This window comes from Leptodactylus fuscus, chromosome 9 (genome assembly GCF_031893055.1).
Source record: "Leptodactylus fuscus isolate aLepFus1 chromosome 9, aLepFus1.hap2, whole genome shotgun sequence".
NCBI lineage: Eukaryota > Metazoa > Chordata > Amphibia > Anura > Leptodactylidae > Leptodactylus > Leptodactylus fuscus.
In genome coordinates this window covers 8,531,937-8,676,115 of record NC_134273.1, presented here as the reverse complement: position 1 = coordinate 8,676,115, position 144,179 = coordinate 8,531,937, and the positions used below count along the sequence as shown (strand labels likewise).

General features: G+C 41.6%; 3 protein-coding genes across 5 annotated transcripts in view; all 3 read right to left on the bottom strand.

Annotated features, from left to right (window-relative positions):
- The window catches only part of LEPR (leptin receptor), a 34,913-nt gene extending 9,938 nt beyond the window's left edge, over positions 1–24,975 (bottom strand). The window contains exons 1-10 of the mRNA XM_075287245.1: positions 24,919–24,975; positions 17,760–17,817; positions 15,713–16,024; positions 14,432–14,555; positions 9,517–9,695; positions 7,605–7,747; positions 6,169–6,322; positions 3,195–3,488; positions 2,266–2,383; positions 1,117–1,319 (exon numbers count right to left, since the gene is read on the bottom strand). Of these exons, the coding sequence (XP_075143346.1) occupies positions 1,117–1,319; positions 2,266–2,383; positions 3,195–3,488; positions 6,169–6,322; positions 7,605–7,747; positions 9,517–9,695; positions 14,432–14,555; positions 15,713–16,024; positions 17,760–17,796 (1,564 nt within the window). The 5' untranslated portion in view covers positions 17,797–17,817; positions 24,919–24,975. The remainder of the gene's footprint in view (positions 1–1,116; positions 1,320–2,265; positions 2,384–3,194; positions 3,489–6,168; positions 6,323–7,604; positions 7,748–9,516; positions 9,696–14,431; positions 14,556–15,712; positions 16,025–17,759; positions 17,818–24,918) is intronic.
- A 37,987-nt stretch (positions 24,976–62,962) lies between these two features.
- Positions 62,963–73,768, bottom strand: LEPROT (leptin receptor overlapping transcript). Its single transcript, XM_075287323.1, has 4 exons — positions 73,686–73,768; positions 68,496–68,571; positions 66,209–66,395; positions 62,963–63,484 (listed from the first exon to the last, which is right to left on the bottom strand). Exons 1-4 carry the CDS (start codon positions 73,699–73,701, stop codon positions 63,368–63,370), a joined length of 396 nt encoding a protein of 131 aa, XP_075143424.1. The 5' UTR covers positions 73,702–73,768; the 3' UTR covers positions 62,963–63,367.
- Positions 73,769–81,557: 7,789 nt separating this feature from the next.
- Positions 81,558–130,158, bottom strand: DNAJC6 (DnaJ heat shock protein family (Hsp40) member C6). Of its 3 annotated transcripts, XM_075287942.1 has the most exons (20): positions 129,979–130,158; positions 109,770–109,944; positions 102,272–102,422; positions 100,422–100,471; positions 98,932–99,080; positions 97,872–97,994; positions 96,106–96,239; positions 95,828–96,022; positions 95,121–95,238; positions 93,211–93,290; positions 91,633–91,826; positions 91,468–91,548; positions 90,003–90,416; positions 89,293–89,460; positions 87,919–87,984; positions 87,187–87,321; positions 86,349–86,609; positions 85,763–85,911; positions 84,345–84,521; positions 81,558–82,065 (listed from the first exon to the last, which is right to left on the bottom strand). In XM_075287942.1, the coding sequence occupies exons 2-20, from the start codon at positions 109,780–109,782 to the stop codon at positions 81,964–81,966; spliced, it is 2,760 nt and encodes a 919-aa protein (XP_075144043.1). In that variant the 5' UTR covers positions 109,783–109,944; positions 129,979–130,158; the 3' UTR covers positions 81,558–81,963. The 3 variants fall into 3 exon arrangements, with proteins under 3 accessions (XP_075144043.1, XP_075144042.1, XP_075144041.1); XM_075287941.1 differs by lacking the exon at positions 109,770–109,944; XM_075287940.1 differs by lacking the exon at positions 129,979–130,158 and having other exon boundaries at positions 109,770–110,066.
- Between the last annotated feature and the right edge of the window lie 14,021 nt (positions 130,159–144,179).

Sequence of the window (144,179 nt, the reverse complement as noted above, 5' to 3'; positions counted from 1 at the left end):
GCCAATGCATTCTATTAGCGTGAACTGAGTTTGCACAGGGGTTCTAGTGCACCCTCGGCTCTGCTACATCAGATTGCTACATCTGATGTAGCAGTGCCGAGTGTGCATCAGATGTGTAGTTGAGCAAAACTGACTCAGCACTGCTAAGTCTGCATTCGCATAGGAATGCATTGGCCAGCCTTCGGCCAATCAGCGCTGGCTCTGCCGGAGGAGGCGGAGTCTAAGGTCGGACCTGAATGGAGACTGGTGTGGAGCGATCTTAGACTCCGCCTCCTCCAGCAGAGCCAGCGCTGATTGGCCGAATTCCGTACTCTGGCCAATCAGCACTGGCTAATGCATTGTATTGGCGTGATGAAGCAGTGCTGAATGAATGTGCTTAGCACACACATTCAGCTCTACTTCATCGGGCTAATAGAATGCATTGGCCAATCAGCGCTGGCCAATGCATTCTATTAGCGTGAACTGAGTTTGCACAGGGGTTCTAGTGCACCCTCGGCTCTGCTACATCAGATTGCTACATCTGATGTAGCAGTGCCGAGTGTGCATCAGATGTGTAGTTGAGCAAAACTGACTCAGCACTGCTAAGTCTGCATTCGCATAGGAATGCATTGGCCAGCCTTCGGCCAATCAGCGCTGGCTCTGCCGGAGGAGGCGGAGTCTAAGGTCGGACCTGAATGGAGACTGGTGTGGAGCTATCTTAGACTCCGCCTCCTCCAGCAGAGCCAGCGCTGATTGGTCGAGTTCCGTACTCTGGCCAATCAGCACTGGCCAATGCATTTCTATGGGGAAAAGTTAGCTTGCGAAAATCGCAAACTGACAGGGATTTCCATGAAATAAAGTGACTTTTATGCCCCCAGACATGCTTCCCCTGCTGTCCCAGTGTCATTCCAGGGTGTTGGTATCATTTCCTGGGGTGTCATAGTGGACTTGGTGACCCTCCAGACACGAATTTGGGTTTCCCCCTTAACGAGTTTATGTTCCCCATAGACTATAATGGGGTTCGAAACCCATTCGAACACTCGAACAGTGAGCGGCTGTTCGAATCGAATTTCGAACCTCGAACATTTTAGTGTTCGCTCATCTCTAATAAAGAGGCCATTATATTCTGTTTCTTACCGACTTCTGAGGGCTTCAGAGACACAGGGGGAGAGCGCAGTGTACCAGCCGGGTGTTGTATTTCTACCCACATGTGGTAAGGGGTCATGGTCTTAATTGTATTGAAAATGCACTGATAGGATCCGTCCTGCTGCAGGTCGCAGCTCTTCACAGTAGACGCATTGTAGTCTATCGTATTATTCTCCAAGTAAGCGTTTAATTCTCTTAAAAAGAAAATATTAGAATGCAACTCAATAGTAACATAAAATATTAGTATAATATCAGACGTGGTGACTGGTGGGATAATACTTGAATCCCTGCTGTACAGTGGGATAATCAGGGCCAGCATCAGCACCCGGCAAGTGCCGGGGCCCCACAGGGATAGGGAGACTCCATCCTGCAGTAGATGCTATTGGGCTTATGGACCTGTGATGATGTCATGTATGTGCGGAGCAATTCTGGATCGTACAGAACAGTCTGACATTACACAGGAAGATAGAAGGTGAGGAGGAGAGAAGAGAACATGTGTGAGCAAAAGGAGGGAATTGGGGGGGTTCAGCACTGTGAGCATATAATACTGTTTGGAGACACTATGGAGCATGTAATACTGTTTGGGGGCCACTGTGGTGCACGTAATTCTGTCCCAGTATTGCTTACATGTGGGGCGCTGTGCTCACTCACCGTTTTCTTCATAACTGCAGTTGTGGGTACTAAAGATTTATCTCTTTCAAGTATCTGAGATATCATTGCAGCGCCCATAACCGCCACTCTAGAAGGGGGTAGGGGGCCCCGGACAAAAGTTTGCACCCGGGCCCACAAGACTTTAGTTACACCAATGGCTGTTGCCCTGATACTTGTATCCCTGTGTCTGGAGGGATAATACTTGTTACCCTGCTGTTTGGTGAGATAATACTTGTATCTCTGGTGTCTGGTGGGATAATACTTGTATCCTTGGTGTCTGGTGGGATAATACTTATTACCCTGCTGTTTAGAGGGTTATTATTCTTACCCCTGTTGGTCTAGTGTTTTCTCCTGATTTTTCTAGTCTGCGCTATCACATGTGGCCATAGGGAGGAGAATATTTCTGCTCATCTCTGCACATACTATATTAATCCACTGGATGGCAGCAAAGTCCCACCTCTGTATACAAGAATTGCATGGTGTACTCACTGATAGTATCGGAACGTTAGGTTGATGTTCTTAAGGGGGATGATTTGTTTAGGGCTCCACCTGCAGGTCATAACGCTCACATTTCCATTGGTTTCGCAGGTAATGTTGATATTGGTGTCTGGAAAGATCAGAGGAAAATGGAGAAAGGTAAAATATATAAAATGACATTATTGTCGGCAGGTGAAGCTATAGGGGGTGCGGAGAGGGGCTTTGTATCCAGGCATTAGTTCATCAGGGGCCCTAAAGACTGTTTTGGCTTGTTTCTAACCCCCAATACCCATTGGTTCAAAGTAATCGAGTAGACTGATGTCTTTGTACAATGTTGTTTACATTGAGACTCCAAAAGTCTCCTATGCAAAGAGGAAACCTAATTTGCATACTTTTTCCCAAAATATCAAGGGGAGTATGGATGGCTTCTAAGTCTCCCCATGATGATACATTGGTCTGAGACAAAGTACCCCTCCTAACCTGAGACTCAAGACCTGACGTCCTTCCTCCAAGGACAAAGTTAAAGAGGGCTCTAACTTTTGGAGCCCCCTCTTCTCTTTCTCGAGAAGTGGAAATTTTTCCTCTAGCCCCCACTGTTCCTGGTTGGCACCACCAAAAACAGAATTAAGCTCCTTTTTATCAGGTGGGCGGTTCTTGGTTAAAGCCGAGCCGCCCATTTGACAGTAGAGAACCTAATTAGCATATTGGGTGCTGCAAATAACAGCATTCATTGCTCAAGAACGGTGGGAGCTAGAGAAAAATATCCAACTACATCACAATCAAGTGAAGTGCAGCCCATTGAGGGATGAAAAAAATTGGAGTTGGTAGAGGTCCCCTTTACCCGGTTCTGGACTGCCCATAATATAGCAGTCACAGTTATAGGGGAACTCAGCCCCCACTCCCCCCATAAAAAATAAAGAAATACTACTCTAACATCTTACCTATCACATAGAGCTCTGTGTATCGGGGCTGGCACCCAATGCCCTGGGCACAGCAGTACAACGCATCAAAATGGAACTTTCCCCTTGGTCTAGTTGCGTTCAGATTGTCGATTGTGACTTTTCCAACATAATCGCTCACCGCTGTATACTGACTGCGGGGGATCTGCTGCACCAGACTCATAACCCAGGTTATAGCCTTGGATGACATCTTCTTGTTTTTGTCACAGAACATGCAAAAAACTGAGGCACTGGATCCGCTGCTGACCACAAGTCTCTTAGGGAAATAATACCCATCTGCAGAGGGAAACATAATGGTATATAAGGTAAATAACCAGGGGGGAGGGGTCATCACAATGATCTGAATATTAAGTATGAAATTTCACTAATGAAAATTCTACAATCATTCACATCTATATTGTTAACCACAGGGGGCAGTATTATAGTAGTTATATTCTTGTACATAGGAGGTAGTATTATAGTAGTTATATTCTTGTACATAGGAATAGTATTATAGTAGTTATATTCTTGTACATAGGAGTAGTATTATAGTAGTTATATTCTTGTACATAGGAATAGTATTATAGTAGTTATATTCTTGTACATAGGAGTAGTATTATAGTAGTTATATTCTTGTACATAGGAGCAGTATTATAGTAGTTATATTCTTGTACATAGGAATAGTATTATAGTAGTTATATTCTTGTACATAGGAGTAGTATTATAGTAGTTATATTCTTGTACATAGGAGTGGTATTATAGTAGTTATATTCTTGTACATAGGAGTAGTATTATAGTAGTTATATTCTTGTACATAGGAGTAGTATTATAGTAGTTATATTCTTGTATATAGGAGTAGTATTATAGTAGTTATATTCTTGTATATAGGAGGTAGTATTATAGTAGTTATATTCTTGTACATAGGAGTAGTATTATAGTAGTTATATTCTTGTATATAGGAGGTAGTATTATAGTAGTTATATTCTTGTACATAGGAGGTAGTATTATAGTAGTTATATTCTTGTACATAGGAGTAGTATTATAGTAGTTATATTCTTGTACATAGGAGGTAGTATTATAGTAGTTATATTCTTGTACATAGGAGTAGTATTATAGTAGTTATATTCTTGTACATAGGAGGTAGTATTATAGTAGTTATATTCTTGTATATAGGAGGTAGTATTATAGTAGTTATATTCTTGTACATAGGAGTAGTATTATAGTAGTTATATTCTTGTATATAGGAGGTAGTATTATAGTAGTTATATTCTTGTACATAGGAGGTAGTATTATAGTAGTTATATTCTTGTATTTAGGAGCAGTATTATAGTAGTTATATTCTTGTACATAGGAGGTAGTATTATAGTAGTTATATTCTTGTACATAGGAGGTAGTATTATAGTAGTTATATTCTTGTACATAGGAGTAGTATTATAGTAGTTATATTCTTGTACATAGGAGGTAGTATTATAGTAGTTATATTCTTGTATTTAGGAGCAGTATTATAGTAGTTATATTCTTGTACATAGGAGGTAGTATTATAGTAGTTATATTCTTGTACATAGGAGGTAGTATTATAGTAGTTATATTCTTGTATATAGGAGGTAGTATTATAGTAGTTATATTCTTGTACATAGGAGTAGTATTATAGTAGTTATATTCTTGTATATAGGAGGTAGTATTATAGTAGTTATATTCTTGTACATAGGAGGTAGTATTATAGTAGTTATATTCTTGTATTTAGGAGCAGTATTATAGTAGTTATATTCTTGTACATAGGAGGTAGTATTATAGTAGTTATATTCTTGTACATAGGAGTAGTATTATAGTAGTTATATTCTTGTACATAGGGGCAGTATTATAGTAGTTATATTCTTGTACATAGGAGGTAGTATTATAGTAGTTATATTCTTGTACATAGGAGGTAGTATTATAGTAGTTATATTCTTGTACATAGAGGGTAGTATTATAGTAGTTATATTCTTGTACATAGAGGGTAGTATTATAGTAGTTATATTCTTGTACATAGGAGTAGTATTATAGTAGTTATATTCTTGTACATAGGAGGTAGTATTATAGTAGTTATATTCTTGTACATAGGGGCAGTATTATAGTAGTTATATTCTTGTACATAGGAGGTAGTATTATAGTAGTTATATTCTTGTACATAGGAGGTAGTATTATAGTAGTTATATTCCTGTACATAGGAGGTAGTATTATAGTAGTTATATTCTTGTACATAGGTGGTAGTATTATAGTAGTTATATTCTTGTACATAGGAGTAGTATTATAGTAGTTATATTCCTGTACATAGGAGGTAGTATTATAGTAGTTATATTCTTGTACATAGGAGTAGTATTATAGTAGTTATATTCTTGAAGATAGGAGCAGTATTATAGTAGTTATATTCTTGTACATATTCTTATTTATACATAAAAGTATTATATATTTCTCAGAATTATTTTACATTTACTCTGGCACCGGTGGCACTAAATTCAGAACACTGTCAGCTTTGAAGGTATGCATCTTCGAGCTGGAGATATCGGTGCTATTGGTTTCAGCACTGATATTTCTTCACTGTCAGAAGAGCGGGCCTTGCTGCTCAACATCATCACTGGTCGATAAGGTATACCTGCTCTGAAGTACAAGGCTATGGTAGAGTACTGTCAGGGGGCCGTTACTTAATTCCCAGTGATGACACTGTAATACCCTCCTGACAGTGGATATTGGTGCCGAAACTAGCACAGGTATCTCAAGTATTGGGGCGAATACTGATAAACCTAAATTCAGTGCACTCTCATTTTTTTGTTGGTAGATAATACCACCGATGCCAAATTTACATAGATATCAATGCAATGGATCTATTTTTTAAATATTGATGTTTATGTATACGGAGGTCATCTGTTTGTGTCCGTTTCTGCATCCGTTAAGCAGATGTAAAAAATATGATCTGAACAAAGCCTTATATCATCGTTACCTTTGGATTTGAGGACCATAGGAAGACTCCATTTACTCCAAACACCAAGTGTAGATGTCGTCTGATATTGTCTGCATCGTACTGTAAATACCAGAGGGGAACAGGACTCCGGGACATCGAGGGTGACAAAGGGCTTCTCCACCACCACATCAGACTGTATAGACATCAAGAGTTAGTTTCTGATAATGGCAAGACAACTTCTAACTAAAGTAAAATAAGAGATATCAGCGCCCTCCTACAGCAGGCAGTGGCCATTGTAACAGGGCTCACTTATTAGTAAGACAGAAGTTATAGCTGGAAGTCAAGACTGAGGGAAAATGGGCACTGAAGCAGGGAAGAAATGTAGGCACTGGGGCGGGATTGAAATATGGACACAGGGACAGGACTAGAAAATGTACACAGGAGTAGAGCTGGAACATGGAAACAGAATCAGAACTGGAACATGGAAACAGAATCAGAACTGGAACATGGAAACAGAATCAGAACTGGAACATGGAAACAGAATCAGAACTGGAACATGGAAACAGAATCAGAACTGGAACATGGAAACAGAATCAGAACTGGAACATGGAAACAGAATCAGAACTGGAACGTGGACATAGGAACAGGACTAAATAATGTACATGGCAGCAGAACTGGAATATGGACACAGGCGCGGAAATGGAACATGGACAAAGGAGCAGAGCTGGAACATGGAAGCAGGAGCAGAGCTAGAATGGGGACACAGGAGTAGGAATGAAAAGTGAACAAAAGAACTGGAAAGAGGACATAGTAGTACAGGAGCTTATCCAGGGTTGTGACCAGTAGAGCAGTAGTAAGTAACATAATCAGTCAAAAATAGCCAGTGGTCAAGCAGAACTACCAGGATCAATGATGAAACCATACCAGGAATTGCTCAGAGAATTGTATTCTGAGGCTCAGGCCAATAAATGATGGCTCTGGACTGGTATACCATGTATAGCTTGTAGATCAACTCATCAGAAACAGCTGCTTAGCAGCAGAGCTCAGAACCAGGGATAGTTAACTAGTTCTTTGCTGCAGGAGCTCGGGGGGATCATGTGTAATGGCAACAGAACCACAAATGTAGATTTATAGAAGCCACCAGGATCAAATGGCATCCTGCCAGCAGGAACAGGTGAGTAACTGTGCTACCAGCTCTGAGACTTCATCCTTTACCTCTGGCCCTGTCTCTTCTCTATTGTGTCGTATTTACATTCTGCTTAATTAGAAAGCGTTTCCATTGATTTCCATTAGATAATCACATTATAGACCTCACACGTCGCCCCCTTCAGGCTCTCCTTGTGACAGTCTTATAATAATGAGGCCGATGATTACCCATTGTGCTCAGGAGCAATGTCACAATCTCAATTAAGTTCTGCAATAACATATTACTGGAATAGTAAAGCCTTGCTGGGGCGAGAAATACGGATATTTACCGGAGGTGAGACCTGTGTTGTGTTCAGATGTTTTACTTGACACTGATGCCTGCGAGAGGTAGATGCAGAATTGGACCAGAGAACTTTTAGCTTTCCATCGCTGGTTATTTCTGCCCGCAGGTCACTTGGGGGGTCCGGCTTTACTGTGAATGAAAGGAATATCATCAGATAGGAGAGGTCTCTGGGAGGCACAAGGTACCTCTACCTCACCTGGACCTAAAATCTTACTCGCCTGTCCCCGCGCTCTGATGTCTGCTGTAGGTATCCATTCTCATGCCATACCCTTGTTGTCGGAAGTTCCGTGCCCCACCAGTCGGTGGCCTCAGCGTTCACGTGGGGTGCAAAACTTCTGGCAACGAGGGCACAGCGTGAAAGCAAATGGCCAATGGTGGACACCAGAGCACCGCGGACGGGTGAGTAGGTTTTTTATTATTATTTTACACCTCCCCCACCCTCCATAACATTTGTCCAATTCCTGGACAACCCCTTTAAGCTCACAGAACGTTGTCTAGACTGGATTCAATTGTAACAAACGCTCAGCTGTGACAAGTAATAGGTTTGGAGAGGCTTTCAGCCTCCGGATGTAAACAAGATTGTTCTTGAAAATGGCGAATAATTGAAAGACAAATTATGTTATAAAGAGTTACAGAAAATTTTGTAGCAAAAAAATGACTCTTTATATAAAACTCTTTTGGGCTAAGGCCTCACGTTGCGATAACCCTGTACGTTTGGAACAAATGCAGCTGCGTTTTGCAGTTCCAGCCTTAGCTTTACATAATGTACAAATGGGCGACCACTACAGTTTTATTGGGGTAGCTTCACTATCCAGCACCCACTGACTGTATATCTGACAAACAGTAAATATGTCTTCACCTATAGCATACTGCTCCGGTAAATAAATGGACTGAGCCTTACATGGGGCACTGACACGAATATCGATCTGCACCTGGTGGGTGAGATATAAGAGCTGCCTCCTCCAAGTGATAAGTCATTACATAGAGACCATTAGGATTCCTGGGAAGTGTCCGGCCAAGGGTCTGGAGAGACGCGGCAATTATCACTAATGGTTATATCTATCAACGTCTCCCGGAGCCAACGCCACCGAATGAAGAGAACAACACAATTATAGGGAATGTAATCTCCACATCACCACGGGGGCGAACGCATGGATCACCTTAAGGTCCTGTTCACATGCACTTAATATTTTCTTATTAATAAGAGCTTTCGGGAATGCGTGAGTGGAGACAGATAGGTAAATGGATAGATAGTACAGATAGATAATAGATCGATAGATAATATAGTAACTAGGTAGAAGTGAGAGAGATCATTAGATATGGAAATATGTGATTAGAAAATCAGGTAATTAGACAATCTGTCAGATAGATAGGAGATGGATAGATAGATAGATAGATAGATAGATAGATAGATAGATAGATAGGAGATAGATAGGAGATGGATAGATAGATAGATAGATAGATAGATAGATAGATAGATAGATAGATAGATAGATAGGAGATAGATGATAGATAGATAGATAGATAGATAGATAGATAGATAGATAGGAGATAGATAGGAGATGGATAGATAGATAGATAGATAGATAGATAGATAGATAGGAGATAGATAGATAGAAAGATAGATAGATAGATATTTGATTGATATAGATGATAGATAATATAGATGTGACCATTCCTAACTGATGAATAGTTTGTTCTATTGGCTCAGTCACATATGATTATTGGCCACACTTTCCCTTTAATAGACTGACAACCTCTGGATAATCCACGATTGGTGACAATTACAGCCTCCATCGCTCTGTGATCCTGGTGTGACTGATGTTCTATGCGCAGTTCTCAGGATCCTGAACATTAATCATCTTTGTACAGATTGTGTAGCGAGAAGTGTCACTTACTAATGGCATTGACTCGGAGCAGCATGGGGGGGGAGTGGAGCGATGTGACAGGGTCGCTGCTGATTTCCATCCATAGGATATAGGAGTCGTTGTCGGTGGCAGGAGAGATGCGGCAGTCACAGCGCTCATGTCTGCGGCACGTACAATCAGCCTCCATTCTGTGCTCGTCCTTGTCAGTCCTATAGAAATGTCAAGGAAATGTTAAGGAATATTCTATACATCCTGGAGACGTTCCATGAAAAGCGTGTGAGATTAGTCAGACATTACAGCCCCTGTTACCTATAGTATATGGCACGTCTATATCAGCCCCATTAATATAAGTGACAGCTTCATGTCCTACCCCCTGTTAGGCAGCGGAAAGTCTCTGCTATGAATATAAAGCCCTTTGAGAGCAATGTGACAACTATTTTTGCTTATTAAAACCAGATATTTATCACTTTTTTTCTAATCTGCTTTTATGTTGTGGTTGTAGATTTTTTTAATTCTATTTTCTGTCCATGATTATGGGCCGGCCATCTTGCATTAGCTTCTCCTCTGCTCTGTTAACAACATTTAGTGATCTGCTTTACAGCAGTCTCACGACCATGGATAGCAATAGTCTGGAATTAACTCATTGAGGTCTATGGGAGAGTTTTCTAGGCATGCTCAGTGCAGGGAGGGGGAGGAGACAAGATGTGACATCATCTATTGTCAGGAGTGATATAATGATGGCTGAGTGGTGTTATCTTCTATTGTAACACTGTCTGTCATGTAATTGACTACTGCAAAGAAAACCCCTACAGAATTGGAAAGGATATACAGTTAGGGCCAGAAATATTTGGACAGTGACACAAGTTTTGTTATTTTAGCTGTTTACTAAAACATGTTCAGAAATACAATTATATATATAATATGGGCTGAAAGTGCACACTCCCAGCTGCAATATGAGAGTTTCCACATCCAAATCGGAGAAAGGGTTTAGGAATCATAGCTCTGTAATGCATAGCCTCCTCTTTTTCAAGGGACCAAAAGTAATTGGACAATGGACTCTAAGGGCTGCAATTAACTCTGAAGGCGTCTCCCTCGTAAACCTGTAATCAATGAAGTAGTTAAAAGGTCTGGGGTTGATTCCAGGTGTGTGGTTTTGCATTTGGAAGCTGTTGCTGTGACCAGACAACATGCGGTCAAAGGAACTCTCAATTGAGGTGAAGCAGAACATCCTGAGGCTGAAAAAAAAGAAATAATCCATCAGAGAGATAGCAGACATGCTTGGAGTAGCAAAATCAACAGTCGGGTACTTTCTAAAAAAAAAGGAATTGACTGGTGAGCTTGGGAACTCAAAAAGGCCTGGGCGTCCACGGATGACAACAGTGGTGGATGATCGCCGCATACTTTCTTTGGTCAAGAAGAACCCGTTCACAACATCAACTGAAGTCCAGAACACTGTCAGTGAAGTAGGTGTATCTGTCTCTAAGTCAACAGTAAAGAGAAGACTCCATGAAAGTAAATACAAAGGATTCACATCTAGATGCAAACCATTCATCAATTCCAAAAATAGACAGGCCAGAGTTAAATTTGCTGAAAAACACCTCAAGAAGCCAGCTCAGTTCTGGAAAAGTATTCTATGGACAGATGAGACAAAGATCAACCTGTACCAGAATGATGGGAAGAAAAAAGTTTGGAGAAGAAAGGGAACGGCACATGATCCAAGGCACAGCACATCCTCTGTAACACATGGTGGAGGCAACGTGATGGCATGGGCATGCATGGCTTTCAATGGCACTGGGTCACTTGTGTTTATTGATGACATAACAGCAGACAAGAGTAGCCGGATGAATTCTGAAGTGTACCGGGATATACTTTCAGCCCAGATTCAGCCAAATGCTGCCAAGTTGATCGGACGGCGCTTCATAGTACAGATGGACAATGACCCCAAGCATACAGCCAAAGCTACCCAGGAGTTCATGAGTGCAAAAAAGTGGAACATTCTGCAATGGCCAAGTCAGTCACCAGATCTTAACCCAATTGAGCATGCATTTCACTTCCTCAAATCCAGACTTAAGGCGGAAAGACCCACAAACAAGCAAGACCTGAAGGCTGCGGCTGTAAAGGCCTGGCAAAGCATTACGAAGGAGGAAACCCAGCGTTTGGTGATGTCCATGGGTTCCAGACTTAAGGCAGTGATTGCCTCCAAAGGATTCGCAACAAAATATTGAAAAAAAAATATATATATTTTGTTTGGGTTATGTTTATTTGTCCAATTACTTTTGAGCTCCTAAAATGTGGAGTGTTTGTAAAGAAATGTCTACAATTCCTACATTTTCTATCAGATATTTTTGTTCAACCCTTCAAATTAAACGTTACAATCTGCACTTGAATTCTGTTGTAGAGGTTTCATTTCAAAACCAATGTGGTGGCATGCAGAGCCCAACTCGCGAAAATTGTGTCACTGTCCAAATATTTCTGGCTCTAACTGTATACAGTAGAAAAACCGGGAACTGACAAAGCACTAATGGCAGCAAAATCTGCCCCACTATGATCATACTCCAATCCCATCCAAAGCTGCATTCAAAACTCTCAAGCTGTGCATTTCTGCTATCTCTTCAGTTTAATGCCAGCACAGATCTCGTAAGAACGATGTAGAGATCTCTGAATCATTTCTTATACTCCAGTTGCAACCTAAGCTGCAACTAGAATTCTATGGATTTAGTTTCAGGCCTTTGGCTGCATCATGTAAAGGTTACAGGGTTATTTGTGTGGTATAAAGTGTTGATGTGTCTCTACAATGAGGGACGGCCTTTGGATACCCTGCCATTCCTAAGAATGAATGGTCTCCATTGCTATATATCCTTCTAAGTATTCCCTGCACAGCGGAGCATCTGGGCACCAGCTGTGCATAGAGCTGCAACAAGTCCCATTTACTAAACCTATGCCCAGAGGTGTAACCTCAAGCTCCAGGGCCACAATGCAAAATCTGTAAATGGGGCCTCACCTGTGTTATACCATTTAGAATAGGAATAGAGGTATATTTTATGTGGCAGAGAGACCCTTGGGGCCCCCTAAGTGTCCAGGGCCCAGTGGCAGCTGCTCCTGCTGCACCCCTTACAGCTACTCCTCTTCCCATGCCGAGGACCCTTTATTTTCTATCACTCTTTATAAGGGAAGTTGTTATAGGGGTGCAGAGGTAGCAGTCATATTCCGGTCGTGGTGACCCCAAGACCCCTAGACAACACAAGAAGACACCACAACTTTATCCTCTGTCATCTTGTTGCAGCTTTGGCTGTGAACAGAGTATAATGCATACTGTACTTGCATACTGTCACCAACAAATACCACAGTATAGAAATGGTAACTCATGCTGTTCAGCTCACAGAGGATTGTCTAGACCGGATACAATTGAAGCAAACCCCCAGCTGTGATAAGTATCAGGTCTCTATAGGTTAGAATGTTCCCATTCATCGACAGCAAGAAAATATATTTCCATCCCATACTGTAGGTCTTTTTTTTTCAACCCAAAACTGTATACAGTAAATGAAGGGCGTGTAAATTTTTGCAATCAACGATCGCATTCGACTATTGGAATGAGATGGTTGCAGAAGTTTTCATCCCCATCCATTGTTCTATGTGTGTAAAGAGCAGAGCCTGGAGTCCTGGGGGAGAGATTCACCTCCGCCGCACATATGGAACAGGACATTGTACGTTGACTGCGGGCTGGTTTTCTTGGAAACATTCTGGAATCTTGGCATGGTAAATATGAATCGTTTGCAGGCGGATGCGTAAAATGGACAATGCTCTGTTTTGAATCTTTCTTAATCCCCTGCAAGGAGACACGCTGTTCCTTTTGGCTAACCTCTAATGTTCTGTCTTCATGTGGCCGACAGATTGAAACTATTCTACTCCGGGCTCACAAATTATGTCGGCTCAAAAATAACAAAAACAACAATATAATAACCGGACCAGCGGGAGCCGCACGGATGTACAAAAGACTCCGCTAAGGAAGCGCCGGCATGAGTGCCGATTGTCCCCCACTCCAGCTGCATAAGACATCCCCCGAAAATAAGACAGGTCATATATTTCGGAAGAGAATTTAATATAAGACACTGTCTTATTTTCGGGGAAACAGGGTATAACATTATCAGAACATTGACTTTGAATGTCCAAGATAAAATTACCATTCAGGACCCAAATAATACCGCCACACACTGCCTAAATAATATGTCTATATGGTGTTCAACTAATACTACGATATAGAACCCATATAACATTGTCATATATTTAACACACAACATTGACATCGAACGTCCAAGATAAAATTGCCATTTAGTGCCCAAATAATACCGCCACACAGTGCCTATATAATACTTCTATATGGTATCCGATTAATACTACTATATAGAACCCATATAACATTGTCATATATTTAACACACAACATTGACATCGAACGTCTAAGATAAAACTGCCATTTAGTGCCCAAATAATACTGCCACACAATGTCTAAATAATACTTCTATATGGTGTCCAACTAATACTACAATATAGAACCCATATAACATTGTCATATATTCGCCACATAACAGTGACATTGAATGTCCAAGATAAAATTGCCATTCAGTGCTGAAATAATACCGCCACACAGTAACTAAATAATATTTCCATATGATTAAAGGTGAAGTCACTGGAGGTCTAGGGAGGTGAAGGAGTAACAGGAAAATCTCAGGAGGGTTAGAACTGTAGAACTTTACATTTTTTGACTCCAAGTGGGAGCCGGGTGTCTGGTTTTGGAAAGTAGGATCCCTGGGTAACTGCCCAGTTGGTCTCCCCCTTAATCCAGCATAGGTAACTATACATGATATACAGGTTCTGCTTCTGTGTCCTCCAGCCCCCGTGTATATTATAATATTACACTCTGTATGCTGCAGCATTTACACACTCACCTTGCATAATATAGATGAGGCATAAACTCCACCATCATGTCCAGCTCCTGTGTCATATACTGTATCTCACATGTAATCTGGTTGGTGTTTTCTCCCATAAAGCATTGCAACTGCCACGTGTGATCTGTCATATGAAGAAATACACAGAATATAAACCCGGTATGTCCAAAAAAGACATCAGTACATACTGGGGGGCTTATAGAAGAGGTCTAACTTAATGCTCAGGGGTCCAAGTGCAAAAGTGTAACAGAACCCCAACCTACCATGTGGGATGTATAGTACTAGTGTCTTCTAATGTGGAAAAGGAGCAATTGGGCACTATCAGGCAACAGTGCTTGGGTGTCATACTCCAGAGCTGTGCTCACTATTCTGCTGGTGCAGTCACTGTGTACATACATTACATTACTTATCCTGTATTATACTCCAGAGCTGTGCTCACTATTCTGCTGGTGCAGTCACTGTGTACATACATTACATTACTTATCCTGTATTATACTCCAGAGCTGCGCTTACTATTCTGCAGGTACAGTCACTGTGTACATACATTACATTACTTATCCTGTATTATACTCCAGAGCTGCACTCACTATTCTGCTGGTGCAGTCACTGTGTACATACATTACATTACTTATCCTGTATTATACTCCAGAGCTGTGCTCACTATTCTGCTGGTGCAGTCACTGTGTACATACATTACATTACTTATCCTGTATTATACTCCAGAGCTGTGCTCACTATTCTGCTGGTGCAGTCACTGTGTACATACATTACATTACTTATCCTGAATTATACTCCAGAGCTGCGCTCACTATTCTGCTGGTACAGTCACTGTGTACATACATTACTTATCCTGAATTATACTCCAGAGCTGTGCTCACTATTCTGCTGGTGTAGTCACTGTGTACATACATTACATTACTTATCCTGTATTATACTCCAGAGCTGCGCTCACTATTCTGCTGGTGCAGTCACTGTGTACATACATTACATTACTTATCCTGTATTATACTCCAGAGCTGCGCTCACTATTCTGCTGGTACAGTCACTGTGTACATACATTACATTACTTATCCTGTATTATACTCCAGAGCTGCGCTCACTATTCTGCTGGTACAGTCACTGTGTACATACATTACAGAATAGTGAGCGCAGCTCTGGAGTATAATACAGGATAAGTAATGTAATGTATGTACACAGTGACTGTACTGGAAGAATAGTGAGCGCAGCTCTGCAGTATCATAGAAGATTAGTCTGCATTGCTCTATAGTATTACTCACACACCTACTAGATGTGAATCTGAAGAGACCAGGATCTTCTTGAACTCCACATACTCTTCCACCATTGTGTCAGCGTTATCTCCCACTCCATTCCACAGGCACAGGACGCCATATTCTGTTATTTTGTTGTGCTGTACTTTGGTACATGAGAAGTTCCTCTGCTGTAGTTCTCCTTGGTGCTTGGTGGCCACTTCTGATACCAGACCTTCCAACGGTGGAGAATGTGAAGATGTATTGGACAACAGGTAAGTAATGTAGCCTCCTGTAGGGGGCAGTATGTGCGCCTCAGGTGATACCATGGATATTGTGAGACATTCTAGATAAAGAGACATATCTCAGTCACACATTTTCTACCTTTACTTCTCCAGCTGTGACAAAACTACAACTCCCAGCAATCACTGACAATTGAAAAAGCCCAGTTTGGTGCAACTTCTCACTAACATTTCTACATCTGGTCTTCACATACCTTCCCCCTGTCCATACTGTATAGTGCTTTGCATAAGTATTCAACCCCTTCCACTACCTCTAATACTAAATGCAGGTTTTTTGGTATTGACTTTTATATGTAACTTTAGTCTACCAGGACTTGCGTTATCACTTACAAGTTGAATAAGAGGATGTGTAGAATTTTGCAACAACTATTTGTTACAATGTATCTCTACAGCTCCAATGCACAACTCTGTGTTTTATGGTAACAAACCTTGAGTGTCCTCTGATCCTGGTCATGAGTTACTTTCTGCCACCTGTCCATGTAAACAGGGTATAGGAAGCGGAGTAAGACGTGTCTGCAGGGTCAGACTACGCTCAGGGCTTGTTTGTGGTCAGGAACCATGAAGACACTTTGGTGAGTATAGCAGCTGTATATACAGCATAGTAGGAGATTGTATTGTATACTGTATTCTATTATGGTATGCTCCAGTCACATCTAAAGCTGCATCTACATCTTGAGCTGTCATCTAAGCTCTTGGAACGCAATGCAGTTTGGTAACTGGAAACCCATGTAAATGTTAAAAATAGCTTTGGCTGTGTACAGAGAAGAAATAGAGCACAACAGTCTGCAAAGCCAGAGCCAGACACAGGGGGGATTATAGTGCGCTGCGTAGTGAGTGGGCCCTTACACTTAGTTATTATGGGGCCCGGCCATGTCTAATTACACCTGTAATAATCACTATTAGGATTAGACATCTATTGATTAAATCATTGTCATCAAACGAGGAGAGCGAACAATAAGGAGGCGAGAAGTCCCCACTGTATTCCCTTCTCCATCCTGACACACTGGACAATCTGCCTGTCAGTATATAGAAGTGGTTTATGGGTGTGATATATGAGAGGGTATATACTTCATGTCACATGACTATCATATAATAGGTCCACTAATCACCCTATAATAGAACTCCATTAGGAACCAGACGTATCACAATAAAGTCTATATATCACAACCCGCTGTCACTAATAGCCAGGCCTTGGGTTCTGAACATTCTCTTAAATTAAAAATGGTAAGTTCAGGAAATTACATTCTATGATGTGGATTGTAGAGAGTAACTCTGAGATATAATCACACATAAATTATAGATAGAGAGATAGATAGAGAGATAGATAGAGAGATAGATAGATAGATAGATAGATAGATAGATAGATAGATAGGAGATAGATAGGAGATAGATAGATAGATAGATAGATAGATAGATAGATAATAGATAGATAGGAGATAGATAGATAGATAGATAGATAGATAGATAGATAATAGATAGATAGGAGATAGATAGATAGGAGATAGATAGATAGATAGATAGATAGATAGATAGATAGATAGATAGATAGGAGATAGATAGATAGATAGATAGATAGATAGATAGATAATAGATAGATAGGAGATAGATAGATAGGAGATAGATAGATAGATAGATAGATAGATAGATAGATAATAGATAGATAGGAGATAGATAGATAGATAGATAGATAGATAGATAGATAGGAGATAGATAGATAGATAGGAGATAGATAGATAGATAGATAGATAGATAGATAGATAGATAGACCATTTGTCTTACCTTGAAGTAGAGCTGCGAATATCCATCGTAGGATCATGTCTTCTTCTTACAGACAAACCTGAAATACAACATGTGATCTCTTGAGCACAGAAGTTTCCTCCATGGTGACAGATACATCGGCATTCCTCCAGCGTAGAAGGTTTATTGATTAATCTATTTGCTGTCAGAAGGATCTGGATTAACCCCGTGTGAATGACCCCTGTGGCCCCCTCCCTCCGGCCCTATCTAATTATCATATTAATCCAGGTGAGTTATGTTTCCTATGGATGTTACTCGGGGGCTTATTTGTTTGCACTGGGGGAGACCTGTGTGAATGAGTAATGTATATGCGAGATCACTGCGCACCAGCAATGATAGGCCGCTCTATAAGCTACATTAGAAAAACCCATCTCATAACAGAAGGAAAGAAAAATGTCACCAATTGTTACTATGTAATAAAATCAGCAAATATTGTCAAGATCTAGAATACATAAGACATAACACTCCTATTAGTCATATCCATCTCTGAGAAACTTTGGTGTCAACCAATTACATAGGGATCAACTTGTTCTAGTACAACTTGCCCTGCGAAAAGAAATCTTAACACGGCTCCATATATGGAGATATAAAATCAAAGAAACAATGAAAATTTTTGTTTATTTTAAAACATTAAAATACCAATATATGTTTTGTCTCGCTGTCATTGTCGTGATACGCAAAATAAAGATATACAAAAATCTACATTATTTTTACCACACAGTAAAAACATGGCCCATAAGAAAGGGTCATCTTAATTTTTCCCAAATACACCCCAATTAGATTATTTTCCGGCTTCTCCATACACCAGGCAGAATCCTAAATGGGCCGTTATATAATATATTTCATCCTGCAGAAAATAAGCTCTTATGCAGTTTTTTTGAACAAAAAATAACTAGGCCATGATGTCTGGAAGGCGGAAAGTAAAAAGCAAAAGCAGAAAATGTCTGCTGCGGGAAGGGTTAAACTCTAGTACAACCAGTCTCCATGTATTATCATTAGAAATCAAGTCACCTCCGAGCCCCCGAGGAGTCGCCTGTAAAGACTGTTTTATTGTTTCAGGTCACAGAATTATAGTAGAAAATGAATATGTTACATTGTAACAGAATCGCAACATTAACTCCCACACTCCATGTCAATAATCCCCCCCATTGTTACCTCGCAGTATGGCGCATGCATTGATGCAGACAGAATAACAATATGGCCGCTGCAGGTAGTGCGCGATAAGATAGATAGGTAAGTAGATATAGATAGATAGATAGATAGATAGATAGATAGATAGATAGATAGATGATAGATAGATAGATAGATAGATAGATAGATAGATAGATAGATAGGAGATAGATAGATAGATAGATAGATAGATAGATAGGAGATAGATAGATAGATAGATAGGAGATAGATAGATAGATAGATAGATAGATAGATAGATAGATAGATAGATAGGAGATAGATAGATAGATAGGAGATAGATAGATAGATAGATAGGAGATAGAGAGATAGATAGATAGATAGATAGATAGATAGATAGATAGATAGATAGGAGATAGATAGATAGATAGATAGATAGATAGATAGATAGGAGATAGAGAGATAGATAGATAGATAGATAGATAGATAGATAGATAGGAGATAGATACCAGATGTGATAAATTTGATCAAATCTGACATATAACAGCGGGTACTGGGGCTACTAAGTCCCTAGTTCCTTCTGTGGCCCCGGGTGTAAACAAACCCTTGGGGCTCTTAGGACTTGGGCCTTATACATAGTGCAGTGACATATCTGGATGTATTTGGCACCATCTCATGGCTCAGTCCGCACTTCTACATATACAGATATCTTAATATCTTCCTCCTGATCATATCAGACCCTTGAGGACCACACTTGGGAAGTTCTCGGCCTCCCCCAGTGGTGACTTCTCCTGATTGACAAGCTCTGGGATCCTTCACGTTGTCTCCGTCCACACTCGGAGTAATTCTTTAAGGCCTAACAAGATTCGATGCCATATTCTGGGGGCCATTGTGACAGATCCGTCACGCCGTGACTCCCAGGGTGCAGACGTTCGATCTCCTCATCCATATCCTTCTAATAAACCTCTTTCAGTTGGAAGAATAATTCAACCTTCAAGCTCCATCTAATCGGCGCTAAAGAAAATAGAAAAACCCAATTAAAGGGCCGGTACACAGTTACTGATATAATCACCTTCATTACTCTCATTACTTCCCTACCAAACAAGCAGAGGGACACAATGTTCTGTCCTCAAAGACTTTGAGGTCTTCTCAGTTTACAATATAGGTTAACTTCCCTTGCACTCCAGTGCACAGTTATAGGGGACACAAGGACTGCGCTCATACCCAGGACCTGGCGTCCAATGGTGGATCATCAAACAAGCCAAAGATGTTTTGCACCTTGTGGTTACCACAGTTTTTGCCAAGAAAAAGTACAAAGTACAATGTAACAATGGTTCCTGAAGTCACAACTGTGTGCAGGACCTGTAAGTGTAGAAGGACCTGCACAGAAATAATCACATGACCATATGTCCGCAGGTCTTGTTACTGTATAAGGACCTGCACAGATAGCTGTATGTGTCTGGTGTGTGTAACTGGTCTGGAGGTGAGGGCATGGAGTGGGACAGACAGGATAGAGGATAGCTTCAGGGTCAATGAGGGACCTACTGTGGGGATTTGGGGTGAGGTGCTTCACTTTTTACTTAGATATCTGCAGCACTCCCATAGACAATGAATGGCGCAGCAGAGCACATGCGGTATCAGGACAGGGGAGCTAGATGCCCATTCTCAGGGGGATTCCTGCAGTTGGACCCCCGGTGATCATGAAGTTATTCTCCATCTTATGAGCTCGATACAACCTCTCTAAATTCTACAATTCTCTCTGTCTGTAACGACCACTAGGGGGAGCCCTCATCAACACAAAACAAAATTGTAGTTTTCCTTTAATACACAAGACAGATGTACATTGTCTAAGACAGAACGTCGCGGCAGAGTCTGTGCTTTTCGTCAGACATTCACTTTCCCAGCAGGACAATGTTTCTGTACACACAGCTGGCACCTCCATGGTGGTACTGTGCAATATTTTTGGGGATAGATTAATCTTCAAGGACATAAGGCCACCATGGTCACCGAATCTCACACCTCCAGATTATGTTCTGTGGGGAGCTATTGGTACTTGTTCCAAAACAACTTACATCACCATCAACATAGAGCATGTAAATGTCACAAAACGTGGCGAGGACATCCAACATACGCCGAGATCTGTTGTATCCCCCCCCCCCGCCTATATATTATGCTCATGCTGCCTTCCTCTAAATGACTGACCTGCTAACCTTAATGAACACCTCCCAGCAGGGACTACGGCACTGTGCACATTGCGTCCTGTTCCAGTTTTTTCTCTAGTACCCTGGGCTGGTTTTACAGTAAAATCATTATTTGCTACATGTTAAATGTATTATAATGGGAGACCTCAGGCGTGAACAGGTAAGAGTCAAAATGAATGCAGCGCTCGTTAGACGCCCGTCCTGCCAGCGCCGCGCCACGCTTATTCTGCAGGTGAAGCTATTAAGTGCTTGTTAGTAAATCCGGACCACAGTCTCCTAAAAGCTTTGTAATATTGAACCTGAGCAAATAACAGACCATTCCACATCAATTTATACTGCACGGAGCGGAAGGTAAACAGGATGAGTAAGATTTCCATGTTGGCTCTGTGGTCAGTTTAAAGTGAACCTCTCACCAACTCCATCTCTTTGCATCCTTCAATAGTCGTTGCTCCACTGATTCCAGCATAGTTGGAATTTTTCATCTAGTCCCCACCGTTCCTGAGCAATCATTTGTGTAAGTTTCAGCACAATAGTGTTCTCTATTGTCTGGTGGGCGGGTCCCAGACTATCTGCTCAAGTCTTGGACCGCCCACCTAGAAAGTATTACTGTGCTGAAACTAACAGCAATGATTACTCAAGAACGGTGGGGGCTAGAGAAAAAATTCCAACTGTGCAAGAAACAGTAGAGCGCCACCTCTTGAAAAATCCTAAAAATTAGAGCTGGTAGAGGGATGTAATGTCCCCTTTAAAGGGATAACGGCATGATAAAAATACCATCTGAGCAGGTTGCAGAGTAGGAGGAGCTGGGCAGACTGATATATTTCATATATTGGGTAAGATTTAGTGTAACCTGTCATTTATTCATTGACTACCTTGGATTTAGACATCCAGTGGTTAGTCCTACTGCATGACTGGTAGCCATCCTCTATGAATGTGAACACCGACTTAGATGTCACTAAGTAGGATTTCCAGTATATTTCATTCTGAAACCACTAGGGGGAGATCCATATAAAAAGTATCTTATTCAGGTCAATAAGAGCCATATGTTGTCTAGAATTAGGAAAACATGACTGCTCTCTTACAACAACAGCGCCATGCCTGTCTACAGGTTGTGTGTGGTATTGCAGCTTGGTTCCATTCAGTTTAGTGGTGAAAACTGCAATAAAATAGCGATGAATGAGGACAGATGACCTGTCCATGCGCCCTGGCACAGCAGAGTTGTATTCTTTGTGATAAGCTGCAATACCAGACAGCCTATTGACAGGTGTAGTGCTGCTATTTCAGGAAAGTAACCCTTACATTTAAGAATCTACTTCTTATGTTCAAATGTGGCATATTTGCTTTAAGCTGCTCAATCTATGGGCTGTATAAAACGTGCTCCTGAGCTCCCTCTAGTGGTGACTACAGGCAGAGAGAATTTATTTGCCTGCATTAATACATAGAATATTAGATCTATTTAGAATAACAAATAAAATAAGGGTACATCGAGATGTGCTTGTAATGTCCATCCGTGCAGTCCCTAACATGGCCACTAACACTAATCTTGCAGGCTTCTACTAATTTTGGGTCATGATGTCAGCATCCTTGAATACATAATGATCTAATGATGACATCATCACACACCAATGAAGAAGCCCCAGTGCTGCCTGGCTGAGCCGCCCTGTATAAATCGTAGCCGGCTCATAACCTGCTTCTCCTCGCCTTCCAGGAAGCGTCGATATCCCGGCAGATCACGGGATGAATACTCATTATTACAAGCAGGTGCCGCTCTATAAAGCGCTCAGTTATCGCAGCTCATTAACGTCGCACTAACGAAGCTTCATATAAAGGACTGGCGGAGGAAGTCACCTGACATGTTAGGAATGTGGATTTAAAGGGGAAGGGGCTTATCTGTGTAGTAACATAGTTAATAGAGTCTATGAAGTCCAATCTTTGCAAAACAAAAATGCCAAAACATAACACAAAATTATAATGTAGTATGATATTATCAATTTGCAAATGGATTCTACTCAACAGGAACCTAAAGGTTTTCCCAGATCTATACTGACACTTTTTTGGCGGTACCCATATGTATACTGACACTTTATTGTAATTCATAACCATGCCCCTAAATATCCCATTTATAATACCCCGTGACTGCAGGACTTATGGGACTGTCCCACTACCCGTACCTCAGGGGTGGGGTTTATGCTTATTTACATTAATAGCGCTATGTCTCCTTTTTACAAGTGTTCTTGGGGTTGATACTAATGCTGTTGAGTTGCAGTACCAGACACAACCACATAGAGAAGAGTGGCACTATTTTTAAAACAACCATGCTTTTGTAATGTCATGCAATCCCTTTAAGACTGATTGATTATAATACTGCAATGTCCATCTCCATAGGACAGAAAATTGCACCATAATTATTAAATTCTATCTAAATGACCAGATTAATATCTAAGACCTCCATTCTATGAGCACACCATGTAATACTACATTTCCCCAGCAGAGGTCGCTGCATAGTAGATTCCTGGTAGTCGGTGGTGGGCACCGCAGCAGATTGTCACTTCTTTTTGAAAGGAGTCGTCTTAGACTTTATGACTGCCTAAAAAGTTTCCAAAAATTGACAACTATTTACAGAGCATGCATTGGCAGTCAGTAACACACGTGCAGTCACAGGCTGCCGGCTGTCAGTCAGTATAGATGTATACAGTACAATGCCGGTGGGTGGGAATAATAACATATACAGTCACACTGATAGGTGACAAGAAAGACTCATGGACTTGACAGAGAAGAATAAACATGCGCTTAAGTACAAGGCTGGCAGCTGACAATGACAAACACACGGACGCTGATAGTATAGCTCCAGGATACCTATAGACTGGCAACGGACAGCGACTACGATATTTGACCATAAAGATTCATGCAGAGCGTTGACACTGATAGCTGATATGAGATTAGACCAATGAATATAATAATATAAGCCCATAGCATGACAAATGACAATGGCAATATATTTGACCATAAAGATACACTGTATGTACACAATATATAGTGACACTGATATGGTATGTATGTGAATATTACATACATGATATAGATGAGTATAATATAAGCCTATAGCATGACCCTGACAATTGACAATAACAATATATTAATAACATAAATACATATGCATACAGTATGTAGCGACACTGATAGTTGATATTATATCGATGAAACAGATGAATAGAATACCACATGTCTATAGCATGACTCTGACAATTGACAATAAGTGCAATATTTAACAATCTATGTATATCTGAATATATATGTACACTGATAGATATTACATAGATGAGACAGGCACATATAATGATATAAGCCTATAGCATGACTCTGACAATTGACAGAAACAATATATTAGACCATAATGATATATTTATACACATAACTGAATTCCTATAGAATGATTCTGATAGCTGACAACAGTGATATAAACTATAATCCTGACACTGGCAATTGACAACTTGGAAATTTACACATAAAATCAAAGTAGTCTCAATGACTATGAGAAATTATTATTCTACAAAAGTCAATTCATGGACAGATGTAGCAGAGCTCTATATGCTTAGAGATGCATAGACTATAACTTATATTACTGAGTTGTCCCAAATGACAAACTCAGCTCTGCAACATCTGACAAACTCAGCTCTGCAACATCTGACAAACTCAGCTCTGCAACATCTGACAAGCTCAGCTCTGCAACATCTCACACACTCAGCTCTATATCCAATAAGAAGAGTAGAAAATAATAAAGTGACAAGAGTCTTGGAAATCGTGTCCCTTACCAGCGCAGCTGCAGCAGCAGAGTGGTGTCAGTGTGTGAAGTAGTTGCAGGCTCTTCTAGCTTTGTGTGTGCAGTTCTAGATCCTGATGTGGGGATGAGCCATCACACCCCCTAGTAGAGCCAGCCCCGCTCCCACATACACAGGGGAGGGTAAGGGGCTGACATATGCTAAGGACTGCAAAGCTGAATCACAGAGCTGCTCATTGAAGGGTGAAGTGAGCTGGCAGAGATGCCATCAGGACACCAGGGACATCTGTATCGTTTATCAGGGGGCCACCTGGGAGCAAGAAAGTGCAAATCGTATCAATGTAATTACAGACTGCTGCAACGTGACAGCCATACCATGGACACCAAGGAGACAGAACGTGTCATAGCGTGCTTGTGGGACCCCTGCTAATGGCCCTATAGGTTATGTATGGTGCGGACTATAAATCCTGGAGTGAAGGGTGGAATGCAAACCAGAATGGAATGTACAGTACGACCTAGCTCAGGAATTCTGCAAGAAGACTACAGATCCCAGGCCCCAAAATAAATAAAGACCCCAGACCAGAATATTGAATGAGTACCGACCCAAGACCCGACTCTAGAATGAATACAGACCCAAGACCCGACTCTAGAATGAATACAGACCCAAGCCCCAACTCTAGAATGAATACAGATCCTAAACTAGCCTGATATGTACAGTACAGTATATCTTAGGAACTCTGCAAGAAGAGCACTAATCCCAAGCACCCCAAATAAATGCAGACCCCAGACCAGAATATAGAATGCACAAGGAACCAACTCAATAAACTGCACAAGAAACAAGTCCAATAAACTGCACAAGGAACCAATCCAAAAACTGCACAAGGAACAAGTCCAATAAACAGCACAAGGAACCAGCCTAGTAAACTGCACAAGGAACCAACTCAATAAAGAGCACAAGGATCTACTCAGGAACCAGCCCAATAAACAGCACCAGGAACCAGCCCAATAAACAGCACAAGGAACCAGCCCAATAAACAGCACAAGGAACCAGCCCGATAAACAGCTCAGGAACCAGCCCAATAAACTGCACAAGGAACCAATCCAATAAACTGCACAAGGAACAAGTCCAATAAACAGCACAAGGAACCAGCCTAGTAAACTGCACAAAGAACCAACACAATAAACAGGACAAGGAACAACTCAGGAGCCAGCCCAATAAACAGCACCAGGAACCAGCCCAATAAACAGAACAAGGAAGCAGTCCAATAAACTGCACAAGGAACAAATTCAATAAACTGCACAAGGAACCAACTCAATAAACTGAACAAGAAACAAGTCCAATAAACTGCACAAGGAACAACTCAGGAACCAGCCCAATAACCAGTACAAGGAACCAGCGCAAAAACCAGTACAATGAACAAGACCAATAAATAGCACAAGGAACAGCTCAGGAACCGGACCAATAAACACCACAAGAAACCGGCCCAATAAACGGCATAAGGGCATGTTCCTATGTCTAAAGTTTTAGGCAATGAAATGCGATACTGATTTCGTGCAGAATTCTCCTTCAAAATCAGTGAGTTTTCCAGGGCAAATTTATCTGCCTATTTCTGAGTTGCAGAGTCAGGTCACATTTAGAAAAAAAAATCTTCTTCATTTCAAAGGTAAATTTCAAAGTTGAAAAAAACAGGTCAGGTCTCTTTTTATGCGACGTCGCTGATTTCAAATTAATGTGTAGAAAATGCTATACTGTGTGAACTATGGCATAGATATCTATTGAAAACAATTCAGATATTAGAAATGATTTAGAAATTAGACAAATGCAGACCCCTGATAGAACAAATATAAATCCCAGACCCCACAATAAGGTTTTATAGGTCTCCTCTTGTATCCTGTAGCTGCCGATTGTTAAAGTCAATAGGAATAACAGTCGATTATGAGAGCTGGAGCCAAAGACTGCCATGTAAGCTGCAGCACATCGCAGACCGTGGCTGGGACAGAAAGGACGTGAGGTTTTTTTTTTTTTTTTTTTCAGGTGAACAGTTTAATTTAGGAACCTTTTACAGTGCACAAAGGGGAGCATTTTACTATGGGGGACACTATCAAGGCACGATTACTAATAGGGGCACAATGGACAAACATTAATACCATTGGAACACTATGACAAATGAGGGCATGCTGGTTAGCATTATTATTGGTTTGGATGTTATTACTAATGAGAGACAAAGCTGAAGGATTATTTCTTTGGGGGCATTACTACAATGGGGGGCTTTTAATAAAAGGGCACACTGGGGGAGCATTTTTACTACAGGGGGTCTTTTACTATACAGTAAATGCTGGCCACAATTAGGACAGTATATGTGACATTGGTTACTGTCAGGGCACTATCTGTGTAGTACTAGTGTTTACAGGGAGGGGGCTATATGTATGACAATAATTGGGGAGAACTGGGCAGCATAGCATTAGACATAATATTAGGGGCAGCAGCAGGATGACACTGTTAGGGCACCAAGATGGAGGGGATAACAGGAGAGAATAGAATCTCAGATGTCTGTGTACCAAGCCCTGCAGAGGTGGAAGAAGTGATCATGGTGGTCTGGGCCCAAAGGAGAAGATGAGGAAAGAGAATGACGACAGTCAGAGGTAATAATAATAATACATTTTATTTCTATAGCGCCAACATATTCCGCAGCGCTGTACAATTTGTAGGGTTCAAATACAGAAAGATACATTACAAAGAAAGTCATTTCACACAATGGGACTGAGGGCCCTGCTCACAAGAGCTTACAATCTATGAGGTAGAGGGGGTGACACAAGAGGTAGCAGGGGCGGCATTGCTTATACAGAGGACAGACAATCCTGTAATAGAGGTGACTGTCATTACACAAACATAAGACTTTATGAGCCGTCAACAGTCGTGTCCTGTAACATGTGGATGGAGCTTGGACCTATAAAGTTAGCATGAGATGACATCATATCATGTGGGGAAATGTGGGAGCGGGGACAGAGGAGGGTTAAGGGGTTACGTTAGAGCAGCGCATGACACACTATACGGAGTAGCACAAGGAGCAGCGCATGGCACAGTATATGGAGTAGCACAAGGAGCAGCGCATGGCACAGTATACGGAGAAGCACAAGGAGCAGCGCATGGCACAGTATATGGAGTAGCACAAGGAGCAGCGCATGGCACAGTATACGGAGAAGCACAAGGAGCAGCGCATGGCACAGTATACGGAGAAGCACAAGGAGCAGCGCATGACACAGTATACGGAGAAGCACAAGGAGCAGCGCATGGCACAGTATATGGAGTAGCACAAGGAGCAGCGCATGGCACAGTATATGGAGAAGCACAAGGAGCAGCGCATGACACAGTATACGGAGAAGCACAAGGAGCAGCGCATGACACAGTATACGGAGAAGCACAAGGAGCAGCGCATGACACAGTATATGGAGTAGCACAAGGAGCAGCGCATGGCACAGTATATGGAGAAGCACAAGGAGCAGCGCATGGCACAGTATACGGAGAAGCACAAGGAGCAGCGCATGACACAGTATACGGAGAAGCACAAGGAGCAGCGCATGGCACAGTATATGGAGTAGCACAAGGAGCAGCGCATGACACAGTATACGGAGAAGCACAAGGAGCAGCGCATGGCACAGTATACAGAGTAGCACAAGGAGCAGCGCATGACACAGTATACGGAGTAGCACAAGGAGCAGCGCATGACACACTATACGGAGTAGCACAAGGAGCAGCGCATGACACACTATACGGAGTAGCACAAGGAGCAGCGCATGGCACAGTATATGGAGAAGCACAAGGAGCAGCGCATGACACAGTATACGGAGAAGCACAAGGAGCAGCGCATGACACAGTATACGGAGAAGCACAAGGAGCAGCGCATGACACAGTATATGGAGTAGCACAAGGAGCAGCGCATGGCACAGTATATGGAGAAGCACAAGGAGCAGCGCATGGCACAGTATACGGAGAAGCACAAGGAGCAGCGCATGACACAGTATACGGAGAAGCACAAGGAGCAGCGCATGGCACAGTATACGGAGAAGCATAAGGAGCAGCGCATGACACAGTATACGGAGTAGCACAAGGAGCAGCGCATGACACAGTATACGGAGAAGCACAAGGAGCAGCGCATGACACACTATACGGAGTAGCACAAGGAGCAGCGCATGACACAGTATACGGAGAAGCACAAGGAGCAGCGCATGGCACAGTATACAGAGTAGCACAAGGAGCAGCGCATGGCACAGTATACGGAGTAGCACAAGGAGCAGCGCATGACACAGTATATGGAGAAGCACAAGGAGCAGCGCATGGCACAGTATACGGAGAAGCACAAGGAGCAGCGCATGACACAGTATACGGAGAAGCACAAGGAGCAGCGCATGGCACAGTATACGGAGAAGCATAAGGAGCAGCGCATGACACAGTATACGGAGAAGCACAAGGAGCAGCGCATGACACAGTATACGGAGTAGCACAAGGAGCAGCGCATGACACAGTATACGGAGAAGCACAAGGAGCAGCGCATGACACAGTATACGGAGTAGCACAAGGAGCAGCGCATGACACAGTATACGGAGTAGCACAAGGAGCAGCGCATGACACAGTATACGGAGAAGCATAAGGAGCAGCGCATGACACAGTATACGGAGTAGCACAAGGAGCAGCGCATGACACAGTATACGGAGAAGCACAAGGAGCAGCGCATGACACAGTATACGGAGTAGCACAAGGAGCAGCGCATGACACAGTATACGGAGTAGCACAAGGAGCAGCGCATGACACAGTATACGGAGAAGCACAAGGAGCAGCGCATGGCACAGTATACGGAGAAGCACAAGGAGCAGCGCATGACACAGTATACGGAGTAGCACAAGGAGCAGCGCATGACACAGTATATGGAGTAGCACAAGGAGCAGCGCATGGCACACTATACGGAGTAGCACAAGGAGCAGCGCATGGCACAGTATATGGAGTAGCACAAGGAGCAGCGCATGGCACAGTATACGGAGAAGCACAAGGAGCAGCGCATGACACAGTATACGGAGAAGCACAAGGAGCAGCGCATGGCACAGTATATGGAGTAGCACAAGGAGCAGCGCATGACACAGTATACGGAGAAGCACAAGGAGCAGCGCATGGCACAGTATATGGAGTAGCACAAGGAGCAGCGCATGACACAGTATACGGAGAAGCACAAGGAGCAGCGCATGGCACAGTATATGGAGTAGCACAAGAAGCAGCGCATGGCACAGTATATGGAGTAGCACAAGACGCAGCGCATGACACAGTATACGGAGTAGCACAAGAAGCAGCGCATGGCACAGTATATGGAGTAGCACAAGACGCAGCGCATGACACAGTATACGGAGAAGCACAAGGAGCAGCGCATGGCACAGTATATGGAGTAGCACAAGGAGCAGCGCATGACACAGTATACGGAGAAGCACAAGGAGCAGCGCATGGCACAGTATATGGAGTAGCACAAGGAGCAGCGCATGGCACAGTATACGGGGTAGCACAAGGAGCAGCGCATGGCACAGTATATGGAGTAGCACAAGGAGCAGCGCATGACACAGTATACGGAGAAGCACAAGGAGCAGCGCATGGCACAGTATATGGAGTAGCACAAGAAGCAGCGCATGGCACAGTATATGGAGTAGCACAAGACGCAGCGCATGACACAGTATACGGAGTAGCACAAGAAGCAGCGCGTGGCACAGTATATGGAGTAGCACAAGACGCAGCGCATGACACAGTATACGGAGTAGCACAAGGAGCAGCGCATGGCACAGTATACGGAGTAGCACAAGGAGCAGCGCATGGCACAGTATACGGAGTAGCACAAGGAGCAGCGCATGGCACAGTATATGGAGTAGCACAAGGAGCAGCGCATGGCACAGTATACAGAGTAGCACAAGGAGCAGCGCATGGCACAGTATACAGAGTAGCACAAGGAGCAGCGCATGGCACAGTATATGGAGTAGCACAAGGAGCAGCGCATGGCACAGTATACGGAGTAGCACAAGGAGCAGCGCATGGCACAGTATACGGAGTAGCACAAGGAGCAGCGTATGGCACAGTATATGGAGTAGCACAAGAAGCAGCGCATGGCACAGTATACGGAGAAGCACAAGGAGCAGCGCATGGCACAGTATATGGAGTAGCACAAGAAGCAGCGCATGGCACAGTATATGGAGTAGCACAAGACGCAGCGCATGACACAGTATACGGAGTAGCACAAGAAGCAGCGCGTGGCACAGTATATGGAGTAGCACAAGACGCAGCGCATGACACAGTATACGGAGTAGCACAAGGAGCAGCGCATGACACAGTATACGGAGTAGCACAAGGAGCAGCGCATGGCACAGTATACGGAGTAGCACAAGGAGCAGCGCATGGCACAGTATATGGAGTAGCACAAGGAGCAGCGCATGGCACAGTATACAGAGTAGCACAAGGAGCAGCGCATGGCACAGTATACAGAGTAGCACAAGGAGCAGCGCATGGCACAGTATACAGAGTAGCACAAGGAGCAGCGCATGGCACAGTATATGGAGTAGCACAAGGAGCAGCGCATGGCACAGTATACGGAGTAGCACAAGGAGCAGCGCATGGCACAGTATACGGAGTAGCACAAGGAGCAGCGCATGGCACAGTATATGGAGTAGCACAAGAAGCAGCGCATGGCACAGTATACGGAGAAGAACAAGGAGCAGCGCATGGCACAGTATATGGAGTAGCACAAGAAGCAGCGCATGGCACAGTATATGGAGTAGCACAAGACGCAGCGCATGACACAGTATACGGAGTAGCACAAGAAGCAGCGCGTGGCACAGTATATGGAGTAGCACAAGACGCAGCGCATGACACAGTATACGGAGTAGCACAAGGAGCAGCGCATGACACAGTATACGGAGTAGCACAAGGAGCAGCGCATGGCACAGTATACGGAGTAGCACAAGGAGCAGCGCATGGCACAGTATACGGAGTAGCACAAGGAGCAGCGCATGGCACAGTATGCGGAGTAGCACAAGGAGCAGCGCATGGCACAGTATACAGAGTAGCACAAGGAGCAGCGCATGGCACAGTATATGGAGTAGCACAAGGAGCAGCGCATTTTGTCATTATTATATAATTATATCTAAATCTATAAAAGCAACAACCTCAGTAGATAACATGTCCTGTCCCCATAATGAGCCAGTAATAAAGTGGGCGATCCTCCTGTATGGAGTCAGTAATGTCCACTCTGAGTCTGAGCATTGTCACCACTGGAGTATTATGAGAATCAATAGCTATTCATTAAAGAGGCCGCCATGGCCGTAATTGAATGCACTTGATTCAGTGCAAGAATTTATTACACTGTAACAGGACGCACAAGATTCGGCCCCGCTCAGTAATATCCTGATCTCTTAGCAGCTGATAGATAGATAGGTTACTGTCACCAGACCCACCATATCACCCCAGCTCTGCAGATAGATAGGTTACTGTCACCAGACCCACCATATCACCCCAGCCCTGCAGATAGATAGGTTACTGTCACCAGACCCACCATATCACCCCAGCCCTGCAGATAGATAGGTTACTGTCACCAGACCCACCATATCACCCCAGCTCTGCAGATAGATAGGTTACTGTCACCAGACCCACCATATCACCCCAGCCCTGCAGATAGATAGGTTACTGTCACCAGACCCACCATATCACCCCAGCCCTGTAGATAGATAGGTTACTGTCACCAGACCCACCATATCACCCCAGCCCTGCAGATAGATAGGTTAGTGTCACCAGAACCAGCATATCACCCCAGCCCTGCAGATAGATAGGTTACTGTCACCAGACCCAGCATATCACCCCAGCCCTGCAGATAGATAGGTTACTGTCACCAGAACCAGCATATCACCCCAGCCCTGCAGATAGATAGGTTACTGTCACCAGACCCACCATATCACCCCAGCCCTGCAGATAGATAGGTTACTGTCACCAGACCCACCATATCACCCCAGCCCTGTAGATAGATAGGTTACTGTCACCAGACCCACCATATCACCCCAGCTCTGCAGATAGATAGGTTACTGTCACCAGAACCAGCATATCACCCCAGCCCTGCAGATAGATAGGTTATTGTCACCAGAACCAGCATATCACCCCAGCCCTGCAGATAGATAGGTTACTATAACCAGACCCACCATATCACCCCAGCCCTGTAGATAGATAGGTTACTGTCACCAGAACCAGCATATCACCCCAGCCCTGCAGATAGATAGGTTACTATAACCAGACCCAGCATATCAACCCAGCCCTGTAGATAGATAGGTTACTGTCACCAGAACCAGCATATCACCCAGCCCTGCAGATAGATAGGTTACTGTCACCAGAACCAGTATATCACCCCAGCCCTGCAGATAGATAGGTTAGTGTCACCAGAACCAGCATATCACCCCAGCCCTGCAGATAGATAGGTTACTGTCACCAGAACCAGCATATCACCCCAGTCCTGCAGATAGATAGGTTACTGTCACCAGAACCAGCATATCACCCCAGTCCTGCAGATAGATAGGTTACTGTCACCAGAACCAGCATATCACCCCAGCCCTGCAGATAGATAGGTTACTGTCACCAGAACCAGCATATCACCCAGCCCTGCAGATAGATAGGTTACTGTCACCAGACCCACCATATCACCCCAGCCCTGCAGATAGATAGGTTACTGTCACCAGACCCAGCATATCACCCCAGCCCTGCAGATAGATAGGTTACTGTCAGCAGAACCAGCATATCAACCCAGCCCTGCAGATAGATAGATTACTGTCACCAGAACCAGCATATCACCCCAGCCCTGCAGATAGATAGGTTACTGTCACCAGAACCAGCATATCACCTCAGCCCTGCAGATAGATAGGTTACAGTCACCAGAACCAGCATATCACCCCAGCCCTGCAGATAGATAGGTTACTGTCACCAGAACCAGCATATCACCCCAGCCCTGCAGATAGATAGGTTACTGTCACCAGAACCAGCATATCACCCCAGTCCTGCAGATAGAAAGGTTACTGTCACCAGACCCAGCATATCACCCCAGCCCTGCAGATAGATAGGTTACTGTCACCAGAACTAGCATATCACCCCAGCCCTGCAGATAGATAGGTTAGTGTGACCAGACCCAGCTTATCACCCCAGCCCTGCAGATAGATAGGTTACTGTCACCAGACCCAGCATATCACCCCAGCCCTGCAGATAGATAGGTTACTGTCACCAGACCCAGCATATCTCCCCAGCCCTGCAGATAGATAGGTTAGTGTCACCAGACCCAGCATATCACCCCAGCCCTGCAGATAGATAGGTTATAGTCACCAGACCCAGCATATCACCCCAGCCCTGCAGATGAATAGGTTACTGTTACCTGAATCGCGTGGTGTTTTCCCCTTGTGTATCCTGCCTCGGTTGCGGAGATTTCATTAGTTTCATTAATATGGAAATTAACTTTTTGGAACAATGAGGACTCTGCTTTGTTTCAAAGACTTAGGCTGCAAAGAGCTAATTTACATATTAACAAACTAGTGATATCTTGGCAATTAAGGCACCAAAAAAAACCCCACTGTTTGATTCAAGTGACCCTGATTCATGGGGCTTGGTTGATATGCTGAGCTCAGACTTCCTTTAATTTCCCTTTCTTTCCTGCCATTCCTGCTCCTTCCGCCATCCCTCCTTTCTTCCTCTTTCCATCATTTAATCCCTTTAGTTCCTCCTTACTTACTTCTTCCTCTCCTGATTTGTTCCTTTCCTCTGTACTTATTTCCTTCCTCCTCCCTTCTTCTCTCTTCCCCTCTTTCTTCAATTCTCCCTCCTATTCTCTTCCTTCCTTCCTTATCGTTTCCTTTCCACTCCTTTCTTCCTCCGTTCTCTCCTCTCTTCACACTGTTCTTCCCTCCTTCCATTCTCATTTGTTTCTTCTCCCCCTCCCTTTCTTCCTTCCTGGAGGTGGCGCTATACACTTACCATCCTACCTGCACTAAACAAATAACATAATAAAGGTCATTTTCATCTAAAAGTGAATCTACTAATTGTGTAAATGGAGGAAACATAATGTAACCCAGACATCAGGATTGGCTCTTACTGCCTTTGAGCTGTGCAGAATAACAGTTAATAGCAGCGATGAATATCCAATGTTTATCATGTTCTCTTACCTGGAACATTATGTGCGGAGCGGCATTATACAAACACTAAGCTCTGGTCAGTGCTGGGCCGTAATGGTGATAATAATCTGCTCAGTGGAGTAGCTGCAGGTGCACACTGTATACCGTATGTAGGGAAATGGCATAAATATAGTTCATCTGCATCTTACTAATATACTAAGCATGTATCAGATACGTAACTGTGTAGATAGAGAGGGCTACAGATACAGATAGGAGGCCTGCTTGTGGAGCTTCAACTTCAGAGCTGTAGGCAGTATTATAGTAGTTATATTCTTGTACATAGGAGTAGTATTATAGTAGTTATATTCTTGTACATAGGAGGTAGTATTATAGTGGTTATATTCTTGTACATAGGAGGTAGTATTATAGTGGTTATATTCTTGTACATAGGAGTAGTATTATAGTAGTTATATTCTTGTACATAGGAGTAGTATTATAGTAGTTATATTCTTGTACATAGGAGCAGTATTATAGTAGTTATATTCTTGTACATAGGAGGTAGTATTATAGTAGTTATATTCTTGTACATAGAGGGCAGTATTATAGTAGTTATATTCTTGTACATAGGAGTAGTATTATAGTAGTTATATTCTTGTACATAGGAGGTAGTATTATAGTAGTTATATTCTTGTACATAGGAGTAGTATTATAGTAGTTATATTCTTGTACATAGAGGGCAGTATTATAGTAGTTATATTCTTGTACATAGGAGTAGTATTATAGTAGTTATATTCTTGTACATAGGAGTAGTATTATAGTAGTTATATTCTTGTACATAGGAGGTAGTATTATAGTAGTTATATTCTTGTACATAGGAGTAGTATTATAGTAGTTATATTCTTGTACATAGAGGGCAGTATTATAGTAGTTATATTCTTGTACATAGGAGGTAGTATTATAGTAGTTATATTCTTGTACATAGGAGTAGTATTATAGTAGTTATATTCTTGTACATAGGAGTAGTATTATAGTAGTTATATTCTTGTACATAGGAGTAGTATTATAGTAGTTATATTCTTGTACATAGGAGGTAGTATTATAGTAGTTATATTCTTGTACATAGAAGTAGTATTATAGTAGTTATATTCTTGTACATAGGAGTAGTATTATAGTAGTTATATTCTTGTACATAGGAGCAGTATTATAGTAGTTATATTCTTGTACATAGGAGGTAGTATTATAGTAGTTATATTCTTGTACATAGGAGCAGTATTATAGTAGTTATATTCTTGTACATAGGAGCAGTATTATAGTAGTTATATTCTTGTACATAGGAGCAGTATTATAGTAGTTATATTCTTGTACATAGGAGCAGTATTATAGTAGTTATATTCTTGTACATAGGAGCAGTATTATAGTAGTTATATTCTTGTACATAGGAGCAGTATTATAGTAGTTATATTCTTGTACATAGGAGCAGTATTATAGTAGTTATATTCTTGTACATAGGAGGTAGTATTATAGTAGTTATATTCTTGTACATAGGAGTAGTATTATGGTAGTTATATTCTTGTACATAGGAGTAGTATTATAGTAGTTATATTCTTGTACATAGGAGTAGTATTATAGTAGTTATATTCTTGTACATAGGAGGTAGTATTATAGTAGTTATATTCTTGTACATAGAAGTAGTATTATAGCAGTTATATTCTTGTACATAGGAGTAGTATTATAGTAGTTATATTCTTGTACATAGGAGCAGTATTATAGTAGTTATATTCTTGTACATAGGAGGTAGTATTATAGTAGTTATATTCTTGTACATAGGAGTAGTATTATAGTAGTTATATTCTTGTACATAGGAGCAGTATTATAGTAGTTATATTCTTGTACATAGGAGCAGTATTATAGTAGTTATATTCTTGTACATAGGAGCAGTATTATAGTAGTTATATTCTTGTACATAGGAGCAGTATTATAGTAGTTATATTCTTGTACATAGGAGCAGTATTATAGTAGTTATATTCTTGTACATAGGAGGTAGTATTATAGTAGTTATATTCTTGTACATAGGAGCAGTATTATAGTAGTTATATTCTTGTACATAGGAATAGTATTATAGTAGTTATATTCTTGCACATAGGAGTAGTATTATAGTAGTTATATTCTTGTACATAGGAGCAGTATTATAGTAGTTATATTCTTGTACATAGGAGTAGTATTATAGTAGTTATATTCTTGTACATAGGAGCAGTATTATAGTAGTTATATTCTTGTACATAGGAGGTAGTATTATAGTAGTTATATTCTTGTACATAGGGGGCAGTATTATAGTAGTTATATTCTTGCACATAGGAGTAGTATTATAGTAGTTATATTCTTGTACATAGGAGCAGTATTATAGTAGTTATATTCTTGTACATAGGAGCAGTATTATAGTAGTTATATTCTTGTACATAGGAGGAGTATTATAGTAGTTATATTCTTGTACATAGGAGCAGTATTATAGTAGTTATATTCTTGTACATAGGAGGAGTATTATAGTAGTTATATTCTTGTACATAGGAGGTAGTATTATAGTAGTTATATTCTTGTACATAGGAGCAGTATTATAGTAGTTATATTCTTGTACATAGGAGCAGTATTATAGTAGTTATATTCTTGTACATAGGAGTAGTATTATAGTAGTTATATTCTTGTATTATAGTATTTAAATTCTTTTTCACAGGCAGTGGTCATTTCTAATATTGGTCACCTTCTATTGCTGATTCTTATATATTTCTAAAGACCTGGAGAACAATACTTATTAAAACACAGGATGGGGGATTATCCTGACCTCTCCAGTATTTTTTGGTTCTCTGCCTCTCATCTTGCACCCTGGGAATTCTGACTATTGTACAATCTGTTATATAATATTTCCTCTTCTTATTAACAAAAATTTACAAACATAATAATTTTCTGCCAAATATGAAAACTTCAAAATACTGAGTCCCGCTGCTCCAGAACAGGATATGTGACGCTGCTCGGGTGGAATTCAGCGATTCCAGTAACATTGTGAAAAAGAACAATAATCGTCAATATAACAATAGAAATCTAAAATTATGGATAATAATAATAATAATTTCAAAGGACTTTCACAATTTTCCTTAAAAATGAAATTTAGCTGGATTTTAGCTAAAGTCTGTTGGAAATGCATTCTTGTGGATAATGATGTCATAGAACTTTTTGGGTAGAATGATGTTACTGAACCGTCTAGGTGGAATGATGTCACAGAGCTTTCTGGGTGCTTTGGTCTATGGTATGATTTTTGGGGCCTGCTCAGGGTTCTGAAGCTGTTTTGGGGTCTGAAATTATTTAGGACCCTAGATTTGTTTGATGATCTGGGCAGTAATTTGGGGGCCTGATCTGGGGTCTGATGATGTCAGAGATAGAGATAAATCATTGTATCTGTATAACACACTGAGGGAACTTATACTGGCAGTCATGGGGAGTGCAATAAAACCCTATGGGATATAAAGGTGGCATTTATCAAACCTAAAAAGATGTGAAAAATCTGCCTTTAGTTATAACATGTATATTAGGGGTCTCTTATTGCCTCGCATCTCTTTATCCATGTTCGGAACACTCCACACAGTTTACGCTCAACTTGATTTATTTTGCTAAAAGTAATGTACTGCCCCCTGGAGGCCATCGGTGGAATTCACTAAATATCTTACATTGACCCCATTGGAGTAATGTGAGTTTGAATATGAATCTTGTGTTTGGAAAGTTTCCTTTTGTATAGGGATTCACATAGGGACGCCAGATACATTTCTTGTGCCCGTTGGGATACTTTTTAGTTTTCTGCAGCTGCAGAAAATATATTATAATGTTACACCCAGGGTTACACGTCTGCTATTATGTAACATTGTATCTGCAATGATGATGATGATGATGAACATTTTCCTGGCGATTTATGGATTGCTCCGGGATGAGTCATTTGGTCCGATGTGTAGTACGCTACATTCCAGAATACTAGTCTAAGCTTTATCCCATTGTGAGAGTCATCTTTCAGGGTCGGCTGTTTTTGTTTGTGAAATTTGTCAGGGCTGTGACTAAGTCAAAAATGTAGCCCCCACTTGACCTGCCAATATGCACCACAGTTTAATGCTAGAGTCTAGTTGCAGCCATAGTAGAAAATCTGGGCCAGTGAATGATTCATAAAAAACATCATATCTGCTTGTTCTGATGTTAGGTTTTTGCAGATTCCAACACATTTGATGGAAAACGTATCACAGCATGCAGCACTATTTTATCCGGTAAAATGGTAAACTCCATGATGGATGTGAACAGACCCCACTATAGGCGGACCACATTGGGCTTGTGAAGGATCCATCAGAGCTTGAATTTCTGCTATATATGACCTGGAGAAGAGAGCAGCCGCAGAGGGGTCAGCAGTCAGAGAGGAGAAGAATTTCCAGACAGAATGTTCTCATTCATTGTCAAAAATCAGAGGAATAGAAGAACTTACAGCAATTGTCAGGTTACACAGAGTTGTGGTGACGTTTTGTTATAATGTTACATTGTTCTTATTTTCTTCCATTCAAAAATTCATTGAAAACATCACATTGTTATTTTCAACATGGACCACGTTTCCTCATAGCTGCTGAATAGCAGCGATGTGTTTGGATGCTACAAGTAATAAAAGGCACAGAATAGAGCGATGAGCACCGACACCTGGCTCATTCTGAGATAAATACATGCGTATGGGGGACAAAGGCGATAGATGTACGAGTACTGGATCTTATATACTAGATACATGTGTAGTGTGGTGCTAGAGTCAGGGATAACATACATGAACAATGGAGCGAAAATATGATATATATATATAGAGAGAGAGAAAGAGAGAGAGAGAGAGAGTGAGTAATGGGATATATATAGTATATGGTGCATACATGAGTAATGGGGTGCTTATAGGGTGCATACATGAGTTATGGGATGCTTATAGGGTGCATACATTAGTTATGGGGTGCTTATAGGGTGCATACATGAGTTATGGGGTGCTTATAGGGTGCATACATGAGTTATGGGGTGCTTATAGTGTGCATACATTAGTTATGGGGTGCTTATAGGGTGCATACATGAGTTATGAGATGTTATAGGGTGCGTACATGAGTTATGAGATGCTTATAGGGTGCATACATGAGTTATGGGGTGCTTATAAGGTACGTACATGAGTTATTAGATGCTTATAGGGTGCATATATGAGTTATGGGGTGCTTATAAGGTGCGTACATGAGTTATGGGGTGCTTATAGGGTGCCTACATGAGTTATGAGATGCTTATAGGGTGCGTACATGAGTTATGAGATGCTTATAGGGTGCGTACATGAGTTATGGGGTGCTTATAGGGTGCGTACATGAGTTATGAGATGCTTATAGGGTGCGTACATGAGTTATGGGGTGCTTATAGGGTGCGTACATGAGTTATGAGATGCTTATAGGATGCATACATGAGTTATGGGATGCTTATAGGGTGCATACATGAGTTATGAGATGCTTATAGGATGCGTACATGAGTTATGAGATGCTTATAGGGTACCTACATGAGTTATGAGATGCTTATAGGGTACATACATGAGTTATGGGGTGCTTATAGGGTGCCTATATGACTAATGGGGTGCTTACATACAAAAGTACTGAGGTCCCTACATGGTACATACTGAGTTGCTTCCATTGTGTATATACAAGTAAAGGGGTGCTCCCACGGGGTGCACATGAGCAATACCGTGATTATGGTATACCTAGGTAAGTGGTATTTAGGTTTCTAAACATCTGGAATTCGCTGACCTCACACGCCTTCAGTTTCATTCATAAACTTTTGGGGACACGTAATCGGTCATGTGATCTACACGGTAAAGGTCGGCAGCTGAAGTTTTATGTAGAAGTTGACGGATGTGCATTCGGAGAAGGAATGGTGTGAATCACAGCCTGCAGATGGTGGGGGATGTCATCTTCTCTCTGACTCATCCCCCATAGTGATGGCGCACACAATGGATGCACAGCCCAGCCTCTGCTTCTATTCATCTCCTCTGTACGTATTGTGTCTGCACCGGAGCACAGCCTCACCATCTCATGGTCGCCTTCACTCCTTCAAAGGCCTGAACACAGTGTTATGTGGGTTTCCTTCCTTCATCTTCAGACTTTCTCAGGGTTTCTCAGAAAACTTTACTCTGTGGAACTTGTCATTCTCGTACAGCGTGTCTCGGCAGATCACGATGACCGTCAATCAATGGGCGACCATTGGTGCGTGTGACAGTCTATTATGACTTCAGTTTTAAGAGTCTAAGCGTAAAAGTGCTGCAAATACAGCTATGGGAGCCGCCATGATGCATCTTTCCTCCCAAACCGGTGGTCATGTGATTTACCGGGTACCACAAACATGCAAAAATAACAATGACATGATAATAAATTCGAACGGACAAAAGACATAAAAATGAGTTGAATAATATGAATTAAATAATTGTATATTGTCATAAAGAGGGCAGAGATCGGGCAGCGGGAGAGGAGGGAGCTGATCTTACAGCAGGCAGTGACCTGCCCTCGTAGTGAGTACAGGCTGCATGTGTCAGGATGTGATGGGTAATACCGGCTTATATAGTGGAAGAAGCAGGGTCTCCCAGCAGCACAGAGTAATTCAGGAGAGGAGTGTGCTGATCATGTGGTCAGCAGTGACTTGTCCGCACATGTGATGGTGCTACTGAATGCAGGGCTGCAGATGTTGGGACACAAAAATATGTTTCATAGACTTAAAATGCGTCAGGTCTTGGTGACATAGTCAATGTGATCTCCTGGCTCCTTCCCCTGGTGGGCTGTTTCCATGTCTTCAATATCAGCAGCTGTAGTCTCACAGCTGGAGTGTCGTGTCTGCCAACAACATAGCAAATCCTGCGTACGTTACTCTCATTCATAAGCATTTTGGTCAGGCAGAATGATCAGTGAAACCCATGAAATACGGCTAAGTCCCATTAATACTGAGCAGAGAGGGTGCGATGTCCCTGCCATGCTGGATATTGGTAGCAGACAGTACATATCACCCATCTACTGCTAATTCACTAGTGTAATCCTCTATCCCTGTAACTAGTGGTTGAATGGTGTAGTCCCTGGTGTCCAGTCCTTTTACTTAGTTTCTAAATTTGTGCTAACCAATGGTTTACTACACCATGTTGTCCAGTGAATCTGAATCTTAGTCCCTGGTGTCCAGTGGTTGTGTGTCTCAGTTTCTGGTATGTATTGTACTGGTGTACCTGTTTGTGGTGTCCAATGGTTTGGGTCCCAAAGTGTATTAATCACAGGTGTCCAGTGAACTTTTACCCCAGTTTCGGGTGTCCATTGGCCCTGTATACCAGGCCCTGGTGTCCAATGGTTTGGTTCTCAAGTGTGTACCAAACCCAGGTGTACAATGGCCCTCTATCCTAGTCATTGGTGTACAGCGGTTTGGTTCTCCAGTGGGTACCAATCTCAGGTGTCTATTGGCCCTGTATCCCAGTCCCTAGTGCCCAGTAGTTTGGTTTTCCAGTGAATACCAATCTCAGGTGTCCATTGGCCCTGTATCCTAGTCATTGATGTTCAGTGGTTTGGTTCTCCAGTGGGTACCAATCTCAGGTGTCCATTGGCCCTGTATCCCAGTCCCTAGTGCCCAGTGGTTTGGTTCTCCAGTGGGTACCAATCTCAGGTGTCCATTGGCCCTGTATCCCAGTCCCTGGTGTCTAGGGGTTGTGATTCTCAGTTTCTAGTATCCATTGTATGTATATACCAGTCTCTGGAGTGCCGCCATTTTTTTACAGGCCTGGAGCCTCTCATAGTTCAGGAGAACCTTATGCCAGTCGGGGACAGCAGCCTTAATAACTTCCCCCACTAGGTCCATGCATTACAAGAACATCCCCACATTCAGGAGGCAATACTTTATTTCTCCTGTAGGGGCGCTGCTTGTGGGTTCCTCCATAGATTTCGGCTGATTGGTGGGGTCTCAGCGGCAGGGCACCCTGCAAACAGGTTATAATTGGACCCATCTAAATAAAAGGGATTGTGCACAGCAGGCAACCCCTTTAATAATCAATTATGGCACCAACACATCCCCATGCAGCCCAGTGGTTAAACGCTGTTCACATTCATTACTTGCAGAAACCAGATCTGTTATTTCGTTATTTTGCCAGGGAGAAGCGCAGGAATATGAGGTAATTCAATCTGGTGATTTAATTCACAGAAAGATGGCAGGAATGTATTATTAATGCAGCGCTCCCCGCAGACGGCCGGCCTGTGTCATTGTTTATGAAGGAAGGAGGCGAAACGCTCCATGAGTGAAATTGTCACCGTTTTATTGCATCAGGCTTAGTCATTACTAATTAAAACCTCATAGGATCCTACAAACATCGAGACGAGAAGACGCAGCAGATGTTCTGCAGCCCATTACCATGTCATAACACAGGGGGTAACATGAATATGGACAATGGGGTAATATGAGTAAGGATATGGGGTAATATGAATAATATAGACATGGAATAATATGAACGTGGACATGAGGTCATATGGATATAGACATGGGGTAATATGAGTAAGGATATGGGGTAATATGAATATGGATAATGGGGTAATATGAGTAAGGATATGGGGTAAGAATAATAATATAGACATGGGGTAATATGAATGTGGACATGGGGTAATATGAGTAAGGATATGGGGTAATATGAATAAGTACTGTATATTGGCTAATATGAATAAGGACATGGTGTAATATGGATCATTTAGACATTGGTATATGGTAATCCATACGTCTACTCTTCCATCCTCCTGAATATACTGCCTAGTGTAGTAAATCCTTCTTCAATGTGAATGGGCGCTACCTGAGACGACACCGTTGTCCTGTCTTGTGCGCAGTGTAATGTAATATGTATTGACCGCCTGGGTCAATGGTTCACATTGGTAGAGGATCAGCGGCCATGGCGTCAGTATCAGACCTTTAGTAGGATGTTTGGCTGTAAATAAGTCATTACTGTGGCGAACCAGACAAGTTACAAGCCGGAGGGCTGCGTGGGAGAAGATGAGGCCTCCGACTCCTGCCGCCGCCGCAGCCATAGCAGATACTAATATAATACTTTATACAGGGCGTGATACAGAAAGATATATGTGAGCTATAAGCTAAAGATGCATTGCAGAGGGGCCTCCACCCCATAGGGTTTCATAAAGTGTATCCCCCAATAATATAAAGGTATGATAGTGTCTATGCACAAACCTCCAGCTGTCCTGGATTTCAGGTGCTGTCCAGGATGGCGGGCATGTCCCGGTTTTAACTCTATTTGCGTCTAGAGGATGCCGCCCGCCCCCTGCTTCACCATTCAGACTGCGTCTCTGCTGTCGGCAGTTTGGAAGCAGGCAGGGGAGCGATGTCGTGACGTCAGTACATTGTCCTTACTGCTCCCAAGCCGCAGAGACCGGAGTTGATTCCGGGGCAAGTTGAGGATTCCTTTTATTTATTTATTATTTTTCTGCATTATCTTGGGGGCCACAATAAGTGGGGATTATTTATACTGTATAGGGGCATTAAAATATGGGACCACAATGGAGGGGGCATTATACTGTGTGTGGTCCACAAGGAGGGTGTATTATATTGTGTGGGGACCACATGGGGGGGGGGGCATTATACTATGTGTGGTCCCCAAGGAGGATGCATTATATTGTGTGGAGACCACAATGGGGGAGCATTATACTATGTGGGGTCCACAAGGAGGGTGTATTATATTGTGTGGAGACGACAATGGGGGAGCATTATGTCCTCAAGGAGGATGCATTATATTGTGTGGAGACCACAATGGGGGAGCATTATACTATGTGTGGTCCACAAGGAGAATGCATTATATTGTCTGGGGACCACAATGGGGGAGCATTATACTATGTGGGGTCCACAAGGAGGGTGTATTATATTGTGTGGAGATGACAATGGGGGAGCATTATGTCCTCAAGGAGGATGCATTATATTGTGTGGAGACCACAATGGGGGAGCATTATACTATGTGTGGTCCTCAAGGAGGGTGCATTATATTGTCTGGGGACCACAATGGGGGGGCATTATACTATGTGTGGTCCACAAGGAGGATGCAGTATATTTTGTGGAGACCACAATGGGGGAAGCATTATACTATGTGTGGTCCTCAAGGGGGATGCATCATATTGTGTGGAGACCACAATGAGGGGGGATTATACTATGTGTGGTCCACAAGGAGAATGCATTATATTGTGTGGGGACCACAATGGGGGGGCATTATACTATGTGTGGTCCACAAGGAGAATGCATTATATTGTGTGGGGACCACAATGGGGGGGCATTATACTATGTGTGGTCCACAAGGAGAATGCATTATATTGTGTGGGGACCACAATGGGGGGGGGGCATTATACTATGTGTGGTCCACAAGGAGGAAGCATTATATTGTGTGGGGACCACATTGGTGGAGCATTATACTATGTGTGGTCCTCAAGGAGGGTGCATTATATTGTCTGGGGACCACAATGGGGGAGCATTATACTATGTGTGGTCCTCAAGGAGAATGCATTATATTGTCTGGGGACCACAATGGGGGGGCATTATACTATGTGTGGTCCACAAGGAGGATGCAGTATATTTTGTGGAGACCACAATGGGGGAAGCATTATACTATGTGTGGTCCTCAAGGGGGATGCATTATATTGTGTGGAGACCACAATGAGGGGGGATTATACTATGTGCGGTCCACAAGGAGGGTGCATTATATTGTGTGGAGACCACAATGGGGGGGCATTATACTATGTGTGGTCCACAAGGAGAATGCATTATATTGTGTGGGGACCACAATGGGGGGGCATTATACTATGTGTGGTCCACAAGGAGAATGCATTATATTGTGTGGGGACCACAATGGGGGGGCATTATACTATGTGTGGTCCACAAGGAGAATGCATTATATTGTGTGGGAACGACAATGGGGGGGGGGGGGGCATTATACTATGTGTGGTCCACAAGGAGGAAGCATTATATTGTGTGGGGACCACAATGTGGGGGGGGGGCATTATACTATGTGTGGTCCACAAGGAGGAAGTATTATATTGTGTGATATAGGCCTCAACTGGACAGTGCTACAGTACCTACACCGGTACACATCTTTGGGACCCGCAATGTCTAGGTACAGCTGATTTGAGGGTCCCGGGTGTCAGACCCCCACAGATCTAATATTAATATCCTAACTGTCCGATAGGTAAGTACGTAACGTTTTGTATCTTCTTGTGTCGTGACGTGTGCACAGTCACAATGAAATGTTCTGTTCTCTGTTCAGTATTTGCCGCTATACGTTGTACCATCTCGGTAGAACGGAAGGAAATTACGGCAGGTACATTCTCCATTAGCAAATCTCTAACTTTCTCATATCGACTTATTATAATGACAGTAAAAATTGTTTTCTTACAAAAGCATTAAATATCTGAATAATGGATGAATTTGTCACCGATAATAATCCCCAGAACATGCTAAATCTGTGCTAAATCCTGCCACACATGAACTCCGTGTCCGCCTCTGTTCTACTTCTTAAGTCACTGTAACCTTCAAGAGCAACATAGTTCTGTCTGAAATACTCTGTGCTGCAGGAACTCCTAGGGCAGTGGCTTTCTTCCCTTTTCTCATGGAAAATATGTGTACACTTAACCATACTAGGCGTGCATGTGTATAGGGGAGCCACGAGCCATAGTCTTGTACCCTAGGGGGTCTTTACACTAATACCAAATACTGCGCTATAGTCTGACCCCTTGTAATAAACCTTAAAAACTCTCATGTATAAGGGAGGTCTTCCTGCACCTTAGGGTCTGGACCTCCATGGCAATGCTCCATCCGTGCAGTGCCATTCCAGTCCCAGTACGTGTATCTGAAGGCCTGTGTGGCAAATTCATTGTGTGCCTTGTGTTGCAACGGCCATGACACTAGGACACTCAAGAATCCAGGATCTGACTTGCCCTGACCTTGGGTAGGTTAGAGTAGAGGAAGGTGGGCCTGGACCAATGTTATTTGGCGTTGTTGGAATGGGATGCGGGCCCATGAGATCGGAATACCCCTTTAAAAAATTTTGACTTCCATTAGGGACTCACTACAAACCTATGTCCAATGACTATGTGCTGCAGTGCCCCCTAGAGGCAGATAAAGGTAGCTGATATTATAGTACAACTCTATGACCGGTATCCTTACAGAAAGCCGGCTGTATGGATTATCTGCGATCGTTGCCTACCCGAGATATGAGGACACAGAGAACAATGGCCGCCTCTCAGACACAGGGCACTTTAAAGTATAATTCATTCATTGTATATGAGTTTATATCATCCGCGGCTCCCAAGCACCCCTATTAAAGGGCTATCTGCCCGCTTCTTTAAGATGCTCCACTTTTGCCCCATTTAGACCAATTAGTACCAAACATTGATGTTTGTTGCAGGAGGAAAAGACATAAGTGGCTCATTGAAGCTTCACCATAGAGCACACCGCGATAATGGCCGAGAGGAAACGAAGAAATACATGAAAAAAACTCATTGACAATTATGTTCTTGAGATCCTAATTGTTGTCAGAGCTGAACTGAGCGGCCGCTGCCATTATGCAGAATGTTCTCTTTACTAATAATGAATAATCTCATAGTCCGTACCCACCAAGCCACTAAATCCGCCATTACCAACCATCAAAGCAATGGACACGATGCATTTTCTACTTGAAGGCAAATTATTGATTTCTTGCAAATGTTTATAGTTTTATCCAGACCATTGCTGGGAAACCGGTGGCCGTGAGGAACAACAAGTCCCATAATCATGCCCCGTGACTAACTTTGGATCAACTACCACGTGCCATTGAGAATACTGGTACCTTCTTATGTGGCAGAGAGATGTAAATCTCATCAATATTGGGTGTGACCTTTACCCTTTGGAGGAGGAGATGATACGGCCTCCCACAGATATCGCCCTGACCTCATCATCATGCAGTCTGTCTGGGATGACACGAAGAGACAGACGGATTGGAGCAAGCAACATCCACAGAAGATCTGGGCCTAGTTCTCCAAGATGGCGGCGGAAACAACCTCCCTGCCCAGTTCTGCCAAAAACTGTCTGCAAGTATTGGCACACGAGATCTCAGGTGCGACTGCTACTTCTGTACCCCCAATACTTAACCCCCTCCTGAGTCGAGAATCTACATACCTAGAACTATCAAACATGAGTCCTATGGGGGAATTAATGGGTTAATATCATGTCAAAAATATAACACACAGAAACGTATTAATTGCATACATTTAACCCCTCAATTACCTGACATTTAAAGGCTATGACGCTCCATCCAATTATTTTTTCTTACTGAAGACTTATCAGCGTTTGCCGCGGTGAAAACTCATTAGGAAATATATGTTTCAGAAAACTGCCAAGACCTGACCCGCACAGATAAGTGTAAATGTTATTAGAATATTGTGCTAATTGGAACCATTTCTAATATATGGAGCTTATGGCGCGGAAATATGCACCTTATGACGGTTGTATTTGTTACAGATACCGCCCATCACTATAGCGCTAATCCCCTCATTAATACAGAGACTAATCCTGCAGATATCACAGACTGTCCTGATCCGTTTTCTGTTCTTGATTTGCATAGACCTATCTACAGGAGAAGGTCAGATAAAAGGAACCAAAAACATCCTGCAAAAATATTTCAGATTGCAAAATACAGGATGAGCGGGTTGGGTAACATTATATAGCGATGCTTTAGGATAATACATGACAGTAATGGTGAGATCAATCCAAGACTGAAGTCTGTGCAAACCGTGGCACATGTTACTAGGACACAAATCAGACTGAAGACACTGAACATGCAGGGAACGCTAAGGAATATTAGCTCTGAAGGTCTCAGTATCACAAATGTAGCTCTGGAGTATAATACAGACAGTAAATCGGGTCAGGACATAGATACATACCGTAATTATATTCATTATCCCACAAGCTTCAGAGCTGAAATCTCCCAGCATTCCCTGAAGGCTCAGTGTCTGCACACAACTTGTTATGGTGATTCTATTCGGGCTCCATATAGAAATGCGATGAAAGAAAACTGGTTCCCACCGAGCATTGGATAGCATCTGACAACAAGCTTGCTGACTATTTCCAAGAGCAACCAACTGATTGTTAACGCAGCTCTGGAATATAATACAGACTGTAGCCCGGGATCAATACAAAATACGTAACGTTTTTATGATATAGTGAATTGACTTACAGAGATGTACGGCCTCTATCATAGGAAGTTAAGCCAAGCTCATTCTGGAACAAGGACTAGTTCTCAAGAGACAAGAGTGATGCTATGAAGTGTGCTGTCACTGCTGTTACTAACCTATTCCCTCGGCAGGATGACATTTGACCCTGGTGGCCTATTTAAGTCTTCATTTGTTCCTGATTTACTCCTTACATGAGCACTGCAGAAACCAAATGTTATAAGCATGGGTTAAGTCAGAAACATAGTCAGGAATAGTCAGGTAGTACTACAAATCCCAGGAACAATTACTTAGAAGAGACATAAGTAGGAACAGGCAGACTACGGTAGGAACAAAGTGGCTTGAGACTGGGGGCCACTGAAATAAAGGACTGGACGGACCCTTCCAGGAATACATTGTGAACTGTACACTGACACTCGCACAACTAAACGAGGATCCTGCTGAACATATATAGGAGATCCAAGAAGCTCATTTGGAACAGCGGAGTGTGAACAGAGCTCAGGACAAGGGAGAGCCAACCAATATGGTGGTGCAACAGGGAGAACAACCCAAGGCTTACTATGTGGTTTTTATATCTTGTGCAGATCCTTCATTAAGAAATCCAACTCCCCCTCATATGGACATTTTGTACATACTATAGAAGACGATCTTGGACATCTCTTGGGTTTTGCTGTCATTTACTTTTACACCAATATGTTGAGTGGCTTTCAAGTCGCGAACATTTCATTGTGGTTTACAGAAGAATGCATTTCGTCTAGTAGTGTCCATAAAAATAATACACGAAAGCCTCGCACCGGCCTCTCCACATGTAACAAACATCTAAGATGTAACATGGCTAAGTGGAAAAATGCAAGACGTCTTAGACAACCCTTCACTTCAAAGCCTAGAGTCTCTCCTTTGTTTGCTGAGTAGTTAGTCTTAGAGTTGGTGCTTCTTATAGTGAGATCTATTTCTTAGAATATGTTATTGTAATTTACAGATGTGGCCAAAGGGGGTGGATTTGTGTCCTTTTTGCCTCATGTTATCCGTACATGCAGTTGAAGTATCTTATAGGTTTGCTATAGCTTATCCATTAAATAATCTGAAGCAGTGTCCATATAAATACCGCCATACAGTGCCCATAAGAACAGTGTACCACAAAATAGAACAGGGATTTATTTTATTTAAACACTTCATTGATTTTATATAAATAAACTACCGTATATACTCGAGTATAAGCCGAATTTTTAAGCACAGTTTTTGTGCTGAAAAAGCCCCCCTCGGCTTATACTCGAGTCAAGCAAATGGTCTATGACCAGCTGCAATAGTAATGTATAGAATCTCAAATAAAATAGTGGGGGAAAAAAAGAGCTTTAAAAAATAAAAAAATAAAATAAATAAAAGTTCTAAACCCCTCCTTTCCCTAGAATACATATAAAAGTAGAAAATTACTGTGTAACACATACACATTAAGTATCCCTGTGTCTACTGAATATAGGGGATCTGCAGTGCTCCTGTTCCGTCAGGAAGGGGTTAATAGGAGCACTGCAGATCCCCTATAGACAGCCAGGCTGAATTCCACGTGGGGGAAAAACCCTAGTCCTCAAGCTCAGGAAAGGGGCAGACAGACAACCAAAACACCCCCTCCCCTTCCCCATCACCCAGCAACTACTGCACCCAAAAACCATTTTAATTTTTGAAATTTTCCAGTAGCTGCCCCCTAGGCTTATACTCGAGTCAATAAGTTTTCCCAGTTTTTTGTGGTAAAATTAGGCAGGTCGGCTTATACTCGAGTATATACGTATATCACAGACACTAAAATGTATCTTCACAGTCCATCCACATACTCAGCTAGTCAGGCTCCCCCAGTATCTTCGACAGTCAGGTTGCAAAGTCACTAGACTGAGACGTCATGCTGGGCTGCATAGTGCAATACGGGGTGCTGGAGATCAGGAAATGGGAGCAGGACTGGGGGGTCCTCATAGGAACACTTTACTAGGATTAACATTTTATCATAGAGCTGAAGAGGTTTTCTTCTGTACAATGGTGAGAAACTTTGCTTTTCTTCTTTTCAGTTGCATGTATTATACTCTGGTCACATCCAAAGCTGCATTCAAAATAGTATATCTTCCTGCGATCTCTGCCTATACTATGTATAAAGAGAGCTGATTCAGCATGCTATGTGTAAGATATGGTGTAATCACTATATATATATATATATATATATATATATATATATATATATATATATATATACGCACACATATTAGCTACACACACACACACACACACACACACACACATATATATATATATATATGTATACCTCTCCCAGCAGCCTCTCTCGGCGCTTTACGCCTGCCTTAGATTTACTCCTCCAGCTGACGCGTATCATCCACAGCCATTGATTCTCTGACATCTTCGGCATTTCCAGTTCCAACAACCTTCAAGGAGTCCTTTATACTCTGACAAAGCAGAATGTGCGGCAAGATGGCGGAATGAAATCATGTCAGAAAGCGGCTGGCCTTCTCATAACAGGATGACTGAAAATACTGAAAGCGACTTCAAGTACACTCAAGAAGTTCCAATAAAACTTTGTCTTGAGATGTTTTCTGGATTATACATTTGTATTGGTTCTTCGCCATTTCTGTGATCTCTGATTGCTGTCAGTGAATGAGACATTTCATGTGTGATTTGGGTCTTTTAGGTGCCGGTCATGTCAGAAAAAAGTGTCATGGCGCCTTCCTGGTGACGCGGCTTCGGCCAAAAATTGCCACGGAATGACATTTATGGGAAAAATCATGTGAGGGCGGCTGCCGTGTGATTGACTAAAAAGAGGTCACCGCCACTTACTTGTGGACATGAACCCTTCCATTAACTGATCGGCGCGGGGCCGGTTGTCAGAGCGCCATCAATGGGATAATAATGGCCTAACCGGGGGACTAGGCCATTAATATAAAAACTTGCCCCTAGCCACCAATCACAGCGCAGCTTTCATTTTGTATTCTGCTCCTGCATCATGAAAGCTGCGCTGTGATTGGTTACTATGGGCGACATAGACAGTTTCGCTTTTAATGGATGAAGGAACTTGTTTGGTCCTTGGCCCATCTTTTCGAGCACCTACTGACGTCTCCTGCCGGATTAACCGCTGAGCTGCTGGGATTCCTTTTTGCGTTTTGATTTTAGATGGTTTTAATAAATCCGCCCCGACGTGTCTGTAGCCGGAATATTTACGAATGTGAGTTTGGAATAAAGCGACTTCTTCTTCTCTAATTACCCAGGAGATATCAGTGAGATGGATCGGATACGTCAGACTCGCTTGTTATGTGCTCGGAGTCGGCTAAAGAGCGTTCCTGATGGAAAGATTCGGTGTAAATTGGCCATCTCGAATACAAATAATCACGTACAAGCCTCCTGTATTATGTTCTTATGAATCATGGAGAAAGGCAGAACTTGTAAAGACTTTCCTTGACTTACTTGGTTTGGTTTCGGGTGTCCATTTCTTCTCCGTTCGCATCCAAAGTGAAGGTTAAAAATTCACGTGACCTAGGAGAAGTCGAAATGTGTCTCTGTCCTCGAACACTAAGGGCCTATTCACACTGAGGTAATTTAGAGGCGGATTGCACCTCCTGCCGCCATCTTGAAAGCAGCCATCTTGAATATGCACCAAAATGGACGTTTCTTGGAGGATTTTCAGGTGATCCTGGTGGTCAGAACGTCTTGTGACTGAGGACTGAAATGTTGGCAGATTTATGATGCTTTAGATTTTGGTTTTTTTGTTGTTTTGTCCCTGCGGAGAGGAGACGGTGTCGGCTGCAGCCAAACACAATGTCCTGTGACCCAGCAATGTTTATCTCCGCCGGACGCCGATGCCAAATGTGTCAGTGTAAGTGGCAGCCTGGCCGCTGTCGATGCCCTGTGGGGACGCTGGCGACTTACGTGATTGCGCTGTCTGGTAATTGAACTACCTGCGGTAATGTGATTTCCGGCAGCAGGAGATGTCTATTCATTCAGACTGTAGCAGTAATATTATTAGGGTGATGGCCGCCACCGCCACGTATAGCGGATTATTCAGTCATATCATCGCCACATCCATCATTTCAGGAAGGCAAATTATTTGTTTCTTCATTTTCTTTTACTTCTGTCGCATCATTATCAAAATCTTCTGCCTAAACTGTGTCTGTATCCCCCTGCCCGCTGAGCTGGTGTATCTAAGCCTTTCATGTGTGATACTGCCTGCTGAGCTAATATAGCTAAGCATTTCATAAGTAACACGGCTTTCTGAGCCAGCGTATCTAAGCCCGGTGTGATACTATCTGGACTGGTCTGTCTCACCATGTGGCTGCTGATCTAGTGTATCTAAACCTTATACGTGATACTGTATGATGAACCACAGTATATAATGTATACCGAACTGCTGTATCTAAGCTTATTAAGTGTGATACTGTCTGCTATACCAGTGTATGTACGCCTATCATGTGTGATACCTGTGGCTACGCTCATACCAATTCTCAGCCACGTTTTTCACGACCTGTGTCACTATTTTCACTTACCCACCGACATTCATTGGAAAACTTTAGTCCATGAAAATGATGGAGACTGTTGCAGAGACTGTCGAAACTCAGTGGAAAAGGAGGATGTTTTCTCTTCTGCTTTCAGTTCTGAAATGGCAGACACCTGGCGGACCCTATTATAGGGGGTTTCTTCTGGACCCCCAGTGTAACCGCTGTTGTAGCGGTCCAGCACGCCAATATTTGGGTAAGCCAAAGGACTCAAACGGTAGAGAGCCCAGGAAAAATGTGATTCTAGTCTAGAGGCAGGATCAGACTACAGCACATGTACTGGTACCCTGTACCCATGCACACCCATAAAATAACATTGGGAACTATATATATATATATATCTTTCTGGATGTTTTTGACCATATCAGACAACTTCAACAAGAAAGCAAACACAGAAGATGTGTGCACAGACTGGCAGAAAGACACCGACTAACAGAACAATGACTGTCATGTTTTATATTATCCCTAATGAATGCAAAACACTCAGAGAAACCGAATAACAACATGGTAATTTACTAATGGAAAAACACAACAAATGAATCCTTAAGAAGCAACGCAAGGAGGATAAAAGACACCTCTTACCTACAGACTGTATTATAGTAGTTATATTCTTGTACATAGGAGCAGTATTATAGTAGTTATATTCTTGTACATAGTAGTATTATAGTAGTTATATTCTTGTACATAGGAGCAGTATTATAGTAGTTATATTCTTGTACATAGTAGTATTATAGTAGTTATATTCTTGTACATAGTAGTATTATAGTAGTTATATTCTTGTACATAGGAGTAGTATTATAGTAGTTATATTCTTGTACATAGGAGCAGTATTATAGTAGTTATATTCTTGTACATAGGAGCAGTATTATAGTAGTTATATTCTTGTACATAGGAGCAGTATTATAGTAGTTATATTCTTGTACATAGGAGTAGTATTATAGTAGTTATATTCTTGTACATAGGAGTAGTATTATAGTAGTTATATTCTTGTACATAGGAGTAGTATTATAGTAGTTATATTCTTGTACATAGGAGTAGTATTATAGTAGTTATATTCTTGTACATAGGAGTAGTATTATAGTAGTTATATTCCTGTACATAGGAGTAGTATTATAGTAGTTATATTCTTGTACATAGGAGCAGTATTATAGTAGTTATATTCTTGTACATAGGAGTAGTATTATAGTAGTTATATTCTTGTACATAGGAGTAGTATTATAGTAGTTATATTCTTGTACATAGGAGCAGTATTATAGTAGTTATATTCTTGTACATAGTAGTATTATAGTAGTTATATTCTTGTACATAGTAGTATTATAGTAGTTATATTCTTGTACATAGTAGTATTATAGTAGTTATATTCTTGTACATAGTAGCAGTATTATAGTAGTTATATTCTTGTACATAGGAGCAGTATTATAGTAGTTATATTCTTGTACATAGGAGCAGTATTATAGTAGTTATATTCTTGTACATAGGAGCAGTATTATAGTAGTTATATTCTTGTACATAGGAGCAGTATTATAGTAGTTATATTCTTGTACATAGGAGTAGTATTATAGTAGTTATATTCTTGTACATAGGAGTAGTATTATAGTAGTTATATTCTTGTACATAGGAGTAGTATTATAGTAGTTATATTCTTGTACATAGGAGTAGTATTATAGTAGTTATATTCCTGTACATAGGAGTAGTATTATAGTAGTTATATTCTTGTACATAGGAGCAGTATTATAGTAGTTATATTCTTGTACATAGGAGTAGTATTATAGTAGTTATATTCTTGTACATAGGAGTAGTATTATAGTAGTTATATTCTTGTACATAGGAGTAGTATTATAGTAGTTATATTCTTGTACATAGGAGTAGTATTATAGTAGTTATATTCTTGTACATAGGAGTAGTATTATAGTAGTTATATTCTTGTACATAGGAGCAGTATTTTAGTAGTTATATTCTTGTACATAGGAGTAGTATTATAGTAGTTATATTCTTGTACATAGGGGGTAGTATTATAGTAGTTATATTCTTGTACATAGGAGGTAGTATTATATTAGTTATATTCTTGTCCATAGGAGTAGTATTATATTAGTTATATTCTTGTGCATAGCGACAGCCTTATGGTAGCCACAAAAGGGTAAAGAAAAGGGGGACAAAAATGAAGGGCAGTTGTTGTGACTGTTACATATACTTGGGCAGAGTTGCTAAAAATTTTCATGAAAGGGTTTTTCTCATCAATGGGCAAGACTTCAAATGTCTTGTGATTTGGGACTGAAATGTTGATATGTTGTATCAGGGATAACTATTTTGTTTGAGGTAAAGAATTCTTGCAGGAACATATAGAAAGTATTTGATCTTGCTCTTATAAACCTATAAGAACAATAACATTGAATAAGATCTCTTCTCAGAAGACAATGGGCAGAAATGCGCGGTGTTACAGCGGCCAGAAATAGCACAATATAATTGTATATCATTTTTGTAATGTGCAAGGACTCGGACAAAGTACATATATAATTACACCCAATTACATTCAGTTTCATCCATCTTCATACACTCTTCAGTATTTAAAGACATAAAGCTCCATTCTGTGACTTCTATAATACATCTCCATAATATCAGAAAAACGTGTCCATAGAGAACACAAAGGACTCCAGTGAGCAGTAGTGCAGAGGCTGTACTGTGACCACAGTCTAATATAACCTTGTAAAGGAGGTGTGTCTCCCAAACCCAGCATATCACCCCAGCCCTGCAGATAGATAGGTTACTGTCACCAGAACCAGCATATCACCCCAGTCCTGCAGATAGATAGGTTACTGTCACCAGAACCAGCATATCACCCCAGTCCTGCAGATAGATAGGTTACTGTCACCAGAACCAGCATATCACCCCAGCCCTGCAGATAGATAGGTTACTGTCACCAGACCCAGCATATCACCCCAGCCCTGCAGATAGATAGGTTACTGTCACCAGACCCAGCATATCACCCCAGTCCTGCAGATAGATAGGTTACTGTCACCAGACCCAGCATATCACCCCAACCCTGCAGATAGATAGGTTACTGTCACCAGAATCAGCATATCACCCCAGCCCTGCAGATAGATAGGTTACTGTCACCAGACCCCAGTATATCACCCCAGCCCTGCAGATAGATAGGTTACTGTCACCAGAACCAGCATATCACCCCAGCCCTGCAGATAGATAGGTTACTGTCACCAGAACCAGCATATCACCCCAGCCCTGCAGATAGATAGGTTACTGTCACCAGACCCAGCATATCACCCCAGCCCTGCAGATAGATAGGTTACTGTCACCCAAACCCAGCCATACAGATCTGCCACTGATTTTGGGTCAGATTCCATTTCCGCATGTGAATGGCCCTTAAAACTTCTCTAGACAGATCACTGCCTTCCTTTTATCATGTACGGGTTGTATATGACTGGATACCCTTGTGTCTCACTCCAGAATGTAATGGGTTACTGCGGACACTGATGTACATAACAACCAGATCATCTCCATCTCCTCAACATCCGATACCTGATGCATAAATCCATAGGAGACAAAATCCATGAAAAGCAGTTAATAGAAACACTAAACCCGCAAAACATCTCATTTCCCATCTATTGTTCCCTGTTATCAGATGGACTTTAGCGTTCGATAATGGGATGAATGACGGGAAGTCTATAAAATGCCCTGCCCCCATATATACTAATGAGGAGAACCCCCGGACCAGGGACACAGTGGATTTATGCAGCATATCGACCCCTATGTGGGCTATACATCCTGCAGCGTACCATACCCTATAGCTTTCAGGCAGCTCTGATCAATACAATGCTAGGAGCTAGAGATTTATGCTTTATGTCCCCTCAGCACCCCCTCCCCACATTTCCATCATGTTCTAAGACCTTTACGAGATCAGAAAAAGATTTTCATCTCTCATAAAGCATTCCCCAGGTCATCTCATCTGCACGGAGAGTCCTCTCATTATCTTTACAAGAACTATGACGCTCGCAGAAAGTTTTCCTCCACGTTACAGCTATTCCAGGAAGGCTCCACAGATCGCTGCTTACACTTACCGCTTATATTCACTTTTCTGTCTGGGGGGCTCCTACATGTTCATTCTATTCAGATTTGATTTATGAATAGAATGCTAGGATATCAGTAAGGACTGACACAATGTAGGAGAATTAAATCAACAGTAACATACTGTATACATCAATGTATAATGTAGGATACACTGCACAGGGTGACAACCCAATGGGTATTGTAATGGCAGCTATTAGAAGAACGCTTTTGAGAGGATGGAGCAGCAAGTTATATGTCTAAACTAAAAAAACCTTGAACTATATGTGGTGCTCTGTGGACTTTCTGTGATAAACGCTTTCTGCTGTGGTCTTTTGCGCAGCATTTTCTTTTTTTGCTGCTTGCTACGTGGGTCCTTAGCCTTAGGTCCCTTGCAGACGATCGTGGCGTGGGTTAGTGTGCTATCTGTATATTTCTCAGATAGCACCGCACACTGACCCATTCTTTTCTATAGACCCTTACAACCACTGTAATATTCACGGTCCTGTGTCCGGGCCACAGCACATAGAACAGATCCTATTCCTGTCCTATTTTGCATCCCTTGCTTCCGTGGCTCCTATTCATTTAATGGAAGGAGCTGCAGAAGCATGGCCGGTGCACAGGCAGCACGCAGGGACATTCCCGTGTCTCTATGCGCAGCCCATGCCTTTAATTCACGGCCGGTCATCTGCAATCGGCCTCACAATCAAGTCCTTTCTAATATATCAAGGAAGCTGCAATACCAAGCACAGCCACTAAACCACATAGGGTGCTGTGCTTAGTTTTGAGTTAGCAGAGACTGTAGCGCTCACCTGGATACTGCAGTCTCTTCAAACAGCGCAATATTTCTGATCTCCACCAATCTTCAGTTGACCACCTATCCTAATGGTAGGTCATCCATTCATAAGGCTGGAAACCCCATTTAAAGATTTGTCCAGCCCCTCCCACACTTCAGAGCGGTGTAACATACCATAATGCTGCTCACCTTGCCGATCCCCGGTCGCTGTCTCCCTTCAGGTTCTGTAGCCTGACCTCCAGCGATACCGTTTCAATGGACATAAGACTGTTGCCTGCGGCGCGGACCTCGGTGACATCTGCTGCAGCCATATATCTGTGTCCTGTTTCTGTCATAGCTAGGGGAACAGCGTGCAACTTTCTGGCAAAACCTAATAAATTTTGTACGCAGCTCTGGATGTGGCTGGAGTATTGGGCTTAACACGATGTTGTCTAGAAAGTTAGGAGTGGAGCCGCCATAAGTCATCTAGGACTTGACTTTTAGCAGTTGACATCTTCCCGTTAATGGCTAATTGGATATCCAGACATTAAACTCTGAGTCAGACATTTATTCTCTTTTGATACAAAACAATGATGAGATATTTTATCCAAAACGGACAGCATTATTACAGGCCGCAATGGAAAAAGCTGCGGGGTCAAATTCGCACGACATCAGTGGACGTAGAAATCCTTTGTCATGGTGCGGCAGTATAAGCAGATGGGAACCCAAATGTACTAGGTGGGAACCCCAAAAGGATCAGAGGCAAAGGCAGCCATAACCTGTGGGGTCAGACCCCGGTGTGTAAGGAATGAGGTTCTATGTGCCTCGTGCCTCAGTGGTCGCCTCACTATCCTATGAACCCTATGGACGTTGTGACTTCACCGAATAACCACGCAGGTGCCGGGGGACCAGAGGTGAATCCGATGTGACTCCTCAAACTCATCTTTAGGATTAGGAGAGTATACAGGTTCCCTTTAAGCCTCACCATTTCTCCGGTAAGTCTTGCCTATTCCTGGTAAGTCATCCCACAAGTGCAAAAAGTGTCTAAAACACATGACAAGTGCGGCACAAGTCATTGCAGTTCATGCGCTTGTCTTTTTTCTCTGAGAAATAAAATATATATAATTTTTTTGTCTTGCCTGGAAGTTGATCAATACTTCTCCGCAGACCGCCGTCTTAGATCATTTAGTCCTCGAGCCTATCAGTCTGCAGAGACGACAGCACAGTATTTATGAAACACCCATCTCGCCAGGAGGGAGCCCTGCGTAGCTTTACTATTAAGAAGTAAATGGAGAATAACACTTTAATTTAAAGGGGAAGTACACTCATTCCACTGTACCGTAATCTCTCACTGAGAGCAGAAGTCATCACCCAGCTTTCCTGGGATCCTGTAAGGTATAACTGCCTAGTTCCAGGCACTTTATCCTCTCCACAATAGTCATAGGATTGAAATAATGAAAATCACAGAAGTGCTGGATATGTCTCAGGGCAGCCATCTATGGCCTAGTGCCTTTCACCATTTGTATGAAATTCAGGACTCAGTAAACAGATGCGGGTGATAACCTTGTAATTATACAATATATGGCCGCTGTGGGCAGATACATGGGCTCACTCCAACGAAAGGCTTTAAGACAAACTGGAAACAGAAGTCACAGACTATGGTCAGCGCACGGAAATTATAGTGTAAAGCAAATGCGTAGAAGAGCCTGGACGCCGCGGAATGTGCGGTTATATAAGACAGGACATTAAGGGCAACCGAGGGGTTATTTACAGCTTACAGGGAACTAGAAGAACTTGGAAAACACCAGCATCCTTAAAGAGGACTCTCTGAAATGCTTAAAGGGGTTTTCTGACCCTCAATGGGGTTTTATACTAATGGCCTGTTTGACCAGTGAGGGTTTGACATCTAGACCCTGAACCTATCTAAGTACTAAGTAGCGACCTGTATCCCCGTCCAATGTATAGTATCAAATACTGATGGCCCATATTAAAAAAAATAAATAAATCACACTGGGTCCAGAAAACCCATTTAAGGCCGGGACCCCACACGGCGAACACCACAATTTTCCTGCAGTAAAAACAATGCGGTGTTTTACAATCACTGCAAAGTGGATCTAGCAAATTCAATCCCCGCCTTGGGAAAAAATACACACTGCGACACGCTGCGATTTGCAAGACCTTAGTCTTAGGCACTAGAGATGAGCGAGTACTGTTCGGAACAGCACGCTCCATAGAAATGAATGGAAGCACCTGGTACTTCCGCTTTGCCGGAGGCCGGCCGCTTAACCCCCCGCGTGCCGGCTACGTCCATTCATTTCTATGCGAGCGTGCTGTTCGGATCGGCTGATCCAAACAGTACTTGCTCATCTCTATTAGGCACTCTTCTCATTGTATATATTTGATCTTTATTTACAATAAGTGTCTGATTGCTGTGGGTCTTGTCTCAGAGACCCCCAGCAATCACAAGAATGGGGGGGGGGGGGTGTCAGTGAATAATCCATGTGAATAGTGGCAGTGAGCATGCACACCATCATTTTACTGACATGGGGCAATTGCAGACTTCAGTTCTCCTGACAGCTTGACCCTCTAGCAATCACAAAAACAGGGATTTACAGAAACTTACCTGTGGATGAGGATTATGGGAAATTGGGGGAAAAAAAACCCTTTCCTGTGCTGGTTAAAGGGACTGTCCAATATATTTTTTTAATGGCCTTAGGATAGCTACCAATGGGAGCTGAACTGCGATATCCTCAGGATAGGCCGTAAACAAAACATCTATTTTTTTTCTTTAAACCCCCCCCCCCCAAAACAGACAGGAATCCAAAAGATAAAATCCATACGAGTCTCTGGCATACCTATTTTGTAAAGAATGTTTTTGTGTCAACCAGATGTGTCGGATGAGATATAAAGGTAAAGTGTGAAAGGAGCCCAAAGGGAAGCGTTTGGTCACATCAGAGTCCTTCTGAGGCACATGGAGGTGAAGAACGAAATCCAATTGAAAACAAGAGGATTTGCTATGATATTCGACTTGCAAACTGTGACTAGAACACTAAGATGGATGGAGGGGAATACAGAAGGCTGGAAAACCAAAGTAATGCACATAGCTACAGCACTATATGTAAGAAGCTTGTAAAACTATAAGATGTACAAAGCAAGATCAGATCAGCTAGAGGAATCCTAATACATAATATATAGTGGTAGGCGGAGGGGGACATGGCTTCTAAAGGTACAGAGCAAAGGAATGACACATATAACACTGGATAAAGGGCACAGCGACAACTCTGGTATAGCGGGTAGTACATGGTACATGGGGTCTGCACAAATAACGTATTGCAAGGTTAATGCAACAAGAAGGGATAGAAAAGGGCAGTAAAGTGTTGCTAAGGCTGGGGACATACATAATGTAATCCCTGTGGGTTAGCCGGCAAATAACCTGCAGCAATTTGCATTCACAGCATAGGGGATAGAATGTACAAATACATCAAATACATCCACGTACTGCAAGATAAACCTGGAGCGAAAACGACTTGTCCTGCGGGTTGTAAACCTACAGCCTGTGAATTATTGCTGCAGGTTTCACCTACATATTTCATCCTGTTCAATGCAAACACTCAAAGCCAGAGGAGACTGCAAAGAAATCCATAGGTGAGCCGTAGCAAAAACCACAGGATTTCATGGTTTGTTTTTTTGCTAGTCCTTCTAGACTTGATGCTGGTATCTTCATAGCCAAACTCTTATATTGCTGTTTTACAGAAATTTGCAGTATTTCTAGAAATAATTTTTTTTTTATTAGTTTTTGCTTCCATGTGTGCTGCTTCATGGTACTTGGGATCTCCTTCCCCTTCTGGCAGCTGACACTATAGCTTCTTCTTACGTCCCTTGTAAAAGGAGTCATCTCCACTAAAATACCATGTCGGGCTGACAAACAGGACAGAAAGTGATTTCAGAAGATCACTATGCTGAGACGAGGCCATGGGGAGAGTGACTGAGCATGTGCGTCCACCAAGCACCCAGCTCGTTAGGTGGACGTGCACTTTGCTATACACCGTGAGCACCAGGTGGCGCCATACTATGTAAGTAAATGTCAGCACCCTTCACCAGAAGATTGTATAGATCATAAAACTGGTCAATGAATATAATATTTAATGGTAAAACAACGCTTTAACAGGTGCACTGACCCTGCATAAAGTAAAACTGTACAAACGGAAACAGTAAAAAAGATAAAAATACGACTATTACTGAATATTCACCTTAAGCCACGTTATACAAAAAAGGTCATTAGTTTATTTTGTATCCATTCTGCATAAATTGTAAGTTACAAATCTTCAAAAGTGCATCTTTTTTCAACAAAACAAAGGAAAAAAAAAACACATAAAAAGCTGTAGAAATGAGGCGGCAAATATTCCAAATCTCAGTATGATATACACTTATAAAAGAGACGTCAGCCCGGGAAACGTGTAGACCACGCGTGTCACCAGAAAAGGGGCCTTTATCACAAGGGGAAGGCTTACAAAATTAGACAATATGATAAAAAGAAAAAGCCATGTCAGGACGTCCGACCTCCCCCCTCACTATACATGAGAAGAGGCCGGGATCAATAGACTAGTGTTGTCTATACATACGGCGCGCTGCTGCCTATACAATAGGAGAGGGGCTTGGGCTTTACCACTGCTCCCAACTAAAGTCATCTCCTCTTCCAAAGACAATGAAAAATCCCAGAATCGTCAGGAAAATCACTGCGTTTCCTGCAAGGACCAGGCCGCACGCTCCCCATAAGATCTGGAATAAAACACACAACAAATAAGCCTTGAAAGAAGAACATTGAAAGAAGAAAGAAGAACATTGGCTTCATTTCTCATTCATCTATTGTAGCTGTAGGGAAATCAGCAGTTCATTTCTATTAATCAAGATCGCCACCTAATGGCCAAACCAAAGAACTACTGGACATTTGGTTTCGTGGTATTGATACCTGTCTGTGTTGTCTTTGCTTGCTGATGAACAGGGATCTTTTATTTAGGACTGGAATAGTTTGGTAGGGCGAATAAGACGATAGAATCCCTTTAAGGTATTCATAGCATTCATAAAGAACAAAACAAAAACCTGGCAGGGCGCCCCCGTTAAGGAGAACTCAGGAACGCGGTTATGCCACCACCCAAGATGACAGATGATAAAGAAGATCCCATTGTCATGTATTGACTGCTCTGGCCTCGCACTATGTATAGTACAGTGCATCAGTTTTGTGTCTTTTTTAGGGGGTCACATGGTCTTACCCCCACCCACTGCTGAGAACCTCACCGATCAGGAGAACAGGTCTGTTTCGCAAGGATCAGCTGGTTAGAGGTGGGTGCCATTCCATTTATTTCAACGAGACCACTAGAGATAGCAGAGTACAGGGTTTCATCTATCTCTGGCAGTCCCATTCAAATAAATTGACTCAGACCAAGTGGTCATTCAAAACGGGTGCAAAATAGCCCAATGCTCACAGCAGTTAGACCCCCACCAGTCAGCAAGTTACCCCTTATCCTATGGATAGAGGGTAAGTTGCTGTGATCGGACAACCCCTGTAAAAGTGTCTAGCATCATAAAATGGAACCACAATAAGACATACTTACCATCTAGCTTCCCTATACTGCCCGACCAGTGCTAGAGCAGGATGACCATGTCTGAGCTCAGGGGCGAGTGTGGCGCCGAAAGAAGTGGTGCAAAATATGGTGGCGTACCAAAGATGCACAAGTATCTACGCCAGTGTGAACCCAGCCTAAGGGAACCATGTCAGAGGCGGGCGCTTCACATCTAATTCAGGCTGTGAGTGCAAAAAGAAATTCTTGCAGCAGCAAAATGCACAAAACATGTGGCTGCACCATAATGAGGGATTAAACGCTTACGAGATATTTCACAGGCTTATGGTCTATTAGACACAAATCTTTTGCTAAAAAGAAAACTGCCCACAGTGCCTCTTCCATCTTATCAGGTCATAGCAAATGTCTGGGACCAGCTTTCGCTTTATCGTCAGTCGGGGCTCCAGAAGTGCAGAAGTCATGTAATGCTGATTCCCGATGCAAGTTTTCATAGCACAGCGACACTTCTGGCAATGAAGGGAACTGCAGCACGGCCCCTTTCACCTAGCACAGTGGGTGGCCGGCGTCTCTCCGCAGGGAAAAACAATGAAGGGGAAGCAGCCTTGCTCCAGATAAGAGTTCACTTCCTTCTAAGAACAAGTGGGAACCAAAAGGTCAAGATGAAGTGCTGGTGTATCTTAGGGATATAATATTTCCTTAATACGATCAGAAAATCCTTTAACATGACAACTCTGCAGACTAATACCACTACAGTGCTGAAGCTATAGGGATTGTGGCAGGGGTGACAAAAGGTTACTGGCTGGATCCAGGAGTATGAAGTTAACTCTTTATACCAATTAATAACAATAATCTTATGGAAACAGTGTTCTAAAAGCTTCCATAAAAATATATTCCTTGCATTCAGAAACATCTTTATAATCCCTTCTCCAAGAAAAGCCATGTTACTGCCAGAAAACTTAGTCCAAATCTCAAAGGTTTATTTCCACAGATGCAATAATAGCCTGGAACAAGCGTCTTCCAAGCCTCCAGAGGTCTGTCCTATTTAGATAGGTGTCTTCATTAGTATAGGCAGGACAAGAGCGCCATCTGGTGGTGGTTTCTCTAAACTGCAGCATGGCCCTGTTTGTGGAGCATCTTCAGTGAATCTGTTTCTGCAGTTTTGAGAGACTTTTCACACTTTAGAGAATGAGATTCATGTCTTAAGATCTGGCTTACATCTTACACTATGCTATGGAGCTCCATTTATAGTTTTGCTCATTTTCCTTGGAAACAGCAAGCTAGAAGTCAGACACAGTTCCAAGGGTGCATTTACACATCCAGGTCTGGGTGCGCAGCCAAATCCATAATGGAAGAGAATGTATAAATGACTATTTCTCTTTTTTTCTCCAACTAATTGTTGAGGGCGTCAGGAGTCAGATCCTCTTTGAATGCATTTTCCAGGCTTATTAACGGCTGACCTCTCCTTAGGGTAGGTCATCAATTGGACATCAACAGGGGTCTGACACATGGGGACCCCACCAAACAAAAGGCCAAGCACAGTGCTGGACATTTGATTAGTGGCTCTGCTTGGTATTGCAGCTCAGTCCCATTCACCGCTGCAGACAGTGACGTGAGATCCCAGGTGTCGGACCTATGGACAGGTTAATTACCTAAGCCCGGAAATTACCAGATAATTCACAGCTATAGGCACACAGGGGGTTAATGTGAGGGACATGATGGAGTTAACTGCTATCACTATGAGGCACATGGAGCTATTAAGCTGCAATGCACATGACCAGACTTTTTATCTGCAATGGTGTATTCCCCCCCCCCCCCCTCGGCTTATACTCGAGTCAATAAGTTTTCCTAGTCTTTTGTGGTAAAATTAGGGGTCTCGGCTTATAATCTGGTTGGCTTATACTCAAGTATATACGGTAATACCTACCACTCCTATTCTGGCAAGAATAATGGGAAGGCCAAATGCGGAGACCACAATCCCAGTGGTGAAGAAGTACGCCAGTTCTCGGCAGGCACTGCTCGCTGCGTCGCTGTCATCACTGACTCTTGTAGCAATAAAATGTGGAATAGGGCTAATAACATAGAATATCAAAACAAAGAGGGGCCAATAGATCCTGAAAGGGAAAAAAAAGAACATTAGATACCAGAAACAACATTTTAGGGGTAAAGAGGTAAATGGGGACGGCGCTCTTATCCTACTGACTGCAGCTGTGAAATCTCTCTGGGCTTGGTAGGTCGAAAGGGTTGCCCAGTGAAAAATAAGAAGCGTATCATGCATCCTCTGTTCTGGGTAAGCATTATTACAAGCACATAACCCTGGGATCCCGTTTATTACCTTAGAGGTAGAACATACAGACCTTTTTTATACTGCTGCACCTACTCACCTGCCTCCGCACCTCCAGCAGTGACAAGTCCATTCATTTGTATACAGGTCCTCGGCTGGTTGTGCCTGGTGACCGCTACAGTCAATCACAGACTTCAGTGCCAGGGTTGCTTTAACCATAGGAAAAACAGTGCTTGTAGAGGGCTCACACTCAGCAAATCTGGATTGAGCAGAACAGTCCCACTTTACAGGTAATGTCCCACTGTTCAAGGCAGCGAGTACCAAGGTGAACTCTGGGTCCTTAAGACACAGATAGAGTTGAATACAATGGTGGCGCACAGAGCGGTCAGCTCCATTATTCAGCCTATAGCAGATATTGTCTGTGGCAGGGAGGTGCAATTACAACCAGAACCTGCAGGTAAGTCCGAGGTTAGGCAAGTATACTCGGTTTCTCCCAAAATAAGCCCGACACCGAAAATAAGGCATAGCTTGATTTTGCAGGGTTTTTGGATATGCTTGAAATATAAGCCCTACTCCAAAAATAAGCCTTAGTTACACAGTCAATGCCTTCAGTGCTAGGTTATTTCACGTAAGGTCGCTGATGTCACGGAGACAAAGAATAGGCAAACGGTACCTCCCAACCACCCTGGACAAGTACCCTGCTACCTCCTGCCACGCCATGACAAAATCCACTTACCCGCACTGAAGTCCCTTCTATGACTTCCAAGTGATGCCTCCTGGGTCCCGCCATCCAGCTGCTACTATGCTGTGGGCTTGGCTATCTACGTGACCAGACATCACCCTACTCACTCCCACAGACATAGCAACTCCACTACCGCACCACCTCCTTAGCATAAGGAGTAGAGATGAGCAAATAGTATTCGAAACTAATCTTCGAACACCTCGCTCCCAGAGGAATGCGTGGAAGCGGCTGAACACCAAGGGGATAAGTGTTGTGAAGATTTGCTGGCCGCTAACACGCATTCCTATGGGAGTGAGGTATTCGTATCTACTATTCACTCAACACTAATAAGGAGAGGCTATAGAGAGGGCACGGTGGCACCGCCACACAAGGTGTTCAGAGAGAGAGTGCCAGTCTTATTGTCAGAAAAACACAGGTAATTCTGGTTACCTAGGGGGCCGTATGTGGGGGCTATTTATGGGGACATTAAATTATGTGTGGCGGTGTCCCCCTCAGGAATATTTTGAATGAGGCCCACAAATAGAATGGCCCTCTTCAATGGCATGTCACAGCAGACACAGGCCGTTTGTAGGAGATTACCGCTGAGGCCTGTGTATGGCTGCAGCATTCCCATTGCACAAACCGTATGTTACAGGTGAGGTCAACCAGGGAGCTTGTATACAAAAGAAGAGAGGTCTTACTGCTGGAGACGGAGGCTCGGGGAGAGGTGAGTAATGGTTTGCTATGTGCATTGGCCTACCAGCAGCAGTATTAAATAAAAGGTGCTCCAGGGATTTTTTTAAAATCAACTACTAACGAAAGATCAGACTAAACACCGGGCTTGTTTATAGCCTATTACCATGAAGACACATTTCCCTACTGAGTCCTTGTTTGCTGTCAGTGAATGAAAAACTTCTAGTTTATACAGCAAGGATAAAAATGTGTTCTCTGTTTCCATTCACTGACAACAAGCAGAAGTCTTAAGAAAATTAAACATAAAGTAAAATAGAGAAACACGGTCTGTCCTAGCCAGAGGACCAGCACTTATCTCAAAAACACATCTGTCAGAATTCCGTGCAGTAGTAAGGGTGGTCTCCAAATATTGTTAATGAGATAGGTGCAGACCCCGAAGGTAGGACCCACATTTATAAGACATTTATGGCATCTCGTATGGTCGACAGTGGCAGGACTATATTACAGGATCCTTACCTGTAACTCTCTAAGGCACATCCCAACATGAGGAAAGTTAGACCAATGGCTCCACTAAATGATAAGGCGACAAGTGCTAGAAAGAAGAAAATGAGATGTAAAATAAGTGTAATAACCACAAATACCACATACATGCAAAAGCTGGATGGAAATGGGGTAGACCTTATCAATAAGAGGCTTTATAAATAAAGTTTATTCAAACAATCACCTATACACTCCTACTATCTGATTCTACTATACCAATCAGTCATAACATTAAAACCACCTGCCCCCCCCGTACTGTGACATCACTGTGTGTATTATCCCTGTACTGTGACATCACTGTGTGTATTATCCCTGTACTGTGACATCACTGTGTGTATTATCCCTGTACTGTGACATCACTGTGTGTATTATCCCTGTACTGTGACATCACTGTGTGTATTATCCCTGTACTGTGACATCACTGTGTGTATTATCCCTGTACTGTGACATCACTGTGTGTATTATCCCTGTACTGTGACATCACTGTGTGTATTATCCCTGTACTGTGACATCACTGTGTGTATTATCCCTGTACTGTGACATCACTGTGTGTATTATCCCTGTACTGTGACATCACTGTGTGTATTATCCCTGTACTGTGACATCACTGTGTGTATTATCCCTGTACTGTGACATCACTGTGTGTATTATCCCTGTACTGTGACATCACTGTGTGTATTATCCCTGTACTGTGACATCACTGTGTGTATTATCCCTGTACTGTGACATCACTGTGTGTATTATCCCTGTACTGTGACATCACTGTGTGTATTATCCCTGTACTGTGACATCACGGTGTGTATTATCCCTGTACTGTGACATCACGGTGTGTATTATCCCTGTACTGTGACATCACGGTGTGTATTATCCCTGTACTGTGACATCACGGTGTGTATTATCCCTGTACTGTGACATCACGGTGTGTATTATCCCTGTACTGTGACATCACGGTGTGTATTATCCCTGTACTGTGACATCACGGTGTGTATTATCCCTGTACTGTGACATCACGGTGTGTATTATCCCTGTACTGTGACATCACTGTGTGTATTATCCCTGTACTGTGACATCACGGTGTGTATTATCCCTGTACTGTGACATCACGGTGTGTATTATCCCTGTACTGTGACATCACGGTGTGTATTATCCCTGTACTGTGACATCACGGTGTGTATTATCCCTGTACTGTGACATCACGGTGTGTATTATCCCTGTACTGTGACATCACGGTGTGTATTATCCCTGTACTGTGACATCACGGTGTGTATTATCCCTGTACTGTGACATCACGGTGTGTATTATCCCTGTACTGTGACATCACGGTGTGTATTATCCCTGTACTGTGACATCACGGTGTGTATTATCCCTGTACTGTGACATCACGGTGTGTATTATCCCTGTACTGTGACATCACGGTGTGTATTATCCCTGTACTGTGACATCACGGTGTGTATTATCCCTGTACTGTGACATCACTGTGTGTATTATCCCTGTACTGTGACATCACTGTGTGTATTATCCCTGTACTGTGACATCACTGTGTGTATTATCCCTGTACTGTGACATCACTGTGTGTATTATCCCTGTACTGTGACATCACTGTGTGTATTATCCCTGTACTGTGACATCACTGTGTGTATTATCCCTGTACTGTGACATCACTGTGTGTATTATCCCTGTACTGTGACATCACTGTGTGTATTATCCCTGTACTGTGACATCACTGTGTGTATTATCCCTGTACTGTGACATCACTGTGTGTATTATCCCTGTACTGTGACATCACTGTGTGTATTATCCCTGTACTGTGACATCACTGTGTGTATTATCCCTGTACTGTGACATCACTGTGTGTATTATCCCTGTACTGTGACATCACTGTGTGTATTATCCCTGTACTGTGACATCACTGTGTGTATTATCCCTGTACTGTGACATCACTGTGTGTATTATCCCTGTACTGTGACATCACTGTGTGTATTATCCCTGTACTGTGACATCACTGTGTGTATTATCCCTGTACTGTGACATCACTGTGTGTATTATCCCTGTACTGTGACATCACTGTGTGTATTATCCCTGTACTGTGACATCACTGTGTGTATTATCCCTGTACTGTGACATCACTGTGTGTATTATCCCTGTACTGTGACATCACTGTGTGTATTATCCCTGTACTGTGACATCACTGTGTGTATTATCCCTGTACTGTGACATCACTGTGTGTATTATCCCTGTACTGTGACATCACTGTGTGTATTATCCCTGTACTGTGACATCACTGTGTGTATTATCCCTGTACTGTGACATCACTGTGTGTATTATCCCTGTACTGTGACATCACTGTGTGTATTATCCCTGTACTGTGACATCACTGTGTGTATTATCCCTGTACTGTGACATCACTGTGTGTATTATCCCTGTACTGTGACATCACTGTGTGTATTATCCCTGTACTGTGACATCACTGTGTGTATTATCCCTGTACTGTGACATCACTGTGTGTATTATCCCTGTACTGTGACATCACTGTGTGTATTATCCCTGTACTGTGACATCACTGTGTGTATTATCCCTGTACTGTGACATCACTGTGTGTATTATCCCTGTACTGTGACATCACTGTGTGTATTATCCCTGTACTGTGACATCACTGTGTGTATTATCCCTGTACTGTGACATCACTGTGTGTATTATCCTGTACTGTGACATCACTGTGTGTATTATCCTGTACTGTGACATCACTGTGTGTATTATCCTGTACTGTGACATCACTGTGTGTATTATCCTGTACTGTGACATCACTGTGTGTATTATCCTGTACTGTGACATCACTGTGTGTTATATCTCTGTACTGTGACATCACTGTGTGTATTATCTCTGTACTGTGACATCACTGTGTGTATTATCTCTGTACTGTGACATCACTGTGTGTATTATCCTGTACTGTGACATCACTGTGTGCATTATCCCTGTACTGTGACATCACTGTGTGCATTATCCCTGTACTGTGACATCACTGTGTGCATTATCCCTGTACTGTGACATCACTGTGTGCATTATCCCTGTACTGTGACATCACTGTGTGCATTAACTCTGTACTGTGACATCACTGTGTGTATTATCCTGTACTGTGACATCACTGTGTGCATTAACTCTGTACTGTGACATCACTGTGTGTATTATCCTGTACTGTGACATCACTGTGTGTATTATCCCTGTACTGTGACATCACTGTGTGTATTATCCCTGTACTGTGACATCACTGTGTGTATTATCCCTGTACTGTGACATCACTGTGTGTATTATCCCTGTACTGTGACATCACTGTGTGTATTATCCCTGTACTGTGACATCACTGTGTGTATTATCCCTGTACTGTGACATCACTGTGTGTATTATCCCTGTACTGTGACATCACTGTGTGTATTATCCCTGTACTGTGACATCACTGTGTGTATTATCCCTGTACTGTGACATCACTGTGTGTATTATCCCTGTACTGTGACATCACTGTGTGTATTATCCCTGTACTGTGACATCACTGTGTGTATTATCCCTGTACTGTGACATCACTGTGTGTATTATCCCTGTACTGTGACATCACTGTGTGTATTATCCCTGTACTGTGACATCACTGTGTGTATTATCCCTGTACTGTGACATCACTGTGTGTATTATCCCTGTACTGTGACATCACTGTGTGTATTATCCCTGTACTGTGACATCACTGTGTGTATTATCCCTGTACTGTGACATCACTGTGTGTATTATCCCTGTACTGTGACATCACTGTGTGTATTATCCCTGTACTGTGACATCACTGTGTGTATTATCCCTGTACTGTGACATCACTGTGTGTATTATCCCTGTACTGTGACATCACTGTGTGTATTATCCCTGTACTGTGACATCACTGTGTGTATTATCCCTGTACTGTGACATCACTGTGTGTATTATCCCTGTACTGTGACATCACTGTGTGTATTATCCCTGTACTGTGACATCACTGTGTGTATTATCCCTGTACTGTGACATCACTGTGTGTATTATCCCTGTACTGTGACATCACTGTGTGTATTATCCCTGTACTGTGACATCACTGTGTGTATTATCCCTGTACTGTGACATCACTGTGTGTATTATCCCTGTACTGTGACATCACTGTGTGTATTATCCCTGTACTGTGACATCACTGTGTGTATTATCCCTGTACTGTGACATCACTGTGTGTATTATCCCTGTACTGTGACATCACTGTGTGTATTATCCCTGTACTGTGACATCACTGTGTGTATTATCCCTGTACTGTGACATCACTGTGTGTATTATCCCTGTACTGTGACATCACTGTGTGTATTATCCCTGTACTGTGACATCACTGTGTGTATTATCCCTGTACTGTGACATCACTGTGTGTATTATCCCTGTACTGTGACATCACTGTGTGTATTATCCCTGTACTGTGACATCACTGTGTGTATTATCCCTGTACTGTGACATCACTGTGTGTATTATCCCTGTACTGTGACATCACTGTGTGTATTATCCCTGTACTGTGACATCACTGTGTGTATTATCCTGTACTGTGACATCACTGTGTATTATCTCTGTACTGTGACATCACTGTGTATTATCTCTGTACTGTGACATCACTGTGTGTATTATCTCTGTACTGTGACATCACTGTGTGTATTATCCTGTACTGTGACATCACTGTGTGTATTATCCTGTACTGTGACATCACTGTGTGTATTATCCTGTACTGTGACATCACTGTGTGTATTATCCCTGTACTGTGACATCACTGTGTGTATTATCCCTGTACTGTGACATCACTGTGTGTATTATCCCTGTACTGTGACATCACTGTGTGTATTATCCCTGTACTGTGACATCACTGTGTGTATTATCTCTGTACTGTGACATCACTGTGTGTATTATCCTGTACTATGACATCACTGTGTGTATTATCCCTGTACTGTGACGTCACGTATGTTACTGTTACACGGCAGTGATAGAGTTGTGTTAATCTGTAGAGTTGTGTTGCTTTGTGTAGATATAGAGCAGTTATGTTGTGGACAGACATGAAGCCGTTGTGTTACTTTATAGACAGGACAGAAGCTGTTAGGATATAACATGGAAACATAAAGAAGAAGACAATACCTTTAATCCCCGCCATGTTTAGCGCAGAGGTATCTTTGGTACACTGACTGTTTACACTGCTGCTTCCTGACTGCCAGTCAGGGAGAGGAAACCGGAAGCGCTGACGGGAACACAGCAACGACGCATGCTGCACTGTGATTGGTCACTTTTGTCTGTCTGTCTCATGATTCGAACGGCTGATTGGCTGAGCTGAATTCCCGCCTTTTCTGCTGGAGTTCTTCTCTAATGTTGCTGTGAAAACCTAGTGACTGAGGGCAGATTATGAGGATGAGCGTTCTGATTGGACGAAAGGAAAGGTATGGCGATTCTGATTGGAGGATTGGTTATGCCCGGTACAGATGTGCATTTCTATTGGTCGTTGTGATGTCAGTCAATTGACTGTGGTGACGTGAGCAGTCAGTCAGCTGCGCTGCTTTCACATTACCTCAGCCATCTCTTGTTCCTGTGAGTTGTTATCACTTCTGTCCTTTCATTGTCGGTTCTTTATAAATATTTTACCACATGATAAAGAGACACTGCCCCATTCCCTTCATGTACTCCAGTACAGGTATCTCTGACCCCAAAACCTCTCTATGGTGAGTACTAGCACTGAAGTGAGCGATAGGTGATGCCACTCTGTTCACCTTAATGGGGAAAAGCTGCAATTCCATTCACCACCAGTGGACAAGAGTGGCGCTGTTTCTGGAAGAAAGCAGCTCTATAGTTCTATTTGTAGAAAACCCCCTTTAACCCTCCATGTTATGTTAGAATGGGAGCACTGATGTGAGTAGTAGAACATGCAGCTATATGGGGCTCATAATAACAATTGTAATCCGGCCTATGTGTTATCCTGGACACTCGGGGCTAATGCACACAGTGATGTCACAGCATGATAATAACAGTATAAACAGATAATTATCTGCATATAATCATGTACAGAGTAGTGATGTCACCGCACAACAATAGTACCCTGAATGACATCACCGGACAACGATAGTGCCCTGAGTGATGTCACTGCACAACAATAGTGCCCTGAGTGACATCATCGCACAACGATAGTGCTCTGAGTGACATCACCCCACAACAATAGTGCCCTGAGTGACATCACCGCACAACAATAGTGCCCTGAGTGACATCACCGCACAACAATAGTGCCCTGAGTGACGTCACTGCAAAACAATAGTGCCGAGTGACATCATCACACAACAATAGTACCCTGAGTGACATCACCGCACAACGATAGTGCCCTGAGTGACATCATCGCACAACGATAGTGCTCTGAGTGACATCACCCCACAACGATAGTGCCCTGAGTGATGTCACCGCACAACGATAGTGCTCTGAGTGACATCACCGCACAACGATAGTGCCCTGAGTGACATCACCGCACAACGATAGTGCCCTGAGTGACATCACCGCACAACGATAGTGCCCTGTGTAACATCACTGCACAAGAATAGTGGCCTAAGTGATGTCACCACACAACAATAGTGCCCTGAGTGACATCACCACACAACAATAGTGCCCTGAGTGATGTCTCCGCACAATAGTGCCCTGAGTAATATCACCGCACAACGATAGTGCCCTGAGTGACATCACCGCACAACGATAGTGCCCTGTGTAACATCACTGCACAAGAATAGTGGCCTGAGTGATGTCACCACACAACAATAGTGCCCTGAATGATATCACCGCACAACAATAGTGCCCTGAGTGACATCACCGCACAACGATAGTGCCCTGAGTGACGTCACTGCACAACAATAGTGCCCTCAGTGACGTCACCGCAGAGTAGTGATGTCACCGCATAACAATAGTGCTGTCAGTGATGTCACTGTACATCCATAATGCACACAGTGACATCATCGCAGAATAGTGCCCTCAGTGATTTCATGTACAGCGACACAGTAATGTCACCATACAACCCTAATACATACAGTGATGTCATGTACAACCGTAGTTCACACAGTGATGTCATGCACAACAATAGTGCCCACTGGATGTCACTGTACATCCATAATGCCCACAGACAATGCAAATGAAGGTGACATGTCTGGCTGCCCATGGTAAGACACCTAATGTCCCTGTGATAACAAATGTCCTTCTACTATGTGCCTGGAAATGGTTTGGGCAGAACAGGGGGTATAATGAAGGCGCCCTCTGTGTCTGGATGGTGGACAAGTATCCTGCTTCTTTCAGTCCGATGAAGCCCCCTCGGGCAAATGGGCTACTTGTCTTTCAGTGTGTGGTAGAGACATGTCTAACAGTCTCTTACTAAGAGGTATACTACCCAAAAGAAACCTTTGAGGGCATTTTTTATTCAAAATAACTCTTACACCATCTAATGGCGATACCCAGTGACTGATCGTAGCACACCTGTAGTCATTTATACATCTAGGACACAACTGTATGCTGGAATGTTCTGCAGCAATCTGACATTTCTATCTGGGTGCGGTATTTTTTTTCTTTATCTGGGGTGCCAAGGTTTGTGAACCGCTGGTGCACATTAGGAGCGGCGGAGTTACAGGTTGTGGTGAGATAATACTCTTAGTTTCGCTCAACACTGTATTTTTCCAGATAAGATTTTAATTAAACTCTGCGGGATTAGTTATGGCATGCAAATGACCAGCCGGTTCTCTGTCCCTGTGATATTATTGTAGCTGCTTGTGGAGGAAATAGAGCAGGTGAGGGCAGGTTTATACAAATGCAGAAACTATAGGTGAGATAAGAGGTTATTAATGTATACAGTAAACAATAGGTGTGTATAGTGCGCATGGCATTTCATTTGACCTTTCGGGGTAGACTGCTGTGTGTTTCTCATAGAGAAAGCCTGTGAGTCCTGCTACTCCCACCTACATAAAGCCTGTGAGTCCTGCTACTCCCACCTACATAAAGCCTGTGAGTCCTGCTACTCCCACCTACATAAAGCCTGTGAGTCCTGCTACTCCCACCTACATAAAGCCTGTGAGTCCTGCTACTCCCACCTACATAAAGCCTGTGAGTCCTGCTACTCCCACCTACATAAAGCCTGTGAGTCCTGCTACTCCCACCTACATAAAGCCTGAGTCCTGCTACTCCCACCTACATAAAGCCTGTGAGTCCTGCTACTCCCACCTACATAAAGCCTGTGAGTCCTGCTACTCCCACCTACATAAAGCCTGTGAGTCCTGCTACTCCCACCTACATAAAGCCTGTGAGTCCTGCTACTCCCACCTACATAAAGCCTTTGAGTCCTGTGTACCCCCACCCACTCATACAGAAAGCCTGTGAGTCCTGCTACTCCCACCTACATAAAGCCTTTGAGTCCTGTGTACTCCCACCCACTCATAGAGAAAGCCTTGTCAGTCCTGCCCCCCCTCCTTTTATGAACCATATATCCTCAGGTTCAGCATTTCTCTCTATTCTATGCCGCTGGCCAAACAGATAAGAAATTCTTCCTCTTTATTTTTCACTCTTGTTCACACAAAATATTGTATGTGAAACTGCCCTAAAGGTACAACAATGACTTTAATATTCTTCTGAGTTTTCCGTTTAACATATACTGTATTTGCTTGTAGTTGATAGATTATTTTTGCTGAGTTATACTGTATATCGTTTCTCTATGTACTAACTTCCTGCTGGATATATGTTTATACACAGGAACCAGTGTAAGCAAGCAATGCTGCAGTGTAAAGCAGGAGAAACAGACCAGCAAACCAAACCTCTGGTGGAGGAGAACTGTAGGTCAGATTTCCGGATAAATTGCAGGTAAGCAGGATTCGTAGCTGTGTTCAGAAGGAAATGACAGGTGAGAATTGCAAAAGACATAAGTAAACATCCACTTAAAAGAGTCATTCCAGCCCCAGTTGATCCTGACAGTAAAGTCGCTGGGTGCTGGTTAAACTGAAGATCTCCAGCACATGATCATGTGCAGTCTCTGGGTCAGTGAAAACGGCATGGATGGCACAGGGATTGGTGTCCATGTGGCATCTGTGGTTTTCACTGACTGATACAGTCAAAAGAGCTGCAGTTCTGGACAGGTATAGGACAGTTCCACAATTCCGGCCTGGACACACATGTTAAATGCATATGTGCAATTTGAATCAAAAGTGCGTTTGTGTGCATGAACACTGCAGCGCTCCTGATCACTGGCTAGAAATCCATCCACTTTGCTGTGACTCTAAAACGCCACATTATTTTTCCAGCAGTGTTTACGTCACGTGGGGCCCCAGCCTTAAAGGGGTTTTCCAGGATTACAAAAATATATCCGAGTCGTTTTTAGGCTCCGTTCTCACAGAGTAACGTGCCGCTCATTTAGACACGTATACACTTCATATATTTCAATGCGTAGCGTGTTTCAATGTGTAATGCGCTTATGCCGGCACCCATTGAAATCAATGGGATCTGTTTTGAAGCACCGCGCTCTTACACGTGTATACGTGTCTAAATGAGCGGCGCGTTACTCCGTGAGAACGGATCCTAAAACAGCACCATACCTGTCTATAGGTTGTGTGTGTGTGTCACTGCAGCTTAACCCCATTCACTTTAATGGAGCTGTGCTGTAACACCACTCACAACCTGTTGATACGTGTGGCGCTGTTGCTGGAAAAAGGCAGCCATGTTTTTCTATTCCTGCATATCCCTATGGCCTTTCAAGAAAATAAAACTACAGTGAAATAAGCGACATGACAATACAAGAAGTCTGTTTCATAAGAAAAAGAATGCATGTTTAATTGCTTTAAACCACAAACAAGCATGAAAATAAATCTTTGAAAAATGTTAAACAGAGATATAGTTATTTTATTTTTTTGTGAGAAGACAAAATCATTTTTGTAAGGAGTTGAAATTGAAACTTTATGACACAACGCTAAAGCCATAAGACCAGACAATGAGTCTAAGTGGAGTAAAGAATATGGTACTATGATAGGTCACTCTATTACCGGGGCTCAGAACACACAAGAATATCTACAAACATAAGTAATGAACCGTTTATTAACAAATCACAGGATAAGTATTCACATTCCAGGTAAAGAAGACAAGCATACGTTTGTTCAGAAGCTCTTTATACTCTACGTGTCATTATTGTAATTTCATCAGATTTCTGTTGTGGTTTGGTTTTTTTGGTCATCTCTCAGGTTTTGCATACAAAAATTAAAACCCAACCTGTCGATAATAATAAGTAGAATCATAAAAGAAAAATACTGGATATAAATAAAAATACCACAATACGGAGACGTAAAGCACAACTTCACCTATAGTCACAACATCACCAGGAATGATAAGGCTTGAGACACCCTGTTGTGTAGATTTGATACAAATTCTATTACTCTGTTTCTTACGCTCTGTACATCTGTGTCAGTGATAACCAATATGGCTGCTATTCCCTAAAGATTTTGTCATGAAGCCTGGTGTCTGCTTCCTATCTGTGCACTGAAACATCCCCCTCAGATCTACAGCATATCAAAGCACAGCTAGGCAGATTCGCCATTAAAGGGAACATGTCACTTTGAAGATGCTGTGCCATCTGAGGACATTGTGTTATATGGCAGGGGGAGCTGAGCAGTTTGTGATATATATATATATATATATATATATATATATATATATATATTTGTGGGGGGGGAAATTGGCATAACTTGTATTTTATTTAGGATTTAAGATAGTAAACCACAAGGTCCTTATAGGTTTAGTATCCCAAAACGCTTTGCTATAATGCAATCTGAGGTCACATTAACAATAAAAAATATTCATACTTACCTATAGATGAGTCTCATCAGACTCATCGCCGGTGCTTGTTTGGTGACGTTAGAGATGGACACCCCGTCGTCACTGCAAATGTACCCCAAGGTAAGGCACGTGTGCGCTGAAGCCGAGGTGTACTCCTCTGGCTTCACTGAAGAACTGTGCTGATGCAGGGAGTACAGGCAATAGGTGAGAATAAAGCTTTTTTTATTTTTAGTGTGGCCATGGATTGCTTTATAACAAGGCAATTTGGGACACTAAACCACCCACAGGTCCTTATGGACCATTGAGTGACTGCCCACTAGACTAAAAAGCTCAGGAACAGGGATTTAAGTGATTAAAATGCACATTATGCTGAATCTTTTCCCACAAAATGATCTATCAATCTCCTCAGTTTCTCCTGCTGTTTAGCATACAGGCCTGAGGCTGGACATCATAATGAATGTGATATGTCCCCTTTATGGAAAGCTAACTCAAGATCTTACATTTGCTGGTGATTTTTTGACATTTTGGTGGTCCTCACAGAGGCATAGCTTGTAATTTTTGGGCATCATCACTTTTCATTTTCAGCACTACTGTCCTCTTGACTAGCCTACAGGGATATCGCCCGCAAAGATCTGGAACCTCTGCACCCCTAGGTACCTCAGTACAGAACAAGAAAGAAGGCGATGCTCATAACTGGTCTATTATTGTTTTATAGGTACTAAAGCAGAAGTCTGCAATATTTAACATGCAAAGAGTTGTAGTTGCACAATAGCTGGAAAGGCTCAAGTTTTAGACCCCCGTCCTAATGTATCAGACACAAATTTCTGAATATACTTTTCGGACTGTAAACAAAATGATTGTCTTAGACACAAAATTGTGCATGTGTGCCAACAAATGCCAATACCAAGTGAGTCATGTTATAAGTGGTTTCTATCATTTAATATATTTTGTTGTAAAATTGCAATGATCCTACCATATTGATATGTTTAGGCTTTTAAGGCCCCCGTTCACATTACAATAAAGTCTGATGAATCTTCTACATTCTACAGGACCAGCTAACTATGTGGCCTCTAGACTTCTTCGTAACAAGGCTTGGCATGTTAAATTTCAGTCCTTTTTGTTCTCAGGGTAGATAAGCTTAGCCAAATGTGCTTGTTTAGGTATGGGTGGTGGGAATTACTATTGAGGGTGTAGCAGCAACTTTAAAGAGGTTGTTCAAGACCCCTCGTGACAGGATAGGTCATCAGTATCTGGTCTGTGATCCCTGGAGCCAGACCCGACATTGATCAGATGATCCAGCTGTATATAGTGTACACAGCTGGAAGCAGCTCTGCTCCGATTCAGGTGAATGGTAACAAAGCCGCAGTTCCCCAAGACCAGCGCAACAGGGTACGACTGTTTTATAGATCATTAAGAGGACATTTTCTTGATGATACTGATATCTGATGATCATTGTTACTTTGATTATTGGAAGGAAATTATCATAGCTACAAATCTGACTACATAGAAATCTACATCTCATAATCCTGGCCCATTACTGTAAATCTGCCTCAAGTCCTGCAATGCCATGAGCTTTGTTTGTCCTCTTGACTCAGACTTAAAACCTCACTTGATCAAATCTATTAATATCCAAAAGTAGCAGAAAATGCAGCAGAACAGACATCAAGGCAATCTTGAAATGGAGATCCAAATGTTGCTTTCAGACTACCTGCATCTTGAATATGTAGAGCTAATATGTATTGTAAGTCATCCTGTGGTAAACATCACATTGTAACAGAAACACATTAAAGAGACAGTCCACTGAAATGGTCATAAAGACATGCCTGAAGATGACACTGGTGGGGTTCCTAAAGCTGAACCCAAACACAAGAGTCATGGTGCTATATAGAGAGTCTGCATGCTTGAAAGCTTTGGTGCTTTATCATAAAGCAGGCAGGTTCAATGACAGATCGCAAAGAAGCGTGTTGGATTCTCAGAAATCAAAGGGCTCTTAACTCATGGATTCCTACTGATGTCATTTAGGACATGTCTATATGAATTGGAGTGGAATCCCCCTTTAAGAAATAAAATATGTTGTTTCTCTGCAGTCTGAGGAAATACAAGTCTTGTTTCTCTATTTTTAAGAAGAAAGTGCAGCACAAAATATGTTCCTCCAGGAACTGTAAAATACCTTATGCCTCTGGGATATGGTTCCGGGAGGGCACAGAGGTTCCGCATTCATAGAAACAAAAAAAAAAATAACACAGGCACATAAAATGGACAAGAGCGGTCATTTGTGTGTAAGTTAACTGTTTCAACTCCAGAGGATTTAATTAAAATCTAAATTATAAATAAATCAATAAATATCGAAATAAATAAAACACTAGGGAGGAGAACATAAGACGCCGGTATTTACTGCTACACGTAGAGTGCAAATGTTCTTTCTCAATAGGAAATTTTCCTCATCAACAATAATGCCACATTCGCCCTAACTTACTGGAAATGAATGGGATTATTGAGGTTTGTAAAGAAAAACGAGGGAAAGTCCGTCACGTTCATGGATGGATGTTATACGGCACGGAAGATAAGGGTGAGATATGCAGATAGAAGGAGATTAATATAATGCTTTCTGTCCTTGGTTATCAAATTCTGACCAAGCGTCATTCAGCTCCATAAAAATCATCTTTGCATATTGCTCGTAGGGCTGCCCAGTGGCCTGGAAAAGAAACACAAAGGCATTAAATGGGCAACTCTAGCACACAGATTTACTTATTCCTATCACCGACGGATCTAGCTTAGTGTAACACCATTCTGTTACACCCCTCAGGTTAGCTTCTGTCCACCACTTTCACTAAATAGATCTCTATCTTCTGGCAGCAATGTTTTATACTGTATATCCCATGATACTGCAGCTTGGAATCACATAGAAACTTGTGGTAGGAACACATCTATAAGAAGATATAGTTATACAGATTATTCCAAACAGTGCTCAGTATTGAGGGGTGAAAGTCAATTTATATTCATGAAGTTCGGCCCTCCAGTTCATTTTGGACCAAACTTGTTTGGCACGAATCAGAAGTGCTGTTATTATATTCTGGGGTCTCTTCAGACCTCTGAGTATGGTAAGTGGAGGCCCAGGGGAGCTGAGTAAAAATAACAAAGTTATACTCCTGACCTCACCTCTCCTGGGCTTCCTCATGGCGTCCGACAGTCCACAGCGATTCTGTTCCAGCCTTTGACAGATGTCATGCAACCTAGGGTCACAGGGCACCTGACAGGACCAATCACAGGCCTCAGTCGTGACCCCGAGGCACATGACATCACCCAGAGACAGATAAAGGACTTACCTCCTCTGGGCCTTCACTTACTATACTCTGGGGTATATTGTTTCATGGGTGACAAAACCCAAACATTTTTGGTTTTGGTTGAGCCTGAAACTTTTGGAAAATTCGGGTCGAATCTGGATTGATTTGAGTTGGTTTGCTCACCCCTAGTAACCTGGATACTAAAATACTGCGATGTCGGTGAACCACAGAAAATGGCCAGAGGCGGCTGCAGAATGTGCACTTTACAGCAGCGTGCATGTCACATAGGCAGTCTAGACCACTACAAGGTAAAGCAGATATGAATGGTTGACCTTATACATCTGAATATCAAATTGAGGGACACATGCAGCGCCATCCTATTCTGCCAGGGAATGCCCCCCCATACGTTGGAGCTTGTAAAAATTACAAGGAGCGGTCTGAAGAAGTGACAACTTTATAGTAGTATAGTAGGCTGTGGCAGATTATGGGTATATGTGGGATACACATATATATGGGGTTCACCAGACTCTCCTTCAATGGTGGGTCTAGCACCCTCCCATTCCCCATTGTAGCATTCAGCGGACCTTACAAATGACAGGTTGTATTTATAGGGCCCAGCACTGGAGCAGATGTTGCTTTGTTACCATAGATGCAGATTAACAACACAAATGCTATTAATGGCACTATCCAATTACACTGAAAACAGCCATATGTGTATGCTAGGAATCTCCTCCTTATGCCCCCTTGCCCTGGCACGTGCCCTCCCTTGTGTGCCATCTCTCTATCTATTTTAGAAGCAGCCCCTCATAGAGATACAGATACTATAGGTGACAAGACTGTATGTAAAGGTGGTAATATCCCTGACATGAGCAGAGACCAAAGCTGCAGCTGCTGAATAATTCATCCATGGAGCTGTGGAGGAAGGCGCTAAGTTTTCAACAAAGTCAATGACAGTCTCACATTTCTGAGAAGGGAGGGGAGATCGTACAGGGGGTCACACGCTGGTCACTGTGTTGATGAATTTATCAGCAGGCCGAGAAGAGGTTTCTATGTAATCTTATTTACCAGGTTTATAATTTGCTGTACTCAAAGCGGAAAGACCAAAGAAAGTCACAGACTTTAGGCAGCAACCCTAACCACTAGAGTGAGCCAAATGCATGTGGATTGTTACAGGTCCCATACCCACAAAATAAAATGAGGACAATTTATTATGCCTTGGACGACAATTTTTTGGCATTCAAGGTATAAAAAGGATACAATTTTTTTTACATGTATATGCACCCTGCTCAGCACTTTCAGAAAAAGTTGGGAATGGGGTGAGAATCTAGGCAGGCTGGGGCAGGGATGCCTTGTCTCGTCACATTTACTATATCTGACACCAGAGAACAGTCAGGGACTGGCGCAGATTTCTGATGTTACATAGACTGACTGGCGTAGATTTCATTTCTGGCACACAGGACCTCGGAGGAGACTCTGAATAATCCTTACACACCTTGTGCCAACTCCCAAGTGGATTGATACTACTCTAGCATTATTGCCATTTCATTCCAGTCATTACTGGGGGGGTCACAGCAATTGGGCCCCCACAATCAGATATCGGTGACATTTACTAAGATCTGTGTCCGCAATGAGATAATCCCTTTGCATTTATAATACTACATACATAATGACAGTATCAGCTGGTACTTACTTTGTCTGGGTGAACCACTAACACAGCTTTCCGGTAGACTTTTTTAACTTGTTCTGGGGTGACCAGATCTGCCATGCTTATTGGTTTCCACTTGGTCTCCCCTGCCCAGAGTACAGTGTGCATGGTGGAGAGCAAGGCTCGGATGTTCCGCTCTTTACCTTCAATCCAGTCTAAGATCTGTGAAAGAGCATGCAAACCTATATGAGCATGCACCACAGAAGGAATACGCTATCACAATGACACACAGAACTATAGTGTAATACCCTAGGAAGATACTGAACAGGCCAGACCATAAGTATTCAGAACTCGACCATTGTTATTCCCAAATATCATAGTAATATGGAGTAGAAGAAGAGATGTATGCTAAAGAACCAGCTTCTCTCTCCCTGGAGGACCCCGAACGTTCAAGTGTGATGCTTCATTTCCCCTGTGGTGACGCAGTAGGGAATCTCTGAAGGATCCTGCAGCAGGACATGTGATCAGTTTCTCCTAAAAAGGGGTTGTGCACAGCAGATAGCTCTTGCTTACTTTTATCTGCATGTTCCTTAGCACTCTAAGGGTGCATTCAGACTACGTAACGCCGGGCGTGTATGAGAGCCGTACACGCCGGCATTACGGCAGACTGCCGAACACTTCCCATTCACTTCAATGGGAGCGCTCGTAACAGCGGCGTTTACGAGCGCTCACATTGAAGTGAATGGGAAGTGTTCGGCAGTCTGCCGTAATGCCGGCGTGTACGGCTCTGATACACGCCCGGCGTTACGTAGTCTGAATGCACCCTAAGGGTGCATTCACACTGAGTAAACGCTAGCTTATTCTGAACGTAAAACACGTTCAGAATAAGCGGCGTCTAAAGCAGCTCCATTCATTTCTATGGGAGCGGGGATACGAGCGCTCCCCATAGAAATGAATGGGCTGCTTCTTTCACTCCGTGCAGTCCCATTGAAGTGAATGGGGAGTGCCGGCGTATACGGCAAGCTCTGCTCATGCCGGAGCGTACACGCCGGCACTCCCCATTCACTTCAATGGGACTGCTCGTAGTGAAAGAAGCAGCCCATTCATTTCTATGGGGAGCGCTCGTATCCCCGCTCCCATAGAAATGAATGGAGCTGCTTTAGACGCCGCTTATTCTGAACGTGTTTTACGTTCAGAATAAGCTAGCGTTTACTCAGTGTGAATTCACCCTAAGGCTGGGTTCACATCTGCACTGGGTGTTCGCCCGGTGCATATTCGTCTAAAATTGAATAAAAAAAGTCCTGGAAACCTGAGATTTTCATCCAGCGATTTCAATGAACCCATTTATGCCCAGAGGTTATATATTTTTGAGTTCCAATAATGGAACTCTAGGCATAAACGGGTTAAAAAGAACAGACACCATTGTAGTCAATGCTCCGACAAGTGTATGTCATTGTACTCACCTTTAGTTTCTCTGGATCCATTTCCTTTGACATTTCTTCTTTCCTCATTTCAGCAATAGTTCTTGGTCCCTTCCTCTCCTTGTGCGCATTGAATCCCTGACTAGAGAGCAAATCTTCAAAGTTGTCCGCTGAAGCCTTCGGTTTTGGATCTTAAAATGAGAAGAATAACCCCATATAACAGCTGGTACTGTATATGTATATATGCCGACTACAGACATGAGATCACTGTCACCTGAAATGTACAATTCCCATAGGTCACTGCAGTATTTTACAGGATATCAGCAAAGTGGCACAGGCAGAAGTGAAGACGCTGCGCTTTTGCTTACACTGCTGATTGTTGTTATATTTTACACCGTTATCTTGTACCAAAGACATCGCACACATTATTAATAAATATATAGCTTTTTCCCACTCATCTTAAAGATTAAGTTTTTTCGAGAAATTCAAAATTGGTGACGCAGGTTTCATGGACCCAATTCACCCATTGAGGTGAACAGGTCCATGACAAGAAGGGGCGTCACATGGATTTTTCTACTGCATATGGCTCGGTCACGTGAACACAACGTGTTTTATAAAGCAGACTCACCAGCCCCGGCTGCATTCTTCCCTCTATCGTTCTGCCCGCTGTTCACTGCAGAAAAGCTGATGTTGTAGTTCGGTCTGTTTTGCGGAGACGAGTGAGGAATATTCTGTTGCGGTTTGGAATGTGACTGCCATGAATATCCAGAGTTCGGTTGCCAGCTGCCTCCTCCATGCTGTGGAGATGGCTTTGAGGGTGACCCTACTGGGGGAAATCCACCCCCACAACCAGTTGGGGTTGTTGGCTTACTTGCAAATGAGGAACCACCTAGATCAAGACAGTCACAAACATGAAGAGAGCGACAATAAGCAGTGCAAATACTTCATTACTGAGGGTGTCTCGTGAGTAACTACTATGTAGATAATTTAATGCCAGCTAAAATATAGAGGGGGTGTCTAGGATTTAAAAAAATATTGCCTGAAGGCAGGGAGTATAGAAAATAAAAAAACAACTTAGACTTGCTTGCTGAATCCACTTCTACTTTGGTGGTCCCGGCGAGTTTTATTGACTTGTACAGCATTGCTATGCCATACATGTGCATATAAACACTGCAGACAATCCCTGACCTCCGCGGACTAAAAATCAGAGATTAAAGCTCTGGCTAGAACGGAACAGACAATCCACATTTACAAGTAGTTGTGTATTAGCACATAACATGGAAGATTTGCCATTCAGCATCATTAGAAAGATGGGTGACAATCCCTGCAATAATAATATAAACTGCAATAATCGCCATAAACTGATCTGAAATGACTGAATAGAATTTTTAACAACCCTAAGCAAAATGAGAGAGACGTTTTCTATGAGAATTCTGCTTTTTATTAAATGTACAGAAATATATTACCAGCGAGATTTGCACCCAGAGCCCCAAGGTCAGCAAATGGATCAAGAGTCTGTGGCTTGGTCTGGTGCTGTGGGGTACTGTGCGGTGATCCGGTGGGGCTGGTAGCAGCAGATCTACTACCGACACCTAATCCACCTGCAGGAAAAACAAAGTGTTCAGACGTTGCAGGGTTGTCAGTTAGAGGGAGTCGACCACCTCCCCCAAGTATATACAGCTGCTGCCTCTGAGCAAATTACAGTGATAAGCATCATACCTTTAATTTGTATCTTTGTCACTTTTGTAGATTTGAAGAAGAACAACTTAGAAGTCATATGCCAATAAGTCTACTGGTGCACTGAGGGCGGGCCTTCAACTCTTGGAGCACTGCTCTTGCTGCTCAAGTAGGATGGGTAATGCCATAGCAATGGGAAGAAAAATGGTAGGGGTCTGACTAGTAAGCTCCTGGAAACTGAAGATCCGCCCTAGTTAACCAACTGTTTCATTGCATAAGACATCAAATTTGGTTTTCTCCAAAAGTGACATACATAACACAGATATGCTGTTCTGTAACATAGTGAGGGAGGTGGTAGACTGCCTACAGGTTGTGGTGTTTATTCCTGTACAGTGGCAGACATATTGCAGTTGCACCACATTAGCCATGTATAGAAACATAACCATTTAACTGTACAAGTTCCAAAAAATTCTAGTGATGGTGAAGCAGATTGGAGGAAAATAGTGAAAACCTTACGTTACCTTGTGCTGGAGCGCCCCAGTTCCACGCTGAGGATGTGTCAGGCTGGATGGATACAGATGGTGGAGCTGGTGAAGAAAATAGAAATATATAGATCAGGGACTTCTACAGCTTATAGCATGAACTGGCCATATACCTATCGCTCAGTCCCATTAAAATAAATGAGACCGGACTGCAGCAAGGTCATGTGACAAACGGACATGATGGTCATGTGACAAACAGACATACTATCACTTCCTGAGAAGCAGACATCAGCCATGTTTTCTAATCCTGCAATCCTGCCCAGGGGTTGTCTTGTTCTTTTTATTGAAGATGACCTATGAGTGGGATCCGACACCCTAGACTCCTGCTGATCAGCTGTCTGACGTGGTCACTGCAAGCACTATGACCCCTCCAATGTTGTCATACACTGTTGTTTTGTAGTGGTCGTGCGATGTACTTACAGCCTTGTCCCTTAGGAGTGAATAGGACAAGACTGTATTTATATTGCACGGCTCCTATGAAACAAACAGTGCACAATGTACACAGTGAAGGGACCAAGGCACTCATGTAGCTGATCAGTAGGGGTCCCGGGTGTCAGAATATATGAATATAAGTCGATAAACAAGAACGGGACAACCCTTTAAATGACGCCTCCATCTGTTTGCTGTATTTTTCTACTGTATATTGTATTATACTGCAGTTTTGGGCCCAGCTCAGGGGTTGTAGTACTTGATATATATACCTGCAAAAATAGCCTATGTATTGTAGATATCCAAAGGGGGTGCCTTGGAAACCCACTGGGGGCCTCTGGTTGGAAAGATGATTGCATGCATCATGGACCGGCAGAGCTCAGATTGTTTTTGATCCATCCGTTCCCCTCCCACCCTCTGCCCATCTCCTCCTTGCAAGATTCACACAATCCAGAAGAACAAGGAACACAACTAGCTTGTGTAAAGGTCTTTTGCGCTCCATGGCAGCTGCATAGGTCGCCTCTAAGATATGTAGTCCTTCAGGTACAGCCAGCTTCATATTGGTACTGTTACAAATGGTATTTTTTAGCCGAAAAAAGGAGATTTATCATCATTTGTGCCAATTTTTTGCATGAATGATGACCAAAATCTACACTAGCTACAGCTGGCATAGATTTAATTCCTAGCACATAAACTCTGCGAGCGCCTCATAAATTAGGCACCTCCTGCAGCGCGAGTCTTTACAAATCTCCCCCATTATTTCTTCTCTACGGACTGAAAATCTAATTAAAAAAAAAGCTAAAGTCATTTACATCAAACATTTTCTTTAAATAATGACATCAATGACAAAATGTCTTATATTTTCGCATGCTAACAACCTTCGTGATTTTGTGGAATTAAAGTCAAAATAAAGAGACATCTTACCCATGTTAAAAGGATCAGCATGGCCTCCTGGGGTTGGGGAGGGGGACGGACTCCTTGTGGCTTGTAGAAAAGTGTCTCCCGGGGCGGCATTTGATGCAGTCAGGAAGGAGCCAAGCAAATCTTGACCTGGTTGTTTTGGGCTTGATCCAAATGGATCAAAAGTGGAAGCTGCAAATGGTAAAGATGATGCGGTATTTTGTGAGTTCCATCTAAGATACTCTATTACTGAAGGTGTCCATATACATTACACTACATATGGTTGCAGTGACTGGCAAAATGATCAGTTCTGGCCTGAGTAAACTGTTCTATTGGTTCTGTGAGATTGAGGACCGTATAGGGTTGTATAGGATAAAAGTTGGCAGCATTTTTCCTAATCCGTCATTAGGATAAAACATAGTAAACCGGCAACAATGTACACAGGTCAAGCTCACCTGAATATAACTATCTTTTCATATAATGTGTCTAATATGCTTCACATTCCCTTTAATACAAACATAATACCTTTAATACCTTTTTACTGTCGAGGTCTAATATTAAACTGTAGACTCCTAAGCAACCCCCCTCCCCCACTGACTACAGACAGGCAGAATTTTATTATTTATTATATGACTGTGGATTCAGAGCTCAATTTTAGATCCTCATTAGGTTTTCCTACAACTAACACAGTCCTGTACGAACCTAGACCAACCAAGAAATTAAGTTGATTGTACCTTCCCCTACTCTCGGAGACTGTGATGGAGAGGGTGATGCTGCAGATCGTCGTGGTGTTGAGTGAGCAGATCCCATGCCTCCTGCCTGGAACATGGCGTCCCCAGGTGCCTGAGCTGCCCCAAAAAGGTCATTGAGGAGGTCGGAGTTAGAAGGGGGTGGTTTTGGCTGAGATGGAGCTGCATTTACCCCGCCTCCATCTAGGCACAGCAGATCCACGTCTTCTATAGGTGCTGCAGGAGCCGGAGGTTCGATCTTTTTGTGTTTGGGGGTTCCATGGTGCTTTTCGCCACTGGTGTTACTGTGCTGACTGGAGAGGGACAGGAGTTCATCATCTGACGGCTCACTCTCTTCGTGGACCAGGGCAGCCCGATCATCTGAGGCTGGATGAGAGCTGGCCTTGTCTGTCTTCTGGTCTAACATATCAATAAAGAAAACATATCGATTCATTGATCGGAGCCTAGCATCATGTTTACCGTTTTTTAGCGTTAGACAAGTGCCTTCATAGGATTGAACGTGTCAGTGACATCCAGTATATGTAACTGTGAAGCTCAAATCACAAAAGCAGTTTTTGGTGCAGTCTGTAGGGTCAAAGACAGAATTGGATTCCAAAGAAATGGGACATAAAATGAATAACTTACTTCTTTATCCTACTAGATCCATTCAAAAAACTGCAACAAAAACTACAATGCTATTTTCCCAAAATATCATTCCTTCTACACCAATTTTTTGGCATGAAGGGATGATATTGTGGTGCACATTTGGCCCTTATTGCACCCAACATAAGCCACAACCCTGTTTCTGAGCCTTGTTCGCCACTCTGTATGAATGTGAGCAGAGAGGAGCTGAAGCCAGATCCTATCTGGTGTAAATCTGCGTTCTGGCGCATGCTAGTGCCTCTGATTCATTAGAATCCCACCCACTTTGCAGAGACTGTTTATGCCACGTGGGGCCCCGGCCTTAGAGGGTTATCCAGGAATACACATTATTGGCTTTAGAAATATGGTGTATATACATCAGAAAACGGGTAAATGGGGATAATTCATCAACACATATTCCTAAGTTTTCTGGTATAGATGTGTTATAATGTGGTGCATCTTTGGAGCAAGGTCCATTCTGGTGCCTGAGCATACGTCTGATTTATTAAGAGGCTCGAACATCTTGATAATTCAGCCGTGCCTTGCGCCTCTCGTGCCCTTTACTAAGACCTGGGATACGAAATGCCTGTCTTAATAAATCTGCTCCAATATGTAAAAAATATCAATATATCAATTCCCACTTTTTACATGATCGCTGCTGATCATATTCAGAGGCTGGATCATATCTTATTGACATAAAAGCTTGGTTTGTTACAGTGTATCAGGAATCTCTTGTGCCAAGCCATGAACCCGTGGGACTTGGGCACAGTGAGTTTTCAATACAGATGAGAATTTCTAACATTTTGTTGTTTTATTCCACAGATTGTACCTTGCCAGCTCAAGGATGAGAAGAAGGCACCCTGCCCAGCATTCTTGATGTTGTCTTGATGTTGCTCTACAGGAGCCCTGCCTGAGGAGAGACAAATAGTTTGTTGCTTTTTAGAGATGACAGCAGAGGAATCTCAGTTGGCAAGATCTCATCTGCACCACTTACCTGCCACAGCCAGTGCGTCCTGCTGTTCCTGCTGTGATGAGAACAAGATACTGGGGTTCACATCTTTAGATACAAAATTCTCCCATGGAGGGGTGAGGTCCGTTTGTCTGTCGGTGGCTTCGATGTCAACGTCCAGAGTGACATGAAACAGCTGAGGGTATTTGTCTGGTGAGTCACAAGCATCAAGTTCTGGTCTAAAATGTTAAGTGCAGAAGATGTTGGTAAATCCATTTATTAAAGGGGTTTTTCAGGGTCAACAGGGCGATGTATAACTAAGCAAAAATTATGATATTCACCTACCCCTGGTCCTCCATCTTGGCATAACATCTCCCTTCCCATCCAGCCTCGCCATTGGCCTGACTGGAAGTGCAGAGGCTCAGGTGACCGCTGTCCTACTGTTGGGTATTGGTAACATCACTGCTGATATATAAGCAGTACTCAGTATGTGACCAATGATTGGATACAGTGGGTACTTGAGCCTCTGTACTTCTGGCCAGGCCAGGGACGGCATCAGATAGAATGGAGGATGTGAGACCAGAATGGAGAACCAGAGTATTTGACTACCACTTTTTTTTTCCACCTCCTCTGGCCCCCAGGGTGTTATCCATTAAACCCAGAAAATCCCTTTAATATCATTTGATTAAATCATTATGGTGGAGATATATCAAGAGTCATTTTTTCTGAATATGCCATATTATGCTCTAGATTTCCTAAATGCTGCACAATGTTTGATAAATTTGGTACATCTATCAGTCTAACACTTCTGTCAGGTGGTCTTACTCTACTTTCTACATCAATTTTTTTGCAGATTTCACCTAAAATTTCTCATAGCCGAGTGTTTTCTACACTTGTGTCCAGTCCTCTGTGAGCTGTCAATGCTAAAGAGGGCCAGCTTCTACTGCAAAAGTGGACGTCCACTGTTTAGACCAAATATAATGTTATATATGGTGGTCAATCCTACACTGGAGATGTTCTGTTTTTTTCTCTATGTATGTCTAATATCCCCAAATATTAAATAAAAGGGGCTTTTAAATGTGAGAGAGCTGACTAACAGAAATATGAGCTTAGGGAACATACTGATGGATTCAAGCAGGCTTGTGGAGTGAAAGGGTGACCACGAAACCAATTGGAAATGTTGCTCTCGGGCCACTGCTTCCCATAGAGCTATGGATTTACCTCTTATAGGAAGTATCCAAGAAAGAGAATGAGGTACATTTGTGAAAAACCTCTATATTATACGACAACAATGCTAATAATACTATTAGGGCCCATTAACACAATGTCTTTTGGCACGTAATGTGCCACGTAGACGCCGCGGGATCTTTTGCGGGCCGTATAATTGTTATAATTGCCGTATTGTTTTCAATGGGAGCGGTACTGTGAACGCGGCGCTATTTTGCAGCCGTGATCTTGCGGCGGCCGCAAAATAGCGCCGCGTATACGGTACCGGCTCCCATTGAAAACAATGGGAGCGTATACGGCCCGCAAAAGATCCCGCGGCGTCTACGTGACACATTACGTGCCAAAAGACATCATGTGAATGGGCCCTAACAGAACTACTTGTACCTTCATACTTACTTTGTAAATTTTAACACTGTTGTTCCAAGTGCTATAAATCCAGTATGAAACTGTATCTGTAATATTTGAGTGTTTGTCATCTGAAATAAAAAAAAGGAAAAATGTATTAACATATAGCAGCTATACAGAAAAAATCAGGGCCACATTTCTTTCTTTTTCTATTTTTTTTTTTTTTAAGGAGGGGGGGAAGGGACTATGACCAGCTGCAATATCAATGTATAGAATCTCCCATAAAATAGTGTGAAAAAAAAGAATCTTTAAAAAAAAATATATATATATATAAAAGTTCTAAATCACTCCTTTCCCTAGAATACATACAAAAGTAGAAAATGACTGTGAAACACAAACACATTAGGTCTCCCTGTGTCTGAGAGTGCCCGGTCTACTGAATGTAGGGTATCTGCAGTGCTCCTGTTCCGTTGGGAAGGGGTTAATAGGAGTACTGCAGATACCCTATATTCAGCCAGACTGAATTCCAAGTGGGGGAAAAAAAAAACAGTCCTCAGGCTCAGGGAAGGGGCAGACAGACAACCAAAACACCCCCTCCCCTTCCCCAGCACCCAGCAACTACTGCACCCAAAAACTCCGACCATTTTAATTTTTGAAAATTTCCAGCAGCTGCTGCATTTCCCCCCTTAGGCTTATACTCGAGTCAATAAGTTTTCCCAATGTTTTGAGGTAAAATTAGGGGCCTCGGCTTATATTCGGGTTGGCTTATACTCGAGTATATACGGTTAGTTAACTTGGCTAAAGACGAGTCTAGAAAGTATCTCTGAAACCTTCATGTGCATTCGCTTGTACTATGAGTAGGGAACACTGTTCTCTGCTTACAATGGCATTCTTCCAGAGGTGACAGATGAGTCCTGGACACAGCTTTAGCAAGTAAAATGCTATTAAATGGTCACTAGTTTTTCAGGTAACTTAGTCTCATTTACTAGAGCCCGGGATTCTGGATCAAAATGTCATGCACTTTATTTAAAAATGTTTTTATTTCCTGCCTAAAGCCAAAAAATTTCTAAAAGTTGCTGCCACTAAGGGTCTCCCGTCTAGCTAATTTTCTGGTCACTCCCCATTACTAGGGAAGTTCTGTTCTTAGTTACCTTCATGAGCAAGACAGGTTGACAATGAGTGGAGGAAGAAGGATCTGTTCTCTCTTCACACACTGAATGGAGAGGGGAAGGGCTGGTTTTCTTCAAAGTGTCTACATGCCTACATGCTTTCCCTGTCTGCTAGGATTCTGCAGAATCTACAATGTAAGGACTACTACTTCTGACTAGTTACTTGTTTTATTTCTGATGTTAGTTATAGACAGCAGCTTTCCTTATTGCGCTAAGATTTATTTTTTTCTGTGCCAGGGATATTTTTATCTGCACCGTAACCTGTATTTGCAGTCCAGTGTGTTTGGATCTCCTATATTATGCTCTCCTGGGCCTTTTTCAGCTATTTGTTTGCTACTTTACAGTTATTCCTGGCAGAAATGCATGTAAAGAAACAAGTAGTAGTAGTATCGGATGGGGGAGAGGGTCATACTCTGTATTGTACATACCCTCTATCTTGGGTAGAAAAGTGAAATGTACTGCAACCATAACATGGCTATTAGCAGCATAAAAAATGATAGGATGCCATGTATGAAGACTGATACAATCATAGATCAGACTAACCTGGAAAACCCTGCACATATTTTAACTTTTCATGAAAACTCTGGTACCCTTTAAGCTTAGAAACAAACCAGTGACTGGGACTAATATTGCCAGGACTGAAACCCTAAACCCAAGCTGCGTAAGGATGTGCAAGTCTGACATAGGCCGTTGCAAATGATAGTTTGCGATATTTTCATAGCTGATCATCGTCCAGAATTGACCATTCTGACTGATGAAAATGTAATGTGTATGGCCAGTTTTGGTCCTTACCTTTGCTTGTAGTCTTCCTCCAATTGTAGACCTCATGTGATAAATGGAAACCACTACATCTCCATGGACAGTGACCCCCAGGGGAAACACCACTTTTCCTTCCTGGACACGGAATTCTCTAAAACATAAATGGGACATCTGAAAATGGCAAATTCCTGTGTAATGTTATCATTTACAGCTTATATGTATATAGGATACTGTGTAAAATCACACACAGCATTGCTTTACAAGTACTGGGTTACATTGCATTGCATTTAATGCTCCATTCGGATTTTCTGCAAGTTCTGTACAGGCAACCTTATGCTATACAAAAAATTAAAGCGCAGGAGATTTATAGGGGTTGTGTCATTAGAGACTACGGGGCAACGGAAGCAGCAGCCAACCCGACAGCGATAAATGACCATCCAGGTAGCACAAGGATGAATTGCGTCTACCGTTATGTGGAAATATATTTCCGTTCTAATCTTCTGAGTATCTTCATGTCTGGAAGTTTATTACTCCGCTAGGTGTAAGAGAAGCCTTTATGAAATATAAATTCCGCTATAAGGCTTCTGCGCTCTCACTTACTGGAAATCTCAACATGTTAACAGCCTTTTTCTCCATGTTATTTGGGGCTTTACACTACAGAGAATGTCAGAAGTGGTGTTCTGTGTGCAAACGTTAGCATGCAAGTGCTATGGTGTATATAAGAGTATAAAGTCACTCACTTCATCCTTTCATAGTCCTGCATTGTGCTAAAGATCCGCGTTTCCCCAATGAGGACCTCACAGAACGGCCGGCAGCCATTCCTCTGCTTGTTGAAGCACGGCACAGGGCTGATGGTGGCACTCTTAATAACGATAGGTTTGCAGTGAGGTTGCACAGGTTTGTCAGACACCAAGTCACAGATATACCCTATGTACCTGAATATAAACCAGAAAATAATTATTTCATTGCTCAAATGACATTGAGTCACGTTATTCTTGTATCCCACAGGTATTCTTACCTCCTGTGTGATGGCCACAGTCCTATTCCTGGACGTTTCACATTTAGCAGCTGGATTGCAGACACCGGATTGGTGAAAAGATGACAAAAGCAGAACATGGCGCTGACTAGCACTGCAGAGGCGGCACGACCGTCCTATTCAAGACAAACAGCAAATAGTAAGTACTGAAAGTTACTATGTATAGTACATCTAGATACACTTTTGGCAGTTTTAGCACCAAAATTTGTATGACTTTGTTAATAAATTACTTATCCTTTACTGATCCTGTATTATACTCCAGAGCTGCACTCACTATTCTGCTGGTGCAGTCACTGTGTACATACATTACATTACTTATCCTGTATTATACCCCAGAGCTGCGCTCACTATTCTGCTGGTGCAGTCACTGTGTACATACATTACATTACTTATCCTGTATTATACTCCAGAGTTGCGCTCACTATTCTGCTGGTGCAGTCACTGTGTACATACATTACATTACTTATCCTGTATTATACTCCAGAGCTGCGTTCACTATTCTGCTGGTACAGTCACTGTGTACATACATTACATTACTTATCCTGTATTATACTCCAGAGCTGCGCTCACTATTCTGCTGGTGCAGTCACTGTGTTCATACATTACATTGCTTATCCTGTATTATACTCCAGAGCTGCGCTCACTATTCTGCAGTACAGTCACTGTGTACATACATTACATTACTTATCCTGTATTATACTCCAGAGCTGCGCTCACTATTCTGCTGGTACAGTCACTGTGCACATACATTACATTACTTATCCTGTATTATACTCCAGAGCTGCGCTCACTATTCTGCTGGTACAGTCACTGTGTACATACATTACATTACTTATCCTGTATTATACTCCAGAGTTGCGCTCACTATTCTGCTGGTGCAGTCACTGTGCACATACATTACATTACTTATCCTGTATTATACTCCAGAGCTGCGCTCACTATTCTGCTGGTGCAGTCACTGTGTACATACATTACATTACTTATCCTGTATTATACTCCAGAGTTGCGCTCACTATTCTGCTGGTGCAGTCACTGTGTACATACATTACATTACTTATCCTGTATTATACTCCAGAGCTGCGCTCACTATTCTGCTGGTGCAGTCACTGTGTACATACATTACATTACTTATCCTGTATTATACTCCAGAGCTGCGCTCACTATTCTGCTGGTACAGTCACTGTGTACATACATTACATTACTTATCCTGTATTATACTCCAGAGCTGCGCTCACTATTCTGCTGGTACAGTCACTGTGTACATACATTACATTACTTATCCTGTATTATACTCCAGAGCTGCGCTCACTATTCTGCTGGTACAGTCACTGTGTACATACATTACATTACTTATCCTGTATTATACTCCAGAGCTGCGCTCACTATTCTGCTGGTGCAGTCACTGTGTTCATACATTACATTGCTTATCCTGTATTATACTCCAGAGCTGCGCTCACTATTCTGCTGGTGCAGTCTCTGTGTACATACATTACATTGCTTATCCTGTATTATACTCCAGAGCTGCGCTCACTATTCTGCTGGTGCAGTCTCTGTGTACATACATTACATTACTTATCCTGTATTATACTCCAGAGCTGCGCTCACTATTCTGCTGGTGCAGTCACTGTGTACATACATTACATTACTTATCCTGTAATATACTCCAGAGCTGCACTCACTATGCTGGACCAGTATATTGTATCTGTAGTGTAGCCGTCTATATTATGTAGCACTGAGCGGCTGCTTACCATGCAGTGGATGACGCACACATTTTTGGGGTTCTGTTGTAACCAGTTGTGCATGTTCTTGCAAACGGCAAATAAATTATGCAAACTTGGAGCTTGTCTTACAGGCCAACTGCATTCTGAAACCTACAAGAAATAAGCACATATCAGACCTGACCCACAAGAAAAATAAATCCCCATAAGACGGTTAGAGCAACTTACAAATTTTTTTAAAATCTGGAGCCCCACAGTCCCCAACTACTGAGATCCCAATGCAGTGTTAATCTGGAGGATAAAGGATAGGGTGTCCTACATGTAAATTAGGGGTTCCAGTCATTTAGTGATCCTTCTGAGCAAATCAGCAGTGTTGAAAAAAATCACATGACACAACCTCGGTGCACTTAAAGTGGGTCTCTGCTTTGGGAAATCACTACTTTCTAGAAGGGTTACTTGAGTAAAAGTAGATCACAAAGTGTCTCCCCATGGGAGAATCTGTAAGTTCTAAGCGCTCAGTTTCCCTTCAGCGCCATCACAGGTACAATGAAGCATTGCACAGTGTTCATTTAAATCAATAAGTTGTCTGTGTAAAGATGGACAGGGAGGGTCCCAAAGCAAAATATGCTCTTGGTAACTACTTTGGACTCTCGCCAAGAGATGAGGATCATGATCAGTGAAGGTGGCATCCTTAGTAGGAGTGTGTCCTTCCCACATGACAGCAGCTATGAATCAAGGAATTGTGGGAACTGCTCTCTCTAGTGGCCAATGTAGGGAAACATAAGTACTGATTAAATGTAATATTCACTAGCCTGCGTAAAAAATAAAAAAACAATGTCGAAAATTTTTTAAAAAAATCATTGAAATAACTAACGTGTTAAAAAAAATAAAAATATGGCGCCACATTCCATTTATATAGTCTAATCTGAGGGAAGGGACATTGCATGGGAACCTGGCTGTGACAAGTGCCCTTGCAAGGAACTGCCCCCTAAATGTCTCTATACCATCGGTTATGAGTGGCAAACCCCAATGTTGATGTTCATGTGCCCTATAAGGGTTTTCTTCCTATATACAAATAACAACCACATACCCGATTATGGAACTTGGCACTACGGTAAGACTTGGGTGACAAATTGAACACTGTGTAATGATCCAGATGTCTTGAATCTAGGAAGGAGCGTACATCTTCAATGTGGTTCCTGAATCCTAATTCCACACCTTCTGCCGGGAAGGACATCACTAGGAAAATTAGAAGAAGGCATGTTACCATACATTAAGTCAGTGCTATCAACTTCCATAAATAAGAGAACCCCAAGCCCTGAAAACCATACACAACATAATTATACTGCATAATCCAGAGCTGCACTATTACTGCATACTACTACTGGATTATACCCCAGAGCTGCCCTCGCTATTCTGCTGGTACAGTCACTGTGTACATACATTACATTACTTATCCTGTATTATACCCCAGAGCTGCCCTCGCTATTCTGCTGGTACAGTCACTGTGTACATACATTACATTACTTATCCTGTATTATACCCCAGAGCTGCCCTCGCTATTCTGCTGGTACAGTCACTGTGTACATACATTACATTACTTATCCTGTATTATACTCCAGAGCTGCGCTCACTATTCTGCTGGTGCAGTCACTGTGTACCTACATTACATTACTTATCCTGTATTATACTCCAGAGCTGCCCTCGCTATTCTGCTGGTACAGTCACTGTGTACATACATTACATTACTTATCCTGTATTATACTCCAGAGGTGGGCTCCCTATTCTGCTGGTGCAGTCACTGTGTACCTACATTACATTACTTATCCTGTATTATACTCCAGAGCTGCGCTCACTATTCTGCTGGTGCAGTCACTGTGTACATACATTACATTACTTATCCTGTATTATACTCCAGAGCTGCGCTCACTATTCTGCTGGTGCAGTCACTGTATACATACATTACATTACTTATCGTGTATTATACTCCAGAGATGCGCTCACTATTCTGCTGGTGCAGTCACTGTATACATACATTACATTACTTATCCTGTATTATACTCCAGAGCTGCACTCACTATTCTGCTGGTGCAGTCACTGTGTACATACATTACATTACTTATCCTGTATTACACTCCAGAGCTGCGCTCACTATTCTGCTGGTACAGTCACTGTGTACATACATTACATTACTTATCCTGTATTACACTCCAGAGCTGCGCTCACTATTCTGCTGGTGCAGTCACTGTGTACATACATTACATTACTTATCCTGTATTATACCCACCAATAGAATAGTGAGTGCAGCACCAGACTATAACACTGACTGTAATTCAAGATTTGTGCAGATTAAGCAATATACTGTATTTTCAAATGACCTCTGTGTTTTCTGTGCATAATATATTCACTGTAAAATGGTGATGATATAATTCAGTATCTGTAAGTGTTTTCTGTGCTCACTAGTAGTGATACTCCAGCCCTCACTGTATAGATGTGTTATCAGTAGAGGGCCCTGTAGTTCCCATCATCTACATAATATTAAAGACACAATTTAATTAGTACAGAGCGACCATTCCTCACCAATAATCCTTGAGGTAATGTATGAGATATCCAGTTCTCCTTTTGCATAACTAAAAAAAAATTAAAAGCTTCAAATTCCTGAGAAAAACTGAAGACAATCTATATACCGTAAAGATAAGATAAAAACAAAGCAACAATAACACATTTCTTTATCTGTGCTAATTTCATAGAAGTCTCAATACTTAAATGTCAGCATAGTACAGAGCAGTATATGCAAGAAGATAACTTATACCATCCATATGCATATAATTATACAAGTATGCTGTTATAAATTATACATGAGATTCCCAGATTATACCAGCAAGGTCTATTACACTATATACAAGAAGATGTACAACTTATACCGGCTGTACATATTATATACAGTATATACCCAGGTTATACCAGCTGTACATATATAATTATATACAGTATATACCCAGGTTATACCAGCTGTACATATATAATTATATACAGGAGATACCCAGGTTAAAGCAGCTGTACATATATAATTATATACAGTATATACCCAGGTTATACCAGCTGTACATATATAATTATATACAGTATATACCCAGGTTATACCAGCTGTACATATATAATTATATACAGTATATACCCAGGTTATACTGGCTGTACATATATATTATATACAGTATATACCCAGGTTATACCAGCTGTACATATATAATTATATACAGTATATACCCAGGTTATACTGGCTGTACATATATATTATATACAGTATATACCCAGGTTATACCAGCTGTACATATATAATTATATACAGTATATACCCAGGTTATACCGGCTGTACATATAGAATTATATACAGTATATACCCAGGTTATACCGGCTGTACATATAGAATTATATACAGTATATACCCAGGTTATACCAGCTGTAAATATACAATTATATACAGTATATACCCAGTTATACCAGCTGTACATATATAATTTTATACAGTATATACCCAGGTTATACCGGCTGTACATATATATTATATACAGTATATACCCAGGTTATACCAGCTGTACATATATAATTATATACAGTATATACCCAGGTTATACTGGCTGTACATATATATTATATACAGTATATACCCAGGTTATACCAGCTGTACATATACAATTATATACAGTATATACCCAGGTTCTACCGGTTGTACATATATAATTATATACAGTATATACCCAGGTTATACCGGCTGTACATATAGAATTATATACAGTATATACCCAGGTTATACCGGCTGTACATATAGAATTATATACAGTATATACCCAGGTTATACCGGCTGTACATATAGAATTATATACAGTATATACCCAGGTTATACCGGCTGTACATATAGAATTATATACAGTATATACCCAGGTTATACCAGCTGTACATATAGAATTATATACAGTATATACCCAGGTTATACCACTGTACATATATATTATATACATGAGATACCCAGGTTATACCGGCTGTACATATAGAATTATATACAGTATATACCCAGGTTATACCGGCTGTACATATAGAATTATATACAGTATATACCCAGGTTATAAAGGCTGTACATATAGAATTATATACAGTATATACCCAGGTTATACCAGCTGTACATATAGAATTATATACAGTATATACCCAGGTTATACCAGCTGTACACGTAGAATTATATACAGTATATACCCAGGTTATACCGGCTGTACATATATAATTATATACAGTATATACCCAGGTTATACCAGCTGTACATATATAATTATATACAGTATATACCCAGGTTATGCCAGCACGGTCCATATCACTACCTAAATATATTGTCTTTTACACATAACATTACTTACTGTACAGATTTCAGAGATTACCTGGCGACAGACTGCATGACTTTAGTAGACGTGTCCTTCAATGTATCTTTCAAGTTGTCCTTTAAGTTACTGAACAGACGTCCTGCTCCCCCTTTGACCATGTCCAATAGGCCACCTCCATAATTGGACTCCATGTCTGGTGACGAGGCACCTGAAAGAACAGAGTAGTAACCATTACAAAGCAGCGATCCTAGCTCTGTACATAATAAGGTTGGAGGGCTCTGTGCCCTGGTTGTATGGTATGGATATACTGCAATCTTTAAGGGGTTATGTCTCTTTAAATATATTTCTGTGCTGTCAGCCTTAAGTCACTACAATCCTGTTACCATGCAAGTAGACTTGCCAAGGTTTTTCTATTCTACAAGATTTGCTGAGCACATTCACAATAGATGCAGTTTTCATTCCTTTAACTCACTCGATTTGCTGAACATTTAGAAAAACGTTTCTACTGATGGGCAAAGTTGCCGCCTCCCCCCCCCCCCCTCATGGATAATATCTGCTCCTGTCTCTATTATTTCTGCACCTTTAACCACTTACTGTTAACTAGAAACATTATCCCAAATATAGCCCTGGCTGGGGCACAGACACAATACTCGCAACAGCATGGCCGTTCTACAAAACTCATCCACAAGCTGTGGCTAAAACCCACAGCCTGTCCTTTGCCCCCGCAGCATGTCAGTTATTGTTGCAGGTTTCCCTTTCCCTTTAAGGTTTGCAAGCAAAAAACATCAGGTAGTCGCCATCTGGTAATAATGGACATTACAATATTTATTAATGCTACAAATGCTGCTAGAAAATTAATAGTTGATAGAAAGTTGAGGGATTTCCATTTAATCAAGTTCTGAGTCTATTTCCAAAATCTCTGCTTGCTTTTGCGGAATGCAATGTTTCTTCTTTCAATCCAGATAAAAACCTAGATTGTTACATTGGTGTCCATTGCGGACAACTGTAAATGGTTTGTAGTTCAGACTGATACAATGTGTCGGTGCAGAGGGAATGTAATAGATCAGGACAGGAGAATATTGTGCTGATGATGAAGCTTTGTGCGGTAAATGATCATCTCTGTGCAGGTTTTCCTCCCCTGGACGTATATAATAAAGTTTCTATTCTTTGATAGTAAGCCAAGATCTTAAAACATGGTGACAAAACCTAAATTAGAAGAGAAAGTTAGTTATAACTCAGTGGCACGGCAGCCATTGCTTTAAATCCTACTCTGGACAGTGACTTCTGACAGTTAGACCTTACGTATTCAATGGGAGCCCCAAAACCAGAGGTTTCCAGGTCTGAATCTGGAATTTTCTGATTTATGTACTGAGCTAAGGAAGCCATTCAAAGATATGTTCATTCACTGCAGCCCATGCTGCCAGCAGGCTTACATTTCATGAGTGGGCATTGAGAGAACAGCAGGGGCTTGGTACTGTAAAATCTATACATAGCTCAAACTTTAGTAGCATTTCACTTGCAGTAAATCTCCACCTACACTGCGCCAAAGCTGAGGGATAGCATACATACTATGTCACATTCATAGCTGTCACCTGCGTGGAAGCGGCCATGAGATGGACCAATGCTCTCTGTAATACAGACCTCAGATACTCTGCTCCTTACCTACAGTGTGTGCACCCACATAACCTAGTACTACCCACACATCACCCCATGTGTCAGCCACAAAAGCCACTATCAAACTGCCACACTCACATACATAAACCACATTTCCCATAACTGCCTGCCACAGAAACCCTCATTTTACATGTAGAGAATTGCTTTGGACATACAGTATATGACTACACAACGGACCAGACCAGTGACATACTTTCCAGAAGTGGATTCAATAGGCTTGGGGGAGGGGGGCAACTCCCTACAAACAGTATAATTCTCTCCTCAGCGGCCTCACACAATATATTGTCCCATAAGTCTCCCTACACATTATAATGCCCCAGCTTGGCCCCCATATAGCCCCTACACAGTGCAATGCCTCTCACCCCCCCCCCCCCTATAGTATGAGGCGTCAGAAGTGAGCAGCGCATATACTTCTCAGTACTCACCTGGAAGTACTGAATGGGGTTTGCAGAAATCTATGCACATGCTGCAGAAGCAAAACCAATCACATGTATGGAATGGATGTAGGAGATTTCTGCAATGTATCTGCCTAGTATGAGAATGCCTTTATAGGCACAATAATACTCTAAGTTGATTCTTTATTCTTCTATAAGCACATCCAAAGGTATATGAAGTGCATATGTACCAAAGAGGCAGATTGTGCTGCTTTTATTTGGCCCCTGGAGAAAGGGCCCAATCCTGGTTGGTCTTATGACATATAAATAGATGGTGAGAACCTGCACAAGGAGATGCTGCAATGTTAGCAAATTTGGACAATGTTTTTGAGTCCTTTAAATGGTATGAGGTCACCAGGTCCCCCCATTGCCAGTGGCTACCAATAGCTAAAGTCAGGCAGCAGCTGAAAAGGGACTAATCTTTATCCCGCCTGCCCCTGCCTGGCGTCACCACAAATGAGAAAATAATGTCAGTTTTGTAATTTTTCTCTAATCCACCAGAAATTACCTGAAGTACAATGAAATAATTACCTCCTAATGATGACACACGCCATCTCTATAGAGCATTAACCCAACGCCGACATCATGCAGGATCCTGATATCACCATGACCTGCTCTTTATTGGGTTATCCTCCAGACGCATAAAGCTGATTCCAAGAGCCGACCGTCGCATAGGATGGAGAATTATGGAAATCATTTTCCATTCGATATGAATTCTAAGGAGTTCTAACATTTTCCTGCATATTTTTGACATTCTGATGAGCAACGAAAACTTGTACAATCCAAAAAAATTTCCATAGAACATGAACTGCATGACAGTAGCGCCTGCCAAACTCCCCAACCCCACCATGAGGTATCAGTCAGCATTGAGGCAGAGAAACAAAACTGGCTCTTTTGTATAAAAGCGAAAACACAGCAACACAAAGGCATCCTTATGTGAAGGTCGATGTGGAGACAGAACGACACACGTCACCACCATGATGCACAAGAAGCTACACGTCAACAGGAAGCAAAGCATAGTCTGGTGGAGAGAGGGTGGTAGAAAGCCATAGGATGCAAAAACGTGTCCACCACAAAACCTTAGCCATCATGTATCTGGAGAGATGAGGGCTGGAGTCACTTTCTGGACACCTTCCATACTTCTGTAGGAAACGTATCTCCCTCACTGGGAAGCGTACAGATTAGCTGATAATATGTATAAATGGGGCAAAACTGCACCCACCGAACGAGCCCACCACAGATCTGGTAAATAACTTCAATGCATCAACCGTGCAAACAATATAGAGCTGTTGTCTGCTTTGTACTGTTTAGATTGTATTTACTACTGAGAAGAGGATCCATTACAAGGGTCAATGGAGTCCACCTGTCAGGACCCCCTGAAGTTACAAGAACAGGGACCCACAAGTGCCCCATGTGAATGGAACAAGTGTTACACATGCTCATCCACCATTCCATTCACTTCTATCAGGGACAGCAATCTTCGGCAGTCCCATTAGAAGTGAATATAGTGGCCGAGCATGCACGCCGCCCTCCATTCACAGAGGGCACTCAGGAGCACTTGCAATCCCCCATTCTAATGATCCAGTTGATAGAGGATATATAGCCATCGGAAAAACAAAGTACACTCTCTTTGATTTCTATAGTTTTACATATGAAGACATGATAAACAAAATCTGGTCCTCAGAAGGTCTTTAGGTAAATAACTCCGATGTACAAAAACTCAAAACAGATTCCAACTTGTCATTATTTATTTATCTATCCAAAACAAGGCCAAAATGCAGAGGTAGCGCGTGAAAAGTGAAGTACATACCTACTGCTTCCATAGGCATTAAGAGGATAAGTAACAGCCAGACATTGCTAATCAATTGCCCTTGACTGATTGATCATCAGCAAGTGTGACCACCTTGATACAAGCAGAAGTTTTGGCAGTTTGCTGGTCTGGAGCATTCAGACTTGTGTTAAAGAAAGTCTAGCAACAGGTTTGGAGCATCTAAACCAGCAGTATGTTATCATGCTGCTGGGGTTCATGGCCCCAAACCTGGTGTCTTCTCTGATTTCTTAAAAACCCAAACATGGCAAACCACAAGACTTTTGGAACAATGTTCTTTGGACAGATGAGACCAAAGTGGAGATATTTGACCATAATACATAGTGCCACATTTGGCAAAAAACAGACCCAGCACATCTGCAGAAACATTTCATACCAACCATGCGGCACAGTAGAGTAGGGGAGATGTTTTGGGCTTGTTTTGCAGTCACAGGTCCTGTGCACCTTGTAGCCATTGAGTCGACCAGGATACCAAAGTATTCTAGGGTCAGGTGTGAGGCCATCTGCCCAGTTTGGTCATGCACCAGGACAATGATCCGAATCACGGAAGCAAATCTACAAAAGAATGGCTGAAAAAAATACTCAAGGGTCCAATCTCAGGCCAAACCCTGCTGAGCATTGGGGGCGTCCCCAATGCTGCGAGAGAACTCTCTCCAGTGCCGCTTCATCTTCATCAGCATCATGCTCCTCAGCCTCCTCTTCCGGCGGTGACTTGTAACTTCTAGGCCTCGGGCAGAGCAGACTGCGCATGCCCACAGGCCACAAGAAAATGGGCGCTTACAATACTGTGCAAGCGGCCAATTTCTCGTGGCCTGTGGGCATGTGCAGTCTGCTCTTCCCGAGGCCTAGAAGTTACAAGCCACCGCCAGAAGAAGAGGCTGAAGATGATGCTGCTGATGAAGATGGAGGTGGCACTGGAGAGAGTTCTCTCGTGGCATTGGGGACGCCCCCAGTGCTGCGAGAGAGCTAATTTGCATACCGAGAAAAACCGGGATTGTAGATGAACGGTGGCGCGGAGAAGACAACGAAAGGTAGGAGATGAATAGGCTTTCTTAAGGCTATCCCGACGTGGTACCTAGAAAAAATTGTGTCTGAGTGATAAGATCCCTTTAAAGAGGGTGTGACAGAATCTACATCTAGTGTAGCGGTGATAGCAGTCAGCTCAGACACTGAATCAATAGGACGCTGCATCTGCAGCAACTGTATAGGCAACAGGTAGACCGCCCCTGGTGGGAATATAGTGCGCAGACACATGGCGGCCTCATGGGTGGCCTGACCCTAATAACAGTGCAGTAATACCAATCCACATACAGATTCCCCATGCTGCCAAGAAATAATGATCTGTACTAAAACATCACCACGCAGGCAGAATCAACATTTTATAAATAGCCCACCGCCCCACGTGTTCCATGTGGCACACAAGCCCCTCACGTGTGCAGCAGTGAAATCTCTAATCTACATCAGTATTCACAAACAGCAACTATATACAGAGATGTAGCAGTGCTGAATGTGTCACGTAACTCCTTGGGGCGACACAGTGCATCTAGATATGGTATAGACTAGGATTACTTGCAGTCCTATGTAAAAAAAACAAATTAAATCAATATTATCTGTAACAAATGACCAACTCAGCTCTGCTACATCTGTGTGAAGACTAGTTAATGGAAAAAGTAATACTGAGGTTTATGTATGTTTATAGCTCAGGAGCAAACACAACAATGGGGTGCAATATCTTGAGGTGTATGCAGCAGGTATACAAATCATTCCTATACATACTATAGCTGGGGTGCAGTGAGCTGAGGCATATGTCCCTTGTGCAGTAGTACGGCCAAAATATAATGTGTAAGTAACACACCCACAACTGGCATAGACAGCATGAATACATTGCAGTACATGATTATAAGGGAGTAGTGTACTGGGCAGCAGGCATAGGCATTACTGTAATAAGGGGAGGGGGCATTTAGTATGTAGAAACCCCCACTGTTTAATACAAGGAGGTGTATGAAAATGAATATTGGGATGTAATATATACAACATTACAGTGCTGCAATGTCTAAATTATATATATGTATGAATGTGACACTTATTGTGATGTATATAGATGGGGGCTTCTGTATAATATTCCAGTACAGTGTATTGGGGTGCGTACAGCATGGACAGTCAGCTAGATTATGGGAAGCAACACAGACATACTGAAGTGAAGTGAGTTACAAGGGGCCATGTACTGGGATACATACTGTATGAATTCTAGGGTGCAGGGTAGTAAAGTGCATAAGCAAGCATAACAAGAAAAGAATGAATGAATATAACCCTAGGGTGCAGAATATCAGGGTGTAGCTATAATTTGTCATAGACAGCATGCTGACTGCATTGTGACATCCCCCACGTGCAGCAAGGAAATTCTCATAATTGCAGTCCCTCTACAAGAGCAAATATAAAGGCGATGACAGGTTTTTGTTTTTTTTATGTGCAATAGGAGCTGCATATGCACTATCCACAGGATCAGCATACTGGAATGGGGAAGGGTCCCAAAACACAGTGCTAGGTTCTATCAGGACCCCACAATCATCCCAGAATTAGATCCCCACAATCATCACTGACTCAGGACCCACAATCACAAAATCAAGACCCCACAATCATCACAGAATCAGGATCCCATTAATAAGCATTCACAGGATTTGGGCCCCCCACATACAGCACATACTCAGCCCCCCATGTTGCATATACAGGAGCAAGCTCCCCCACACATGCAGTAAATACTTGATCAGGCCCCCCTACATGTGGTATATTCAGGAACAGGGTCTTCACACATGTAAGCCCCTACATATAATCTATACCTGATCAGGGCCCCTACATATAGTCTATACCTGATCAGGGTCCCTACATGCAGTATATACTGTACAGGATCAGGGTCCTCACACATGCAGCATATACATAACCAGGACTCTACCTACAGTCTATACTTGATCAGGGCCCCCACATGTCACACATATAGGAGCAGAGTCCTCACACATGCAGTTGCTTATAACCTCCACATGTAGTATATATAGAAGCAGGACTGTACATACAGTCTATACTGGATCAGGGCCCCCTCATGTAGTATATATAGAAGCAGGACTGTACATACAGTCTATACTGGATCAGGGCCCCCTCATGTCACATATATACGGTAGGAGCAGAGTCCTCACACATGCAGTAGATACTTGCTTATAACCCTCACATGTAGTATATATAGAAGCAGGACTGTACATACAGTCTATACTGGATCAGGGCCCCCTCATGTAGTATATATAGAAGCAGGACTGTACATACAGTCTATACTGGATCAGGGCCCCCTCATGTAGTATATATAGAAGCAGGACTGTACATACAGTCTATACTGGATCAGGGCCCCCTCATGTCACATATATACGGTAGGAGCAGAGTCCTCACACATGCAGTAGATACTTGCTTATAACCCTCACATGTAGTATATATAGAAGCAGGACTGTACATACAGTCTATACTGGATCAGGGCCCCCACATGTCACACATATAGGAGCAGTATATAGTTGCTGAGGGCCCCACATCCAGCTCTGGCCCTCACACACACACACACAGACATCCCCGCATGATGTACCTGAGCTGTCCATGGTGCTGAGGTCTGGCTGCTGCCGGCCCGGGCTCCTGGATGCTGGGGGGGAAGATGCAGCCGCCGCCGCCCCGCTCACTCCTTGCCTGCTCCCCGGCCGCTCCCTGCTGCTGCAGCCGCTTCCTCCGTCGCTATTAGCGTCTCCGGCGCTGCTCTCCACCAGCTGTAAAGATTCATAGCCGTCATTGTTGGTCTTTTTCCGGTAAGCACCGAGCAGGCTCATGGGTGACCTTCCCTCCCTCTCCCCGGAGCTGAGGGGATTACACTGGGAAGGGACTGGCCTGGATGGAGCCTCCCCCTGGTGGCACTGGCACATCTAGGTGTCTATTGTCCTGGCAGAGCCCTCCCCCTCCCCTCCCTCCTATGTAATACACCCAATATCAGACTATTCCTGGCCCCTCAGCCCGGGGATTAGCTGGGGCCATATGCTGCAGAGCTGGGGAGGTGAGGTCTACGGAAACTGGAGGTGTAAGAAGAACCACAATATAATATATAAAAGACACATATATACTATACACATATATTCTACATACAACACGTGCTATATAATATACAAAGAACATATATACATATCATTTACATATAATATACATATATCTATATACTATTCATATAATATATATTATATACAAATATCCTATGCACATGACAGATAATTTATATATAACACATATACACATGATGCATACACTGCACATAAACCCTCAGGACACCCACAGACCCCATAGACTATAATGGGATCCTTGAAACATGAAACATGTGGAGAGAAAAGTCCTGAAAGCCTCACTTTTCTCTTTGCATATTTTGTGTGGAAACCAAGTGGAAACTACATGAACTTCATTATAGTCTATGGGGTCTGTGGGTTTCCTAAAGGTAACTGCTTTGTTATGCGTAAAGGTTTCCGTTCGGGGGGTCCTGGAATACCGAACACAGACGTGAACTGGGCCTGAGCCAGACTGCTAAAACAGCGGTCACCCACAGACACCGGCAGACTCATTGACACTGAGTTTTCTTTCTTCCGATTTTTGGCGGTTTCTGCAGAGTATCTAGTGGAGATGCGAACTTAGCCACAGGCCATGGGTCAACTGGTACGCTATACAAATACATATAGTATAAATATAATGCGTACTATTTGTATTGCAGGAATTCTACATATATACATATGACACTTAAACAATACATATATATATATTAGACTACGTGCACACTGCCATCATTCAAGTCCAATTCATTGTAGGATCAGAACAATGGACTAAAAAGTTGACAGAATGACTGATTCTCAGATAAAGTATCCTCCATCTGCATTTGTCTCCATTCACTGTAATGTTAAAAGAAGATGAAAACTTTTCAAACGAGAGTCCCGGGAACAGGTTATAGTGATTGGTGGGGGTCTCGGCACCCGGACCTCCACAATATAACAACTGTGATGTAGCAATAACAGGGTGATGGCCCTTTAATAAGCCCACCCATCCATGTACTGTATAATAACTCAATGGAGGTCAGAGATTGCATTGTGTAGGTGAGAACAGCTCCCTCTTGTGCTCATAGTTCGCTTAGGTGGAATGCTATGAAAGCTGATCATGATGATCTATAGGTGACACTTCTGCTATATCATTGTTCTAGTTTTTATAAACCTCTTTTAGAGCTTGCTGCTGGTCAGATGTCAGGTCTCGGGTTCAGCCGATGTTCTCACACTCCTCACTATATCCAGCCTCGCAATTGATTGTCTCCTTTAGACTCCATTACCAATTCTGGCTTGGATTAAAAGGTAAAATTTAATTTTGAGTCTCTTAATAGCAGAAGTTATAAAGGCTGCGGTCACTGCAGATATCAGGTGACCATTGCCTTTAATTGGCATTATAGTCAGCATTGTGCAGTGTAGAAGAATCTCCCGGTAGAGGTTACATCTCATGTATAAGGAGGTGTCATCATTCATCATGTATGAGGTGCAGCCTCTGCCGGCACTGGGACTGGAAACACTGGCGTGAGTAACAACAGTCCTCATAAATCTGCCGTAAAATCAAAACCCCTAAGAAAGTCGCACAAGCGCAGTTATTGACAAATTTCACCTCATTCAGAATCTCTTTCCAATTTCCCAGTGCATTGTATGGAAGAGTAAATCATCCGATTACAAAGTACAATGCATCCTGCAAAAATAAAGCCCTCGTACAGCGGTGTGAATGGAAAAATAACATGGCTTTTGGAAGGCAGGGAGTAAAAACTAAAGCCTAAAAATGGCTGCAGCAGGAACGGATTAAAATTTATAGTAAGTTTTACATTTTTTGAGTAGTTTTACTACTTCTGCACAAATCTTCACCTCTAAAACAACCCTTTTAAGGGTTAAATTATAAAATTTTGGCTTCTTGCAGCCACCACTAGAGGGAGCTCTTTGTATATAGCTTTAATGTTGGGTTTAAACAGTGCCTTATATCACCCCCACTACTGATTCTGGCTCAGTCCTTTAACTCCCAGCATTCCTAGCAGTTCCTTTTGTCATCCGATATGCTAATTAGTCTGTTTACAGTCAAGTGGGTGGTTTCTTGGTACAAAGCAGAGAGAGGGGCGGGATTCAGAGCTCTGACACTGTCCAATCAGAGGAGGATTTCATCTCAGAAGGAGTCCCCCATACTAGACATATGACTTATCCATTCCTTTATACATTGGGGGAGATTTATTGTGCCCCTATTCCACTTTTCTGTTTTGCAACTCTTTAAATTCTATTTGCACCAGACATTTGCCTAGTGACAGTTTTACTCTGCCATTTTCCAAGTAGAGGGTGTGGCTAGGTGTGCAATGGGCTGAGTTGAGTTTTCCGCTAATATCAATCTATGTGTCTAGTCATAAGTTAAAGGGGTTGTCCAGGAAATAGAGAACTGGGGCAGGAGGCTGGGGAAGGTGACATAACAAAAAACCCATACTCACCTGTCCCTGGTGCTCTGGTGTCCTCCACTGGTGTCCGGGCCAGCAGTGCCCAGGGGCTTGTCCCAACAGAAATCCTCCTGAGCGTCGGGGCAGCGGGCGATTATGGGTTTTTTTTTGTTTCACCTTTTCCGGTCTCCTGCCCCAGTTCTGTATTTCCTGGACAACCCCTTTAGGCACATCCTCCATCATGTTATTATTTCTAGTCATCTAGTATAAATGTCATATTCTTATGCTGTTCTTATTTTTTTTTCCATAGATAGATAGATAGATGATAGATAGATAGATAGATAGATAGATAGATAGATAGATAGGAGATAGATAGATAGATAGATAGATAGATAACTAGAGTGTATATTGTAATATGATTTTTAATGTACTAGCCCCCTCTAGTGTTCACTGTGAGGTCTGCGCTCCAGTGCACTTACATGTTAGTGCTGTGTGACTTTCCTATTCCTCAATAATTTTGGGCCTCTCTCATTTTTCCCTTTAGTGGGTACATCACCATATCATACAGAATTAGCTTTATACCAGCAGTAATTTCTATAGAGCACTATAAAGTCATTTTAATTGTGATTTTATGATATTGTTTATGCTGATTTTTGCGACATCAATATAAAAATGTGGAGCTGACCATAGACATGGTGTTCTGTTCACAAGTATTTATATCGGTGCAATGCTGGGGCACATTATCAAAACCACTGTGAAAATATACTTTGAGGGAACTCGCTACCTGCGAAGCAGCTAAAGGGTCCATTCACATAGAGTAACGTGCCACGTGATGTGGCACGTATACGGCGTGTGAGACTTTGCGCGCCGTAAAAGCTCCCATTGATTTCAATGGGAGCCTGAATCGTAAACGCCGCGTTATTTTGCGGCCATGATTTTGCGCAAAGTCTCACACGCCGTATACATGCCACATCACACGGCACGTTACTCCGTGTGAATGGACCCAGAGATTGTTATTGTAAATTTTGCCCTAAAAAATTCTGAGCATTTTACAGAACTGTACATATACTGTAACACGTGGAAAATAACAGTAAAAATCTGGGCAGTATGTGGAAAAGTAGTATGAACATATTACCGTACTTATACGCTTTACACAACCAGTTCTCTACATCTTTGCTGTTTGCCTGGACTTGAGCAACGGGGAGAAGGGAAATCGTTTCCAAAAAAAACTTATGGCTAATATGGGGTATATTATATTATATATTGTAAGAGTCCGCCTTGTGCTTATAGCGCATCTGTGATGCATAAATCAGTATCTGAAATCTTCAAAAACTGATTTTAAACTGTCCAGATTAAAACCCATAGATTTCAATGAGTTTTAAAAGTAATCAGTATGTATCAGTGTGTGCCATTTCCATCTGGTTTCAGCTTTTTTGTGCGGAGAGCGAAGTAGAACTTGCAGAACTTTGTCTCCGTACTAAAAATAAGGATTCCAAACCAACAGCAACCAAGCCATTTAATTTTTAACATTGAGGTCTATGGAAAACGGACAGTTTGTGTCTGTTTTACAATCTATTTTTCCCTCTGCACATGCTTAGACTGGAGAAGGGGGAAGAAAAATAAAAACGTATTGCTCAAAAACAGACACAAACGAACACAAATGGTCAGTCTTTTTGATCAGATAGATAAATAGATAGGAATACATGGATCCCAATGATTTCTGTGTAGGCCCCTGATGGTATGATTCCCTGTATATAGTGTATGTGATATATATACTGTATATACACTGTCTACCAATAAGTATTTGGACACGTGGTAGAATAGAAGAACAACATTTATTCATATTCAGTAGTTGGTAGCGCCTCCAAGAGCGGCCATTACAGCCTCAACCCTCCAGGGCTTTCCACAACTGGTATTTTTAATTCCATTTTCTTAGAGAAGACAGGTTAGTCCTTTCACTGATTTTGGACGACTGCAGTTTCGGGGATCTGCCGACTCGGGGCATATTCTGACAATCACTGTTGCATTTGCATGGGTGTCCAAATACTTATTGGTAGACAGTGTGTGTATATATATATATATATATATATATATATATATATATATACATATATTTATATATATATATATTTATATATAGGTAATGACTGATGGGACGCTCTAGAGCAGGTTTTCAGTAGTAAGTAATGATGTCACTCGTACACCTTGTCTTCTCTATTACTATTAGTGATGTCGATCATTACTGGTTAGCGGTAATACACAAGGAAATCATCTGTATATGTTTGCAGGAGATTACAGCTCAAATGACATTATGTCCATGCACAATACGTATAATATATAATATATACCTAATAATGGCCCTAACTAATGAAATGTAATTACTTCCGGTTGTTAGGTCGTTTTCTGGTTAAATTACATTCACAGCCAGAAATACTATTATCCAACACGAGAGCGGAAATATTCAATGTGTGTAGCAGGTTAGAGGATGTCTTCAGAACACATGGTATAGAAGTCCCTATAGCTTAGATCATTCTTAAAGGTACAGAAGCAGTATTATAAGCTATAGGTGGCATGGCTGATATCTGTCAGTCCAATACCTGTAAAAGTTTCAGAACTGGAAGACTGGAGATATGTGATATGAAGTAGTGATCATGGGTGGGCAGGGAGTACACTGGACCTGTCATCCCTTTAAGAACACTAGAAATAGCCGATAGTAGGGAACAATAGATTGAATATACTTGCAAGCATGTACAGGATAGTGCAAACAAAGCTGGTACATTACTAAAACAGAGCTGATGGCAGCAGGAGAGGAGTATGTTGACTGTTTACTATCCCTGTACTGTGACATCACTGTGTGTATTATCCCTGTACTGTGACATCACTGTGTGTATTATCTCTGTACTGTGACATCACTGTGTGTATTATCTCTGTACTGTGACATCACTGTGTGTATTATCTCTGTACTGTGACATCACTGTGTGTATTATCCCTGTACTGTGACATCACTGTGTGTATTATCTCTGTACTGTGACATCACTGTGTGTATTATCCCTGTACTGTGACATCACTGTGTGTATTATCCCTGTACTGTGACATCACTTTGTGTATTATCCTGTACTGTGACATCACTGTGTGTATTATCTCTGTACTGTGACATCACTGTGTGTATTATCCTGTACTGTGACATCACTGTGTGTATTATCCTGTACAGTGACATCACTGTGTGTATTATCTCTGTACTGTGACATCACTGTGTGTATTATCTCTGTACTATGACATCACTGTGTATAGTATCTCTGTACTGTGACATCACTGTGTGTATTATCCTGTACAGTGACATCACTGTGTGTATTATCTCTGTACTGTGACATCACTGTGTGTATTATCTCTGTACTATGACATCACTGTGTATATTATCTCTGTACTGTGACATCACTGTGTGTATTATCCTGTACTGTGACATCACTATGTGTATAATCCCTGTACTGTGACATCACTGTGTGTATTATCCTGTACTGTGACATCACTGTGTGTATTATCTCTGTACTGTGACATCACTGTGTGTATTATCTCTGTACTGTGACATCACTGTGTATTATCTCTGTACTGTGACATCACTGTGTGTATTATCCTGTACTGTGACATCACTGTGTGTATTATCCCTGTACTGTGACATCACTGTGTGTATTATCTCTGTACTGTGACATCACTGTGTGTATTATCCTGTACTGTGACATCACTGTGTATATTATCTCTGTACTGTGACATCACTGTGTGTATTATCCTGTACTGTGACATCACTGTGTATATTATCTCTGTACTGTGACATTACTGTGTGTATTATCCTGTACTGTGACATCACTGTGTGTATTATCCCTGTACTGTGACATCACTGTGTGTATTATCCTGTACTGTGACATCACTGTGTGTATTATCCTGTAGTGTGACATCACTGTGTGTATTATCCCTGTACTGTGACATCACTGTGTGTATTATCTCTGTACTGTGACATCACTGTGTGTATTATCCCTGTACTGTGACATCACTGTGTGTATTATCTCTGTACTGTGACATCACTGTGTGTATTATCCCTGTACTGTGACATCACTGTGTATATTATCTCTGTACTGTGACATTACTGTGTGTATTATCTCTGTACTGTGACATCACTGTGTGTATTATCTCTGTACTGTGACATCACTGTGTGTATTATCCCTGTACTGTGACATCACTGTGTGTATTATCCTGTACTGTGACATCACTGTGTGTATTATCCCTGTACTGTGACATCACTGTGTATATTATCTCTGTACTGTGACATCACTGTGTGTATTATCCTGTACTGTGACATCACTGTGTGTATTATCCCTGTACTGTGACATCACTGTGTGTATTATCCTGTACTGTGACATCACTGTGTGTATTATCCTGTACTGTGACATCACTGTGTGTATTATCCCTGTACTGTGACATCACTGTGTGTATTATCCTGTACTGTGACATCACTGTGTGTATTATCCCTGTACTGTGACATCACTGTGTGTATTATCTCTGTACTGTGACATCACTGTGTGTATTATCCTGTACTGTGACATCACTGTGTGTATTATCCTGTACTGTGACATCACTGTGTGTATTATCCTGTACTGTGACATCACTGTGTGTATTATCCCTGTACTGTGACATCACTGTGTGTATTATCCTGTACTGTGACATCACTGTGTGTATTATCCCTGTACTGTGACATCACTGTGTGTATTATCTCTGTACTGTGACATCACTGTGTGTATTATCCTGTACTGTGACATCACTGTGTGTATTATCCTGTACTGTGACATCACTGTGTGTATTATCCTGTACTGTGACATCACTGTGAGTATTATCCTGTACTGTGACATCACTGTGTGTATTATCCCTGTACTGTGACATCACTGTGTGTATTATCCTGTACTGTGACATTACTGTGTGTATTATCCTGTACTGTGACATCACTGTATTATCCTGTACTGTGACATCACTGTGTGTATTATCCCTGTACTGTGACATCACTGTGTGTATTATCCTGTACTGTGACATCACTGTGTGTATTATCCCTGTACTGTGACATCACTGTGTGTATTATCTATGTACTGTGACATCACTGTGTGTATTATCCTGTACTGTGACATCACTGTGTGTATTATCCCTGTACTGTGACATCACTGTGTGTATTATCCCTGTACTGTGACATCACTGTGTGTATTATCCTGTACTGTGACATCACTGTGTGTATTATCCTGTACTGTGACATCACTGTGTGTGTATTATCTCTGTACTGTGACATCACTGTGTGTATTATCCTGTACTGTGACATCACTGTGTGTATTATCCCTGTACTGTGACATTACTGTGTGTATTATCCCTGTACTGTGACATCACTGTGTGTATTATCTCTGTACTGTGACATCACTGTGTGTATTATCCCTGTACTGTGACATCACTGTGTGTATTATCCTGTACTGTGACATCACTGTGTGTATTATCCTGTACTGTGACATCACTGTATTATCCTGTACTGTGACATCACTGTGTGTATTATCCCTGTACTGTGACATCACTGTGTGTATTATCCTGTACTGTGACATCACTGTGTGTATTATCCCTGTACTGTGACATCACTGTGTGTATTATCTATGTACTGTGACATCACTGTGTGTATTATCCTGTACTGTGACATCACTGTGTGTATTATCCCTGTACTGTGACATCACTGTGTGTATTATCCCTGTACTGTGACATCACTGTGTGTATTATCCCTGTACTGTGACATCACTGTGTGTATTATCCTGTACTGTGACATCACTGTGTGTGTATTATCTCTGTACTGTGACATCACTGTGTGTATTATCCCTGTACTGTGACATCACTGTGTGTATTATCCTGTACTGTGACATCACTGTGTGTATTATCCCTGTACTGTGACATCACTGTGTGTATTATCTATGTACTGTGACATCACTGTGTGTATTATCCTGTACTGTGACATCACTGTGTGTATTATCCCTGTACTGTGACATCACTGTGTGTATTATCCCTGTACTGTGACATCACTGTGTGTATTATCCCTGTACTGTGACATCACTGTGTGTATTATCCTGTACTGTGACATCACTGTGTGTGTATTATCCCTGTACTGTGACATCACTGTGTGTATTATCCCTGTACTGTGACATCACTGTGTGTATTATCCTGTACTGTGCCATCACTGTGTGTATTATCCTGTACTGTGACATCACTGTGTGTGTATTATCTCTGTACTGTGACATCACTGTGTGTATTATCTCTGTACTGTGACATCACTGTGTGTATTATCCTGTACTGTGACATCACTGTGTGTATTATCCTGTACTGTGCCATCACTGTGTGTATTATCCTGTACTGTGACATCACTGTGTGTGTATTATCTCTGTACTGTGACATCACTGTGTGTATTATCTCTGTACTGTGACATCACTGTGTGTATTATCCTGTACTGTGACATCACTGTGTGTATTATCCCTGTACTGTGACATCACTGTGTGTATTATCCCTGTACTGTGACATCACTGTGTGTATTATCTCTGTACTGTGACATCACTGTGTGTATTATCCCTGTACTGTGACATCACTGTGTGTATTATCTCTGTACTGTGACATCACTGTGTGTATTATCTCTGTACTGTGACATCACTGTGTGTATTATCCTGTACTGTGACATCACTGTGTGTATTATCTCTGTACTGTGACATCACTGTGTGTATTATCCTGTACTGTGACATCACTGTGTGTATTATCCTGTACTGTGACATCACTGTGTGTATTATCTCTGTACTGTGACATCACTGTGTGTATTATCCTGTACTGTGACATCACTGTGTGTATTATCCTGTACTGTGACATCACTGTGTGTTATATCTCTGTACAGATGGTCAGGGTGCCCTGGTGCTCCATTTCAAACTTTGCTATGGTCCCTATGGATACTTGTAATTCGCTTTGTTGGGAGGTTAGTGATTACATTAGATAAGATATAAAGCAGGTATGAATTTAAACAACAAATACATTTCTTCACAGCTCACCCCTAGATACAGAGTTGATTCAAATTTGGCACAGATCACAGAGGATTTCCTGGACCAAGGAAAAAAGATGCAGTCGATTTTCAAAAGGTAAAAGCACCAGTGTCTTTAGGATAATATTTGTATAAATAAAATGTAACATTTATTCACATGTTAAAAAAAGACAAAGATTGCAGAACAACCATCCAGTATAGACACTATGACTAGTTGCGTTCCTTTTTTTAGCAAGTGAATAAAGATTACATTTTATTTATGCGAATTTTTGTGGAGAGACAAAGTAGGCATGTGTACATTGGACATAGATCCATAAAATGGTATATCTGGGGGAATTTTAAATGGAGGTGTGGACGTCGTCGGTGTTGCTGTGGATACGGTACATCGACGACGTCCTCCTCTTCTGGGGCAGTACGGAGGTGGAATTTTGGGCATTTGTAGACTCCCTGAATGAGAATCAAATAAATCTCCATTTCACAGTAGAGATTCATCCAAAAGAAATTTCGTTTCTGGACTTACTAATTGGGATCCAGGAGGATGGGACGGTAAACACCACAGTTTTCCGAAAAAAAACCCAGCAACAAATAGTTTGCTGAGATATGATAGTTTCCATCCTAAACCAATGAGGAACGGTATTCCGAAGGGTCAGTTCCTGCGTATTCGCAGGAACTGCTCAGGAATTCAAGAATTCAATACAAAAGCGGATGACCTAGAACGGAGATTGCGTCACAGGGGCTACCCAGGGATGGTTATAAAAAGGGCCAGAAACCACGCTCTAACCCAAAATAGGATGGAATTACTGGCACCGAGACTTAGAGAAAAAAATATCTGAGGGAATAGACTTACATATAGTGGGTGAAGTACAAAATACTCTCTGGTGCTTGTGCTGATTGTATTATTTAGTGTGATGGAGGGGATGAGAACATAAATGAGCAACTGGGCACACTTACTATTAACCTGTTGTGGAAACTTAATGTGAGACGCCTCTGTTTGTAGCCCTGGATATGTTATTTCTGGGGTAGCCCTGATATATTATTGATAGCAGCGCTTGTACTTTAGTGGGTTTCTTACTTTTTGCAGGTAGATGAATTGATGTATTATTGATCTCGGCACTTGCCCTTTAATCTCATGGAAGCAGCTGCTACTGGTACCGTCCAAGTCTACAATTATTGGTGAATTGTCTCGGGGTCCAATGTGTATATTATGAATTATGTATCAGAATTGCTCATGTAGAAGTGTGCAAGAGTCTGTGACCTGTGAAGTGACTGACAGGAGACAGGTCAATGTTCTTGAAGTGTTGTGTAGTATTGATCATTATAGAGATGAGCGAGTACTGTTCGGATCAGCCGATCCGAACAGCACGCTCGCATAGAAATAAATGGACGTAGCCGGCACGCGGGGGGTTAAGCGGCCGGCCGACGTCAAAGCGGAAGTACCAGGTGCATCCATTCATTTCTATGGCGCGTGCTGTTCGGATCGGCTGATCCGAACAGTACTCGCTCATCTCTAATCATGAATTTCTAAACCTCAATGGTATCAGATTGTATTCGTCATCTGAATAATAGTTTATGGTGTGTCTCTAGAACCCAGCATATCTCCCATCCCCGCAGGTAGATAGGTTAGGGTCATCTGACTCATAAGGTGGTTTCCCTAGTGAATCGCTGCCTCCGTTAGGTCTTTGGAGCAATGAGGATGTTGGCTCATACTTCTGTGGAGCAATGACAACACTCTCATTGCTCCAAAAACTGTATTTGTATATAGCAAAGGAGGCAGCGATTCAGAGGGAGAAAACCCCAACTGGAATGGTATCATGGGTTCTGGTGGGGGACAGAAAAGTGTTCCCATCCTAATCTGTTACCAGTGTTACTATGTTGCCTTGTATTGTGATAGTGAATAAAGTATGTTCCCAACAGTGCAGAGTATTTCAGATTTATTTGCTAACCTGATATGCTGGAGATTTTCATGCAGGGGAATCAGGTGGATTTGGGTGCGTCTTACCTACAGGCTTCACTGCGGGTCCCCACATCTTACAACCTTAGTATTGTATAGGTAAAGCCTGCAGTGCAAGTCGCTTTGCATTGCAGATTGCAGTGGCAGCATGTGGATGAGACTTGTTTACAAACGCACAGCGTGTGTGGCCTAACTTTTATGAGACATGTATATTTGGCAGAAGGATTGCTATGTGTGTCAGTTCTTGTGTTCTTGCACACAAAGGGTCATAATGGTGCATTCTTCATTGTACAGAAGGGTTAGGGGAATGGGGAACAGGAATGGGGTTTGGAGATGGTCATGGACTCCAGGTCATAACTTGAGTGTCACATCCTGAGTCTTTAGGGGCCTATAAGATGTTTCTTTCCAAAAATAGGAGCCCAGTACTATGAACAATATGTTATAGTTGTGGGACCTGGCACAGATTTTGCATTGAGGCTCAGGAGCTTCATGTTACACCTCTGTTTACTTCACCGATCTGCTTGTCTTTTATATTTTTTTGTGTTCCACCCTATTTGCGGTTCATCTTTTTCCTCTCTTGATTTTTTTTGCCATACAGTCACAGGGTACGTATACAGAAAATATATTTATATAAGGTCCATACGTGGAGCCTAAAAAGATTGTCATTCATCTCTTTTACACATGAGAGCACAGAAATGTTTTCCTTCTGAATCCGTTTCTGGAGACAAGGATAGCCAGACCCTCAGAAGTTCTTCCAATATTTCTAACATTGTCATGAAGAACCATTAATAGGCAGGGCTGGACAGGGTCAACCTGAAAGGATGGGGGTGGGGGGTGGGGTGGAATAGGAAATATTAAATGGTTCTGCTTTTCCTTGCTGTTTCATACCACCACAGTCCCAGCCTATAAAAAACTAGTAACAGCCCGCTACTTCCCTTCCACTCCTAATTTCATATTTCTTCTAGTACAGAAAGTCTATTTGTCTAGGTATATATAGGTATAGTACACCAATGGCAAAAGCTGGCGCTTGCAAAGCAATCTTAGGACCCCATAACAAAAAATAGAATGGTAAAATAAACAAGCAAAGAAAAATGACATAGTAACTAAAATTTGCAGTCTGCAGTCACCACTAGGGGGAAAACTTCCTGAATATGAGTTCTTAAATGGTCACTAACTTTTCAGACAAATTTAGTGTCATTTAATAGAGCATGTGATTCTGGACCAAAATGTTGCTGTTTTCTATCTGACTAGGTATTTCCACCTTCCTAACTTGCTGTTTACTCCATGTTACTAAGGAAGGTCTGTCTTTAGAAAGCAGCAGGAAACTTAGTAAGAGGGGCGGGACAGGTCTCTTCTCACGTTCTCTGCATGTTCCCACACAGCTTTCCCTGGCTATACACTTCACAAAGAGGAGTCTTTAGCTTCTCACACGCTGACTGTGAGTGTCTGGAGAGTATCTACTTCTATCTAGATGTTTGTGTTATTACTGATGGGTTGTTAGTCATATACAGTAAGCAGATTGTGCAAAGATTTCTCTTTTTCTGTGTCGGGGGTCTTTTTAGCTGCATCATAACCTGGATTTGCAGTCCACTGTCTCTGGATCTCCTACATGATAGTCACCGGTAGTAGTAATAATAGATTGGGAAGGGAGTAGACAGTCTTGTATAGACAGAGAACAGACTGCCAACCAAGAGCACCCTGCACATATTTCAACAATTGATGAAAACCCAGGGACCCTTTAAGGCTCACATTGTACTCATTGGGTGTTGTATAAATCTGTATGCAATGAGATACCCCTTGTGGTGGCAGTAGGCAGCTTCAGCAATATATTACAGGGCTACCTCTTATCACATGCTGCATAGCATTGGTGTGGGCTGTCTGTATAGAAGGTAAGCTACAGGGTAAGGGATATGATGCCAACTAGACCTTGAACATTTCCAAGGGCTGGTAACAACTGCAAGATGCACCTATTCCCATTCAACGCTGAGGTGGATATAGTATATAGTAGCGTCTCTGAGGTCATTACAGTAATCTATCATCTGCTATGTTAATAAAACCACTGGGAGCCGTGTCTAATCCATGAATAGTCATTTATTTTAATAAGGGAAAGGACTATAGAGCTCATTAAGTAACACTTCATTTAGGTGCGGACTATGCCCTAAGCCATGGCAAGTAAAGAGACAGCCGCTATGCAGCAGAATGTGCCCCTCAGTGCGGTATATACAGTATATCTCTGACCATGCTATTATCAATATCAGTAACCGAGACAGACGGCATTGCAATATGGTCACCAGTATATGGCACCATAGATTAAATATCTAGTAGTGTACAGGGGTATTCTTGTCTCAGCCATTAATACCGAGATGGGAATACCCCTCTGAAAGGTATTTCCACATCAATTTGAGGCCGGGGCCCCAAGAGAATTTATACCAAAACAGTTTGCAAAGTTTCTTCTTTTTTTTTTTTAGATTTGGTCGTAACATTAGATCTGTTTTGTTTGTTTTTTCCACATTTTTCTCTTTCCCAATAATACCTGGAAGTCCAGAAAACCTGATAGCCGGCATAGTCTCTGTATACTCTAATAACACGACCATAGTAAGAGCTCCAGACCAGTTGGCCCATCAATACAACAGACAAAGGGCTATCAGCCATTAGACAACTCATATTATATTTTATCAGAATTCCTACTTGGAAATAGTCTGGAATCAAATACTCCAGTGTATACCAGACGTATGGATTACTTCTATTTACCGTAATGGTGCACCTAGAGTAGACTGAAAACCATCAGGACCATTGAAATCCTGGATTTACTTAATATCACATCTCACACCCTTAATCTGGAAAATGCTGGAATATTCAAAAACTAAAATCCAAACACAAAAGTGCTTCAGACAATCTCATGGATATCTTCCTTATTTTTTCCAGCTATAGTAACTCCTATCTAGGGGGTGCTTGATAGATTAGAATCAAGAACATAAAAAATAACCATGGGGCGCCATAACAAATCCTGTAATTGGACCCATTCTATCATGACCAGCAAAGAGTTCAGAATAAGTTTGTGATTATTTTGATCTCCCCAATGCATAGGCATAATACAGACAGCAATGTCTCAGTACAGAGATAATACACACAGTGATGTCACAGTACAGAGATAATACACACAGTGATGTCACAGTACAGATAATACACACAGTGATGTCACAGTACAGAGATAATACACACAGTGATGTCACAGTACAGAGATAATACACACAGTGATGTCACAGTACAGATAATACACACAGTGATGTCACAGTACAGGATAATACACACAGTGATGTCACAGTACAGAGATAATACACACAGTGATGTCACAGTACAGAGATAATACACACAGTGATGTCACAGTACAGATAATACACACAGTGATGTCACAGTACAGATAATACACACAGTGATGTCACAGTACAGAGATAATACACACAGTGATGTCACAGTACAGGATAATACACACAGTGATGTCACAGTACAGAGATAATACACACAGTGATGTCACAGTACAGAGATAATACACACAGTGATGTCACAGTACAGATAATACACACAGTGATGTCACAGTACAGATAATACACACAGTGATGTCACAGTACAGGATAATACACACAGTGATGTCACAGTACAGGATAATACACACAGTGATGTCACAGTACAGAGATAATACACACAGTGATGTCACAGTACAGAGATAATACACACAGTGATGTCACAGTACAGATAATACACACAGTGATGTCACAGTACAGGATAATACACACAGTGATGTCACAGTACAGGATAATACACACAGTGATGTCACAGTACAGGATAATACACACAGTGATGTCACAGTACAGATAATACACACAGTGATGTCACAGTACAGGATAATACACACAGTGATGTCACAGTACAGAGATAATACACATAGTGATGTCACAGTACAGGATAATACACACAGTGATGTCACAGTACAGATAATACACACAGTGATGTCACAGTACAGGATAATACACACAGTGATGTCACAGTACAGAGATAATACACACAGTGATGTCACAGTACAGGGATAATACACACAGTGATGTCACAGTACAGAGATAATACACACAGTGATGTCACAGTACAGGATAATACACACAGTGATGTCACAGTACAGGATAATACACACAGTGATGTCACAGTACAGGGATAATACACACAGTGATGTCACAGTACAGAGATAATACACACAGTGATTTCACAGTACAGGATAATACACACAGTGATGTCACAGTACAGAGATAATACACACAGTGATGTCACAGTACAGGGATAATACACACAGTGATGTCACAGTACAGGATAATACACACAGTGATGTCACAGTACAGAGATAATACACACAGTGATGTCACAGTACAGAGATAATACACACAGTGATGTCACAGTACCACGATAATACACAGTGATGTCACAGTACAGAGATAATACACACAGTGATGTCACAGTACAGGGATAATACACACAGTGATGTCACAGTACAGGATAATACACACAGTGATGTCACAGTACAGAGATAATACACACAGTGATGTCACAGTACAGAGATAATACACAGTGATGTCACAGTACAGAGATAATACACACAGTGATGTCACAGTACAGAGATAATACACACAGTGATGTCACAGTACAGGGATAATACACACAGTGATGTCACAGTACAGGATAATACACACAGTGATGTCACAGTACAGGGATAATACACACAGTGATGTCACAGTACAGGATAATACACACAGTGATGTCACAGTACAGAGATACTACACACAGTGATGTCACAGTACAGGATAATACACACAGTGATGTCACAGTACAGGGATAATACACACAGTGATGTCACAGTACAGGGATAATATACACAGTGATGTCACAGTACAGGATAATACACACAGTGATGTCACAGTACAGAGATAATACACACAGTGATGTCACAGTACAGAGATAATACACACAGTGATGTCACAGTACAGGATAATACACACAGTGATGTCACAGTACAGGATAATACACACAGTGATGTCACAGTACAGAGATAATACACACAGTGATGTCACAGTACAGAGATAATACACACAGTGATGTCACAGTACAGAGATAATACACACAGTGATGTCACAGTACAGAGATAATACACACAGTGATGTCACAGTACAGAGATAATACACACAGTGATGTCACAGTACAGAGATAATATTCACAGTGATGTCATAGTACAGAGATAATACACACAGTGATGTCACAGTACAGGATAATACACACAGTGATGTCACAGTACAGGATAATACACACAGTGATGTCACAGTACAGAGATAATACACACAGTGATGTCACAGTACAGAGATAATACACACAGTGATGTCACAGTACAGGGATAATACACACAGTGATGTCACAGTACAGAGATAATACACACAGTGATGTCACAGTACAGAGATAATACACACAGTGATGTCACAGTACAGAGATAATACACACAGTGATGTCACAGTACAGGATAATACACACAGTGATGTCACAGTACAGAGATAATACACACAGTGATGTCACAGTACAGAGATAATACACACAGTGATGTCACAGTACAGAGATAATACACACAGTGATGTCACAGTACAAGGATAATACACACAGTGATGTCACAGTACAGGATAATACACACAGTGATGTCACAGTACAGGATAATACACAGAGTGATGTCACAGTACAGGATAATACACACAGTGATGTCACAGTACAGAGATAATACACAGAGTGATGTCACAGTACAGGATAATACACACAGTGATGTCACAGTACAGAGATAATACACACAGTGATGTCACAGTACAGGGATAATACACACAGTGATGTCACAGTACAGGATAATACACAGAGTGATGTCACAGTACAGAGATAATACACACAGTGATGTCACAGTACAGAGATAATACACACAGTGATGTCACAGTACAGAGATAATACACACAGTGATGTCACAGTACAGGGATAATACACACAGTGATGTCACAGTACAGGGATAATACACACAGTGATGTCACAGTACAGGGATAATACACACAGTGATGTCACAGTGCAGGGATAATACACACAGTGATGTCACAGTACAGGGATAATACACACAGTGATGTCACAGTACAGGATAATACACACAGTGATGTCACAGTACAGGATAATACACACAGTGATGTCACAGGACAGGATAATACACACAGTGATGTCACAGTACAGGGATAATACACACAGTGATGTCACAGTACAGGGATAATACACACAGTGATGTCACAGTGCAGGGATAATACACACAGTGATGTCACAGTACAGGGATAATACACACAGTGATGTCACAGTACAGGATAATACACACAGTGATGTCACAGTACAGGATAATACACACAGTGATGTCACAGTACAGGATAATACACACAGTGATGTCACAGTACAGAGATAATACACACAGTGATGTCACAGTACAGGATAATACACACAGTGATGTCACAGTACAGGATAATACACACAGTGATGTCACAGTACAGGATAATACACACAGTGATGTCACAGTACAGGATAATACACACAGTGATGTCACAGTACAGAGATAATACACACAGTGATGTCACAGTACAGGATAATACACACAGTGATGTCACAGTACAGAGATAATACACACAGTGATGTCACAGTACAGGATAATACACACAGTGATGTCACAGTACAGAGATAATACACACAGTGATGTCACAGTACAGAGATAATACACACAGTGATGTCACAGTACAGGATAATACACACAGTGATGTCACAGTACAGAGATAATACACACAGTGATGTCACAGTACAGAGATAATACACACAGTGATGTCACAGTACAGGATAATACACACAGTGATGTCACAGTACAGAGATAATACACACAGTGATGTCACAGTACAGAGATAATACACACAGTGATGTCACAGTACAGAGATAATACACACATTATCATCTACACTATGACATCATAACATAAGAAAAAACATTGAATGTTGTTATAAGTATAATGCAGATCTGATATCAGAGCACATGAGTAATGCAAAGAGTAATCCACAAGAAAGTTATAAGACGTTCAGCAGGGGTAACTATTGGCCTCCTTAATAAAACATAGAAAAAGGCCATATTGACTTGTCCTCACCCCCTGCCATATTCATCATTAGCTGTATCTAATAGCTGTATCTAATAGCACGGTCTATATGGGCCCTCTTAGTTTTGGAGCTCTGCAGCCTCCGCTGTTCCTTCTGCTACCCTTCTGTCAGTTTCCCCCTAAGTATTCCTGCCCAGTATTCCTGAACATCTGATAGTCTGGGTTACAATGTTGTTTTCTATGAATCCTCCTTATAGCTGACACTCGGTATAAATCACCTTCAGTCTCTTTATAGTGACATTGAAGTAAATAGCTGGCTGCTGACTCTATAAATACAATGTGTCATTGATCTCCTTCTATTTTGCATCTCTGAACATTCGCCACAATGTATTGCAGTGACGCGACCAATCAGATGTGGTAACTTTTAGCATTGCAGCCTAACATATGAGCATCCAGCTTCAGCCTAGTCAGCAGATACAGGCAGCAACCAGGGGGTCCCTCTATAACATAGGCATCCGCTCAAGGGCAATGTCCAGCCTCTACATGCTGCATGTGATGACGTAAAAAACACATATAATAATAATCTACCAGCGGGCTCTACAAACCCCCGCAGCCCTGTGGGTATAGCACATCCATGTCCTCAGCAACAGCAAGGAAGATGGAGTCCGTTTTACAGCCCCAGAGATGCCTCTCTATGAATTAACTCCTTCATAGCCGGGGACAGTGTACAAGTCGGAAACATTGTGATTGTCCTGCACGTGTACAGATAATATCCCACTTTATTTCTCATATTCCCATTATTTATTTTTAAGTCCTCCATTTTTTCTACCCCTCCCCCTCTTTCCCATGCCTCCATGTTTATAGCCAGCACCGTATCCAGAAGTGATCTTTCTCCGGTCGGGATAAAGTGTATTATATGATACATGGTATAGTATACAGATGGAATTGTATTAGTCTCTCTATAGTTATATGCATATACATCTATCATGTGCACGGATCAGATCCCTCACCTCCATTGATCTCCCTATAATTAGATCCGCAGTAGGGATGATGCTCAGATGGGTATCTGCACATTGCTCCACATCCCCCATGGTCTATATATTAGGAGCTCACTTACCTTGCTGGGCAGATTCTTTCATTTTCTATGCGGAGGATCCGAGGCTTCTGTCTCCAGCTGCTTTAGCTAATGCTGGGTTTTGATTTGTCATTCACAGACAGTCAAAGGTCACCCGAGTGCTATGTCCATGGAACTGCTGGGCTACTGATGTGTGACTATTGCAAGCAATTGCGTTTTCAGCTCTGGTTGGACTGTGTGGATTTAAGGGGAGGCTTAGCTACTTGTCAGCGAGACACGGGGTAAAACATGGCATGGATTCATCCACGTCCCGCTCCTTCTCAGCAGATTTCCATAGATTTTCATCTCGCTGGTCAGTCCTGCCGTCAAGTCAAATCCCTATTGTCCCAAAAACAAAAGCCCCGGGATGTTGTAATATTCAGGCTTCAATGGACTCAGCTCATACAAAAGGAGCTGGATTCTGGAAGTAAGTAATCCCGGAGCTGTTTCCGCATGGATTGCACTTTCTACCTAAGGCCAGGAAGGGAAGCAAAGCTTGTTCACATATCTAAGGGTATCAGCACATCCATCATCACAGCGTAGGCTTACATAGACTTGTGTACAGGCAATTTCCAAAAATCTGGAATAGGAGAAGGCCGTAAGTCCGTTTTCTGCTCTACTATATTAACCCAATAACCATGGCAATCTGCCCTGGTCTACTGAACTACCACTACCATAGACAGAAAGCACAATGACAGATGACCACATAATTTGTGAATTTGATTCTTGACATGTTAGACCATTGAGCATATACAAGGGTATATTATATTACAGGGATAAATCCCCTTTACAAGTACCCACATCATTACTACTGACACTGATAGTGCGCCATTATTCTTAGGCCTCATGCACACAACCAAGTGGGCAGGCAGAGGAGGACCGATATTTTAGCGGAAATCACTTGGATGACATTCGGATGACATCCAAGTGTAATCCGAGTGCCTTCTGTCCTCCATTGATTTCAAAGAACCCCCTCAGACAGCACACGAGAGCCACATTGGCCAATGAACTCGGTCATCTGAACAGGCTCTTACACAAAAATCCACAGACCCTATTTCTCTTTACAAAGACATACGGCTACATGGTAAAATTATGCCTGCCTGCCACAACCACTAGGGGGAGATCACTGCGAACTGTTGTGGTATTGAGGTCAATGGAGAAATGGAATGCAGTGACCTCCTGGTGTGGCAACAGGCAGACATAATTTTCTCATTAAAAGGAGTTAGCCTACCAAAAAACCCCAGCACCTATCTATAATAAATGTGTTCTGGGTTTCTATTGCTAGGACTCTAAGGGATTGATGGAGATAGCCAAGCACATTGCAGTCCCAAAGATTTTGAATAGAACGGTATTGTGTATCTGTAATGGCTGCAATGGTTAAATCCCCAGGGATCATACGTTTATCAACTATTCTGTAGGTCCCCTTTAGCAGCAGTCACCTCACCATTGTTACCTGTAGATGCAGATATGATTTACAACACATTTTGGATCATTTCTGGGATGCCTTGTGTGCAGTGCCCTCTTTAATATTCTTTTTCCTCCAAACATAGTGTTGGGCATTTGTGTTACAAACTTCTACTTTTGTCTCATGTGTTCATAGAACATTTTCCCAGACATTTTTACATAGCAATGGCTTCCTGTTTTCTAATATGAAAAGAGGGTTTTGTAGTTCTACTGTCAGTCTGCTGTTGTCATCCTTGAGTTATTTCTCACCCTGTTTGAGGAGTTCCCATCCTGCTCTTTCTGTGATTTTAACCAGAAGAAGAACAGATTTGTCAGTAACCAGGCTTTGTGTGCCATTATTTAACGTGACACCAACAATCTCATCTTCTTAATTGTGGAATATTATATTAAATAGACCATACTCATTAATACTCTTAGTCAACCAAAGGCTTTGGTTGAGCTGTGTTTTTGAAAATTCAGTTTTTCCGCAGCTTTTTTTTTTCATTTTGTTCATATTTCTGCAATGTAGGGTTTTAGCCTATTAGTGTAGTTAGATATTGTTGACCTACCCTTAGAATAGATCATCAATATGTGACAGGTGGGGGTCCGACACGAAGGAGCACCATTGATCAACTAGCTGGTGAGGCCACAGCACTGTGGCCTCTTCATGAAAGGCCAAGCATTGTACCCTACATATCCTAGGGACTGTGCTTGTTATTGCAGCTCAGCCCCATTCATGTGGAGGAGACTGAGCTGCTGTTGTATCATGGACTGATGACTGTGATGTCATTAACACATGGCCTCTTCATACAGCTGATATGTAGGAGTCCTGGTGATCCTATCCTAAGAATAGGCCATCAATACACAGCATCATTCCTGGAAAACCCTTTTATTGCAGAGGAATTGTTAATCTGAATATTGGATACTGTCCTATTAGGTCACGTTCACATGGCACCATTTGGAGAGGAATTTTAGGTGGTCTTCTCCCTCAAAACCACTGCAAAAACTGGTCCATGTCTGCCTCGACCTATCAGTGTGTTGAATAAAGAAGTGTCCTGCTCGATCTTCCCGTGGTTTCGGAGGCTTTACCACCGCAGATTCTGGGGTGCAAGGCCTCATGTTTAATTCACCCTACTCTATAATAACATGTTCAAAGCCCGAAGCAAGTAGCTAAGGCTCGGCTACAGGTTTCCACAGCGGGTGTCACAGGCTTGGTCTTTGGAGTGGATTCTGAGGTGGGAGACTTCCTCAGATTCCTTTCCACATTACGCCGTGTGAACATACCCCTAGGCATTAGTGTATTCTACAGTGGTTACCAAAGAGTTAAAATGCCGGCGCCGTGCAGGAGGCGACTACCAAGATTCACATGTTTGTTAAAAATAGACGTGTGATATTCCTGAGGAGAAACTAAAAAGCCAATTATCAGTGAGAAATGGTCATGTGTGCGGTATCATTATATGACTAGTATGGGTCCCCTCTTCAGAGACTCTTAAGGGGGCGTTCTGTCTTCTTCATCATTTTTAAAGTCTCTGTTCACAGCCAGTGAATGGGAAGATTCCTGTATCTCCAGAGGCCCAAAACCTGTATATACCTCATAATTCTCACAGCTAAGCAGACCGCGGGTTTATACTAAATTCTAGCGCTCCTGGGCTACATAGATAGGGATGTGTACAAGACGGATAAACATAATATCCACCTCAGCGGGTAGAAATGTGATCTTACAGGTGTGGAACAAACCTCAGGAGCCCTCGGTTATTTTTGGAGAACATGTCATTCATAATGAACATAATGAATATGTACTGGGTAGAGGGGACACGTCAGAAGGAGCAACAAGATGACAATGTTTCCAACTATGGGAGGGTTATATTTCCATATTGTCAACTAAAACCTGGTATCAAGAGCTGATTTTGATGGGTAGCATCACCAGTGGTGTATAGGGGCCCGGTGGGACATCTTTCCTTGGTGCTTGTGTTTCGGTAGTTTTCGGCAGATCGGATAGTGGGTCAGCAGGCACTGTGATGGGTGGGAGAGTCTGTCAGCAGAACTCATGACTAGAATGATCTTGTCTAATGTATCATCACAATGTAAGTTATACGCCCAAGTCAACTTCCATTACTAGCACCTGCCAGATCTATGACACAACACTATATGTGATTTGTTTTATCGTGTGCCTTGGATTTTGTTGTCCTTTTGATTTTGATTCTGTGGATGGTAAAAGCAAGGATTGTATTTGGTGCAGACTGCGGCTAATGTTGTCCATATGTAAGATGGAAATGTTTGTTTTTGTTTTAAATAAAAATAAAAGTTTAATAAACATATAACAAAATAATAATAATAATAATAATAATAATAATAATTCAGTATGTCAGTGTACACAGGATGTTCCCCCTTGTGGCAGCTGCTGGTAGGGACATGTTATGTTGCAATGAAGGCTATATTCACACTACCGTTGTAATGTCCATTGCTGTGATCCGTCATAGGATGACGATAGTAGACATTATCGGTGGCAGAGTGACGGGTGCAGACAAAGCCCTCCCCCAACATATGTGACCTTACTGATTGACTGTAATGTAAACAACATGGTGGACACTGTCTTCCATCATGTTCGTCTAATCAAAGGGAAATTATATAAAGTGTGGGGACAACTAAGTGGATATTATACTTTGGAGGGTAGAAAAGAGATATTACACAGTTTGCAGGCACTAAGGGGGTATTATACTGTATGGGACACTAGAGAAGCTTCATCACTGTATCTTACATATAGACGGGCACTAATACTGTACGAGTCACAAAAAGACTGGGTGCGGTGGATGGGGTCAATGGGGGACATGAGCAGGACTAGACTGCATTAGAGGTGTATCGTAGCATATCTACATACTGGTCATAGTCAGCTACTGTAAAGCTGAGGTCTTCACCTGATGGCTAACCCCGGTCAGTGAACCTTTACTAAAACTAGTTACGTACCCCAGCCCTAGCGCAGTCACTCTTTACTTTGCTCCTCTGATAGTAACAATGGTAGATTCAGGACCACTAAAAATCCACAAGTCTCTGGTGTGTGACCTCAGAATCAGCAGGGAGATGGGGGTTAACGCTACACATTGTGATGCAGAGCTAATTGTATATTATACGGGGATCAGACAGGAGATTCAGCGCCTCTGATCAATAACCGCTGCCTGCCGCCAGCTGCCTACATGACTCATAAGCTGGTTACCAGTCATTGCCTAGACACAGTAATTCCCACACCCCCATTTATATGGAAACATCCTTTGCTGATTGAGACAGCGGCACAAGACAAAGTAGAGGCCGGGGCTATTATCTATCAATTATGTTACATATTTATCACATAATAATCAGTAGAATGAGCGTGAGGTGAATAAACAGATAATAAATTATTCATAACCGAAGGAACAAAGCAACAGTAAATTATACACATCCAAACACCGTGCAAGAAACCTGAACAATTATGACCAGGTCATATATATCTTTGTAGCGTATTAGCCAGTGGATATGAAATGTAAAGATTGAGAATCCTCAGTAGTTGATATCTTTTTTTAATGGCTAACAAAAAATGATGACAGATTGCAAGCTTTTGGGACTGCTAGGGCCCTTCATCAGGCATAAGTTCAAAAAATATGTCAGTTCACAGGAAGGTTCTCTGAGTCCCTTATGGTCCCTTGATTAGTGACGTGGTGTCTAGTTGTTGTAAAAGGACATAAAGCCATGTGACAGATTTAACCCCCCTTGGAGACTGTCAAAGGTTGTCATTAGTTTATGTTCCCACACTCTTCTATTTCTTTTGCTTTAGAAAAAAATTTTAAAACCAGGATCTTCATGTCATCATTGATGATATTATGATTTTGATTGCAGAAGTGTTTTGGTACAAGGAAGTCCATTCTCTGTTCTGTAATTGTGTGACAGTGCGAGTTCATCCTCATCCTAAGTGTCTGTCCCGTCTCGCCTACATAAAGCCTACGTATACCAAGTGTCCGACTGGGGGTCTTTATGTAGGCGAGATGGAACAGACACTTAGGATGCGGATGAACTCGCACTATCACACGATTACAGAGCAGAGAATGGACTCCCTTGTGCCAAAACACTTCTGCAATCAAAATCATAATATCATCAATGATGACATGAAGATCTTGGTTTTAAGAAAAAATTTCAAAAAGCAAAAAAGATAGAAGAGTGTGGGAATATAAACTAATGACGACCTTTGACACACTCCAAGGGGGGTTAAATCTGTCACATAGTTTTATGTCCTACAACAACCAGACACCACGTCACTAATCAAGGGATCATAAACTCAGAGAACCTTCCTGTGAACTGACATATTTTTTTTTAACTTATCTGTTTATTTCCTTGTACTGCTTTCCATCAGTTGTGCACCAAACACTCTATTCCTGTATAAATGTGCTTGCCTTTACATATAGTGTTCTACCAACAAAAACAGGAGGATGTGTGATGGTATCACCTCCTAAAGGTCCTTTCAACTAATCAGTGCCAAAATAAATAAATAAAGAACAATAAGTGCTCATATTTTATTAAAGGTACATAACCTATTGTGACTAAGTAAATTAAAAAATACTAGCTACTGCTAATAGCTGCAATAGCGTATTTTTTAATTTACTTAGTCTTTTAATAACAATAGGTTACGTACCTTTAATAAAATACGAGCACTTATTGTTCTTTATTTATTTATTTTGGCATAGTGTTCTACCAGCCTGATGAAGGGACCTAGCAGTCCTGAAAGCTTCTAATCTGTCATTTTTTGTTAGCCATTAAAAAAGGTATCAACTACTGAGGACTCTCGACCAGTTTATCCAAATTATTGTCCATAGGGGGCAGTGTTATAATAGCTATATTCTTGTACACAGGAGTAGTATTATAGTAGTTATATTCTTGTACATAGGAGGTAGTATTATAGTAGTTATATTCTTGTACATAGTGTAGTATTATAGTAGTTATATTCTTGTACATAGGAGTAGTATTATAGTAGTTATATTCTTGTACATAGGAGTAGTATTATAGTAGTTATATTCTTGTACATAGGAGGTAGTATTATAGTAGTTATATTCTTGTACATAGGAGCAGTATTATAGTAGTTATATTCTTGTACATAGGAGTAGTATTATAGTAGTTATATTCTTGTACATAGGGGGTAGTATTATAGTAGTTATATTCTTGTACATAGGAGTAGTATTATAGTAGTTATATTCTTGTACATAGGAGCAGTATTATAGTAGTTATATTCTTGTATATAGGAGCAGTATTATAGTAGTTATATTCTTGTACATAGGAGCAGTATTATAGTAGTTATATTCTTGTATATAGGAGCAGTATTATAGTAGTTATATTCTTGAACATAGGAGCAGTATTATAGTAGTTATATTCTTGTACATAGGAGTAGTATTATAGTAGTTATATTCTTGTACATAGGAGCAGTATTATAGTAGTTATATTCTTGTACATAGGAGCAGTATTATAGTAGTTATATTCTTGTATATAGGAGCAGTATTATAGTAGTTATATTCTTGTACATAGGAGTAGTATTATAGTAGTTATATTCTTGTACATAGGGGGTAGTATTATAGTAGTTATATTCTTGTACATAGGAGTAGTATTATAGTAGTTATATTCTTGTACATAGGAGGTAGTATTATAGTAGTTATATTCTTGTACATAGGAGCAGTATTATAGTAGTTATATTCTTGTACATAGGAGTAGTATTATAGTAGTTATATTCTTGTACATAGGGGGTAGTATTATAGTAGTTATATTCCTGTACATAGGAGTAGTATTATAGTAGTTATATTCTTGTACATAGGGGGTAGTATTATAGTAGTTATATTCTTGTACATAGGAGTAGTATTATAGTAGTTATATTCTTGTACATAGGCGCAGTATTATAGTAGTTATATTCTTGTACATAGGAGTAGTATTATAGTAGTTATATTCTTGTACATAGGCGCAGTATTATAGTAGTTATATTCTTGTACATAGGAGAAAGTATTATAGTAGTTATATTCTTGTACATAGGAGTAGTATTATAGTAGTTATATTCTTGTACATAGGAGGTAGTATTATAGTAGTTATATTCTTGTACATAGGGGCAGTATTATAGTAGTTATATTCTTGTACATAGGAGCAGTATTATAGTAGTTATATTCTTGTACATAGGAGTAGTATTATAGTAGTTATATTCTTGTACATAGGGGGTAGTATTATAGTAGTTATATTCCTGTACATAGGAGTAGTATTATAGTAGTTATATTCTTGTACATAGGAGTAGTATTATAGTAGTTATATTCGTGTACATAGGGGGTAGTATTATAGTAGTTATATTCTTGTACATAGGAGTAGTATTATAGTAGTTATATTCTTGTACATAGGAGCAGTATTACAGTAGTTATATTCTTGTACATAGGAGGTAGTATTATAGTAGTTATATTCTTGTACATAGGAGTAGTATTATAGTAGTTATATTCTTGTACATAGGCGCAGTATTATAGTAGTTATATTCTTGTACATAGGAGCAGTATTATAGTAGTTATATTCTTGTACATAGGAAGTAGTATTATAGTAGTTATATTCTTGTACATAGGAGTAGTATTATAGTAGTTATATTCTTGTACATAGGAGTAGTATTATAGTAGTTATATTCGTGTACATAGGGGCAGTATTATAGTAGTTATATTCTTGTACATAGGAGCAGTATTATAGTAGTTATATTCTTGTACATAGGAGCAGTATTATAGTAGTTATATTCTTGTACATAGGAGGTAGTATTATAGTAGTTATATTCTTGTACTTAGGAGCAGTATTATAGTAGTTATATTCTTGTACATAGGAGCAGTATTATAGTAGTTATATTCTTGTATATAGGAGTAGTATTATAGTAGTTATATTCTTGTACATAGGGGGTAGTATTATAGTAGTTATATTCTTGTACATAGGAGTAGTATTATAGTAGTTATATTCTTGTACATAGGAGCAGTATTACAGTAGTTATATTCTTGTACATAGGAGGTAGTATTATAGTAGTTATATTCTTGTACATAGGAGGTAGTATTATAGTAGTTATATTCTTGTATTTAGGAGCAGTATTATAGTAGTTATATTCTTGTACATAGGAGTAGTATTATAGTAGTTATATTCTTGTACATAGGAGCAGTATTATAGTAGTTATATTCTTGTACATAGGAGTAGTATTATAGTAGTTATATTCTTGTACATAGGGGGTAGTATTATAGTAGTTATATTCCTGTACATAGGAGTAGTATTATAGTAGTTATATTCTTGTACATAGGAGTAGTATTATAGTAGTTATATTCTTGTACATAGGGGGTAGTATTATAGTAGTTATATTCTTGTACATAGGAGTAGTATTATAGTAGTTATATTCTTGTACATAGGAGTAGTATTATAGTAGTTATATTCGTGTACATAGGGGGTAGTATTATAGTAGTTATATTCTTGTACATAGGAGTAGTATTATAGTAGTTATATTCTTGTACATAGGAGCAGTATTACAGTAGTTATATTCTTGTACATAGGAGGTAGTATTATAGTAGTTATATTCTTGTACATAGGAGTAGTATTATAGTAGTTATATTCTTGTACATAGGTGCAGTATTATAGTAGTTATATTCTTGTACATAGGAGCAGTATTATAGTAGTTATATTCTTGTACATAGGAGGTAGTATTATAGTAGTTATATTCTTGTACATAGGAGTAGTATTATAGTAGTTATATTCTTGTACATAGGAGTAGTATTATAGTAGTTATATTCTTGTACATAGGAGTAGTATTATAGTAGTTATATTCTTGTATATAGGAGCAGTATTATAGTAGTTATATTCTTGTATATAGGAGGTAGTATTATAGTAGTTATATTCTTGTACATAGGAGGTAGTATTATAGTAGTTATATTCTTGTACATAGGAGGTAGTATTATAGTAGTTATATTCTTGTACATAGGAGTAGTATTATAGTAGTTATATTCTTGTACATAGGTGCAGTATTATAGTAGTTATATTCTTGTACATAGGAGCAGTATTATAGTAGTTATATTCTTGTACATAGGAGGTAGTATTATAGTAGTTATATTCTTGTACATAGGAGTAGTATTATAGTAGTTATATTCTTGTACATAGGAGTAGTATTATAGTAGTTATATTCTTGTACATAGGAGTAGTATTATAGTAGTTATATTCTTGTATATAGGAGCAGTATTATAGTAGTTATATTCTTGTATATAGGAGTAGTATTATAGTAGTTATATTCTTGTACATAGGGGGTAGTATTATAGTAGTTATATTCTTGTACATAGGAGTAGTATTATAGTAGTTATATTCTTGTACATAGGAGTAGTATTATAGTAGTTATATTCTTGTACATAGGTGCAGTATTATAGTAGTTATATTCTTGTACATAGGAGCAGTATTATAGTAGTTATATTCTTGTACATAGGAGGTAGTATTATAGTAGTTATATTCTTGTACATAGGAGTAGTATTATAGTAGTTATATTCTTGTACATAGGAGTAGTATTATAGTAGTTATATTCTTGTACATAGGAGTAGTATTATAGTAGTTATATTCTTGTACATAGGAGCAGTATTATAGTAGTTATATTCTTGTATATAGGAGTAGTATTATAGTAGTTATATTCTTGTACATAGGGGGTAGTATTATAGTAGTTATATTCTTGTACATAGGAGTAGTATTATAGTAGTTATATTCTTGTACATAGGAGCAGTATTACAGTAGTTATATTCTTGTACATAGGAGTAGTATTATAGTAGTTATATTCTTGTACATAGGAGCAGTATTATAGTAGTTATATTCTTGTACATAGGAGCAGTATTATAGTAGTTATATTCTTGTACATAGGAGTAGTATTATAGTAGTTATATTCTTGTACATAGGAACAGTATTATAGTAGTTATATTCTTGTACATAGGAGTAGTATTATAGTAGTTATATTCTTGTACATAGGAGCAGTATTATAGTAGTTATATTCTTGTACATAGGAGCAGTATTATAGTAGTTATATTCTTGTACATAGGAGTAGTATTATAGTAGTTATATTCTTGTACATAGGAGCAGTATTATAGTAGTTATATTCTTGTACATAGGAACAGTATTATAGTAGTTATATTCTTGTACAGTGAGGCAGTTTTATGGCAGTTATGTAATTTGCTATAGGGAGGAGAGAGATAGTGATTATATTATTGTTTCCATATGTTAATATTACTTTGTCCATAAGGAGCAGTTTTATTGTGTAATGTAATTCTTCCTTCTGTGATGTGGACAATTTTACTCTTTCTCAGCATCATTTCCCATTGTGTCATCACAATTTGTGTCTGCCTTCTGTAGGGGAATGGCGTCTTCTTCTTGTCCCACATATCAGCTTTTCAGCAGAGATTAGAAATCTCACGTAACTGACAGACTGTTATACCCCAATTCAAACACTACAGGGCACTGCAGAACATTTATTATGAGATTGTGCGATATTTGTGCCATATCTGATAGATCACCCTGGGATATGGTGCAGAAGGCTTATTTTAAACAGATAATTAAAAAAACAAACAAAAAAAAAAACACTTTTACCCTAAAAGCCGAAAATTCCCAGTACATACAGTATGAGATCGCCCTCTATTGTGAAGTTATTATCAATTCCATTTTATCTTGTCTTAGCTTCGGTATATCTGTTTTTGGGAAACTGAGATAATAACCATTATACCCACTATTGTGGATGCTTTGATGGTCATCAATATTCGTTGTCAGCTTTGGAAACCCAGCCGCTTCGTATTGTATTCTTTTGCCCATCTAGCGTTAATCTTCTGACAGAGTAACTGATATTTTACTGTTCTTGTGTTACAGTGTTGACCAAAAGTATTGGCACCCCTGCAATTCTGTCAGATAATACTCAGTTTGCGGTTGTGCGCACTTATTGTGTCTAAAGGTTGTGCTACCAAGTATTAGGCTGAGGGCGCCAATACTTCTGTCCGGCCCATTTTTGGGGTTTTGTGTAAAATGATCAATGATGTGACTTTTTTTTTTTCATTCTCTTTTGTGTTTTTTCATTGCAAGCAAAATAAATGAAGATATTACCAAAGAGTTTGTGCTTGTAATCATTTTCTGGAAGACAACGAGGATTATCTGACAGAACTGCAGGGGGGGGGGGCGATACTTTTGGCCAACACTGTACATTATGTCTTCTATTACAGTCCCATCTATATACGCATTTGCAGCTTTGCTGCTTTCTCAATAGCTCAGAGCTGCTCACTGCTGCCCCCTGCTGTCCCTGACTTCCACCACCCCAATCTTGTGAGTTGAAACTATATTTAATCTATTTCATAAATATAGATTCACATAAAGTGTCTCATTTATTAGGAAATTAACGCTATTGTTTAAAGTTGAAAGAGACACGACCCTGCCACACGTGAGACGTGAAATCTGTAAAATCCATTCATTCACCTCTTAGGAAAGAATATGTTGACACTATATAAATAAAATTTATTTATTATTATTATTATTATTATTATTATTATTATTATTATTATTATTATTATCATGTCACTCATAGAATCCCTTTAATATGGCATTCATAGGTACTGATATGTGCTGGATTGTCTATCAGACCGTTGTAGTAGTTAGAGATCTTCCAGGATGATGGAACAAATACCGATATTTCTGCACAGTTTGTATATTGAGCGATTCCAGGTTATCTTGCATTTCTGTTCTGGAAACTTTCCGGACTATCAGGAATTCTGCCAGATTGTAGGAACTTACTGTGTGTATAGAATAATGTTGTCGTTCCACACTACACCCAGAGGGGGTTGTCTATAATGTCAGAGATCTCCAATTTCCTACTACCCCAAGTCCTCCACCTCTGTCAAGTTGAATAAGAATCAATATGGCCTTCACCACTGGTCTTAGGCTGTGTTAACACCTGTACCTGGTTGTCCATTGTTCTGGTTCGTCAGAGGATCAGAACAACAGACACACAGCTCACTAAAATAGCAGAATCCAATAGTGCCCATTGTCGGGTGGCCATTGTTTTATATTCAAACTGCCAGATGAAAAAGTCGGATTCACAGCACTATTTTCGTCTGTCGTCTTTTAGTGGTGAAGCCAGACTTACATGCGAGGGTGTATATATCATGGAGGGCCTCCGTGCTCTCATGCACCTCTTAGAAACAGTGGTTCCAACCTTGGCTGTTCTATGACGTTTGCTCTGGGTTGCTGACAGCAAGACTCTCATCTACAAAGGGACTGTAATGCATGCAAACAAGGCAGTAGGGAACTGGCTAAAGAGTTGTGAGGCTGGCACAAAGCCCATCCTTCTAGATGGAAAATCCCAGCAGCAAAATAAGGGACCCATATTTGCTGTGGGACCCCTGACCTGCTCGTATGAGTTGTTATCCAGCTTTGGAACGTCACCAAAAAAATCAGAAAATGTGGTGGCTCCGGCGGTCTAGGCAAATATAGCTTTTTGAATACCTAAGTAAATTAGAAAGTAGGCGGGAGAGAAGGGGGGCTAGCATAGATTAGAAAGATCGGCTTATCACGGACAACCCCTTTAATGGTGGTCCTTTGCTTGTTGCCCGTTTCTCCTAGATACAGATGGAGCTAAATACATTTTTAATTTTAAAGGGGTTATTTAGTTTAGAAATACCATTTCCATATCCCTAAAGTCTCCACACACCTATATGGTGGTCTCTCCCTAAGGAGTGACAATATCCCCCAAACCCTGTCTAAGCCTCTCACCTATACCAGGTTATAGTCCTCTCTACATCGGGCTGATGAGATCCAACCAGATCGAAACAGCTGTCCTCGATTGAGAGACTATACCTGGTATTAATCCCAGCGTCATTGCTAAACAAAGGCCTCTTGGAAGGTCGGGCATGAGGCTAAAGGGAGCAGCCATTATTGGGTTGTTTCACTGGAATCCTGTCTTAAGACGGGCTTGCACATTCCAGTGAGCGCCCTCTATTGGTTTGCAACAATGAGGCAGCAACTGTCTTCCTAATTACATCATGGAAGGCAGATTTGCATATTCTTCCCATAGTTCCTTGCAAAGTGGAGTGCTAAAGGCTTAACAAGTCTCCACACACCTATATGGTGGTCTCTCCCTAAGGAGTGACAATATCCCCCAAACCATATCCCTATTAGAGTAGAGTCATGCTTAAAGATTCTTGAAGATAGAATCAGCTGGTTATGGAAGGTCCAGCAGGGGGCGCTTTGCGATCTGCTTATTCTTAAAAGACTGTCCAAAGCAGAGACACCCAGTGACATGGAAGTTTTGTGATAGTCAAAATCACACTTTACTTTATTAGATTGATGTCCTGTTTTTTTTCTTAGAAAAGCTTCATAATATAGAAAATATTTATGTTACAAAAAATTTAAAACAAATCCAGCATTACATGGCAGTGCCCCTGGAGGGGGAGTCTCACTGCCCCCACACGTGTAGCAATAGTGATACTTTATTTTAGTTTGTGCAATAAAGAGTTAATTATTTCTACCCTGTAACGCCAGTAATACAGAAACTTCTGTAGAAATATGACAATGGGACGTGCAGATAATTGTAAATGAGACATGTAAGGAATGATGGATGCAGACAAAAACTTCTGAGGGTAACGCTAGTGAGGAAAGTACAGGAGCCTGGCAAGAGGACGATATACCTAATAATAATAATTCTAACTTGTATTCAGTTTTGTTAGTAATAGGGGTCTATGCTTTTGCAACAATTTTTC

Coding starts and splice junctions, on each gene's coding strand:
- DNAJC6 (XM_075287940.1), bottom strand. CDS start 110,004: ATGAGCCTGCTCGGTGCTTACCGGAAAAAGACCAACAATGACGGCTAT. Junction 96,240..97,871: donor TGTGCGTCATCCACTGCATG/GTAAGCAGCCGC, acceptor TGTCTTGAATAG/GACGGTCGTGCCGCCTCTGC. Junction 85,912..86,348: donor GAAGAATGCAGCCGGGGCTG/GTGAGTCTGCTT, acceptor TCTCATTTTAAG/ATCCAAAACCGAAGGCTTCA.
- LEPROT (XM_075287323.1), bottom strand. Junction 66,396..68,495: donor TGTGCCTTAGAGAGTTACAG/GTAAGGATCCTG, acceptor TTTCCCTTTCAG/GATCTATTGGCCCCTCTTTG. Junction 63,485..66,208: donor TTCTTGCCAGAATAGGAGTG/GTAGGTATTACC, acceptor GTTTTATTCCAG/ATCTTATGGGGAGCGTGCGG.